The sequence below is a fragment of the Mastigoproctus giganteus genome, chromosome 9 (assembly GCF_048544385.1).
Source record: "Mastigoproctus giganteus isolate SK-2022 chromosome 9, ASM4854438v1, whole genome shotgun sequence".
Taxonomy (NCBI): Eukaryota; Metazoa; Arthropoda; class Arachnida; order Uropygi; family Thelyphonidae; genus Mastigoproctus; species Mastigoproctus giganteus.
In genome coordinates, this window is record NC_143583.1 from 107,773,839 (window position 1) to 107,918,017 (window position 144,179).

Below are 144,179 nucleotides of genomic sequence, written 5' to 3' on the forward strand. Positions count from 1 at the left end.
ATCCTTCGCCGCTTTGAAATTTGGCATATTTTTTGTTCTTTCAATATGAAATTTCTTTTAGGCATTCGTTTCCACAAAAGTCCCGCTTCATCTATGTTAAAAACTTGTTGAGAAGTATAACACATAATACCCCTCTTCAATAATTTTAACAAGTTCTTTTTTGAAAGTTTCGGCTCCTTGATCTGCACTAGCGGCTTCTCCCTGGATTTTAAATATAATCTACCAGCCCTTACCAGTTTTAAATGGTTCCACATTTTTTTTTTTTTTTAAATATTTAACTTAACTGACTTCTGCATTGGAATATTATCTTCAATAAAATTAGTCTTTCCATTTCAATCCTAATAGCCGGCCTAGCCCTAGTTGCTTGCACTGGAACAGCTATCTTTCCCGCTGCTAAAATTAATTCTTTATTTTTTTATAATTGTTCTTACAATTAAACTTGCAAGTCCTAAATTATGGCACACATCCGCTTGTCGTTGACTAGAATCGATTCGCTTCAAAACGTCTAATTTAATTTTCAAATTCAGTCTTTTTCTTACATTTATAGTCTTCGTACTGCGCCCAGACGTTGTTGCTTTTTCATTCCTGTCGGTCATTATTAGCTCTTCGAAAACATAACCACATTGGTTGAATTAATTATGATACAATGTTCAAGTAAACTTTCCGTTACGCACGATGTCTAATACTGTACTGAGTGATGACTAGACTTCGGATAAATGCATATAACCCAAATATTACAAGCAATATATTTGATCATTTTTTAAAATGTTGATCTCGGAACTACATAACAAGTCACTGTACTGCAATTAAATTAGCGTGCGAGAAAATTTCACTGAGCGTGGGAAAATTCCTCAAGTCGGCGTGGGAAACGTTTTAATGCTGTTTTGCTATTCATTTTCAAGCTATCAACTCCATCAAATGAAACGATTTCGTTAAATATGTCAAAAATGTAATCTGTAAAAGAGCATTATAGTCAGATACGGGTTATAATATAAGAACAGCGTTATAGCGAATCAGCGTAAAGCAAACCGCGTTATAACGGGAGCCTGCTGTATATGTTTTTCAAATCACTAACTCAAATATTTCTACATGAGGGTAAGTAAATATTTATTGATTGTCTCTTGAACATAGATGTTTACCATCAAAAATTAAAATACATTGTTGAAGTTTAAACTGTTTTTTATAGTGAAAATTTTCATATTTACAGATATCTCACTTTCATTCTATAATTATAGAATTTGCTATAGGGGGTGTCATAAGTCATTTTACCATTTTAAAAATTGTAACTTGAAAGATTTAAAAGATATTTTTCTACTTACTTTTTGTTTGTTTGTTTGTTGTAGAAAAGATAGAATGCTTCCCATTTAGCATTTGCTGATGGTAACATTATCAGTTGGTCCCAATGTACAGAATTTAAAAACTCTCTGAGACCACTGTAGTGATCTTTAGGAAACTAACCCCTCCCCCCCTCTTTACCCTTGATGAAGGTTACATCTTTAAGTAAATTCCAAATCAATACACTGATCAGTGCCACCTAGTGGTTCTTTTATCTGCAGATTCTTAATGCATGAATAATCACTGCTGATAATCAGATCAAGACTATTACTTCCTCTGTTTGCCTCTCGAACATACTGCTGCTGTAGAAAACATTCATACAATAAATCCACAAAAGTCTTGCTAATCTGTGAATGACCACCCTGCATGTTCCAATCAATATTTGGAAAGTTAAAATACCCCATTACAAGACATTCTTATTTACTGGCCCATTCTATTTCTCTGTACAACTGTTGTACTCATCAGAGTCATTAGGCCTGTAACACACTCCTACTCTTATTTTTACTTCCCCAGTACTTATATCATAAGGCGCCTCCATAGCCAGGTAGGAAGGAGCAGCAGTGCGTAGCACACACTTCTTGATTAGACCGGGGTTTGAGCCCATCACCACCAAATATGGAGGATGCGGAAAGGTCAGGGAATGACCACCGCATATCCCAAAGCAATATGGCCTTAGTTGCTAATGCTCCTAAAAACCAAACAACAAACAAACTTATGTCACACCAAACTGATTCAACGTTGCACTGGCTTCCCGGGTGAACTGGATGCATTGCCCGTGACTTTATGTGCTTCTTCTTAACTAAGAGCATAACCCCTCCTACCCTGTCTGTCCAATTCTGCACATATTGTGCTTGCAATATTCAAGTTGTGCCTCCCTTATATCTGAGTGACACCACGTCTGCATGTGACGTCTTGACTAGCACTTCAAATTCATCAAATTTATTTTATAAAATATTCCTCAGACCTCAATAATTAGAATTGCCCAGAGTGAGCGTCTACGGTGGAATTTGCTCTAAATGAATTATAGTGGCTTATTTCTTTGATGGAAATGTTGAGATAAGAGTTATCTTGGAACCATTTTGTCTGGCCAAAAGATTTGTACTTTATGCAGGATGGCACACTTGCCCATTATTCCTTAATGGTAAGAAGATTTCTGGATTAAAAATTCCCAAACAAACAGTTTGGAAGATGCAGCCCAATTGAGTTGCCTGTACAATATCCAGTTTTAAAACCACAAGTTATATTTTTGTGGGGACATTCAAAAAAGGGTCTATGTCCTGAAATCTAACTCTATTGAGATGATGAAAACAATAATTACAGAAGAATTTGTAGCAGTTGATAGACAATTATGTTTGAAAGTTTGTCAAAATTTAAAAAAAAAAGACGTACTTCTTGTTTCAAGGCACAAGGCCACCATTCTGAATAAGCAGATGTAAAATAAAATAGTTAAAAAAAATTTGAGTCTTTTATTAATATGTTTATATTACTGTTTTCTAGCAGGTAAATTAACCACAGATTAATTTTTTTTAAAAAAACAAATGGTAAAGGACTTATGACTCACCCTGTATTTAATTTTAGTAAACTAATGGTATAGTAATAATTTTATTATAGGCCATAATTATAATAACTGACATCCACTGAATATGAAATTTAGAAAAGATATTGACTGATTATAGCAATCGGTAAATATACATTAAAACACTATGTTATAAGATTAATTCATATATGTGATCCATACTTTTTGTGATATTCAATGAAATTTCTGATAATCATTAAATGTTTTAATACTTGTCATTTTGTAAATTTATGTTTTTTTTTGTTTTTTTTTTAAATTAGGATTATTTAGAAGAGGTCAAGAATTTTGTAATGGTTTGATATATAAATTTTGACTTAATTCTGATTGTGGTAATTTTATATGAAAGAAATAATGTAATAATTTTTTTTACAATTCCACTGATTTAAATAGAAATAATTTCATATTTTAAGGCTGAAAATGGAAAGTAACTGACTTCTATTTTTTATATAATATAATTATAAACATCATTTAGTAGAGTTTGTTGCCAATATTCTTTCCATAAACATTTTATTTTAATAGTAACTTCATCATCATTTTGATGGATGAAGTTACTATAAAATATCTCAGTCCATTTCTAATAAATACATTGTAAAACCAAGTGTGTGGTTAAAATAAATACAGTATATAAACAATGTGCTATAACAAAAACAGCACATAAAATAATGTATATTTTCAGAGACTTAATGACAGTATCATAAATCAACTTCAGTGGGAGCTATAAGTTGATATTTGCATGTAGATCCATTATTTTTCAAAAGATGGTTTAGAAGTTCTTTGGGAGTGAAACGTCGACTCAAAACTATATACCGATTTTCTCCTTTTCCATGGCTATTGTGCTTAAGATGATACTTTAGAGCAACACTATTAAGAAGGAAAAATATATAAACTGCTATAATTTTTCTGAACATATGGTATTTTAATGGTTTAAATTTAATTTTTAAGCAACATAAGGGTACAGTGTAGTGAAGTTTAGCTTGTCACAACTACATCTAAATCTCATCATCCTATTAGTAGTAGAAAAAAAAAAAAAAAAAAAAAACAAAAAAAACTTTGTTGTAAATAACATTCAGGCAAGAAAGTGAAGAACAATTTGCTATACCGGCTGACTAAAAAAAGGCAGGCAAACTAGAGCTGTGAAGTGCAACCCCCCACTTCACCCCACCCCTCCCCAACCACTACACAGACAGACACACTGCATATTATTGGTTAAGTGGAATAAGAAATGGCTCAAATAATAATATGGTAATCGCTTCCCTAATACTTATCATAATACATGCGCAGTAGACTGCGATTTTCCGGGATAGATGGTAAAATAAAAATCCCGGAAAAAAATCGATTTCCCAGTTAATCCAAAAATACAGTATAAGTCCCCGACATATGTTCCAGGACTTCTTACGTAAGTCGAGTGTTATGTAACTCTGGAATGACTAATAAAATATTGCTCCTATATCCGTGATATGCCAAAATTACAAAAACCACATAATATCCTCAGAAGAATGAAGAAAAATAGTTATATATTTTTAATTAGTTCAATTAAAAACTTTATCTGGGGACAGCAGTGAAGTTGCTGGAGTAGTACATAAGAAAAGAAAACATTAAAGGAAGAAACTGTACAGTAAAAACTGATATGTATTTTGTAGCATTGGTTATTATAGTTGACTTCATTGGTGCCGATCCCTTCACCGCTTCTCATATTCTGTCTTTCTCTTTTATTATTGTGTTCACTGTTGACACTGACAAATTTAAATTCCACGCAATACTTGTTCATGTTTGACCATTTTAAAACATCCTTATTTTAATTTTCTGATCCGAATTTGTAAAGATTTACTAGTACCGCTGTCACTTATTCTCTTAGTTGGCACCATAATAATGGTCAAAATGAAATTTTCTGTAAAGAACTTAACAGGGTTAAGGTGAAAACTCACTATTATCACCCCATGCAAGCTCACATCTTATTAAGCACATTTCTCCAGGTTACTGCCACAAAACAATTTGCACTTTCCGGGTTATTGGGCTTTTCTAGTGCATATAATTATAAATGGGTATTAAGCTTGATCTTATTGCATAATACCGATATCTGGAATTCTGTGGGATTTTACATTATTTGGTGAAATGTGTCCTCTTCACCGAAATCTTCAGTCATAAAAAAACCCTTTAAGAATCTTTTCATTCCTAACTTTAAGCTTGTTACTCCATATCTTGTTTGTGCAATTTGTGTGTGCAGTGATCATCATTATTGATTGTTTATTATTATTATTCTGTTTTAAATTTTACAATCCTAAAAAAGAAAAAAAAAATTAACATAAGTTCGAAGTTACATAAGTCGGGGACTTACCACAGTATATCCAAAAATGTTCAGCAACCTACGTAAAAAATATGGCGATAGACAAAAAACTTACCACGCACTACTTGCGTGTCCAATATGATGCTTCCCTTCATTTTTTACAATTTCGTGCATGGTTTGGTCACCAACATTATAATGGTTCTTTAGATTTTTAACGGATGCACCGTTTTCAAACTTTTGAATAATTTTAAGTTTTTGTTTAATTGAAAGCGCAACTCGTTTGTGTTTACTCATCATTTTCGCGATTTCTAAACAAAAAAATTTGTTATCCTTGACATAAATAACAAAACAAAATTTTTCTCTTTGCAGTGCGACGAAACAACAATTGAAGCAATGCACTAAAACAAACTAAACATTTGTTCTCTCTCTCTCAGCATCGGGCGTGAAGACAGTGGCAGTTGCAAGATAATAATCTCCCAATGACGACTTTATAACACCCTGCATGTTGCTTATTTACGACTTGCAAAACATCTGTTTATACCTGTTCTAGTTATTACTTGAATTTTATGATTTCTGGTTGATTTTTATTGTTTTTTTTTTATTTGGAGTCTTGAAGTGTCCCGGTTAATCCACTTCCTGGTTAAACCTATCCCAGTAAATCAAGAGTCTGTTGTATATATATTCATATGACAACTATACTGATCTTTACCAATCAACAGTTACACCCAAATAGCACATCAGCAACACTACATGATTTAGGTGATTAATATTGCCTCTACTATTGCTCATGAAAATCATCAGTATTTATTTCCCAATGACAGAACCATACAGAAAACACAGAACAATTAAATTTATAAAGAACATTTCTTTGTTTATGGTTGGCGCCTCTGTAGCCAGGTGGGAAGGAGCAGCAGTGCGTAGCACACGCTTCTTGATTAGACCGAAGTTCGAGCCCGTCACCACCAAATACGGAGAATGCGGAAAGGTCAAGGGAATGACCAACGCATATTCCCGGAACAACATGGCCCTAGTTGCTAATGCTCCTAAAACCACAATAACTTTGTTTATGGTAATACTGCTAGTTCTGCGCTCCTTTAAAAAGTACACGGAAATTACTTTTGAAGTATCAATACATTTGATGAACAAAAATAATTCAGCTGAAGTAGGTAAACAAATAAGTTTAAAAATCATCCCCACACTCAAACATGCCTAGTCAAGTAAAGGAGATAATTCAATCTATTTTAAGACAGTCTGCTGATATTCAGAGCAGTCAAATATTTATACACAGAAACAATAAACGAGATGAAAAGACTACACTTAGGGCAGTAGAGAATGAAAAAGACCAGGGAGAAATTGTGCAGTCAGATATGAAGTTTTCAGAGCAGTGCAGACAGGCAGCCAGAGCAGGTCATGCGGTATTGTCAATGATATACAGGAATTTTGCTAGTAGGGAAAAAGGAGGTGATTATCCCTTTGTATAAGGCAATGGTCAGGCCATGCCTTGAGTACTGCATATAGGTCTGGAGGCCTCATTTTAGGAAGGATGTAGAGTTGCTTGAGTGAGTACAGAGAAGGGCAACAAGGTTGGTGAGGGGAAAGAAGGTGTTCTCTTACCAAAAAAGGCTTACGTTCTGCAAGTTGCAGTGTCTGGAGACTAGGCACCTGCGAGGTAATGATTGAGGTGTATAAGGCCTTGAATGGGTTGAGCAGGCTCAATCCTGATGGGATTCTTCCTCTTATTCAGATTACAAACCCGAGGGGATATAAATTCAAATTGAGGAAAGATGTGATGAAATTTTCTTTTAGCCAGCAGGTAGTTGATTACTGGAACAGACTTCCACCTCTTGTTGTGGAAGCTGATAGCTTAAATAAATTCAAGGAGGAACTGGACAAACTTTTAGAGGGAATGGATGTGTGAAATTTTTTTTTTTTTTTTTGCTGATGCTACATAAGCTTGCTTTCTTGCATCATATGCCTCTACTACTACTTTTTATATATAATATACTTAATATTTTTAATAAGAATTATATAGCATTTATTTATTTGGGCCACAAGGGTCCTTTGGCCACCTAGACAGGTAATTCCAGAACTCTCTATTATGTGCAAGTTCTCTCCAGTTCACCTCTCTGAAAATTACACTAATATCTTTCTTTGTACCATCCTGCCACCTCAGAGGTGGTCTTGCCAGCTTTCCTTTTCCAGCTGAGATTCTTGCAAGGATCTGATGGATGTGTCTTCTGTTATCAGTATGAATAGCATGTCCAGTCCATCTCAATTTTCCATTTCATCTTGTTTTGGTCTGAAGATTATTGTTGAAATTCTACTTTCAAATTACTGTTATCTGCTCTCTGATTGTTTAGGGAGTGAGCAGGACCAGCTCAAGGGTATATGGCATCCCTAAGCCACACCCTCACACCTATTTTTGGGAGGAGAGGGTGGCATTGATGGCCCCCTAAACCTTGGTGCCCCTAGGCCAGTGCCTACTCAGTCTTACCTTAAAGCTAGCCGTGGAAGTGGGCTTGTTTCACATCCATAGGTTACATTAGGTGGTATTATTGTTCTGTAAATCTTTATTTTTAAGTTCCTAGACTTGTTTTGAAGTTAAGATTTTTGAACTGCATAAAAACAGTTCAGAAATCCAAACTCTAAGAGCACTCTAAAACCTAGAATTAATTCCTTCTGTGATATTATTGCAATGATTCAGAATGATTCCCAAGTACTTTCAAGACTGACACTTTCTTGACTGTTTGATATTAAATGTTGATGTTGGGGTCTTCATTATTCTTATTTCTACTAAGTTTAAGGTATTTTGTTTTATTGTCATTTATTTTTAGGCCAAATAGATCAGCTTATTTTTCGACACTATTAAATTAGAGATGAGGCCCCGTGTATTATCACTGTCCAGTCACTGTCATCTGCAAAGGTCTGGTGTAGTCCATTCAGGTGTACTCCTTTCCCTGTTTCTTCCACTTTTTCCAAACCCCAATTAAAGAGCAGGGGTGAAAGTGTGTCACCCTGTTTTAATCCTGTTGTGATTTCAAAAGGGTCCAATATTTCATTTTGTATTTAACTTTGTTTATCGATTCCATCATGTTTTTGTTAGTGACTAATTTCTTGAGGATTCCAAATTTTGACTGTATCTCAGTGTTCATCTCTTCTAATATTATCATATGCCTTACTGAAGTTGATAAAGAGCATGTTCATGTCCTGTCATATTTGAAATTTTTCTCCAAGAGTTGTCTGGCTGTAAAGATTTGATCAGTTGTGGAGTGATTTTTTTTAAAACAAACATTGGCAATCCTCAATTGTTTCCTGTGTGTAGTAAGTTAGCCTCTGTAGTATGATATTTGGAAGAATTTTGCATGAAGTGTTTGCTCTAGATCCTTTCTTGTGAATGGGACATGCTTTCTTTCCATTGATCAGGTAATTGTCCTTTTCTGCAGATTTTCACCTCTAACTTGATGAGTTCAGTAGGTATATTATTGCTTCCAGGTGCTTTGTGATTTTTCAATTTGAGAATCCTGGATTTTACTTCTTCTATTGTGGGTTCCTCTATTTCTGGCTCTGCAGTGGATTTCCTCTCTTTGTCTGTCATTTTTACATTCAGAAGTTCACTGAAATATTCCTTCCATCTTTTAAGGATCTTATCTTTGGATGCTTAGGTTTTGGTTCTTGTCTTGGACAAAGGTGTATGTTGGTTGGTAACCATTCTTCCACTGGTTTATTCCCTTATACAACTGCCTTATATATTTTTGTCTTTGTGGTTATTTTCCATGTTTTCCATGTTCATTTGGTCTTTCCAGAATTTTCTTTTCTTTTTTCTTCTTGTGGTTGGGATTCCTTCGCCATTCTAATCGCTTGGATCTTCTTTCCTCCACTTTTTGTGCATATTCCCCATCATAGCATTCCTTACCTTTTGTATTAAGTTCTAATCCCAGAGTGTCTTTTGCCGATTCCAGGATAGAATCTTTTATGTATTTCCAAGTACCGTTAACATCATTAAATTCATGTTTATCTGCTTGACCAGTAATTTTATTTTCTAGATTTCTTTGAAAGTTAAGCTTATATTCATTGTCTTTTAGTGTTGGTTTTTAGTGGAGCAGTTTTCTGTGTGGCTTGTTGTTGTCTTTCTTTTAGCTTTCCAAAGACTAAAAAGTGGTTCTGAATCAATATTAGCACCTCTGTATGATCTAATATCTATGACTGTTGAATGTCTTCTTTTGTCAACTAAAACATGATCCATTTGGTGACATCCAGGTTTGCTTATGTGGGAACATAAGCAAACCTGGTTGTTTTAATTATCATATTTTTGGATGTTGCAAATGACATGTCTTGCACCAATGTCATCAGACATTTTGTGAAGGCTTTCTTTCTCAATAGTTGGCTGCCATATGTTTTCCCTTCCAATTTTTGCATTGCAGTCACCCAGGATGATTTTGCAATCATATTCTGGGAATAAATAAATAAATAAATTTTCTGTTTATACTCCGGCACGACAACCAAGTCAGTAGAGTTTACAATAAATCGTCAATACAAATATTTATCGTATTTAGTAGTCACGGGCTTGAACCCCGGTCCACTCAAGGAACGCGTGCTATGCAATCTCGCTCCTGACCACTGGGCTACGTCAGGCATATAGTTTTTCAAGACCTTGGTAGAAATTATATTTTGTTTTTTCATTTTTGTCTTCTGTTGGGGTGTGTATGTTGATAAAAAAACATGTTGAACTAGTTACCTTTGTTATTTAGAATAGTCTGCCTGAGATAAATTCCACCTTTAAGATATTTTCTAATAGTTTGTTGTTAACTAAAAAGCATGTTCTAAATTCTATAGCATTTACAGTTAATATTTTTATACAAATGTCACAGCTAACTTTATTGGTCTAACAATGGTCTTTTCTACTTCCAAAGATCAATATCGGAGCTCAGTAACTGATTACACTGAGGGAAATTGTTGGGCAAAACAGTGGCATTTATAATGTGCACTGTGTCTACAGAGAGGCTTTACAAGGTGTGTGTATATATATATATATATTATTATTATTATTTCTGTCATTTGAAAACATTGATAAGGGGTATATTCTGATTAATTTTACAAAAATTGAAATACTATATAGATACACTAATTACAAATAATATTACACAGCAAAAACAATTAATATTAAACATGTAACAATCACTATTAATCACTAAATACATCAAGGAGACTTGTACCACCTTATTCATCAGCACTTCAGGTTATTTTGCTTAGACATTTATGTTCACAGTATTTATCAGATGCAGTAGCACTAGCAATATGTGATGCCATGATCTCTCCATGCAATGCAGAGTAGTGCACTGTTAGGATAGCTCATCAAATTTTGTTATTGATATATATGAATCTTGACAGCCCGAATAAGAAGGTAATTATTCTACTGTATAAGGCAATGGGGACATATCTTTTGCACTGCATACAGGTTTGGAAGTTTCATTTTGGGAAGGATGTGGATCTGTTGGAACAGCCACAGAATAAAGAGCAATGAGAGTAGTGGGGGAATAAAAGATGCTCTTATGAAGAAAGATTTCAATTCTGCAAATTTCCAGGCTCCTGTGAGGAGATCTGAATGAAGTATTTAAGGCTTTGAATGAATCGATGGCATCTTTAATGTTACTCTGACAACACACATAGGGGGCATATATTTAAATTGAGAAAGGATGGTTGCAGGATAGCTATGCAAAAATTTGCTTTCAGCCAGAGGGTAGTTTAATGTTGGAAGACACTTCCATCCGGTGTTGTGGAGTGGATAATTTGAATAAATTTAAGGTGAATAGAATTGGACAAATTATTAGAGGGGATGAACAGGTCATGTGGGAAGGTCTCTCTCCATCTCTCTGATGCTATATAAGCTTGATTACTTGCATTATTTGCCACTACTGATATTAGTAATGCATAAAGCTTGCAAGTATGGACAGCACAAAACATATCTGACAGGTAGTGTTTATAAATCCTTCATCACCTACATACTTTTTCACTCTGTACTCTTTCTTTATAAACGATATAGTTTATCATGAAAGGAGAAAATCAGGACAGATGGTATTGTCCTCTCAAATTTTCTGTATGGCAACTTCAGTCTTCATCAGGTGTAGTCTCTGTATCGAAGATTTGCAGTCACGATCCACAAAAGCTATTTATCTTGGGCAAGTGTCTTCAGATCAAAATATTCCTTCCTGTTGGACCATTCCTTTAAGTAATCTGGCCATTCTCTTCTTGGCCTCCCACTCTCTCTCTCTCTCTCTCTCTCTCTCTCTCTCTCTCCATCTCTTTAGTGCTGTAATTAGTCTGTTTCCAAAGGATCCTCTCAAAATACACTGAGTGATCACTGAATTATGACCACCTACCTAATACTTCATAGGTCCTCCTTTTTCCCTCTGTACAGCAGCTATCCGACGTGGCATTGATTCAACAAGATGTTGGACGCATTCGGGAGGTATGGCCAACCAAGCTGTGTGTAATGCGGTCAGCAATGCAGGTATGGAGGTGAGTGGTGTATCCAGATGCCTAATATGCCTTTTCATAGTGTCCCACAAGTGCTCTATGGCATTAATATTGGGGAGTTCGGAAGCCAATGGATATGCTGGGTCAGAACTCTGTTCCTCAAACCATTCCTGCACAAGTGTCCGATGGCTTGGTGCATTGTCATCTTGGAAGACACCGTCACCATTTGGGAAAAAGTGTAACGTAGTGGGATATACACAGTCAGTAAGAAGTTGATGATAGTGGAGACCACTGACACGTTGTTTCACATGCACCAGGGGTTCATGCCAGTTAAACATGCTCCACATTAGAGCTTGCATAAAACCGAGAAATTTCAAAACCGAGTTTACTCTTAAAACCGATTTTAAAACAGATTTTCTCAGACTTAGGGAAAATAATTAAAAGCTTATAACACAGGTATTTATTTTATCTTGGGTAGATTGTACAAATCGAAATCAAATCTTTTAAACAAAATCTATCACCTCTTATAGTAAAAAAAATAAAAAAATTAAAATGCTCCAAAAAAGTAACCAGCTTGAGATTATACAAAATTACACATTGTATTCAAATCTTCTCATATAGTAAACAAAAAAATAATAAACCCTATAATAATAATAATAATAATAATAAATAAATAAAAATAATGTGAAAAAATGGAACTAGACGAGTCTTTGTTTTCTTCTAAAAGAACAGTTCGTTTATTTTCAGTTTCTTCATTCAACGCTAAGACTCCTTCGGAATGTTTTGCAAATAATCTCTGATAAATCTCTTCAACATGCTTTTTCAAAACTTGCTTACTTGGAAAATTAAAAGTTCTTGAACCTGAATCTTCTTTCCTAAACTTTTTGGGGTTGTGTAGATAGCTCAGCAAAGCCACAGTTTGGCAATTTCATCTTGCACTGTAAGGCTGCAAAAGGCTTTGGTGAAACTTTAAAGCAAATGGGTTTTCTGCTGTATCAAGCTTAGCAAGCAGAAATTCTATTGAAGACTCTGCCTTCAGAATCATTTCAACTGGTCGCAAAGCTTCACATAGCAATTCAAGTGTTTTCCAGTCATCATCAGACACAGCTTCAGTTGACGGTACTGCACAGAGCATTTGGAATGTAATTTTTCAATTTCAAAAATCTCTCAATCATATAGAATGTGCTATCCCACCTAGTCTTGCAATCTAATATAACTTTATATTCTTTCGCATTAAATTTTGCTTTAACAAAATTTTGTAATATGTCATTTTTGGTAGGCAATTTTTGAAAAAGCTTGCAAATTTTTTTGACTTTGTTAATAGTTTGTGCAATATTGGCCATTGGATTGAAGAAATAAATAGTAAAGTCGGTTTGATAAAGCATGCCTTGCTGTCTTTCTTCAACTTCATCATCACTACTTTCTTCATTATTTTCATTTTCTTCATTGTCTTTGGGAGACTCAGAGACTGTGGCACCATAATCGATTGCTTTTTCATAAAGTACATCTATAACTGACAGATGTATACAATGGGCTATAGATTGTTGATGATTAGGCATAATTTGCTTGCCAAACTTAATCATCATTGCTGCTGCATCGGTGGTGCAGGCAACAATATCCTCATCCAACTTCAAACCAAATTCCTTCATGTGTCCATTCACAATTTGCTCAGTTCTTCTGCTATCAAGTGAACCATTAATCTCAATAAGACCTAACGACCAATGATTGTCTTTTGAATGCACATTTATATTCATATACCTTTTATTTTGTATAGACGTATATTTGTCTAGAGTCAATGAATACCGTGCACCCAAAACCAATGAAGTTTTGAAATGCTGAATGAGTTCTTTCTTAGTTTTATAATAATTCAGAACCATATTTTTAATTCCATTCAGTGAGGCTGGTGGTAATTTATTGTATTTATTTCTCTGAAGGTGAAGGCTTGATTGTATAAACTCACTCTTGGCAATTGAATTAAAAGAAAATCAATCTAAAGCAGCTAATTTTGAAATCTCTTCTTCCATAGATTTTTTAACGATAAAGTTTTCTAATGTTTTTACCATTTTTACAGGAGATTCGCTGTTACCTTGTTTAATGCCAATCTGATGCATTTTCTTTAAATCAACATCAAAGATGATGTAGATCCTCCAGACGACTTCATTATCTTCTGACATTTTGAATTGTCCTTCATCTTTGCTTTTTCGAGAAAAATAATTCCATACATTTGATTTCATCTTACACATATTAAGAGTAATAAATATTACTTAGTAGGAATTTATATCACCGACAATTTTAAATAAAAATATTGAAGATAACAAAGGCACAATACTATGTGTCACTTCCGCAAGCACTGAATGAAGAGTCTAAATGAGGCAAGTTTCAAAATTTTCGCAAATTTTTTTTTTCCCCAATTAAATCTATTGTATTTTCAAAATTACATAAAAGCTAAATTCGGTGAAGCTGCTTTTTGGAGAACATTTGATCGCAAATTTAATAGGAATAAAGAAGCAAAAAACTTTCTACGATTGAAATTTGATGCAATATTCAGCAAATCTGTTTCTAGTGGGTAACCATCAATAAGGCGGGTTCAATAACTTGCCTGGCGAACAAGATAGATGGAACAGAGAAATGTTGAGCATTTTCTTTTACGCTATCGCTCCGACTCACTCAGTCGTAAATGAGTACACCTGCATTGTGCCATGATACAGGTGGGAAGATAAAAGTTACCCCTCCTAGATTTGGGCCACTTGCCCATGAGATTCGTACCTAAACATAAAATAAAATAAAGAACATGTTTAAAACATAAAGCAGTTGAACGATCCAGACAAACGAACAAACAAAAGAAAATGTGCGTAACAAAAAACTATATTTGAGGGCTAACTAAGAAAATATTCAAATCCGGTTTTAGAAGCTCGGTTTTGGTTTTAATAACTCAATATGAAAACCGATTTAACCGGTTTTATAAAACCGGTTTGCAAGTCCTACCCCACACCATACAACTGCCTCCACCAGCCTGCACTTTTGATACCATGCATGATGGATCAAGAGCCTCATGTTGTTGACATCAAATCCGTACACGACCATCCATGGTGTGCAGTAAATAATGTGACACATACGACCAGCACACCTTCTTTCAGTCTTCTAACATCCAAATTGCATGCTCTTTGCACGAGACGAGTCTTTTATGCTGTTGTTGTTATTTGGTTTTCAGGAGCATTAGCAACTAAGGCCATATTGCTCCGGGATATGCGGTGGTTATTCCCTGACCTTTCCGCATCCTCCGTATTTGGTGGTGACGGGCTCGAACCCCGGTCTAATCAAGAAGCGTGTGCTACGCACTGCTGCTTCTTCCCACCTGGCTACGGAGGCGCCTGTCTTTTATGCCGATGAACTTTGGTTAGGAGAGGATGCCGTAGGGGTCATCCGCTGGTATAGCCCATACGTGCGAGCATGAGATGGCATGGTCATGGCAGATATTGTTCCGGGTTGGCCCATGTTGTATTGGGTAGTAAACTCTTCAACATTGGTGCGCACCTCTAACGTCAACCTTTTGCTGACCTTTGCAGTTTATCTGTCGGGTCGTTGTTTGACCATTTTGATGCCAGTCCTGGTACACTTTAACTACGGCGGCTCTCGAACACCTCACTAGTTCAGCCGTTTAGGAAATTGAGGCACCAGCTTGTCGAGCACCCACAATCTGTCCTTTATCAGTGTCCGATAACTCTTTCAATTTTACTACCTACTGAACCACTGACACCTTATCTATGCTACGTAGGTCAACTAACTCTGCACTCCTGTACGTCACGTGGTCAATCGGTTGCATTCAGTTTTCACAGGGGTGGTCATAATTCAGTGATCATTCTGTGTATGTCCAGTATACATCCACTTCCTTTTCATCACTTCTTTCAATAAGATGTAGACACTTCCTGTTCTTCTCCAAACTCCATTCTTAATTTTATCAGTCCATTTAGGAAGTAAGAAAACCTTTAGCCATAATTATGAGAGCATTTTTGAATTTGAGGGAGGTGCGCACAGACTGGAGATATGCGAATGTATCCCCAATTCACAAAGAGGTGAACTGGGGGATACAAAAGGTGACAAGTAATTACAGACCCATTAGTTTAACTTCTGTTCTGAAAATAATGGAGTCATTGGTTAAAGAAGCAGGTAAGGAAGTAAGGTAGAAAGTAAAGTAGCAAGAAATAAGGCAGCAAGTAAGGAAATTAGGCGACAACTTGTTATGGACCTATATGAGAGCTTGAAGGACAGGGTGGATGCCCTCGAAAGATCTAAATTGAGGGGCCCATCAAGCTCTCAGCTGTCCACATCAAAGCCAGAGCTTGCACTTGGTCATCACGCAACACAGCGGCAACCCCCAAGGCAGAATGCGCTGGTCCACATGGTCCAGTACGGGTTGGCAGATTGACCGTATTCAGCATTCAGGGGCTTGAACCCCGGTCTACTCAAAGAGCGTGTGCTACTACACTCCTGCTCCTGACCACTCGGCAGATATAAGCTAGTCTGTAATCAAGTTGTTGTTATTTGGAGCATTAGCAACTAAGGCCATATTTCTCCGGGTATATGCAGTGGTCATTCCCTCACCTTTCCGTATCTTCCGTATTTGGTGGCTCATGGGCTCGAACCCCGGTCTAATCCCGAAGTGTGTGCTACGCACTGCTGCTCCTGCCCACCTGGTTAGGAAGGCGCCTAGTCTGTAATCAAGTCACAAAGGAGGTTAGGCAGGCGAAGGCAGATTACGAGAAATCTTTGGCAAAAGATGCTAAGAAAAACAGCAAGGATTTCTTTACTTATATAAACTCTAAAAGGAAGGGGATGAATCTGATTGGTCCACTTGATATCGATGGTTTCTCTGTTGATGATCCTGCTCAGATAGCAAACAAACAATGAGTATTTTGCATCTACATTCACACATGAGGAGTCATTAAGGTTTTAAAATGGCAGAAGGTTATCAAATTGTAGCAGGGTGCTTAATGATTTTGTAATAACTGAGAGCAAAGTGGAGGAGAAATTGTTGAAGTTAAACATAAGAAAGGCGCCTTCGGTGGATGGGATCTATCCAGTTATATTAAAGGAGGCAACAAAGGAAGTAGCAACCCTTAGCCATAATTATGAGAGGTTCCTTGGACTCAGGGGAGGTCCCCATGTACTGGAGGTGTGCAAATGTATCACCAATTCACAAAGGGGATTCACAAAAGGTGACACAAGTAATTATAGACCTGTTAGTTTAACTTCTGTTCCAGGAAAATTAATGGAAGCAACGGTAAAAGAAGCACTGAGGATCATCTAGACAAGACTTCAGTTATAGCTCGGACACAGCATGGTTTTGTTAAAGGAAAGTCTTGCCTCACCAATTTGATTGGATACTATGATGTGGTTACAAAGGAACTGGATGCAAAAAATAATTTTTATATCATATATTTGGATTTCAGGAAAGCTTTTGACGCTGTTGTGCATGGAAGACTATTGTACAAATTGGAGCAGAATGGTATTAAGGGTAAATTGCTACAATGGATAAAAGGATGGTTGAGTGGGAGAAGACAGAGGGTGGTAATTAATGGGTGCTGCCTTCGTGGACTAATGTTATTAGTGGAGTCACACAGGGTTCGGTGTTGGGTCCTCTGTTGTTTTGTATATTTATCAATGATATTCATGAAGGTATATCAGGCTTAGTGTCGAAGTTTGCAGATGATACAAAGGTTGGCAGGGTTGTTAATGACAGTGATGGCGGTGTGCTGCTGCAGCAGGATCTGGATAGTTTGGGCGGATGGGCTAGGAAGTGGCAGCTGAAGTTTAACCTTGACAAATGAAAAGTACTGTATATGGGCAGAAGTAACCCCAGAAGTTGATAGGTTAAATAAATTTAAGGAGGAACTGGACAGGCATTTGGAGGGAATGAAGTGATTTTTTTTTTGGCTGATGCTCCATAAGCTCATTCACTTGCTTTCTTGCATCACATGCCGCCACTACTACTACTACTACATCAGCATGTTCAGGAACTACAGGGAGTAATAGGGAGTAGTGGGAGAAGACAGAGGGTGGTAATCAATGGGTGCTGCTCTTCGTGGACTAATGTTATTAGTGGAGTCCCACAGGGTTCGGTGTTGGGTCCACTGTTGTTTTGTATATTTATAAATGATATTGATGAAGGTATATCAGGCTTAATGTCGAAGTTTGCAGATGATACAAAGGTTGGCAGGGTTGTTAATGACAGTAATGGCAGTGAGCTACAACAGGATCTAGATAATTTGGGCAGATGGGCTAAGAAGTGGCAACTGAAGTTTAACCTTGACAAATGAAAAGTACTGCATATGGGTAGAAGTAACCCCAGAGAAACGTACCAACTGTGTGGTACTACACTTAAGGTTGTAGAAAATGAAAAAGACTTGGGAGTAATTGTGCAGCCAGATATGAAGTTTTCTGAGAAATGCAGACAGACTGCCAGGGCAGGTCATGGGGTTTTGTCAATGATATATAGGAATTTTGCTAGCAGGGAGAAGGAGGTGATTGTCCCTCTGTATAAGGCAATGGTCAGGTAACGCCTTGAGTACTGCGTACAGGTCTGGAGGCCTCATTTTAGGAAGGATGTAGATTTACTTGAGCGTGTACAGAGAAGGGCAACAAGATTGGTGAGGGGAATGAAGGGATCTTCTTACCAAGAGAGGCTTAAGTTCTGCAAATTGCAGTGGATGGAGACTAGGCACCTGCACGGTGATCTGATTGAGGTGTATAAGGCCTTGAATGGGTTAAGCACGCTGAATTCTGATGGGATCCTTCCACTTGTTCAGATTACGAACCTAAGGGGGCATAAATTCAAATTAAGAAAAGACAGATGTAGAATAATGTGCGGACATTTGCCTTTAGTCAGCGGGTGGTTAATTGCTGGAACAAACTTCCATCTGTTGATGTGGAAGTTGATAGGTTGAATAAATTTAAGGAGGAACTGGACAGGCATTTGGAGGGAATGGTGTGATTTTTTTTTTTTTTTTGGCTGATGCTGCATAAGCTCATACACTTGCTTTTTTGCATCACATGCCACTACTACTACTACACTTGATCTGATTATCACTAGTGATTCTTCATGGATTAAGAATCTGCAGATAAAGGAACCACTAGGTAGCAGTGATCACAGTGTGCTGAAGTGGGATTTACTCAAAAAGGTAACTACCATCAGGGGTAAAGGGAAGGGTTTTTGTTTATATAAAAGCGTCAATGGCCTGAGACAGTATTTAAATTCTATACAGTGGGACCAACTGATGATGTTACCAACAGCAAATTCAAACTGAGAAGCATTCAAAGAACTTATCTTGGAAGCTACTAGGCTTTACATACCAACTAAGAAATAGTGTTCAAGGTTTAGGCCTTAAATGGATGTCAGATGAACTAATGAGACATATAGATGAGAACAAAAATGCATGGGATACATATAAATTAATGGGTGACATGGAAGCCTATGATAGATATAAGCTGGTCTGTAACCAAGTCACAAAGGAGATTAGGTAGGTAAAGGCAGATTATGAGAAATCCTTGGCAAAGGATGAAAAGAAAACAGAAAAGAGTTCTTTACCTTTGTAAACTCTAGAAGGAAAGGGACGAATCAGATTGGTCCACTGGATATTGATGGTTCAACAGTTGAGGATCCTGCTCAGGTAGCTAACACACTAAACGAGTATTTTGCATCTATATTCACACATGAGGAGTTATTCAGGAAGGGGAATGCCAGAGGTGAAGTAAACTCTGGCAGTGAGTTAGATGATTTTGTAATAACTGAGAGGAAAGTGGAGGAGAAATTGTTAAGGATAAACATAAAAAAGGCACCTGGAGTGGATGGGATCTATCCAGTTATATCAAAGGAGGCAGCAGAGGAAGTAAGCAAACCCTTAGTCATAATATGAGAGCTTCTTTGGGCTCGGGGGAGGTACCCATAGACTGGAGATATGCAAATGTGACCCTAATTCACAAAGGAGGATCAAAAGCTGATACAAGTAATTATAGACCTGTGAGTTTAACTTCTGTTCCAGGAAAATTAATGGAGGCACTTGTTAAAGAAGCATTGCAGGATTATCTAGACAATTCAGTTATAGCTCAGACACAGAATGGTTTTGTTAAGGGAAAACCTTGCTTGACCAATTTGATTGGATACTATGATGCAGTCACAAAAGAACTGGATGCAGGTAATAACTTTGATATTATATATTTGGATCTTAGAAAGGTTTTTTATACTGTTGCACATGGAAGACTGCTGCACAAATTGGAGCAGTGTGGCATTGGAGGCAAATTGCTGCTTTGGATAAAGGGATGGTTGAGGGGGAGAACACAGAGTGGTATTCAATGGGCACTGCTCTTTGTGGACTAATGTTATTAGTGGAGTCCCTCAGGGTTCAGTGTTGGGTCCATTATTGTTTTCTGTATTTATAAATGATACTGATGATGGTATATCAAGCTTAATGCCCAAGTTTGCAGATGATACAAAGGTTGGCAGGGTTGTTAAGGACACTACTGATGCTATGCTGCTGCAACAGGATCTGGAAAGGTTGAGCAGATGGGCTGAGAGGTGGCAAATGAAGTTTAACATTGACAAATGTAAAGTACTACATATGGGAAACAGCAACCCCAGAGCAACGTATCAACTCTGTTGTACTATACTGACAGTGGTAGAGAATGAAAAGGACCTGGGGGTAATTGTGCAGGCAGATATGAAGTTCTCTGAGCAGTGCAGATGGGCTGCAAGAGTAGCTCATGGTGTCTTGTCAATGATATACAGCAATTTTTCTAGCAGGGATAAGGAGGTGATTATTCCCTTGTATAAGACAATGGTCGGGCCATACCTTGAGTACTGTATACAGGTCTGGAGGCCTCATTTCAAGAAGGATGTAGAGCTGCTGGAACGAGTACAGAGAAGGGCAAGAAGATTATGAATGGAACAAAGAGTTGCTCTTACGAAGAAAGGCTTGAGTTTTGCAAATTACAGTGTCTGGAGACTAGGCACCGGCGAGGTGATCTGATAGAGGTGTATAAAGCTTTGAATGGGTTGATCATGCTCAATGCCGATGGGATTCTTCCTCTTGCTCAGAATAATCACCGGAGAGGGTATAAATTCAGATTGAGGAAAGACAGATGTAGGATAGATGTGCGGAAATTTGCCTTTAGCCAGCGGGTAGTTGGTTGGTGGAACAGACTTTCATCCCTTGTTGTGAAAGTTGATAGGCTAAATAAATTTAAGGTTCAGCTGGACAGGTATTTCGAACGAACGGAGTGGTGAAATGGAAGTGGTTTTTTTTTTTTTTTTTTGGCTGATGCTGCATAAGCTTGCTTTCTTGCATCATATGCCTCTACTAATGCTAATGCTAGAAGCAATGCAGGATAATCTAGACAAGATTGCAGTTATAGTTCAGACACAGCATGGGTTTGTTAATAGGAAATCTCTGACCAATTGGATTGGATACTACAACATCGTCACAAAAGAACTGGAAGCAAAAATTAATTCTGATATCATATACTTGGATTTCAGGAAAGTTTTTTGATACTGTTGCACCTGGAGGACTAATCTATAAATTGGAGCCGTATGGCATTAAGGAAAACTTGCCGCTAAGGATAAAGGAATCGTTGAGTGTCAGAAGATAGAGTGGTAATCAATGGACATTGCTATTCGTTGGCTAATGTTATTAGTGAAGTCCCCAGAGTTGGGCCCATTGTTGTTTTCTATATTTATTAATGATATTGATGGAGGTTTATCAAGCTTAATGTCCAAGTTTGCAGATGATACAAAGGTTGGCAGGGTTGTTAACGACAGTATGCTGCTGCAACGGGATCTAGAAAAGTTGGACAGATATGCTGAGAGGTGGCAACTGAAGTTTAACATTGGCAAATATAAAGTACTGCTTATGGACAGCATTAATCCCAGAGTAATGTACCAATAGTGAGGTAATACACTCAGGGTGGTGGAGAATGAAAAAGACCTGGGGTAATTGTGCAGCCAGATATGAATTTTTCTGAGCAGTGCAGAGAGGCTGTTAGAGCAGCTCATTGGGTCTTGTCAATGATATATAGGAATTTTAGTATCAGGGATAAGGAGGTGATTATCTTTGTGGAAGTTTTTTTTTTTTTTTTTATGTAAACCCCAAACACGAGAGGTATTAGAACCTATAGTCCTTAGTACTGTGCTTGGGTGGAGGTTGAGAAGACGAAAGAAGATATTTGTTGACATTGGACTTGAACTTCTGTAGACTGTAATTTTCAGAAAATACGTATGAAGGAAGGTTGTTCCAGAAAATGGCAGTTGAATGAATAAACGAGGACGACGAAAAGTTGGTTGTGCGAGTTTGAAGTTGGACAGTAAATGGATGTTGGCTGGTGGCGGCACGTGTTTGGACTATTTTGAAAGAGAGAGGGGGAACTATAGAAGCCAATTCAGAAGAACAGTGCCCAAGGAAGTATCTGTAGAAGAGGTGTTTTTTTTTTTTTTTTTGGTAGTTGTTGGCGCATCGGCTTCTGTGGCCATAATGCACCTCCCAAGGTTTTTGCAGTACTTTGATCCAAGCCCTAGGCGGGAATCGAACCCGCAACCTTTGGGTTGCAAGGCAGGCACTTTACCCACCCGGCTAGCCTGGCCAACGTAGAAGAGGCATGCAGCAGAAACAGTACATCTATGAGAGAGCGAGTGGAGAGACTCTGTTAGAGATGAATCATTAATTAACCTAACTGCCCTCTTCTGAATGGAATCAAGAAGCCTGAGAGGGGTTTTGGGGGCACCACCCCAGATGTGGAAACAATATTCCATGGCAGGGCGGATTTGCGATTTCTACAGAGTGAGCAGCTGTTTGGAAGAAAAGTAACGCCGAGAGCGAAAGAGAAAACCAAGTTTTTTAGATACAGAGGAGGCAATATTTGTAATGTGCTTGTGCCAAGAGAGATTAGAAGTCAGGGTAATCCCCAAAAGAGATATATCATTTTGCCTAGAAATTGGAGTGTCACTAAAGATAAGCATAGGAGCAGAAGAATCCTTTTTGCGAGACATAAGACAAGACTGAGTTTTAGAAGTGTTGAAATCAACTAAGTTGTCTTTGCCCCACTGGATAATTAACTGATGATCGGCATTTAAGGAATTGGTAGCAGATTTTCGAGAAATTGAAGCTGATTGAGCAGGACAAGATTTCTCAAAATGGAAAGTGGAATGCAATGTGCTATCATCAGCAAAACCATGGATAGGATTTACAGACAACGGAAGGAGGTTATTAATATACAAGAGGAAAAGAGTGGGGGAAAGAACTGAACCTTGGGGGACACCGGCATTAGTGGAGAAGTTAGAAGACAGAGAGCAATCTACCATCACCCTCGGTGAGCGAACAGAAAGAAAACTGGATAACCAATTACTAAAAACAGTTGGCAAACCATAAGATTTTTTTTTTTCTTGTTAGTTGTTGGCGCATCAGCTTCTATGGCCACAATGCACCTCCCAAAGTTTTGCATTTTACTGTGATCCAAGCCCGAGGCAGGAATTGAACCCGCGACCTTTGTGTTGCCAGGCATGCACTTTACGTACCTGGCTAGCCCAGTCGGCAAACCATAAGATGGAAGCTTGTTTAGAAGACCTTTATGTCAAACACAATCAAAGGCCTTTGAGATGTCAAAAGCAACTACTTGTGTTTCAGCGAATCTTTCCATTGAATTAGTCCATAAATGGGTAACATAAGCCAGAATATCACCAGTGGATCGACACTGACGGAATCCATACTGGCGATCGTTGATCAGATGGAAGGTTTCTAGGTGGTTTAAGAGTTGGCGGTTAATTGATTTCTCCATTACTTTAGAAAGAGTAGAAGTAATTGCAATGGGACAATAATTGGATGGGAGGGATTTGTCACCCTTTTTAGGAACTGGCTAGATATGAGCAAATTTCCAAGCAGAAGGAAAAACACCTTTGGAATAAGAAAGTGAAAAAAGGCAGCAAAGAATAGGAGTAAGTTCAGGAGCACAGGTTTTGAGAACAAGTGGAGAAATACCATCCGGACCTGGAGCTTTCTTAGCATCAAGATTCGTCAAAATAATTTTGACGGAAGACCACAGGAGGCATTGGATGGAGCATGTTGGGAATGGTGGGAGGTGTTTTACCAAGATCATTAATACATGAGTTGGAAGAAAAATGGGATGCTATCAGGTCGGCTTTATCCTTGGCTGAAGTGAGAACAGAACCATCTGGTTTGGACAGAGGTGGGAGCAGAGATGGACAAAAGTTGCGGCCAATAGCTTTGGCAAGAGACCAGAATGCTAGGCTCCCATTAGGGCAAGAAGCAAGTTCTCTAATCTTAGCCTGTTCAAACTCTAGTCTGAACTGATTAATAACTGCTTTACAATTGTTGCAAGCTTTGGTGTAGGCAGAAAATGAAACTGGAGAATCAGAAACAAGCCAATTACGATATGCAACATTCTTCTCTTGAACAGCCTTAGCACATTTATTGGAAAAACCAAGGTTTAGATAAAGGACGAGATTTTAAAGTGGAGTGTGGGATAAAGGATTCCATTCCTGCAAGAAGAATTTCACTGACACGATCTGAGCAAACTTTGACATCAGAAGTTTGAAACAGTAATCCGACCAAGGAAAAGAAGAAAAGAAGTCTCGCAGGTCATCCCATTTTGCATTCTTGTAATGCCAAATAACACGAGGTTGGGAATAGCCATGAGATAAAGGTTCCATTGGAGAAGAGACAATCACTAAGTTGTGATCTGAAGTCCCTAGAGGACCTCTTGCTTCGACCGTGTACTTAGAAGGGTTTTTTGTGAGAAAAAGATCAAGCGTATTGGCTGTATGATTAGGATTGTCCGCTATTCTTGTAGGTAAATGAACAATCTGTGCAAGGTCATTAATAATTGCAAAAGCCTCAGCATCTCGACCAGGTGGGTTGGTGTGACTAGAAAACGGAAGCCAGCTGGAGTTGTGAACATTAAAATCACCAAGGAAAATTACCTCACTGTTAGGAAAGTTGGACTGGAATAGTGAGATAGAGAGATTTTAAGCCAGAGAAGATCAAAAAGAGGAGATTCGAAATTGCCAAGTCTCTGACAGGGAATATCAGAATGGACATATGCACAAGTACCACCTTTGAGGCGAAAGGAATCATACAGCAAATAATTTGGGCATCTGAGATGAGCAGTAGTTGAATCATCTGATAACTGAGATTCTGTCAAAAAAAGTACATGGGGTTTGGCTGACTGCAAGTGGAAATGGACATCGTTGAGATTAGAATTGAGACCATATATATTTGTGAAATGAATTAGGAAGTGCTTGGAAGGTTTAGATCTTTTCGCAGATAAGCTTGCTGTATTAGTTTGACACGTCATGGTGTATTCAATAGTAAGGAAAAGTGGGTGGGACATGCTGTATGAAGTAATGAAATTTTTGAATATGGCGTACACATGGTAAGAATATACCCAGATCCTTGACATGACGTGGCCTCGAGAATGCTCCCCGCATACACACTACTCGGACTCCCTCCAGTCACTATCTGGCAGAGTAGAGGTAGCAAGATTATACACTAGCTGATCCGGAAGCCTTCTAGAGAGTTAGCAATAGGTTTGGTCTGGTGTACTAACTAGGGGCCAGCCTTCGAACACCATTTTAGAGCTGTACCCTCGAAATGTAAGGAATATTGGATCTCGTCACGATGTTCATCATAACCTCAAAAGTCATAATTCAAATTGCACAATGATAGGTTAAATAACTTTAAGGAGGAACTGGACAAACATTTGGAGGGAATTGTTTTGTAAATTTTTTTTTTGGGTGATGCTGCATAAGCGCGCACACTTGCTTTCTTGCATCACATGCCACTACTACTACTAGTACAAAGAAGGCAATGAGATTAGTGAGGGGAACAAAGGGTTGCTTTTACCAAGAAAGGCTTAAGTTCTACGAATTGCAGCGTCTGGAGACCAGGCACCTGCCTGGTGATCTGACTGAGGTGTTTAAGGCATTTTGAGGTGTTAATGGTTTCATTAGGTTCGATTCCAAAGGGATTCTATCTGTTGCTCAGATTAACCATCTGAGTGGGTATAAATTAAAATTGAGAAAAGACAGTTGTAGAACAGATGTGTAGAAATTTGCCTTTAGCGAGTGGGTGGTTGATTGCTGAAACAAACTTCCATCTGTCTTTGTGGAAGTTGATAGCTTAAATGCATTCAAGGAAGAACTGGACTTGGATGGATGAAATGGGTAGTTTTTTTTTTTTTGGCTGATGATGCTGTATAAGCTTGATTTCTTGCATCATATGCTGCTACTAATGCTACTTGAATTTTCAGCATTCTTCGAGCACACCCCACATCAAAAGCACCGATCTTAACTTTGCTCCCTTTTGTTAGAGTCCAAGTTTTGCACCATCCACATAGGAAGACTGACCATACATAGCATCTCGACATGTTTAACTTTATCTCCCTAGTCACATTCCTCCTCATCAGTTCTTTGTGTTCACTGAAAGCTGCCTTTGCCATTCCAATTCTTGAATGAATCTCTTTGGTGCTACTTCCATCTACTGTTATCAAACATCCAAGGTATCTAAGTTCTCTCACTCTTTCTACTATTCTCATTTTTCAATTTCACTGAATACCATTATTTTTGTTTTGCTCACATTTAATCTCATGTCATACTCTTCTCCCACTGTGTGAATTATTTTAAGTGCTCTCTCTCTTTAGTTCTGATTTACTTCCAGTAATTATAATGATGTTATCCACCTAAGCCTATTGGAATTAGTTCCACCTAGTCTTATACCTTTAATGTCTTCTAAAGATTCTGAAATTAATTCCTCACTATATATGTTGAAGAAGGAGAGGTGACTACAAACAACTTTGTCTCACACTGCATTTGACCTAAAATCACTCTGTCATTTCTTATTTATTCTGAAAACTGACTTTTGTTCTTGATATAAAAAAAAAAGTAAAGTGCAGCCATTATCAACCCACTGCAGGATGGAAGCCTCCTCAACAGTTCATGTTGAGGGAAATGGACCATAATCTGCCACGCTGGTCCAGTGCGGGTTGGCAGATCGACCGCATTCAGCAGTCAGGGGCTTGAACCCCGGTCTACTCAAAGAGCGTGTGCTACTGCACTCCCGCTCCTGCCCACTCGGCTAATCTAGTGGGTGTTCTTGATATATGTTTCTTATAATTCTTGTTTGTTTGTTTGTTATTTGGTTTTTAGGAGCATTAGCAACTAAGGCCATATTGCTCCGGAGATATGCGGTGGTCATTCCCTGACCTTTCCGCATCCTCTGTATTTGGTGGTCAAGGGCTCGAACCCCGGTCAAATCAAGAAGCGTGTGCTACGCACTGCTGCTCCTGCCCACCTGGCTACGGAGGCACCTATAATTCTTAACCCATTCCTTCAACTCCTATGTTCTTAAGTGTACTGAGCATTCTCCCATGGTTGACTCGATCAATAGCTTTTTCAAAATCCACAAATTCGATGTACAATGTTTTGTTATCTTTTATCCTCCGAGTAATGGTATTTAGTTCCATTATTACATCTCTTGTTCCTCTATTTGCTCTGAATCCATAATGATCATCCCCTACATATTCTTCAATTCTTCTCTTTATTCTCCTCATCATCTTCATCAGCCATTTTCAATCCACTGCAGGATGAAGGCCTCTCTAGCAACTTTCCAGTTCCTTCTGTTTTGAGTACTGGCCATCCATTTACTACCCACAAACTCATGAATTTCATCTATCCATCTCTGCCTTTGTCTTCCAGGATTTCTTCTAGCTCCTCTTGGGTTCTGTTATTTTTTTAGTCCATCTGTCATCATGTCTTTGAGCTATGTGTTCTGCCCAAGACCATTTTAGTTCTTTAGTTTTGATAAGAATGCCCTTTACTTGAGTTTGCTGCCTAATCCACGTGTTTCTCTTCTTATCTAACAGTCTGATTCCCAATATAATTCGTTCCATTCTTCACTGTGTAGTTCTCAGCTTCTCTTCCATTTTTTTTGTGAGTGCCCAAGTTTCACTTCCATAAGTCATGGTGGGGAGTATACATTGGTTCATTATTTTACGTTTCAGACAAACTGGGATATTGCTCTTCAGTATATGACTATATTTCCTGAATGCTATCCATCCAAAATTTATTCTTCTCTTGACTTCCAGCCATTTATCATTATTACAGCTAATAACTTGTCCCAGATAAGTATATGACTCCAAATTTTCAATTACTGCTCCTTCAATCATTATTTCCCTTTCTGTGGCATACTTGTTCATCATTACTTTTGTTTTAGCCCTATTCATCTTTAGTCCTAAATCCTTACTAACTGTGCATAACTGATTAAGATTTTCCTCTAATTCTTTGGGATCGTGGCTTATGACCACAATGTCATCTGCAAATCGTAAATGGTTTAGGCACTCTCCGTTCCCATCGACTCCTTTCTGCGACCAGTCTAATCTTCTGAAAGCTTCCTCAAGGGCAGCAGCAGTAAACAGCTTTGGAGATATTGTGTGTGTCTGCTTGTCGAACTCCTTTCTCGATTTTAAATTTCCTACTGTCTTTGTCTAGTCTAATAAAGGAGGTAGCATACTCATATATTTTCTTCAAAATCATAATATGTGGGGTATCTATGCCTTGTCTTTCTAGTGCCCGAAACATTCCCTTATGCTGTTTGGAGTCAAATGTCTTTTCATAATCCACAAATGCCAGGCATAATGGTGTTTTATATTCATTTGCTTTCTCCATTAGCTGTGATATTACGTGAAGGTGATCCATAGTTGAGAATCCTGTCCTAAAGCCAGCTTTGCTCTTTCGGTTAATTCTCATCAAGTATTCTTTCTAATCTGTTAGTAATGACCCTTGTGAACAACTTGCAGATGTGGGATAACAAGCTAATTGGTCTATAATTTCCAATTTCTGATTTATCTCCTTTCTTATGCAGCAAAACTATGATTGCATTTTTCCACTGCTTAGGTGTCACACCTTTTCAGATGCACTTTGTGAAGAGCCTTGCCAGTTTTTGTGTTATGTCTCTTCCTCCCAATTTTAACAACTATACAGTAACTTCATCTTCCCCCGCGGCTTTCTGATTCTTCATTTTCTTCAATGCCTGTTCTACCTCATCAGGAAGGATATCAGGTATGTTGTATGTGTTGCTACTTTGCAATCCATCTTCCCCACTGCTGGTATCATTCCCTCGCTCCTTGTATAATTCTCTATAGTAATCTTCTGCTATTTGAATTATGCCTTCTCTGCTGTTTATAAGTACACCATCGCTATTCTTCAGTTTCAGTATCATTTGTCTTTCTGTATTACTGCTCATGGCTGCTGATTTAAACCTTTGTTGTCCCTTAATGCTTGTTCTACTTTTCTTGTGTTAAATCTTCTTATGTCCTCTCTGAGTCTCTTTCTAATGGCTTTGTATAACTCAGTATACTCAATTTTCTCCCTGTCAGTGTTTTTCTTGCTCTTCATTTGTTGTCTTCGGTTCATCATGACAAGTGTTTCTTGACTAATTTTTTTTTCTTTGGATTTCTTTTTCCCTATAGGCTTCTTGGGCTTTATCACTTTCAGAAAGTTGTAATATTCCTCGTCGATATCTTGGTCCTGAGCAGTCTGCAGAAGCTCAAACTTGTTTTTAAGTTCCAGTACATACTGCTTTTTCTCCTCTTCTGTTATTTTAAAGACCTTTGTATTATTTACTCGAGTCAGTTTTTTACTTTCCTTTCCTACATCTATATCAAGTGTACATCTTACCATTCTGTGACCATTCTCCTCAATATCACTCCTAATAGAAATTTTGCATGTGTTATGATGCATATTGTTCTGTTGCTGCAATCTAGGCTATTCTTATATATTGGGTATGGGGATCATTATTGTTTGCTTATAACCTTCAGGTATCTCTCCTGTCATGTAAATATCATTCAAGTTCTGTGTATGTCTCCAATGCTTCTTCATTAATATTGTTGAAGAATTCTATAACCCTCTATCATTCCTTTCCATCTCTCTCTCTCTCTCTCTCTTCCATCATGCTTGGGGTTCCTTCTACTTTTCCTTTGGTATCCTATTTCCTGCTGAGCTGTTTGTTGTATAATTCCTTTAAACCTGTTCCATCTTTCATTTGGTGTGCCTTGTGTTGAGTTACTGGCTTTTAATTTTCTCTTTAGTTTATCATTAAATGCATCTATTTTGTTTCTGTTGTGAAATTCTTCCACGTTCCAATTTTTGTTATTGTTACTCTTTTTCATCTTTTTAACTGTATCTTTCCTACAGACTACGTGGTTGCGGTCGGAGCTGCAATACTATTTTTATATCTCTTAGATGTCATAATATAGTAATTTGGTTTCTAGTTAAGTCCATCAGGTGAGATTCAAGTGTGCCTGTTATTACTTGTTTGTTCAAACCAGGTGTTACTAATCCACAAATCATATCTATTACAAAATTCTACCAAATGATCACCTTGTTCATTCTTTCCTCCTAATCCCCATGGGCCTACTATGTTTCTATCTCTACCCTGTCCTACCTTTGCATTCCAATCACCCATTATAATCATAATGCTTTTAAATTTTCTTTTTCTCATGACTTTCTCTTATTGCTGGTAGAATTAATTTATTTCTTCAGTGCTGTCTGAAGTTGGTGCATATCCCTGGATTATGAGTTAATCTTTCACTCTCTCTTCCCCCTTCCTCTGCCCTTATTACAGTTATTCTTTCTGAGATCCTCCAAATATCCTTTATGTAACAAGTTGCACCATCTTTCACAATAGAAACAACTCCTCTTCTTTTTACTCTTCCTCCTGCAGTTAAGACTCTGAAAGTTTCTCCTTCCTGAATTGTTGTGATGACACTGTTTTTTTCCAAAAGGTTTCTGATATTCCCATTATTTTTATATCCATTTTCTTCATTTCTCAACATACATTGGCTAATTTGTCTGTTGTATTCGTACCTTGCATATTACATGTACCCATCTTTCATCCTCTCTTCTCTTGCTTTAACTGCCGCTTTTAACTTGTCCAAGTGTTATACGTTTTTGATTCCAAGAGTAACCAATGCCGTTGCAGATGAACTCAACAGTTATTTTGCATCGATATTTACAAATGAAAAGCCTTTTGTGGCAATGGGAAATTGTGGGAGCGAAGTTAAAAAATATGTAATTAATGATATTGAAATTTCGCAAGATTATTTAATGAAAAAAACTTTCGAGCCTACAGACCAGTAAGGCTCCTGGAGTTGATGGAATATACCCTATAATCTTAAGAGAGGCGGCAAGCGAGTGCATTGAACCACTGAGGCTAATTATGCAAGCATCACTAGACTCTGGGGAGATTCCCTTGGATTGGAAAAGTGCAAATGTATCTCCCATACATAAGGGTGGCTCTAAAAGTGAAGTGGGAAATTATCGACCTGTCAGTCTGACTTCAGTAGTAGGGAAAATCATGGAGGCAATGATCAAGGGTGGAATTCAGGATCATTTGGATCAAATTGAAATTCTCAAGGATACTCAGCATGGTTTTGTAAAGGGAAAATCATGTTTAACAAATCTGGTTCGCTATTTCGAAAGGGTCACTCACGAGCTGGATTTAGGGAATAATTTCGACATTGTTTATTTAGATTTCAGCAAAGCTTTTGACTCAGTCCTACATGAGCGGTTGCTTTATACGCTGGAACAGGTTGGAATCACTGGGAAAATCCTTAGATGGATAGAAGGATGGCTTCAGGGCAGGAGGCAGAGGGTTGTGATAAATGGCTATTCCTCAGATTGGATTGATGTAAGAAGTGGGGTTCCCCAAGGATCAGTATTAGGACCACTGTTGTTTTTAATTTTCATAAACGACATTGATGAAGGGATAGAGGGCGTGATGTCTAAATTTGCAGATGATGTTAAAATTGGTAGAGTAGTTAATGATCACTGTCAAGCTGAGCTTCTTCAGAGAGATCTAGATAGACTTCAAGAATGGTCAGAAAAATGGCAGCTGTGTTTTAATCCAACAAAGTGTAAGGTATTACACCTGGGAAACAGTAATCCCAAAAAAACTTATTCACTTGGTGGAGTTTCAACTCAGTACTGGAGGAAAGGGACTTGGGTGTTACGATACGGTCAGACATGAAATTCTCTGAGCATTGTAAACAGGTTGCAAGGAAGGCCCATGGTGTCCTATCGATGATCTATCGAACTTTTGCAAGTAGAGATAGCGACGTGATAATCCCATTATATAAGGCTTATGTTAGACCACACTTGGAATACTGTGTTCAAGTATGGAGACCGCACCTAAAGAAAGACATCGAGCTTCTTGAAAGGGTGCAAAGAAGGGTAACTCGCCTGGTGAGATCGGCAAAAGGGCGTCCTTATGAAGAAAGACTTTGAATATGTGGGTTGCAGAGTTTGGAAACTAGACACCTTAGAGGAGATTTGATTGAGGTGTTTAAGGCTCTGAGAGGCATCAGTAAAATGAATGAGGACAAAATTTTCAAGATTATAAATGATGCTAGAACTAGGGGACATAAATTCAAGTTACGGGGGGAAATGTTTAGATTGGACTGCAGGAAGTTTTATTTTAGCCAGCGAGTTATAAATTACTGGAATAAGTTGCCTTCATGGGTGGTAGAAGCCGACAGTTTGGGGAAATTCAAAGGTCATCTGGATAGTACTTTAGGGTAAGGGAAGCGCATAGGATGATAGGTTTAATTTCTTTTTTATTTTATTTTTTTTATTTATTAATTATTATTATTTAGTTATTTATTTTATTTATTATTATTTTTTTTATCATTGTTTTGTTCGGATTTTTTTTTTTGGCTGGTGCAGCATAAGCCATAGGCTTTCTTGCACCATGCGGCCGTTACTAATACTAATTTGACACGTTCAGCTTAACAGGAAACTGAAATGTGCTGATGGCCAGTTGCATGGCAGGTTAAGTTTTGTTTTTGAGTTATTATTATTAGCGATATGGTGCAAGGAAGCCTGAAGCTTATGCTGCACCAGCCCAGAAAAAAATCCCCCAAGTTACCCTCAGAGAGAGAGAGAGAGAGAGAGAGAGAGAGAGAGAGAGATACGTAAAATTGAAGCTATCATTTGGCGAAGAAGAGCGCTGATCAGAGAGCCCCAACCTCGAATTTATTAGTCCTAGTAAAAATCTTCATTCAGGAATCGTCAAGATGGTTTATTATTAGATTTTTACCACCACGGTAATATTTTTCTTGATAAGTGGGGCCTTCCTGACTATTTGGGCCCTGGGATACTGTGAATATCCTCGCTCATAGTTGTGCGCTGATGTTGACAACAAAGATTGGTGGATGAGTCAGTAAACTCATCTTTAACAGCAGATTTTATCGATCTTTTAACCTTTGCGAACTTCTTGAAAGAAAGGGATAATAACGGATAATATTTTGAATGCATTAAAGTTATTGAAAACAAAGTTTTTGTAACACATTATAAAATCTGTATTCAGTATTGCCTTGAGGTATATCGAATGATGTAGTAATATTAAAATATTATTCTTAAAACATAGAAAATATTAACGGAAACCTATTAAGCAAAAACTAATGGAGCTTTCTTCAGCTTGTTTTGAAGAATACATCACTAAAATTTGGAGTTCATTATGATTTCACACTGGGGCTACTTGTACAGCTCTACAAGCCACTCAAAGAACCAAGTACAGTTGTTTTGTAGTCACAGTTTTCCTTCTCCTAGGTTGACTGCCTTCCTGGGCAGTCAACCTAGGAGAGGGAAAACTAAGGTGAGTCAGTAAACTCATCTTTAACAGCAGATTTTATCGATCTTTTAACCTTTGCGAACTTCTTGAAAGAAAGGGATAATAACGGATAATATTTTGAATGCATTAAAGTTATTGAAAACAAAGTTTTTGTAACACATTATAAAATCTGTATTCGGTATTGCCTTGAGGTATATCAAATGATGTAGTAATATTAAAATATTATTCTTAAAACATAGAAAATATTAACGGAAACCTATTAAGCAAAAACTAATGGAGCTTTCTTCAGCTTGTTTTGAAGAATACATCACTAAAATTTGGAGTTCATTATGATTTCACACTGGGGCTACTTGTACAGCTCTACAAGCCCCTCAAAGAACCAAGTACAGTTGTTTTGTAGTCACAGTTTTCCTTCTCCTAGGTTGACTGCCTTCCTGGGCAGTCAACCTAGGAGAGGGAAAACTAAGGTGCCCCCCCCCCAGCTTCAAGCTGCTTAAACTTGCCTTGACACAGTACTGTCCTGAGATTTCTGTGGTATTTTAGAGGATTAACAGTACCATATGTTAATATGTCACATACCCTGTTGATATGTCACTGATTTTTTGGGACTGCTTATTGATTATCCACAGCTATCCACCATATCTGGTGCACATTCCACCATCCACAACCCATAGATCCACCTAGTACCTGTGATCTATTTTACCTGTTTCATAAATTTGATTGTATGGAAAAAAATTTCAAAAAACATCTGTAAAAAAGCAAAGAGAAGATTGTTTTTTTGCAATAAACTTTTTGTCAAGAGAAAAGTTTTGTATATGATAAACATTGTACAAAATAAAGAAAACATTTTACATACTTATGAATAACAGTCCTTTCTTCTTTTGTAAACTCTGAAGAAAATACGAGATCATTAGTTGATTCTGACTTAGCATATTCTTCAATTATTTTCCGAATTTTTAAAGTAAAAGGTTTAGAGGTGTCAGAATAACCTAATCCTTTTCCTTTTTGTGTGTACATCACACTATAAGATTAAAAAAAGGAAATACTGGTTAACATTTAAAATTTATTACAAACAAGATGTGATTTAGGATTTTATATCGTTTAAATAACTCTTCTTGCAGAATTAATTTTCTATACCGATTTAACATCAATTTTTTTAATTCATGAAACTTTGTTGTTAATTGTTCTGCTACGTTTAAGTTTGATTACTACTTATGTAAATAAATAACCAATCTATTTGTTATTTAAACTTTGATTATTCATACCAGAACACTCAGAAGTATATATAGTGGTATATATTTGAAATACATCTAGATATTAATGAAAACATTCTTCTTCCTTTATGCAATGTGAAATACATGGATATTAATCCAGCAGCAGTGGCACCATCATTTACAACAATAGCAGTAATATGGGACTGACAAATCCCAAATTTTTTTTTTTTTTTTTATATTCTGCTTGGAGTATACCAATGCTTGACCTTTTATATTCACGAATTTTATATTAATGAATTGCAATACTTATTAAATGTAATTAAAAAAAAATTATGTTAAAATTATTTTAAAAGATGTTATATTTTACATCACTTATTATTTTCAATGAAACAAAAGCTTTAATCCTTCTTCCAGAAAAAAAAATTATAAACATAAACGAAACTATCAGACTCTTCTATTTTCGAGTTTATAAAATTATTAAGCAACAAAAATTCACATTATGCATGTGCACACTGTATTTATATAATTAGTTATATATCTAATTGATATACATGGTGTTCAAAGAAAGTGCATCACCCATTAATATTGTAATTGTCGTCTGAATAACGTACGTATATGGCAATATTTCTTACAGATTGCATCAGCTGTTACTTTCAGCTATATAAGCACGCTCTGGAAGAGTTGCAGTCATTCCTTGATTGTGTCAGGATGGTGAGTTACATGCAGTTGACACCACGAAGAAAGAGTGCTATGTTGCTTTACAAGAGGAAGGATGTTCTTCCTGTCATATTGATTATAGAGTGTCTTGTAATCAGTCGACAGTGAGTAAATTTCTTTCCAAAGTCAAAAATATTGGTCCTGCTGATAGGAAAAAAGGAACCGGATGCAAACAAGTCTCTACACCAAAACAGGACCGTGTTTTGAAGCACATGCCTTAGAAACCGTAAAGCTTCTTCATCTGAGCTGAAAAAAGAATGGGAAGAACATACACGAGTAGTAGCAAGCGCAGTAACAGTCAGAAGATGCCCTTCCTCATACAAAAAAGGAAAAAGGACCGATTAATTTGGTGTAAGGAGAATGTCAAATGGACCCCCGAGTCAGTTATTTTCTTGGATGAGAAGAAATTTAACCTGCATGGCTCTGGTTGGGAGACAAATGATTCGCTGTAGACGTGATGAAGAATACCATCCAGATTGTATGGTGTCTACAGTGACATTCCCTACCAGCCAAATGATATGGGGGTGCATTTTGTACCGCAGAGTAGGTCACCTGCAGTTTATAAAAGGTTCCATAAATGCCAATGGATACCTGGCTATATTGTACGGCAAATTGCTGCCAACCATTAGACCATTTCAACTTGCAAGTTACTGCATCTTTCAGGACAACTCTGCTCCTCGTAATTGGGTAAAAAGTGCAAGTAGGCACTACTGTAGTTATTTTAGCTTCATTTCTGCATTAGAGGTTCGACAGTAATGTGTTTAGTTTGTTACAGGTGAAAAAACGGTTGGAAGAACGGTCCATTATAACTGTTAGCTGGTCAGGAAACAGCCTGGTCCTACCTGAATCCTATAGAGGACAGATGGCATTGTGTGGAATCTGCAGTTGCCAGAAAGAAACCAAAGATCCTTCGTGAACTTCAGAAAGCCATAATTCGTGTTTGGAACCACGAACTATCAGTTGATTATCTTCAGAAATAGATTTTGTCAATGCCTCGATGATGTGCTGCTGTCATCAGGGCCAGAGGCAGTTCAACTAAATATTAGTTTGCACCTGGTGAACTTTTCATTTTTGTTTTCTATTTAAAATGATAAACTGAAGCAAACTGAGGGCTTCTGATGACATTTCAGGGGAGAACTGAGGGGGGCAGTTGCCCTCTGAATCATAGCCTTTTAAAATGCACTGCTTGCTTGATGTTTGTGGAGCAATCAGGTACAGGACATGATATGATATTGCCAAGGGGCAATATGTCCTGTACCTGGTGTGTGTGTGTGCGTGTGCGATGTAAGGAGTGTGAGAAAATGAGGCGACAACTCAGCGTTGTTATGGGCCTATATGAGAGCTTGAAGGTCAGGGTGGATACCTTCGAAGGATCTAAATTGAGGGGACCATCAAGCTCTCAGCTGCCCACATCAACGCCAGAGCTTGCACTTGATCATCACACAATGCAGAATGCGCTGGTCCCACAGGAACTAGTAGTTGTTGGTGACTCTACTGTCAGGGAAACGGGGAACATGCTATGTAAAAAGGATAGGTGGAACAGGACCAGGGTATGTCTGCAGGGGCAAAGGTTGATGACATTGTAGAGCGGATATCATCTTTTAAGGGCACAAAATGTGATATTGTTGTACACGTTGGTACTAATGATATTAAGAGTAGGAGACTGGCAGAATTACTTAACAACTACAGGTCACCGTTGAAAAAGAGCCGTGAATTAGGGTTGAATTTGAAAGTGTCTGCAATTCTGCCCAGACATGATAGGAGGGAGTATATGATGAGAGCCTTGTCGATCAATTCGGCCCTGGAAAGACTGTGCAAGGCTCAAGGGATAGAATATTTTTCAGCCTGGTTTGTACTTCTTAACAGGAGAGACTGCTTCTACAGGGATGGAATACACTTAAATAGAAAGGGTGCAAGAATACTGCTGATGCTATCAAGGCAATGTTAGGTGGGTTGAAAACTGCTAGCTTGGTGGATACAAGGACTAACAGATTAACAGTAGCCGCTGGCAGAGGTGAAAGTGATTCTTCCACTGCTTCTATTGGAATGGGCAGCAGCTTGGAAAACAAGATGCAAGATATTTCAGAGACTGCTGGGAGTCATTGTGGTACAAGTAAACACATGGGTTGTGTTAGGGTAGCTAAGAATAGGAACAGGTGATTGTATAATTGCATGTACACCAACGCTAGGAATTTGGTAACTCCAGAGTGACATATCAACTCTGCGGTACTACACTGACAGTGGTAGAGAACGAAAAGGAACTGGGGGTAATTGCGCAGACAGATATGAAATTTTCTGAGCAGTGCAGACAGTCTGCAAGAGTAGCTCCTAGTGTCTTGTCAATGATAGACAGGAATTTTTCTAGCAGGGATAAGGAGGTAATTATCCCCTTGTATAAGGCAATGGTCCAGTCAGGCCACACCTTGAGTACTACATACAGGTCTGGAGGCCTCATTTTAAGAAGGATGTAGAGCTGTTGGAATGAGTACAGAGAAGGGCAAGAAGATTAGTGAATGGAACAAAGGGTTGCTCTTACGAAGAAAGAGCTTAAATTTTGCAAATTACGGTGTCTGGAGACTAGGTACCTGCGAGGTTATCTGATTGAGGTGTATAAAGCCTTGAATAGTTTGAGGATGCTCAATGCTGATGGGATTCTTCCTCTTGCTCAGAATAATCACCTGAGATGGCATAATCTTGGTAAAACATAACTTGGTAAAACACCTCCCACCATGCTCCATTCAATGCCTTCTGTGGTCTTTCAAAGGATGTCAGAAGAATTTTGACGAATCTTGATGGTAAAAAAGCTCCAGGTCCTGATGGTATTTCTCCACTTGTTCTCAAAACCTGTGCTCCTGAACTTACTCCTGTTCTTTGCCTCCTTTTTTCACTTTCTTATTCCAAAGGTGTTTTTCCTTCTGCTTGGAAATTTGCTCATATCCAGCCAGTTCCTAAAAAGGGTGACAAATCCCTCCCATCCAATTATCGTCCCATTGCAATTACTTCAACTCTTTCTAAAGTAATGGAAAAATCAATTAACCGCCGACTCTTAAACTACCGAGAAACCTTCCGCCTGATCAACGATCGCCAGTATGGATTCTGTCAGTGTCGATCCACTGGTGATATTCTGGGTTATGTTACCCATTTACGGACTAATTGAATGGAAAAGTTCGGTGAAACACAAGCTGTTTCTCTGGACATCTGAAAGGCTTTGGATCGTGTCCACTGGTGATATTCTGGGATATGTTACCCATTTACGGACTAATTGAATGGAAAAGTTCGGTGAAACACAAGCTGTTCCTCTGGACATCTGAAAGGCTTTGGATCGTGTTTGGCATAAAGGTAGTAGTAGTAGTGGCATGTGATGCAAGAAAGCATGTGTATGAGCTTATGCAGCATCAGCCAAAAAAAAAAAAAAATCACACCATTCCCTCCAAATGCCTGTCCAGTTCCTCCTTAAATTTATTCAACCTATCAACTTCCACAACGACAGATGGAAGTTTGTTCAAGCAATTAACCACCCGCTGGCTTAAGGCAAATTTCCGCACATCTATTCTACATCTGTCTTTTCTTAATTTGAATTTATGCCCCCTTAGGTTCGTAATCTGAACAAGTGGAAGGATCCCATCAGAATTCAGCGTGCTCAACCCATTCAAGGTCTTCTAAACAAGCTTCCATCTTATGGTCTGCCAATGGTTATTTGTAATTGGTTATCCAATTTTCTTTCTGATCGCTCACTGAGGGTGATGTAACATACCATTGCAAAAAAAAGAGTTAGAAATGTGAAATTCCTAGGTGATGCACTTTCTTTGAACAGCAGTGTAATTTTACCTATATTTTGTATCTAACTTCTTTTATTACCAAGTCAGACCACTCCTCACTCCCAAGGTTGAGAATGCAATATTTCTGTCATAACTCAACCATACTGTATTCGAAATTCCTTTAATATCAGTAGAACACTGCTGGAAACTTTGCTCTAGAAACTAAACATGGGTTTCGCCACTTGAAGCCTCCAATAAGCAAAATGGTGGTATTGTGCCGGTTGATGAAAACCATCTACCACTTAATATATACTTTTAAGTATATATTAAGTGGTAATTTAACCTTTAAATTTAGTTTAAATTAACGGTTAAATTAAAGGTTAGTTTAAATTAAATTAAATTAAAGGTTAGTTTAAATTAACCTTTAAATTCATAATCTAACCTTTAAATTTAGGTAGGGAAACACTTTCCTATTATTTCCTAACCTAACATTTAAGGTCAGATTTTGAAATATAACAAAAAATAAAGAAACCCTTTCCTTTTTTCCTAACCTATCCTTTAAGGTTAAGTTTGAAAACCTAACCTTAAAAACTTACAAAGAAATCAGTAATATGATTTTTTTAATAGTGAAAACACTCATGAACTCCAATAGTCTGCTTTTAATAATGAGGAAAAAAACTAATCATTATATCGTCTGTCATGCCTGTGTGTCAATCAATATATGTTCTAGACTTCTACTGCCGCTACCGATAACATGCACCATCTGTTTACCGAGAATGCAGGTAGAAACTGCAGTAGCAGCAAACCAATTTGTCAGGCAAGTTTCCTGAACTTTGCTGTGGCTCTCATATTGGCTTCTTTTACCTTAGTACACCAGTTACAACAACAGTTATGGTAAAGTAATGGAAATGCTAAATATTAAGGGTACACAAAAATTTGTGTGTTTAAGGCTTTGAATGGTTTGAGCAAGCTCAATGCTGATGGGATTCTTTCTCTTGCTCAGATTATGCACCTGAGGGAGCATAAATTCAAACTGAAGAAAGACAGTTGCAGAATAGATGTTCAGATCTTTGCCTTTAACCAGCAAGTGGTTGATTGCTAGAACAAACTTCCATATGTCATTGTGGAAGTTGAGAGCTTAAATAAATTCAAGGAAGAACTGGACAAACTTTTGGGGCAAATGGATAGGTGAAATGGGAAGTGTTTTTTTTGGCTGATGCTGTATAAGTTTGCATGCTTTCTTGCATCACATGTCACTGCTAATGTTAATTTCAGTATTTTATTGCTAAACTTACCTTACAGGTTCAATTATGCTTGTGCCATCTTTTCCAAGTCCACCACCACTCCAGCCCATTTTTTCTAACAATTTCCACCCTGCATTGTTTTCTGTAATAGCATTTGCATTCATAGATGTCTGAACAACTTGTTCTCTAGATATCACAAATCCCTCTTCTTGTTCTTTTATCTGAGAGGAAATTAAATTTTTGATTATATGACAGTATATTATTATTTAAAAAGTATTTGCATTAATCCTCTGTCAGTCATGCCTTAAATGGAACACATATGTATGCAGTATCTGCATACCTTGTTGATGATGAAATTAAAATGGTCTTTATGAATTATAATTTACAATATTTAATTACAAAATATTAAACAAAAATAAACAAGAGAAACAATAATAATAAAGAATGTTTTCATATTCCTTAGAATTTACAAGGTCACTCCTTCCTGAATTGAGACACAGATGCTCATCTGACATCTGTTTATTTCTTGGACAAACACCACAGCTGTTGGTGCTTCATTTCTCTTGCACCCTCACATACTGGTATTTTGTACAAGAAACAAAATGCAAGTAGGTCAAAGTGTGCACATTTTTATCTTATCTTTTATATTTTATTTGATCTTATTTTTTCAATTGAACATCATATTAATTATTTGCAAGGTTTACAAAAAACACAAAAACATAATAGCAAAAAGAATATTTTTAGCTTCAGAATTTATTCACTATCATAATCAAAACTGGGTTTTCTCTTTTGCTCCTGGTGTTACTTTTCTTCCAAACAGCTGTTCACGCTGTACAAATTGCAAATCTGCCCTACCATGGAATATTGTTCCCACATCTTGGGCAATGCCCCAAAAACCTCTCTCAAGCGTCTAAGATTCCATTCAAAAGGGGGGCTGTTATGTTAATAAATGGTGGGGAAGGTCCATTTTGTCATTTCATCTCTAACAAAATCACTCCACTCTGTCTCAGATTTTTTTGCTGCATGCCTTTTCTATAGATACTTCCATGGGCACTGTTCTTCTGAACTGACTTCTGTAATTCCCTTCCAAACCAGTCAGAAAGCATACCACAGCAAGTCACCATCCCTTTACAGTCCAACTTCAAACTTACAGAACCAATTTTTTTTCTTCCTCATTTATTCATTCAACTTCTGTTTTCAGGAACAACTTTCCTTCATATGTATTTCCTGAAAATTACAATCTACAGAAATTAGCATTAGTAGAGGCATATGATGCAAGAAAGCAAGCTTATGCAGCATCAGCCAAAAAAAAAAAAAAAAACATACCCTCCCATTTCACCCCTCCATTCGTTCCATATGCCAGTCCACCTCAGCCTTAAATTTATTTAGGCTATCAACTTCCACATCAAAAGATGGAAGTCTGTTCCAGCAGTCAACCACCCACTGGCTAAGCAAACTTCTGCACATTCATTCTACAACTGTCTTTCCCCCCTCAGGTTCTTAATCTAAGCAAGAGGAAGAATCCCATCAGCATTCGGCTTGCTGAACCCATTCAAGGCCTTACACACCTCAATAAGATGACTTCTCAGGTGCCTACTCTCCAGGTGCTGCAATTTGCAGAACTTAAGCCTTTCTTGGTAAGAACTCCTTTGTTCCCCTCACCAATCTTGTTGCCCTTTTTTGTACTTGTTCTAGAAACTCTACATCCTTCCAATGGGCAGGCCACACCTAAAATCTAGGTGTGGTCTGTCCATTGTCTTGTACAACGGGATAATCATCTCTCTGTCCCTGCTAGCAAAATTCCTATATATCATTGACAGGACTCCATGACCTGACCTGGCAGCCCGTCTGCACTGGTCAGTAAACTTCATATTTGACTGCACAATTACCTCCAGGTTTTTTTCGCTTTCCACTTCCCTGAATCAAATTCAAGTCAAATGTCAACAAGTACCTTCTTTCATCTTCTCAACCTTCAACCCATGCATAGTATTAAGTACTATGGAGTTCTAATACCTCTCGTGTTTGGGGGTTTTTCATAAAAATAAACCAACAATTACTGCAAATAAAAGAGCTGTGTTTCTTACAAATTAATTTTTTGCACATTTCACACTTGCCACTTTAATAAAAATAAAAAACTTTCTTTTTCAACTATTCTTGGCATTTCCTGATTTTTTCTTTCTTAAGTTCAAGTTCTCCCATACTTGTGTTTTTTAAAAATTTTCTTCTTTCCACAAACTCTACGTTCCTAATATCAATATAAATAATTTAGCCATTGATTCTTGCTATATTTAATATAGCACATAAAATAACCACAGACCAACAGTTGCTTGGACTGTACATGGCACATAATTTAATGACCATACCAACATCCAATTCTGTTGAATTATAGAACATTATTTCAAATTTCTGCAGATTGACAGTGGTTTTATCGATGTTTGCATCATGATGAATAGTTAACAAAAGAAAAATGCTCATCCTAGATTTTGGAATGTAAGAAACCAATTGTGCAATATTCTTGAAAACGAAATAAACTTGTGCAATCATTCCTACCTTTGGTAGAGAGGAAAAACAGCGGGAATCTGTTTTTTCCCTCCTAATTGTGCTAACATCAGATGAATGGTAATTTTGTACTAATTCAGCTGCCAGATCCCATACAGTGAAGTAGTTGGTAATTATGTCACATCCTAAACTGATTATAGCCTTGAACAGACTTTTTCCTACTGTTGTAATGTTTCCCTGCATATATATTTCCAGATCACAAGTGTAAAACATTTTTGCAATCTATCAATGCATAAATTTTTTTCCCATACTTTTTGAGTTTTCTAGGATATATAACCAGAAACTAAGTTTTTCTTAGATCTCATTGATGGTAGAATACTCACTAATGCTGTACAATTTTCTGCAGATAACAAATGCTTCAAACATATTGTGAACAGGTGGCAACTTTTCTATTTTTCTCTCTTTGCTTTGTCTATCAAACCATAGAGCTTGTATCAGAAAATAGAAAGAGGATTTCAAATGCACCAAGCAAAATAATTTGACACCCAATCTGTCTGCACGCTCCCAAATCTACCATATTTATTTTTTTGCCTTTTGTAATGCCTGATAAGCTAAAAATAACAGCAAAACTTAAAATGGCTGTTATTTCCGACTGCTCAATGTTTTTGCAGTATAGTTACCTATATTTCTCCTTGATGGAACTGATATGTTCATTTTGAGAGGGCAACAATAACTTTAAAAATAACCTATGCAAGAAATTGCCCCAACATTCTAAAATACTTAGCATTAGCAGAGGCATATGATGCAAGAAAGCAAGCTTATGCAGCATCAGCTAAAAAAAAAAAAAAAAAAAAAAAAAAACCCCCCTCCACGGGCTCACACCTGGTGAGTATGGGCTTGGCACACCCAAGGTCCTGAGCTGGATATCATCATTCTTGTCTTTCTTGGTGATTCCTTTCTACTTCTGACACTTGCTCGCTCTCTCTCTCTCTCTCTCTCTGAGGGTAACTCAGGAATTTTTTTTTTTTTTTTTTTGGCTGGTGCAGCATAAGCCTCAGGCTTCCTTGCGCCCTACAGCTAATAATAGCTCAGCCTTAAATTTATTTAGGCTATCAACTTCCACAACATAAGATGGAAGTCTGTTCCACCAATCAACTATCCGCTGGCTAAAGGCAAATTTCCGCACATCTATTCTACAACTGTCTTTCCTCAATTTGAATTTGTGCCCCCTCAGGTTCTTAATCTGAGCAAGAAGAGGAATCCCATCAGCATTCAGCTTGCTCAACCCATTCAAGGCCTTATACACCTCAATCAGATCACCTCGTAGGTGCTTACTCTCCAAGCACTGCAATTTGCAGAACTTAAGCCTTTCTTCGTAAGAGCACCCCTTTATTCCCCTCACCAATCTTGTTGCCCGTCTTTGTACTCGTTCTAGCAACTCTACATCCTTCCTAAAATGAGGCCTCCAGACCTATACACAGTACTCTAGGTGTGGCCAGACCATTGCCTTGTATAACGGAATTATCACCTCCCTGTCCCTACTAGCAAAATTCCTATATATCATTGACAAGACTCCATGACCTGCCCTGGCAGCCTGTCTTCAATGCTCAGGGAACTTCATATTCGACTGCACAATTACCCCTGGATCTTTTTCACTTTCCACTTCCTTGAGTGTAGTACCACATAGTTGGTACATTTCTCTTTGGTTATTGCTACCCACATGCAGTACTTTGCATTTGTCAATGTTAAACTTTAGTTGCCACTTCTCGGACCATTTGCCCAACTTATCTAGATCCAGTTGGAGTAGCATACTGTCTTTACTGTTGTTAACAACCCTGCCAACCTTTGTATCATCTGCAAACTTGGACATTAAACCTGATATACTTTCATCAATATCACTGATAAATATACAAAACAACAATGGGCCCAACACCGAACCCTAGAGAACTCCACTAATAACATCTGTCCACGAAGAGCAGTGTCCATTGATTACCACTCTCTGTCTTCTCCCACTCAACCATCCCTTTATCCATTGTAGCAACTTACCCTTAATGCCATATTTCTCCAATTTGTACAACAGTCTTCCATGTGCAACAGTATCAAAAGCTTTCCTGAAATACAAGTATATGATATCAAAATTATTTTTGGCATTCAGTTCCTTTGTGACCACATAATAGTATCCAATCAAATTGGTCAGACAAGAGCTCCCTTTAACAAACCCATGCTGTGTCTTAACTATTACTGCAGTCTTGTCTAGATGATCCTGCAATGCTTCTTTAACCAGTAATTCCATTATTTTCCCAGGAACACAAGTTAAACTAACAGGTCTATAGTTACTTGTGTCACCTTTTGAACACCCTTTGTGAATTGGTGATACATTTGTACCCTCCAGTCCATGGGGACCTCTCCTGAGTCCAAGGAAGCTCTCATAATTATGGCTAAGGTTTTGCTTACTTCCTTTGCTGCCTCCTTTAATATAACTGGATAGATCCCCATCCATTCAGGGTGCTTTTTTTATGTTTATCTTCAACAATTTCTCCTCCACTTTGCTCTTAGTTATTACAAAATTACTTAGCTCCCAGTTAGAGTTTGATAAACTTCTGGCACTTCCCTCATTGAATAACTCCTCATGTGTGACTGTAGATGCAAAAATGAATGTAGATACTTGTACTACTCTTGGAACAGTTGCACTTGGATGTATGATTATGATGTGGGACAAAGATGTGGTATTTGCTTGAGGCAATTCTGATATCTACTTTGCTGTTTTATCTTTACCTAGGTAAAATCTTGCTGGAGCTGGTTCATTATTGTGATCTTCACCACTGGAAATTTCTTGTTCCGTATGTTTCTTCTATACATTTTTCAATCACATCTTCAGCTTTGTTTCCGTTGCTAACTGGTGAGCTCCCTGAGTCAGAAATGCCACTGATTAAGTTCTTCAGATAATTAGCATCTTCCTCTGAACACAGCTCTTTTTTTTGTTCATTTTGGAAAACACAAAACTGACTATGAAAATATCACGGAGTACAACTGTTACACTGTTCACATTCTGCCCAAACAGGAAACTGTGGTTACGAATGTTTTAGAGGCAACCTGTTTGTCACAGTGTAATTAAGTGTACGGCTGTTACAATGAAAAATAGCATAGCAATCAACTTTTGACATTTAAAAAATTTGGATATCAAGCAACTGTAAGCAGGAGAAAAAGAGCAATTTCTTTTTGGGCCAAAACATACTGTTGCAGATTTGCACTTCTCCAAAAATGCTGAGTTAATATTTTGTTTATAACAACAGCACTGCTGTTCAGATTTAACTGTCAAGAGCATTTCAAAGCATCACCAGAAAGAGAAGATCTGAATTCATTTTTTTTTCTCACCTGGTTAAATATTCTCTGACAGTCAGCACTGCTAGGAGGAATTATTAAAGTGACAAATAATACTCAGGATAATTTGTTATATTTCATGCTTCCTTGTGCACTTGTCAGTTATAACTACCCCTCTGCAATCCACACACTGGCAAAAGTGTGTGGATTGCAGAAGGACGGTTATATTGAGAAGTATTTATGTAATATTATAAAATACAGTTAAGAAAAGTACCAATTTTTCCCTAAATTAACACGTTCGCTGCCACCTATACTTCACAACAACATCGTGAGTCAATGATAGCCTCTATTGGAGTGAAATTCAGTTGTGTCATTACACAAAACTATATAGTTAGTTTTGTATCTGCTAAGGTAATTTGGAATAAACAATATCATATTCATAAATATTTGATCAGGTGAGCCTTATATATATAAATATATATATATATATCAAATCATATGAAAAGTTTGCATATTTTTAACATGGTGACTGTGTTCACTAAAGGCACTGAATTACTGCATTAAGTGAAGCAAATTATCACCAAAGTTTATTTAAAACTTAAGTGTCAATAATACCCCTGACTCTGTAAATATATTAACTTATACACACTATACATAAATAATTTAATTCATATACTCTGAAAAATAAATTTCCATTTGAAAAATCTAATCAAACAAGCCTGAACGGTCTGCACTTTGCCACAGAAATAGTCTTAAGTGTGCATTAATACATTTGGAACTAGGTAGATAGGATGCTCCTATAGACTCAACGATGACTCAATGCTGTGTCAAAAAGGATAAATGTGAGCAATCCCATTCAATATGCCACAATTTTTGGAATGTTGAAAACATCAACATTCTGACATACTTAACATTCCAAAAATTCATATGTAATGGTTGCAGATTAAAAGTTTAAAATTCTTTGGTAAAAGCAAACTGTTACTTTTAAGGTAACTTTCAAACTGTTAAGGCAGAACAAATCTTAAAATTTTATAAAAAGTTTATTCATGTACATAAACTAACATCAACACAAGTAAAGAACAAATAAAACTGTGTCAAGTCTATAAATAAAAGCCAAGCATTACTGCAAAACATTCGGCTAGTGTGCCAATATTAAGCAATTGTTAATTTCACGTGACTTTATGTTTATGGCAATTGATGATTGGCCGCTTGTATGCATTACAGCAGCGTGCTTGGATGGATTTTGAACTCAGATATGTATTGCAGCACACCACTCTTAGTGTTGTTTTATGATTATGTGTGTAAAGGCAGTGAACATGTTAAAAATCTGTTCCTGTTACATATTAAAAAAAATATCAGGAATTATTTTTTGGCATGCTCTCATACATCTCACAAAAGATATTCAAGACTAATCATTGTTAGTCAGGTCAAGGCAGATTACGAGAAATCTTTGGCAAAGGATGCAAAGAAAAACAGCAAACAGTTCTTTACTTATGTAAACTCTAGAAGGAAAGGGATGAATCAGATTGGCCCACTTAACATAGGTGGGTTGACTATTGAATCAGGCAAGACAGTGGCAATCTCCAAAGCAGAATGCGCTGGTCCCAAAGGAACTAGATATTGCTGGTGACTCTATTGTCAGGGAGACATTATTGTTTGTTATTTGGTTTTTAGGAGCATTAGCAACTAAGGCCATATTGCTCTGGGATATGTGGTGGTCATTCCCTGACCTTTCCGCATCCTCCGTATTTGGTGGTGACAGGCTCGAACCCTGGTCTAATCAAGAAGCGTGTGCTATGCACTGCTGCTCCTTTCCACCTGGCTACGGAGGCGCCTGTGTCAGGGAGACGGGTAATATATTGTGTAAAAAGGATAGATAGAATAGGAGCAAAAGTTGATGACGTTGTGAAGCATATATCATCTTTTAAGGTCATAAAGGGTAATATTGTTGTACACATTGGCAATAATGAAATTAAGAGTAGGAGATCTGCAGATTTACTTAACAAGTACAGGTCAATGTTGCAAAAAATTCGTGAGTTATGGTTAAATTTGAAAGTGGCTGCAATTCTGCCCAGACACGAGTCTGGGCAGAATTGCAGGAGGGAGTACATGATGAGAGCCTTGTCAATCATTTCGGCCCTGGAGGGAATTGTGCAAGGCTCATGGGGTAAAATTTTTTTCAGTGTGGTCAGTGCTCGTTATCAGGAGAGACTGCTTCTATAGGGATGGGATACACTTAAATAGAAAGGGTGCAAGAATATTTGCTGATGCCATCGAGACAGTTTTAGGTGGGTTGGAAAACTGCTAGCTGGGGGGGGGGATTCACTGACTAAAAGGTTAAAAGTAGCCATAGGCAGAGGTGAAGGTGATTCTTGCACTATTTCTACTAGAATAAGCAGCGGCCTGGAGCGAGGGGTGCTGGGGGTTTCACAGAATGATGGCAGTCATCGTGAAACAGGTGGGTATATGGGATGTGTTAGGTAACTAAGAATAATAATAGGTGCATGTATGCCAATGCTAGAAGAATAGTAAATAAATTTGATGAATTTGAAGTATTGGTCAAGACATCAAAGGCGGATATTGTTGGAATATCAGAGACAGTGTCACACAGATATTAGGAATGCAGAATTGGAATTTGGGGAGTACAATGTGTACAGAAAGGATAACAGGATAGGAAGGGAGGAGCTGTTATGCTGTTAAGAAAAACATAAAATCAAAAGAAGTGCATCCAGTTGATACAGATGGATAGTACACTGTTGAGTCTGATTGGTGTGACATAAGCAGTGCGAAAGCAAAAATAAGGGTAGGAGTGTTTTATAGGCCTAATGACTCGAATGAGTACAATGAACAATTGTACAGAGAAATAGAGTGGGCTAGTAAATCAGAATGTCTTATAATGGGGGATTTTAACTTCCCAGATATTGACTGGAACTTGTGGTTTGGTCACTCGCACACTAGTAAGACTTTTGTGGATTTATTGGATGATTGTTTTCTGCAGCATGTTCGAGAGGTAACCAGAGAGGGTAATACTCTTGATCTGGTTATCAGCAGTGATCATTCGTTTATTAAGAATTTGGAGATAAAGGAACCACGAGGTGGTTCCTTTATCTGCAGTGATCACAGTGTACTGATGTGGGATTTACTTAAAGATATAACTACCATCAAGGGTAAAGGAAAGGGTTTTTGCTTCTGTAAAGGTGACTACAGTGGTCTGAGACAATTTTTAAATTCTATACAGTGGAACCAACTGATGATGTTACCAACAGCAAATTCTAAGTGGGAAGCATTCAAGGAATTAATTGTGGAAGCTACTAAACATTTCATACCTATTAAGAAATACTGTTCAAGGTTTAGGCCTAGGTTGTCAAATGAACTAATGAGATTCATGGCAGAGAAGAAAAATGCATGGGATGCATATAAATTATTAGATGACACAGAAGCCTATGGCAGATATAAGCTAGTCTGTAATCAAGTCACAAAGAGGTTAGGCAGGTCAAGGCAGATTACGAGAAATCTTTGGCAAAGGATGCAAAGAAAAACAGCAAACAGTTCTTTACTTATGTAAACTCTAGAAGGAAAGGGATGAATCAGATTGGCCCACTTAACATAGGTGGGTTGACTATTGATTTATTGCTTGATGATCTAGACAAGACTGCAGCAATAATTCAGACAGAGCATGGGTTTGTTAAGGGAAAGTCTTGTCTGACAAATCTGATTGGATATTATAAATAAATAAATTTTCTGTTTATATTCCGGGACGACTAAACGGTCAGAGGAGTTTACAAGATTCACAGAATACAAGAAACAGCACCGCATTCAGTCACAGGCTTGAACCCTGGTCACTCAAGGCACGTGTACTTATGCACCCGCGCACCTGACCACTAGGCTACGGTGGCCTTTACAAGCAGGGGAGAGACAGGGAGAACGTCATCCCCCTTCCTGCAGGGGAGGGGAGAGACAGTGAGCCAATTATGATGTGGTTACAAAGGAACTGGATGCAAAAAATAATTTTGATATCATATTCTTGGATTTCAGGAAAGCTTTTGACACTGTTGTGGATGGAAGACTACTGTACAAATTGGAGCAGAATGGTATTAAGGGTAAGTTGCTACAATGGGATAAAAGGATGGTTCAGTGAGAGAAGATAGAGGGTGGTAGTCAATGAGCACTGCTCTTCGTGGAGTAATGTTATTAGTGGAGTTCCACAGGATTCGGTGCTGGGTCCACTGCTGTTTTGTATATTTATCAATGATATTGATGAAGGTATATCAGTCTTAGTGTCGAAGTTTGCAGATGATACAAAGTTTGGCAGGGTTGTTAATGACAGTAATGACAGTGTGCTACTGCAACAGGATCTAGAAAATTTGGGAAGATGGGCTGAGAAGTCACAACTGAAGTTTAACATTGACAAAAGGAAAGTAATGCATATGGGTAGAAGTAACCCCAGAGGAACATACCAACTGTGTGGTACTACACTTAGGGTGGTAGAAAATGAAAAAGACCTGGGAGTAATTGTGCAGTCAGATATGAAGTTTTCTGAGCAATGCAGACAGGCTGCCAGAACAGGTCATGGGGTTTTGTCAATGATATACAGGAATTTTGCTAGCAGGGAAAAGGTGATTGTCCCTCTGTATAAGGCAATGGTCAGGCCACGCCTTGAGTACTGCATACAGGTCTGGAGGTCTCTTTTTAGGAAGGATGTAGATTTGCTTGAGTGTGTACAGAGAAGGGCAACAAGACTGGTGAGGGGAATGAAGGGATCCTCTTACCAAGAGAGGCTTAAGTTCTGCAAATTGCAGCGGCTGGAGACTAAGCACCTGGGAGGTGATCTGATTGAAGTGTATAAGGCTTTGAATGGGTTGAGCGTGCTGAATTCTAATGGGATTCTTCCACTTTTTCAGATGACAAACCTAAGGGGGCATAAATTCAAATTGAGGAAAGACAGCTGTAGAATAGATGTGCGGAAATTTGCCTTTAGCCAACGGGTGGTTAATTGCTGGAACAAACTTCCATCTGTCGTTGTGTCATAGTTGTGTAAAGTTGATAGGTTAAATAAATTTGAGGAAGTGGACAAACATTTAGAGAGAATGGTTGTGTGAATTTTTTTTTTTTTTTTTTTTCTTGGCTGATACTACATAAGAATCAGCCAAAAAAAAAAAAAAAAAAAAAAAAAGCAACTATGGTCACAAGGGATCAGTTTGCATTTATACAGGAAGAAAAAAAATCTGGGTTTTTGGAGTAAACCCACCTGAGGAAGTCTAATTAGTCTCAATTATTACGTTTTCTTGTGGGAAAATATAGCACAGAATGGCCTATAAAGTGGCTTAATGACAATGGTCAAAGCAATGCTTGCATTACCTTAAGCATTCTTGTTTTTTACAGCAGCAGATCATAATAGCAAGGTGTTCTGAGGGTAGAAACATTTCAAATTAGCGGGTAGCAAGCTTAAATAACTTCAAGGGGTGTGTCAGGGTAGTTAACTATACAAGAACACTATAAGTCTAAATTGTTTATACAGTAATGTCAAAAGTATCATTAATAAAATAAGTGAATTTGAATTGCTGGTTAGGACAAGTAACACTCACATAACAGAGCTTATGGAAACGTGCCACTCAAAAATAGGGGATGATGAGTTTCAGTATGGTATGTACAGTGTAAGGATAGGGCAGATAGAAGGGGTGATGGGGGAGATCATGCTTCTTATCAAAAGCAGTCTGAGCACGACTAAAGCTGTTCCAGATTCACAGACATTTTGCATGGTAGTATAGAATCTGTATGGTGGGAGGTAGTTGGAAGCAAAGGTATAATGATGGTGGGAGTAATCTACAGGCCAGGTGATCATGAAGATTATGATGAAAGCCTCTACATGCAAATAGAATGGGCAAGTAAGTGCGAATGTCTTATTATAGGTGATTTTAATTTTCCTCTAATTGATTTGGAGCTAATGGAAAGGAAACTTGACATGGGGAACAAAATTTTTAAACCAACTAATGATTGTTATTTGTATTGGCATGTCAGGGAAAAGAATATTCTAGACCTCATCATCACCCACAAACCAGATGACATAATAGGATTAACAGTACAGGAAGCGACCACAGAGTTCTATGGTACACGATGAAGAGAGAAGTAGCATTAGTTAAAGGCAAAGAATAGGGTTATAATTTCAGGAAAGGAAATTACAATGGCCTAAGGTGCTACATGGCCTCTATTAACTGGTTAGATATCTCACAGAGAGCGAATACAACTGAATTACGGTACACCTTAAAAACATTAATCAGAGAAGCCCTGAATGCATATACAGGTGACCCCCGCTTAACGCTGATAATCTGTTCTGTTAAAACAGAGAGCTAAGTGAATCCACGCTAAGCGAGCGCCGCATTCCCATAAGGTAACATATGTATTTGTGAGTTGCGGTCGGTGCCATAGGATATTTCCTAATCAGTAATAAATGGTAGTGTATTCTGCATTACATACGTATATAATTATGTGGTAACTACTTACGTATCAAAATTAAACTTAAAATTCCAATTAAAATCATGAATTTAATTGATCTAAATTGATTTAATTTAATTGATGAATTTAATCAAGAAAAATGTGTCGATTTTAGGTTGAACTTTGGCCCTCTTCCAAATAAACTAAAAGGAGTATTAATTTTAAATCTCCCGCAGCATTACCACCCAACAATAAAGTCAACCGATCCTTTGCTGCTTTGAAACCTGGCATGTTTTTTTCTTCTTTCAGTATAAAACTTCTTTTAGGCATTCATTTCCACAAAACTCCTGCTTCATCTATGTTAAAAACTTGTTGAGAAGTACAACACATAATACCCCTCTTCAATAATTTTAACAAGTTCTTTTTTGAAAGTTTCGACTCCTTAATTTGCACTTGCAGCTTCTCCCTGGATTTTAAATCTATTCAACCAGCCCCTACTAGTTTTAAATGGTTCCACATTTTTTTTTTTTTTTGTTAGGAGAGTTTTCTTCAGATCATCATATTGGCTAATCTCTCTCTCTCTCTCTCTCTCTCTCTCTTTTTTTTAATAATATTTAACTTAACTGAATTCTGCACTGGATATTATCTTCAATAAAATTAAAAAGTCTTTTCATTTCAATCCTAATAGCCGGCCTAGCCCTAGTTGCTTGCACTGGAACAGCTATCTTTCCCGCTGCTAAAATTAATTCTTTATTTTTTTATAATTGTTCTTACAGTTAAACTTGCAAGTCCTAAATTATGGCCCACATCTGCTTGTCTTTGACCGGAATTAATTCACTTCAAAATGTCTAATTTAATTTTCAAATTCAGTCTTTTTCTTACATTTATAGTCTTCGTACTGCGCTCAGACGTTGTTGCTTTTTCATTCTTATCGGCCATTATTAACTCTTTGAAAATGTAACCGTGTTAGTTGCATTAATTATGATACAATGTTCAAGTAAACTGTCCGTTTCGCACGATGTCTAATATGGTACTGAGTGATGACTAGACTTCGGATAAATGCATATAACGCAAATATTACAAGCAATATACTTGGTCATTTTTTTAAAAATGTTGATCTCGGAACTACGTAACAAGTCACTGTACTGCAATTAAATTAGAGTGCGAGAAAATTTCACTGAGCGTGGGAAAATTTCTCAAGTCTGCGTGGGAAACGTTTTAATGCTGTTTTGGTATTCATTTTCAAGCTATTGACTCCAACAAATGAAATGATTTCGTTAAATATGCCAAAAAGCAATCTGTAAAAGAGCATTATAGTGATCTGTGACAGCGTTATAGTCAGATACGGGTTATAATCTAAGAACAGCATTATAACGAACCACGTTATAATGGGGGCCTGCTGTATACTATTAAAAAACTCCATGAGGAGGGCTCCAAGTTGGATGAATAATGAAGTAGCCAGATTACTTGAGCAGAAAAAGACATCATGGAAAAGTTACAGAGCAATAAAAAGTACTGAAGCCTATAACAGCTATAAACTGACCTGTAATAATGCCACAGAAAAGGTTAGGCTGACAAAGGCAGGTTATGAGAACTGCTGGCAAAGAGTGGGGATAAGGAAGTCTTCACATATATAAATGCAAAGAAGAGAAGGCCAAATCTGATGGGCGTGGGATAATATTATATACCCCAGCTGATGTTGCCAATGGACTCGACAGTTACTTTGCATCGACATTTACAAAGAAAAACCCTTTATCTCAATGAGAAATTATGAGAGTGAAGTTGAAAAATATGTAATTAATGATACTGAAATTTCAAATGATAATTTAATGAAAAAAACTTTCCCACCTACAGGCAAGTAAGGCTACAAGGGTTTTGGCATATAGCCTATAATTTTAAGAGAGGTGGCAAGTGAGTGCATTGAACTATTAAGGCTAATTATGAGAGCATCACTGGACTCAGGAGAGATTCCGTTGGATTGAAAAAGTGCCAATGTATTTCCAATATATAAAAGTGGTTCTATGAGTAGTAGGAAATTACTGACTGGTCAGTCTAACTTCAGAAGTACGGAAAATCATGGAGGCAATGATCAAAGGTGGAATTCAGGATCATTTAGATAGAAATGGAATTCTGAAAGATACACAGCACAGTTTTGTAAAGGGAAAATCATGTTTAAAAAATCTGGTTAGCTTGAAGGGTCACTTATGAGCTGGATTTAGGGAATAATTTCGACATTGTTTATTTAGATTTCAGCAAAGCATTTGCCTTAGTCCAACACGAGCGGTTACAGGCAACTCTCGGTTTATGAATGTTTGATTTACGAACATTCGCAAATGTCAAATATAACAAATGTCACAATTCATTCAAAATTTCTTAAAGTTGCCAATAGATAAGAGTTCCTTATAAAACGAAATGCCAAATGTATAGTAAAGATAACTGTAAGATTTAAATAAATAAAAATTAAAAAAAAAATGTACTTATTTCAAAAATTATTATATGATAATTATACTGAACTGTTCTTGGTTAATAAAATTAATCTAGCCATTAAAAAAACATTGGTTTACATGTCATGCCACATAGAATGTTTTCTTGTGGGAGAAAATGGCTGCAGCTTTTAAATCAATTTCTGAGGGATTGGCAATCGTTGAAGAAGACACAAATATGGAAAGAATTGCAAAAGTGAAAAGAGGCATTTATGAAGGAAAAAAGAAACTAACTGTGCAACCTTCTATAAAAACATTTTAAAAAAGTGAAAACCAACCCAGCTGTTTCTTCATTATCAGATGTCCGTCTAATACTAAAGTGAAAAACTAAATAGATGATGCAGATGTAAAGTAATGTAAATCTAGGCATTAACTATTTTTAAATGCATTTTTTTTTATTTGAAAAGTAAAGAAAATTAATAAAATGTATTAAAAGTTCTCACAGAATTCACAGAACATTGAAGAAAAGACACATATTAGGTCATTTTAGCTGAAGTATTCCCCCCCCCCCAAGCATTTTGAAACAAATCAACTTTATCCTTTTTGATGTGAAAACATTTTTGGCGGCACCTACTAAATTTTTCGGATTGAAGTAAAACCGATTGGTAACAAAAATGTGAGATGCAAATGACCACTTCCTAAACGATGCCAACTCAGTCACTAATGTTGATTCGGTAGAGTAAGTAGCTGGTGTGAACATAAAATGTTATATCGTTCACAACTTCACTTCTAGCTGTTCGATTTTTAAAATTTAAACGGTTTTAATTTTCTTTCTTTCATCTAATATCAAATTGTGAAAAGTGTTGAAAATACAATCTCAAGTGTATGTTTCCTAATGATGTTTTCACATAAAACAAAATGTCTTTCGAGCGCACAGGGTACAAGCTGTTTTTTTTCATTGAGTTTCTGGGGAGTAATAATACCACCTGGAGTAAGTTTTTGATGCCTTTTGGATGTTCATAAATATTGAAGAACTAAACATAAATGATTTATCATTATGTTGATTTTATAGCCAAACATCAGAACAAGATAATTTTAAAAAATAAAAACTATTTTTATTTTTTTGTTCAATGTGGTAATATTCCCTATATTTATATTATTTGGCTGTTTCATTAACTTCTGGATCTGAATTCCAGAGAATTTCTTCAAATTTGTCTGTAAGTCCACAGCACTGAATAATGCTGAAAGGTTGTATGCATATTTTTGAAACAATTATGAATACAAATAATGACTCATTACTTATAAACACAATTAACAGATGGCCATCCCTATAGTTTCAAGACAAACTATAAATATATAGAAATAATTTGTTGATACTAGATAGAGAAAAAAAAAAACTTTCAAGATGTGTGTGTCCGTGTGCATACTCACAAAAAAGATTAAAGACAACATGCTAATGCTAAGCATGATAGTACATTGTTTTCTTTTCTTGTAATTTGACCAATATAAATTTTGCTAGTTTGTTCAATGTGATTATGAATCCTGAGATTCATAGTCTCTGGGTCAAATTTATATTCAACTTACGCATGAAGTATGAGGCTGTTCAAGAATGATCATAATTTTTCACGAAAAACTGTACTGCTTGTTTTTTCTAGCTGAGCTGTAGAATTTATGACCAAACCAAGCTGCATCACATAGCAACTGCACAGTGACATGCACATGGAGTTATCTCGGTGGTCAGTCAAGTTTATGCCTGTTCAACTTTGCCTACGAAAATGGACGTGACAAACAAATAACAGTATGCTGCTCTCAAATTTTGTTTCCGTCTCAAGAAAATATCAGTTGAGGTGCATGAAATGTTACAAGAGGCTTATGGTGAATCTCCATTTCCATATAGCACAGCTTACAGGTGGCTTAGAATGTTAAAAATGGACACGATTCAATCACAAAAATCAGGTGTATGGAGCTCCAACCACTGCTGTCACCACATGAAACATAAGTATTACTTCTGTAGCTGTGAGGGAAGACCGTCATATAACAGTAAGGCAACTGGCAAAGATGTTGAGAATATCAGTAAGAAGCACGCACAGTATTCTCCATGACCGTTTGCATACAACACTTGTTTGTGCACACCGGGTTCCAAGACTACTCACATATGACCAGTGGTGAGCTGTGAATATTTTAACAATGGGCTCGCAGTTTTTCCGACTTTCTACCCAGTAAATCTGATCAGTCATGGAAGTGACGTCATCCGTGGCTTCCACCAGAGGCGCTTCCCACGCTCGAACTATTAGTAGTGTGGTTAAAACACATGGTGAATTTTTCATGACCGGTATGACATCTTGAGTCAGGAGCGGATTTAGGGAGTGAACAGATGCAGCTTATTAACCCCTTAACCATGCGTATAAGTGAATGTGTAAAACGTTCCTAGGTCTATATATATATAAAAAAAACAAAAAAACTTAACCTGGTTGTCCTGCCTCGTCTCACAATAACTAGATACAACAGTGTCTGGAGTTCTAAATTTTTAGAATTTTTGAATAGTACGATGTCACAATCATGCTTCCTGAAGTTACTACTGCAGTAAGTATGATTGCAACAACACAAATTTTTGTCAACAATTTCTTTTTTCGTCTCGCATTTTCATTAAATTCCATTGTTAGGTGACCCTAACAGCTGTGTATGTTGCTTAAACTACAAGATCAGTACATCAGTAAGTGCTATTTTACAGAGATATTTAGATAAGTTGCATTCGTGAGTACAGTAAACCCCTGCTATTCGCGGTCGCTGATTTAACATAAAATTCACATTTCCCATATCACAAATAACATAAAAACTATCACAAAACATTCCACAATATAAAAACAAATATTACATAAAAAACAAACTTTCTAGAAAAAGTATAAAAACACAGATTACATGAAAAAAAATTATTTCCCAAATATTCAAGAAAAATTTATGCTAAAAATTTACTTCTTTATTATTAATATTTGTTGTTGATCTGCTTTGCTCAATAGCTGAGCGATGATTACAGAGGAATGATTTGACGTAATGATTCGGATTGAAGCAATGGTTTTCCATTTAGATGTATGGTCATCATAATTTGCAATGTGTTTAATTGTCACAATATTATTCATTACGCTGAAAGCTCACTCAGCTTCAGCACAGCTAATCGCAATGGTTTCAAAGATATTTCTGGCTTTCTTAATTGAAAAGATAATTTCACTCGATTTTAAAGATAAACTGTCTTTGATGAAATCTCTAAAATCATTAAATTTTATTTCATATTTTATCAGGAAACAAATTTCTTATTCGGTTTTCACCATCTTGCCACCGAGATGAAAGTTCTCTCACATTCTACGATTTCGGGTAGCATATGTTTAAAATTTCTTTCAATGGTATCGTCATTTTCTTTATTTAATTTAAAATTGCTTCAAATTCTTTGCACTTCAACATGCCCTCAATTTTAGCTTCATCATTTCTTTCAGAATTTTTGTAATTAGCAATAGCATTGATAGTTCGAATTATTAATTTATATGCTTTTACCATTGTGATTCTATAAAGCTTCTAAATTTTTAAGAAATTCCAAATTTAAAAGTTGATTTAATAATCTGGAATATTTAACTTCTGATTCAAAATGTTTGCACAAACATTTTCCCCGCAAGCTACAAGCTGCCCATCGTGGCCCGAACACGCGACCTTAATTCGCCCTAGATTTTTCGAGATTGGTAATATAGTTTTTTTTTTTTTAGTTAGTGCCTGTATGCCATTATATTTTAGAACATTTTCTACACAGTGAAAGGCTCGACAAAGTTTCAAAATCTGCCAACATTTAATCTTTGTAAAGTTTATATAATATCTTAGTTGCCTCAATCCCCCCCCATGTTGCTACTGTCGCTAGTTGTTTGAATACTGTGCAGAATGTCGGAATCACACGAATATTCAGCTACTGTGACCAAGTAAACATAGACAGGAGAAATTTACTGGAAGGCGTGGATCACTCACTTCTCCGAAAAATATATGCCTGTTTGCCAGAGCAAAGGGGAACCACAACACAGGTTGACCAGAGGCTATCATCTATGTCGGGAATCTTCTTAATCCTCTGACTGGCTATGGAAAGCAGATTGACAAGCGCGACTTATCGATATGTGACTGCATAGGTTTTATGGACACCACTAACATTGTGAAACGATAATCCCCTTCAACCTTAATTCGTACTTTCTAATTACGTAAATTGCCTAAAGGCCAGAGGTGAGAACAATGCACACAAAGTCGTCTCTCCTAATCCGTTCGTTATGTGGAAATTTTCTTTGTTCAACAGAAACTATTTTAAATGTAATTACCACAAGGGGAATCAAAAAAATTCGCTATAAAGAAGTTTGTTAAACAGAGGTCCGACTGTAATTAAATCAAAAATTAAGCAATTTTAAAATACATAACCGACTGATTGCACCATTAAAATGCTGGGAATGTGGCTCTGCTCGCCCCACTGTAGTTTTGGCTCTGGATACTCAATAACTACATTCAGGATTTCGTTTGAAATAAATGATCATCTCAAGAATGGGCTCTCGACCCATGCGAGCCCACTATAGCTCACCACTGCATGTGACCAACAATTTAGCAAGGAGGTTTGTCAGGAGCCGCAGGACTACTGAAGATGGTGTGGTTCTGCACAAGGTAATAAAGGTAAATCAGACATGGCTTCATCATTTTGACCTAGAGTGTACGCAGCAAAACTGTTTGGGAGTCTACATCATTGTGAACACTGAAAAAAGCAAAAGTTGTGGTTTCTGCAGGAAAGGTTATGGTCATCTCTTTTTTTCTCACAATTAAGAGATGGTTTACCAATATGTTGTGCCACATCATACAATTGTTATGGAACCTTCCTACAGAACTATACCGCACACTTTGCGGGATCACATTCATTACAACCATAACTGCGAGACCTCACACTGCTCATACTGACATAGAGTACTTAACTAGCATTAATATTAAATGCGTTCCTCATCCACTCTACAGCCCTGACTTCATGTGGAAATAAAAAAAAAAATAATAATAATAAAAAATAAAATAAAATAAATAAAAAAAAATCACTGGATGCAGTGATTTTTTTTTATTCCCAAAGTTAAAGGAGCTGTGCAGAAAACATTCCAGTCATCAGAAGTTGTAAAGACATCTGACGCAATTCTCAAATGCAAGTTAAAAAAAAAAAAAAGAAAAAAAAAAAAGATTCTGCCATGTTTTTGAAGAATGTCAGAAATGGAGTAAGTGAATTTCATCAAATAGGGACCACTTTGTAAAGGGCCATCAAAATATGGATGATTAATAAAGAGATATACTATGAACAAAAAAATATATATATATAAAAATAAGATCATTCTTTATAGAATAGCCCTTGTATAAGTCCGTATGTATGAGTCACAAATTTCGATTTATAATTGAATTGCGATTGTTTTTAAAGTTACTTTTAGTAATGCTACGAATTTGTAATCCATAATAATGAAAAAAAAAATAAATAAAAGAATACCTTCACTGTGTAGCAAACAGTCTTCAACCTTTGAAGTGCTTCTTTTGCTGCTGCCTGCTTGGAAAGTTGTTTTGAATCTCCTTGACCAGTACTTAATTCTTTACCTTCAAGCATAATTCTGCACAGGTTACTAAATACAAGCAAGGAAAAGATATATATATTTATGTGCGCGCACGCACGCACGCACGCACGCACACACACAATTAGAAGAGAATATGCATATGACTGCTAATGAATATCAAGTGTAGTTTATTCTGCACAAAAAACCTGTATATCAGAAGGATGTACAGTAGACCCCAGCTTTACAATATTAATCAATTCCAGAGATACCATTATATTGTGAAAATATCATAATGTGTACCCAATAACACATGGTAATTCGTTCCAAGACCTCGGGATGCAAACTAAACCAACTAAAGGATGCAAAAACAAAACACCGCAGCCAACACATTTACAAACCCTGCTATTGACTGAGAGAGAGGACCACGTGATCTGGTTGGAGACAATTGTAAGCCCATCCCATCGAAAAGTGAAATAAGTAGGTGCTAGTTAATACGATCACTGGTTAGTGGAATCAGCCGCTTTCATCATTACCATTTCTTGGAAATGGTAATGATGAAAGTGTAGTCATTATAAGAATCAATTTTGAACACCTTTGTGATATTTTTCTAAAGCACATTTCTGGAGGTCATCACCATAAAACAATAAAAAATTTGCAGTTTCCAGTTTATTGGGCTTTTCTGTTATTGCAGTCTTGCAATAATACCGATAGCTGGAATTCTGTGGACTTTTATGTTATTATGATGAAATATGTTTCCCCTTCCATGAAATCTTCAATCACATAAAAAAACATAAATAACTTTTCAGAATCTTCTCTTCATTTTCAAAGCTTTGTAAACTTGTTACTCCGTACTCACTTGCGCATATCGTGTTTGTTGCAATTTGTGCGTGAAGTGTTCTTTCTTATTGATTGCATATCTTTTTTTTTTCAGTTTTAAATTTTACAACCCCACCCCAAAAATGTCACTGAACAGAAATATGAACTAGTCAGTATATTACAGTGCATATTATTAAGCTATGTACGTAAGCATAAATTTATTTCTATTTTGCTAACCTGTGGAAAATATTCTTCCAGTTTTCACGTACCATTTAATTTTGTTAATTGGTAATGTAATAAAGTGTAAATTTGTGATCTTTACTTTATAGCTTGATAATATTCCTCCTATTTTCACTTATTAGAATCGCCATTTAAAAGAATTAAAATTCAGTTGGCAAACGATCACAATGATTGTTTGCCAACTGAATCTCTCAGAGGCACATAAAGTACACTAAAATACATTATTTTATTCCTATGGCTATTCATATTAAAATCAATCTTCCCTGTACAATTTGTAAGAGATAATAAATCTGTATCCCTTTTTTTTAATCAATCGTGCAATCATGAGAATGCCATCGAAGAGGCTCTTTTTAAGGTAGACCCAAAAGATACAACTCCCTGCATATACAGTTTGTGTGATGCTAGCATATCAAGGGGAGGAAAAACAGCTAAAACCATTACAACATCTAATATGATGAATCATCTTAGGAAGTTCCATCCTCAAGAAATAGCAAAGGAAACAGAATCAAATAAATTGAAAAGGACCTGTACAGAAGCTGGATGTTTAAGAACAAGTGACAGCACCTATGTGCCTCCTACTAAAGTATGACCTACCTTGGAAGCTGTATTAGCAAAGAAAAAGTTATGAGATATTAATGATCATAGGGCCAAAAAGATCCACTACACAACTGGAGAAATAATAGCTGTTGGTCTGCAATCATATTCTTTAGTATCAGATATTGGATTTAAAAATTATTAAAGAAGATCTGTCTCAATTACTTCATTCCAAGCAGATAATAATATTTTATGGAAAATATTATACCAGATATATTTCAAAAAGTCAAAACAAAAATTCACAATATCTCTTGAGAAAGTAAAGTCAAGTACATTTCTTTAACCACAGATATTTGGACAGCTAGTACAAACAATTCCCCTTTTTAGAGTGTGACAGGCCACTAGCTTTCATATGATTTTGAACACATAGGGCTGTCCTAAGCATTGCTCCTTTTAGTGGCTCCACACAGCTGTTAGAATCAGTGAACAGTTAAGTAAAACTCTTGAAGATTATAAGCTGACAAACAATAATATCTTCCCGGTATTGCAAGACTCGGGAGCAAATATGGTAGCTGAAGTTAATAATTGTGGTTTAGAATCGCAATCATGCCTTATACACACACACACTACAACTTTTAATAAATTAATCCATATTTGCATAGCAGACAGTGAAGAATATCATTACCTTATTTCTGTGAAAGCAAAAATAAGAGTAGGAGTGTGTTATAGGCCTAAAGACTCGAATGAGTACAATGAACAATTGTACAGAGAAATAGAGTAGGCTAGTAAATCAGAATGTCTTATAATGGAGGATTTTAACTTCCCAGATATTGACTGGAACTTGTGGGTTGGTCACTCCCATACTAGTAAGACTTTTGTGGATTTATTAGATGATTGTTTTCTACAGCAGCATGTTTGAGAGGATAATACTCTTGATCTGGTTATCAGCAGTGATCATTCGTGTATTAAGAATTTGCAGATAAAGGAACCACTATGTGGCAGTGATCACAGTCTACTGATGTGGGATATACTTAAAGATATAATTACCATTGGAGTAAAGGAAAGGGTTTTTGCTTCCGTAAAGGTGACTATGGTGGTCTCAGACAGTTTTTAAATAATGTACAGTGGGATGGACAACTGATGATGTTGCCAACAGAAAATTCTAAGTGGGAAGCATTCAAGCAATTAATCGTGGAAGCTACTAAAAGATTCATACCTATTAAGAAATATTGTTCAAGGTTTAGGCCTAAATGGTTGTCAAATGAACTAATGAGACTCGTGGCAGAGAATAAAAATGCAAGGGATGCATATAAGTTATCAGGCGACACAGAAGCCTAAGGCAGATATAAGCTAGTCTGTAATCAAGTCACAAAGGAGGTTAGGCAGGCGAAGGGCAGATTACGAGAAATCTTTGGCAAAGGATGCTTAGAAAAACAGCAAGGATTTCTTTACTTATATAAATTCTAAAAGGAAGGGGATGAATCTGATTAGTCCACTTGATATCGATGGTTCGACTGTTCATGATCTTGCTCAGATAGCAAACAAACTATAAAGTATACTACATCTACATTCACACATGAGGAATTATTAAGGTTTAAAAATGCCAGAAGGTTATCAAATTATAGCAGGGTGCTTAATGATTTTGTAATAACTAAGAGCAAAGTGGAGGAGAAATTGTCGAAGTTAAACATAAGAAAGGCACTTGGGGTGGATGGGATCTATCCAGTTATATTAAAGGAGAAGGCAAAGGAAGTAAGCAAACCCTTAGCCATAATTATGAGAGCATCCTTGGACTCAGGGGAGGTCCCCACGGACTGGAGATGTGCAAATGTATCCCCAATTCACAAAGGGGGAATCGAAGAGTTACACGAGTAATTACAGAACAGTTAGTTTAACTTCTGTTCCGGGTAAAATAATGGAGTCACTGGTTAAAGATGCATTGCAAGATCATCTAGACAAGACTGCAGCAATAATTCAGACACAGCATGGATATGTACATACGAACTAGTTGACATTTCTGTTCACTGACATTTGTGGGTGGGGGTTAAAAATAAAAACAGTAAAAAGATAAGCAATCAATAACAAAGAACACGGCACACACAAATTGCAAGTAACACAATACGCGCAAGTGAGAACGGAGTAACGAGTTACAAAGCTTTAAAAATAGGAATGAAGAGAAGATCTGAAAATTAATTTTTTTATATGATTGAAGATTTCATGTAAGTGTAAACGCATTTCATCATGATAACCCACAGAATTCCCGCTGTCGGTGTTATCGCAAATTCAGTAAGATCGAGTTTACTGTCCGTTTATGATAGATTTCACTAACAGAAAAGCCCAATAAACAAGCGAATGCTAATCATTTTTATTGTTTTATGGTTCTGACCTCCAGAATTACAACCGAACCACGTGGTACCGTCGGAGACAATCGTAGGGTAATCTCCAGTGCTGTGATCTCCTGCCCCAATTAAATGGCATGCTGTCCTAATTAAGCGAAGTAAACCCTGGCTATTTTCTCCATTGGTTTCTGTTTTTTAAGATTTGCCACAAATAAACGGCTGCCCTGATTAACCAGTGGCCCAAATAACCGGAATCCACTGTATTTAAGTGGATTAAATACCTTCTTCAGTCGAAAGTGAAAGAATATTTAGTACAGGTGGAAATATGAGCCTGCAAGAAATAGGTTATGCCCTGAAAATGGAGAAACTCTTATGTTCCTACAGTATAATTTAAGAGTAATGGAATTTGATTATATTTGTTAAAATTGTTTTAAGTTATTTACTTTTTTAAATGTTCCAAGATTTTTTTCTTAATTGTAGCACAATAGTTCAAAAGCTGAGCATTTGTGTATCAGAATTATTTGATTTTTTGTGTTTTTGTATTAAAGAAGCTGTATTTAGATATGCTGTATCAAAGTTATTTCATTTTTGTTTTTTATTAATGAAGCTATGTGTTTTCAAAATTACTATTTCATTTTTTGTATTTGTTGTATCAATAAATAGTCAAATCAGCAGCCAGACACTGAAAATGAAAGTAACAGTGAAGAAAGTAAAACTGCTGCTATAATCAATTCATTGACAAAACTAACTGATGAAATGGCAGAAATACAAGTGAAAATTAAATTAAATAAGAAACAATTAATCGGGCAAAAGGCCGATCACCGATTAATCAACAAAACAGCTGATATGGTTGATTACCAATTATCTACTGATTAATCGGTGCATCCTTACAGCTGACCAAGATCCTGTTGACAAGGTCACCTTTGCTGATAACCTTTTTCTCCTTGTGAGAGGTAACAACAGAAAGGCACATTACAACAACAAGAACAGTGGGCAGGTGCTCATAATCCCACCATTTCAGCAGTCAATACTAAACGAATTCTGCTAATGGGTACCCCCCCCCTCCAAAGATTGCACTTGATCAGATCTGCTGGAACTTCAATAAAAATGGTCACAGAAATGAGATACTTGGGGGTGATGTTTGATTATAAACTGTCTTTCTACCCCTTCTCAATTACCTAGCAAAAAAAATTAGAAACTATGCAGTCATGATAGCCCACATCAGTTGCTCTGACTGGGGTCTAAAAAAGAAAATGGTCTCTGGTATATAAAGCAGTATATCTCTGGTTTTCCAGAGCCACCATAGCCAGAAATAAATCAAAAATTGACAGCATACAGAGAATCACACTGTGACAATAACTATTACTAAAGCTTGTTGTACCCCAACCTATAAATGATAGCATTAGTAGAGGCATACGATGCAAGAAAGCAAGCTTAAGCAGAATCAGCCAAAAAAAAAAAAAAGCTCTGATTTCACCCCTCCATTTGTTCCAAATACCAGTCCAGCTCAGCCTTAAATTTATTTAGGCTATCAACTTCCACAACAAAAGATGGAAATCTGTTCCACCAACCACCCGCTGGCTAAAGGCAAACTTCTGCACATCTATCCTACAACTGTCTTTAGTCAATTTGAATTTATGCCCTCTCAGGTGATTAATCTGAGCAAGAGGAAGAATCTCATCAGCATTGAGCATGCTCAAATCATTCAAGGCTTTATACACCTCAATCAGATCACCTCGCAGGTGCCTAGTCTCCTAACACTGTAGTCTGCAAAACTTAAGCCTTTCTTCATAAGAGTGCTTCCGTAGCCAGGTGGGCAGGAGCAGCAGTGCTTAGCACACGCTTCTTGATTAGACCGGAGTTCGAACTCGTGACCACCAAATACGGAAGATGCGGAAAGGTCAGGGAATGACCACCGCATATCCCCGGAGCAATATGGCCTTAGTTGCTAATGCTCCTAAAAAACAAATAATAACAAATAAAATAATAACCTTCATAAGAGCAACCCTTTGTTCCATTCACTAATCTTGTTCCAACATCTCTACATCTTTCTTAAAATGAGGCCTCCAGACCTGTATACAGTACTCAAGGTGTGGCCTGACCATTACCTTATACAAGGGGATAATCACCTCCATATCCCTGCTAAAAAAATTCCTGTATATCATTGACAAGACACCATGAGCTACTCTTGCAGATCGTCTGCACTGCTCAGAAAACTTAAACTTCATATTTGCCTGCACAATTATCCCCAGGTCCTTTTCATTCTCTACCACTGTCAGTATAGTACCACAGATTGATAAGTTACTCTGGGATTAACGTTTCCCATATGTAGTACTTTACATTTGTCAATGTTAAACTTCATTTGTCACATCTCAACCCATTTGCTCAACTTTTCTAGATCCTGTTGCAGCAGCGTACTGTCGTTAACAACATTTAATGCCAACCTTCGTATCTTAGCTGGCTGGCAACTTGCTGTTGGATCTGGAGATCATAAAGAGTGGACTGTACTACAGATTTAAGAAACAAATACCTACTGAATTCATAGATATCACCCTGACAACCCTGAAAAACTGACTAAAAGGCACAACTTGGGACCAAAAAACGAAGGGGGGGGGGGGGAACAACCTAATGGTTTATCTCCTGAGCTACACTGGTTTGCCCCAAACCACCAATCTGATACGCTTGGCATTCACGATAAATTATTTTCATTAGATGTTACCTCTTTGTACACCAATGTAAATGTGGACTACGCTCTAGATGTAATTTGGGAACTGTTAAACAAAGATTCTATCGCAATAAATCACACTAAATTACCCAAAAAAGAAATTTTTAAATTAATCAAACTTCTTCTTGAAGCAAACTATTTTGCGCTTAAAGAGACTATACACAAACAGGTTTTCGGTTTACCGATTGGCTTGAACCTGAGCGGTCTCATAGAGGAAATCTATCTTGCCAACATCGAGGATATTCATTTAACACCGTTTCTTCCCCGCATTACTTATTATGGGAGATATATTGATGATATACTTGTCATAACAAATCACAACACCACTCAAGACATTCTACGGGTACTCAATAATATTCACACGAGACAACTTATACACTGGAGGAGGAACAGATAGAAACAAAAGCCCTAAACTTCTTAAATTTCACCCTCACACGCGACATGCAAAAAATGCAAGTTAGCATTTACCGAAAACCCACCAATTCGGGGATGTACCTGCATTACCGAAGTTATCATCCATTCACGTATAAGATATCTATTATATTCGACCGGTTTTTCAACGCTTACAAATATTCCACATCTGAACCCACTCAGAAATTTCTGAGTGTTACACCAACCGATAGGTTTTTAAATAGATGCTACCCTCACTCCGTTATAAATCAAATCAGGTTTCAGGCTAAAAATAAAACAGTAAATATGATACCCATTAATAATACCAATAAAGCACATTTTATTTCCATACCGTACATTGAACAATGGTACAGGCAGCTTAATGAACTCTTTAGAAATACTGAATTCGAAATAACAGCCAGGCCCATGCAGAAGCTCCATAATACATTAAAAAATCACACAATTCTTCCTTCTTGCTCAGCATAGGTAAATGATCTTGTGTACAACATTTCGTGTAGTCAGTGTGATTCATTGTATGAGGGTTCCATTTGTTGCACGTTAAGAGTTTCGTGTCGAGCAACATTCTGCTTCCATCCGTACATCGTGTGCATACACGTCAGAGTTGGCCTTTCAACCAGGGTTACTTTTTCCTATTCAATGAGGTGGTCATTTTAAATATACAACACAATTACATTAAATTATTGATCACTGAAACGCTTGAAATGAAATTACATGAAAATTCTATCAATGTGCGATGGCCTTATCTAATATCGGATTTTGTCTGTTTTACGCATGCGCCAATATAAATAATCTCTATATATTTCAGAGTCAAATACACACACACACAAACACTTTGTGATATTCCCATCCTGTGAACACGGTGATCAACCGAAAAGCATGGTCTGCTTAAGGAAGGGAAACAGCTGTGCATTTTGTTTAATTTGAGTATTCATCCAAATCGAAACTTTTAATCCGTTTAATTTTAAATAGCTTTTAATCTTTTTAATTGTGATTTTAATTATTTATTATCGGAACCAGTTTTAACTAATTATTATGACACAATGTCTTCTCGCACTTGGGTTGGGGCTCTCAGCTTTCGATTCCATTGCGCATCGGATTTGGTCGTATCTCTATGAGTGAGGGAATTCATTAATTTCTTTTTTCACTTTTTTCATCTTATTTTATTCGTCACATATGAGACAGAATTCAATGGAAGCATTCCATGAAAAAATTGAGGTAATCTCTTACTTTTTAATATATTAAAAAATCGTGGAAGTTATTGAGCCCTGTAGCTCTGAATTTTTTACTAACTACCATTTTCTTTACAGGCTGCAGTTCCTTCAAGGCTAAATTATTTAGCTGTGGCGTAGCTGATGAACCCACTCCTCCTCTTGTGCCAAAGAGGATCGGACCATGTGCTGTATGTTAACCAGAAAAACATCAGAAATTAATAAAATCTGTTCATTACAGAAGTTTACTAAAAGACATTAATTGAATATTAACAATCTGTTTTTGAACTGTGCAGAACAACCCTGTGCCAGGCCATAAATAGCAATGTAATAATAGCCTAAGCAGTAACAGCAAACTGACCCTATTCCTTACATCAGGAAACATCCACATGTTGGCCCCTGGCAACAAAGTGTCAATTCCCAGTGTGCCAACGGACATCCTATGGATATACCAAATATGACCATAAGAAATTGACTGAACCACCCACCAGGCTTGAATGGTGTGGAATGGGCTGTCCCTTCCATCTCACCAGCACTGAAATGAAGACAATCTACTTGCTTATACAAGCTGGGATAACCCATCCTGACTATTTGTGACACCCAGGCTATACTGGTGAACTAGGATCTGACCAATTTTTTTTTTTTAAGGAACTGACTCAAGGGGGGGTCCTGTCTGTGTGTGTATATAATTTTTTTTTTTTTAATGAAAACCCCAAACAAGAGAGATATTAGAACCTATAGTACTTAGTACCGTGCTTGGGTTGGAGGTTGAGAAGACGAAAGAGATATTTGTTGACATTAGCCTTGAACTTCTGTAGACTGCAATTTTCAGGAAATACGTAAGAAGGAAAGTTGTCCCAGAAAACAGCAGTTGAATGAATAAACGAGGAAGATGAAAAGTTGGTTCTGTGAGTTTGAAGTTGGGCAGTAAATGGATGTTGGCTGGTGACGGCACATGTTCAGACTGTTTTGAAAGAGAGAGTGGGAATTATAGAAACCAATTCAGAAGAACAGAGCCCATGGAAGTATCTGTAGAAAAGGCATGCAGCAGAAACAGTATTCTTCAAAATTTGTAACCAATTTGTACAGCAGTTTTCCATGTGCAACAGTCTCAAAAGCTTTCCTGAAATCCAAGTCTACGAGACAGCAAGTCGAGAGACTCTGTTAGAGATGAGTCATTAATTAATCTAACAGCCCTCTTCTGAATGGAATTTACAACCATGAGAGAGGTTTTGGGGGCACAGCCCCAGATGTGGGATATTCCATGGTAGGGCAGATTTGTGATTAGTACAGAGTGAACGGCTGTTTGGAAGAAAAGTAATGCCGAGAGCAAAAGAGAAAACCAAGTTTTTTAGAAGCAGAGGAAGCAATATTTATAATGTGCTTGTGCCAAGAGAGATTAGAAGTCAGGGTAATTCCCAAAAGAGATATATCATCTTGCCTAGTGGAGGATCCAAAGCTCAAACAGGCCTTTTCACAGCTTCCCAAAGATACTCCACACAGTTCATGTTCAGTGATCAGGGAGGTCATTCCATGGTGGCAAAATGATCTTTGAACCATGTTTTCGTTGCACAGCTTTGTGGAGAGGTGCATTGTCCCTGGAAGAGTCCATTGCCTGTGGGTGCACAATGACCATGAAGGGATGCAGATGGTCTGCAAGGATGGATACGTAACCTGGACTGTTCAGAGATGCATCTAGATGTACCAGAGGTACCAACGTGTGCCAGTTCAACATGCCCTAGACCGGGGTGGCCAACTTAACTTGTGATGCAAACTACTTTTTTTTTTCTTCAAAATGTGCTGCAATCTACCATCACAAGAATTTCATTGCATGTGGTTAAAAAAGTTAATCAACAGATATTGCAAAATGTTTATAAATTTTAAAATAGTAATAGTAATCGTGGCATGTGATGCAAGGAAGCAAGCATATGAGCTTATGTAGCATCAGCCAAAAAAAAAAAAAAAAAAAAAAAAAAATTCACACAACCATTCCCTCTAAATGTTTGTCCAGTTCCTCTTTGAATTTATTTAACCTATCAACTTGCACAATGACAGATGGAAGTTTTTCCAGCAATTAATCACCCGCTGGATAAAAGCAAATTTCCGCACATCTATTCTACAACTGTCTTTCTTCCATTTGAATTTATGCCCCCTCAGGTTTGTAATCTGAACAAGTGGAAGAATTCCATCAGAATTCAGCATGCTCAACCTATTAAAGGCCTTATACACCTCAATTAGATCGCCTCACAGGTGCCTAGTCTCCAGTCGCTGCAATTTGCAGAACTTAAGCCTCTCTGGTAAGAGATCCCTTCATCTCCCTCACCAATCTTGTTGCCCTTCTTTGTACTTGTTCTAGCAACTCTACATCCTTCCTAAAGTGAGGCCTCCAGACCTGTACACAATAATCTAGGTGTGGCCTGTCCATTTCCTTGTACAATGGGATAATCATCTCCCTGTCCCTGCTGGCAAAATTCCTATATATCATTGACAAGCCTCCGTGACCTTTCCTGGCAGTCCATCTGCACTGCTCAGCAAACTTGCTATTTGATTGCACAATTACCCCCAGGTCTCTTTCACTTTCCACTTCACTGAGTGTAGTACCACATAGTTGGTACATTTCTTTTGGGTTATTGCTACCCATATGCAGTACTTTGCATTTGTCAATGTTAAACTTCAGTTGCCACTTCTCAGCCCATTTGCCTAACTTATCTAGATCCAGTTGGAGTAGTCTACTGTTTTTACTGTCGTTAACAATCCTGCCAACCTTTGTATCATCTGCAAACTTGAACACTAATCCTGATATATACCTTCATCAATATCATTTATGAATACAAAAAAAACAACAATGGGCCCAGCACTGAACCCTGGGGAACCTCACTAATAACATTTGTCCACAAAGAGCAGTGTCCATTGATTACCACTCTCTGTCATCTCCCACTCAGCCATCCCTTTATACATTTTAGTAACTTACCCATAATGCCATACCTCTCCAATTTGTACAGCAGTTTTCCATGTGCAACAGTCTCAAAAGCTTTCCTTAAATCCAAGTATACGATATCAAAATTATTTTTGACATTCAGTTCCTTTGTGACCACATCATAGTATCCAATCAAATTGGTCAGAGAAGAGCTCCCTTTAACAAACCCATGCTGTGTCTTAACTATTACTGCAGTCTTGTCTAGTTGATCCTGAAATGCTTCTTTAACTCCATTATTTTCCCCGGAACACAAGTTAAACTTACAGGTCTATAGTTACTTGTGTCACCCTTTGAACCCTCATTGGTAATAACATAGGTTATTCATATACCGTATTTTGATGTTTTGCATTTCACACGTTCTTAAATTACAAATAATTAAAAATCATGGAGTGAATGTTATGATGGAAAATGTGTGCAATGAAGTGAAAGCAATTTTATAAAAGATTTTATGCATGGTTACTGCACTTGCATCATTTCTACTACCCAGGTAGTATGAATGCATCGTTTAATTATATCTCATATTGTGAATCAACCATCACAAGTGGCTGAAGTATTGCACTGCTTTGAATAAGTAATGCTTCACCAATGGAGAAGACTAATGTTACTTATTTTCTCGGTGGATACCACAGCCCAGATGGCACTATTTTGAAGCTAGTTGGCTTACTCATCGGTGGGTGGGCAGGTACCCTGTTGCAATAGTGACAATCCAGTTATGAAGTATAACTTCACAATATGAGAGATGCTTGATGGTAAGCGTGGTTTAATCTAAAAATATTTCTTGGCTAATGCCTAAGAGTATGAAAGATTTGTTTATGTATGGTTACTGCACTTGCATCATTTCTACTACCTGGGTAGTATGAATGCATCATTTAATTACATCTCATATTGTGAATCAACCTTCACAATGAATGGCCAAGGTATTGCACTGCTTTGAATAAATAACGCTTCACCAGTAGAGAAGGCTAATGTTACTTATCCTCAGTGGATCTAATGTTACTTATTCTCGGTAGTAGAAATGATGCAAGTGCAGTAACTGTTCATAAACAAATCTTTTATACTCTTAGGCATTTAGCCAAGAAATATTTTTAGATTAAACCATGCATACAATCAAGCATCTCTCATGTTGTGGAGTTAGACTTCATATAACTGGGCTGTCACTATTGCAACAGGGTACCTGCCTACCCACTGATAAGCCAACAAGCTTTGAAACCGTGCCGGTTGGGTGGTGGTGGTATCTGCCAAGAATAAGTAACATTAGTCTTCTCTACTGGATACTTATTCAAAGCAGTGCAATACCTCGGCCACTCATTGTGAAGGTTGATTTACAATATGGGATATAATTAAAAGATGCATTCATACTACCTGGGTAGTAGAAATGATGCAAGTGCAGTAACCATGCATAAACAAATCTTTCATACTCTTAGGCATTTAGCCAAGAAATATTTTAAAATTAATTTTATATATTATTAGTTAATCAATTAGTAATTAATTGGTAACAAGATTTATGTCAATGAAAAGTAAGTAACAAGTTATTTACTTTTCACTTCTATTTATCACAGAAAAAGGAAAAGAAAAAAAAAAAAAAAAAAAATCAGTTAATTTAAAAAATAAAAATTTAATGCACCTGATATGTAACACACCGAATATGTTAACTAACTTCTTAGCATGACTACTACTATCAGCAGATAATTAAATTTTTTTCCTTTAATATACAGAAATAATAATTACATACCTGAAACCTTGTCCATTTTTATCTTGTACAATATCATATTCATAGGTAATACGAACACGACAGAAATTAGCAGAGTTGAATAAAATAGAACCAGCTGCATCAGCATTTGAAGTATCTGATTTATCCATAATTAGGAAATTATTTGGAATAGGAATATGGCATTCCTTTGTCATATTAGTATGCTTAATATAATTATGAACAGGTTTTGAATTGCCTGCAATCACAGGAAAAGTTTGAGAAGTATTATTTATAGCACGATTAAGATGATTCCTTTCATCTTCAATAAGAATATGCTGCTTCAATTGTAGCTTATTTTTATTATCTGGAACAACACAGAAGTCTCTCTTACCTAACAATTTTATAGCATTATTACATGCTTGTTTACATACTTCTTTTTCATTACTTGCTTGGGCTTCACTTATCAGGACATTTTCTGTAAACACAGAACACAAAAAATTAGCAATAAGATATTTAATCTCTTAATTTACGAGCTTACTAATTTGAATAAACATTATGAGATATAAATATGCAATATTCCCATACATAAGAGGGCAGATACTATCCAAAAATATGAATTATAACTCAGAAGATTTAAGTGTAGATTATAATTTGATTTAGATGGAATTAATAATTTGAATAGAAGGTCAGTTATTATTGAACTTTTTTATTTAAAAAAGTATAATAATCTTTAAATTTTTAAGAATATTATAGTTGACCAATAGTGGGCCAAATATATAACAGATCATATTAATCACATCACATACTTAATATTTATATATATAATTATTTAATTTCATGTTTTGAACAAAATACTGGTGCAAATAAAACTGTAAATAAGCTCACCCATTCTGTAGCTATGGTGGAGTTTTTTTTTTTTTTTTTGATTTGGTAGTTGTTGGCGCATCGGCTTCTGTGGCCATATTGCACCTCCCAAGGTTTTTGCAGTACTTTGATCCAAGCCCGAGGCGGGAATCGAACCCGCGACCTTTGGGTTGCCGGGCAGATACTTTACCCACTCGGCTAGCCCGGTCGGCCTATGGTGGAGTAATCATTTTGAAGTTTCAACACAATCAACTGTTCACTTGAATCAAACAATGTATGAAAGGTGTGATTTTGGTGATATTCTTTGAGAGTGGAAAAATTTGAATGAATCTGATAAATTGAGGAAAGTACTTTTGCATATAATAAAAATTTACAACACTCCTCTAAATGGTACCAATTACTAAATTGTTGCAAATTTTCTTTCTGTATTTTCATAAAACCCAGTCATTAGACCAAAAGGAAGGAGGGGTTATTCCTGAATTCCCATATGGAATTCTGAAACATCACCATTTCCTTTAGTAATTCAGACTATTTTGGGAAAGAAAGCATTTTTATAAATTTGGTTTTGAATTTATTTTCACACTACTTATTCCAGCACTAACTTACTTGCAATAGGAGCTTTGATGGTGTTAATGAGACAAAACTGAAGGAAGCATTCATCTTAGAACTCTGTGAACAACAATAAAATTCAACTAATTTCTAAATAGAAAGTAGTTGAATTTTATTGTTGAAATAAAATTGCGGTATTCTGTTTGAATTATATTTTTTTGGGTCTCTGTTTTCTTAAGCCCTAGGCACAGTGCCTAAAGCACTTAATGGAAACAATACATGAAGACATGTGGTGCTAAACACACTACTGGAACAATATTCAAGACAGGTACCATCATTGTTAAAAGCTAAAATGGTAAAGAAGTGAAATGAGAGAGACTAGGTTGCTCTATATAAGAATAGCAGATATCACAGAAATCAAGAGAATAAATATCAGAGCTGCTGCAAAACAATAATTATAAAATTTATTCTAAAAAAAAATATAGTGCTAGGAAAGATGTAGCTTTGATTGATTGATTGATTTAGTTTTTAATGGCGCATTGGCAGCGGAAAGATGTAGCAACAGCTTTCAGAACCAATTTGGAAGAAAGTTTAATTGGATGAGAAATATTATCCAGTAGAGGAATTTAAGGTAGAAGACCAAGTGATGAAATTTGCCTTTGCAAATTTTATAGTTCAACAAAAGATGAAACAGAAGAGTTCTTTAATATCTTAGAAAGAGCAGTAGAAACTAATGACAAAGGAAGATTTCATCTTTATTGTATAGAAACATACACAATGTTCCCACCACAGTGAAGGTAATGCCAGGGAAATAGAAATATAAATACATACTGAGGTCTAACCACAGAGCGAGCAGATAGGAATTTCAACAGCTGATGAAGCTTTGTCTTGTCCTTGATTAGGTCGAGAGGGCAATCATCAAATGTGTTTACAATGGACAGCCTCTCTCTAATTAGTAATTATTTCCTAAGGCTATGAGATTGTCTACTGTATGGAAGCGAGGTTGTGAGTGCAGGCTTGGTGGAGGAATTCTCCGAACACAGATCCCAGATGTTAGGATCTGAGATCTGTTCCATCACTACTTGCAACACAAAACAAAATTCCTGTCCTGAATGAAGAGTTTCAGTCATGAATCATGAGTATGGCTACCATATTGGTAGTCTCAGGGCCATGCAAAGGTTCTCGGGTGCCCGGATGCAAAAGGAGTCAAGGGACCTCGTTTATTTATATTGAGAGTTTGATGGCTCCCTGGATCGGAGGCCCTGGTGCGGCACATACAATGCACCCATTTGCAAGGCCCTGGGTAATTCAAATGGTTGGGAGGAGGTGGTTAGTGGGTTGCCCATTTCAGATACGTTTTCTTTCTGTTCTTTCACATAAGTTTTCTTTGCCCCAATGAAGAATTACATGGATATCAGCAATTAAGGACTTTGTGGAAGATATTTGAGAAGTGGAATGCAAGGTGCTATCACCAGCAAAACTATGGATAGGATTTCTAGTCAGTGGAAGGTCATTATTACACAAGAGGAAAAGAGTAGGAGAAAAACACCGAGCCTTGGGGAACACCAGCATTAGTAGGTAGGTCAGAAGATGGAGAGCAATCTACCATCACTCGCAATAAGTCATCGGAAAGAAAACTGGACATCCAAGTGCAAAACACATTTTAAAATTCATGACATGGCAACTTGTTTAAAAGACCTTTATGTCAAACACAATAAAAAGACTTAGAAATGCCAAGAGCAACTGCTTGAGTTTCACCAAACGTTTTTATATATATTTTTTTGCTGGTATAGAAAATGTGTGGCATCCTTGCAATTATATGGCCAATACTACTAATCTTTCATGGCAATGAACCTACCTCCATGGAAGAATTATAGTTGTACTGCCTGCCAACCTGATACTTTTCAAGTGGGACTGAACTAGCTGTTCTTGTACAAAGTTGTAGCATTTTCCCCAAAACTATTGACAATTTTTTTTTTTTTTTTCCCCCAAGGTTTTGCATCTTGCACACAGATAAACTGCCCTTGATAATGCATGCATATCGATTTCCCAGAAGTTGGGTTTTACTTTACTTTACATTTTACTTGCTCTAACAAGACAGATGACTTGCTATATGAGGTTGAACTTTTTGATGTTTCTGAAATGATATCTTAAGAAAAGTATAAAATATTAAAGGAACCAATTTATATTTTAAAAAAATTTCAGAAAGTAAATTGCCATGACAATCATAAAAGGTAGCATGATATACTCTAACCTCTCAAAAGTATTCACACACCATTGTAATGTTGTAAACAATGAAGATTAGCAGACCACTACCAACAGAATGAGTCATGGAAACGAATTTAGTGTTTCAAAGATGATTAACATGCTAATTACTATAATGTTAATAAAACCTAGATCTCTAGAGGACTTCATTTCTTTTAATTGAAAGTATAAATCAAGTGCCATCCATGAGTAATTTGTTCACATCAGATAACCACATGTTTGAACCCCACAACATAGCAAAAAGGTGGAAGAATGAGGATGAAGTAGGTGTGGTCACCAGGAATCATCGATCCCTGAAGAAAGTAGAGAGAATGCACTGCAGCTTCAGATATCCATAGAAATCCATAAGCAATAGAGAGCAGTATGGCATGGATTTCTATGGCTGCTCAAAAGCCACAATTAAACCAACAATCACCAGATATTGTTTTCAGTAGTGCTTAGCCATTCATCTTTGACCACAGAATAATGAAAACTGGTTTTGTGGAATGATGAGTAGCATTACATCCTTCAGATGAGATGGATGAGTGTGGGAAATATATATTATAGTACTTATGAAATGTGAGTGAAAAGTTCAAAGACTAAGAGTGCAAATAGCATTCAGTACGGTTTGCCATTTTGTTACACTGTTGTATAACTACCATTTTATTTTGCATAAAGTTTCACTTTAAACTTGACAAAACAGTTTCAGATTCAAACTAGCAATTTTCAGTGTGATGCTGTGGGAAAAAATTTGAGTTACCCGGAGGGGGGGGGGAGAGAGAGAGAGAGAGAGAGAGAGAGTGTGTGTGTGTGTGTGTGTGTGTGTGTGTGTGTGTGTGTGTGTGTGTGTGTGTGTGTGTGTGTGTGTGTGTGTGTGGTTTGTGTGTGTGTGTGTCAAAAGTAGAAGGGAATCACCAAGAAAGAGAAGAATGATGATATCCAGCTCAGGACCCTGGTGTGCCAAGCCCATAGTCACCAGATGTGAGCCCCTGGGGTTAATAGACACTAGAGTGTTTTTTTTCCTTCCCCCATTCAAGAGTTGGTGGATTTTTTTTTTTTTTTTAAATAAGAAAACCGCAAATATGAAACATATTAAAACCTATAGTACTTAAAAACATTCATGGGCCTGACACTGAGAAGACAGAAGATACTTGTTGACATTAGATGAATTTCTGTAGATTGTAACTTTTAGGAAATATAGGTGAAGGAAGATTGTTCTAGAGAACAGAAGTAGATGGAATAAATGAGGAAGAAAGTTGGTTTTGTGAGTTTGAAGTCTCCTTATTCATATTCAATTCACCAGCCACCATTCTGAGGGTCAAACAACAAATATTTTCCCACAATTTCCTGAAATTTTTCAAATTTGTCCAAATTTTGAGAATCTAATGGATGCCCACTTCTTGGGTCATTGTGAACATCCTCACATCAGTCTTTGAATTGCTTATACCATTCAAACACACTGGCATGACAATGTTTCATCACCATAAACAGTTTTAATATTTTCATATGCTTCTGTTGCAGAGTTTTCAATTTTAAAGCAAAACCTGATATTCATTTGTTACTCCATTGCAAATTCGTGACAAGGGAACGTTTACACTAGTAAAAAAACTGGTCTTCTCACCTGTCAACCTATTGGATGATCTCTCTCTCTCTCTCTCTCTCTCTCTCTCTCTCTCTCTCTCTCTCTCTCTCTCTCTCTCTCTCTCTCCCTCCCCACCATCTGTTGAAGGAAGTCTGAACTACAACATACCATTTCTGCTTATTTTCAAACTCACTGAACATTACCCCAGTAGCACCAGTCAAGGAACTTTGTTGCCACACCTTGTATAGTGGTGTGGTAATAAAGCATACAGCTTGGATGGGTTGCAGAATGTTAGTAACTCAGTAGCTCAGTGAATGATTGGTTAGACACAGTACATTTTGCTGTGCCTTTTGTTGTGTACAGGTAAGGCAAATGCAGAATTACATGATTATAACAACTTTATGATACACTAACAATCTCTGAAATTAATGCTAACCACTTCAGCCTCTCTGACTGAAGTGGTTAGCATTAATAATAGGCATGGGAGTGGGCTTCTCTGTTGTTTATATATTTTCTGTTTAAATCTTTGGAAATACTGAAATATCAGAGATAAAACAAAAACTTCCTGCTTTCTATTCATGACTTGATTGTCATAAAACCTGATACAAAAATGTCCCCTAAAGGTTCTTCTTCTGCAGGGTGGGTGAGCAGAAAAAGTTTTTGTGAATTTGAAATTTCAAATTCTCAAAAAAATGTTTTGTGAATTTTAGTTAATATAATGTGCATTTATGGGCACCATATCAATTAAAGTCTAATGGTATCTTGATTTTAGTTAATAGACAAATTGGCATGGGTATCATACTCACTTATGGATCATGATATCTGTGCTTGACAAAAATAGGAGCCCTCAGAATTGTAAATGGGAATCTTTTAAAAATAACCTGCTATTAACTGACAAGGTTTAAAGAAAAATAGCAATCCTCACCACATGGTTAAAAAAAGATAAAGGACACCACACTACACTACCTTTAACAGAATGAGAATCATCAAAACAGTTGCAAATATTTCTTATGTGCAAGAGTAAGCGAAATGATTTGCAAGCATAGCTAGGAGATGTGATATTTCTATCTGTTTTTAAAAGCACTGCTTCTCTCAGAAAAACTATAAAACATCTACCCACTGATCTTAGGAACCATAAAGTATTCTATGTACAGTCTCACTCCACAGGAACAGGTGCAATTTGGCCATAACAGCCCTTGCACAAAAAAAAAAAAAAAAACCACACCAACAGTAACAATAGCATTCTATATAACAGTCTATACCAAGGTGGCTGGTGAAGTAGCATATAATATGCTACTACATATATTATATACTACAAAAAATATTCAATTTGCCAGAACAGACAAAGCATAAGCATAATTCCTGCTTTCCAGTGTGGTGTCTCTTTGGAGCTTCAACTACCCAAAAATTTTATCTGTTGACCTGCACTATAGAAGATGACCTTTTAAAGAAGCAATTTTTATTGAGATTTACGGCAAACAAGCTATAAATATAAACTGGTTTCGGGGGGAGGTCCACAAATCCGAGATGAGAAATGGTCTCCATATGTCAATCGTGTTATTTTTAATTCCCATTTCTAAGGTTTCTGCAATTAAAATACTTGTGTAGTTGTGCTGTACATTAGCTTCATTAAATAAGAAGACATGATCCTTGTTTATCGAATGGAATGACAGTTCACATGCCATGGCCTCATTGCTCTAACTGATGCAGCATTTTTCTTAAGATCCATATCTAAAAGGCACCTTGTAGATCCCACATATGACGAGTCAGTTACCACATTGAAACATTGAATGTTATACACTACATCATTCAATTCCACAGCTGAGGGAGAGAGTGCAGAATGCCTTCTCAGCACGGAATGGAGTTTCTGCGTGGGCTTTGCTATCACACTAAAATCAGTGTCTCTGAAAAGAATGTTGAGTTTTTTGTGCGCCGGACATATGGAATCATAATAAAATGTTTTTTTCCAAGCCTATTGTTATTTCCTGTATTATCTATCCTATCTTTGGCCTGTAACCTAATTTTATTTATGGTACCTAGTGAATACCCCCTGTTCAAAACCTATATGTAAGTTCTTTAATTTCATAACCCAATGCAATCTGAGTTTGTTTGTTTGTTAATGGGTTTTTAGGAGCAATATGGCATTAGCAACTAAGGCCATATTGCTCCGGAGATAAGCAGTGGTCATTCCATGACCTTTCCGCATCCTCTGTATTTGGTGGTCACGGGCTCGAACCCCGGTCTAATCAAGAAGCATGTGCTATGCACTGCTGCTCCTGCCCACCCAGCTACAGAGGCACTGCAATCTGAGTTGTCGTATATTTGTATGCATTTGCGAATTGATTTAGTAATGGAATGTTTATATGTGAAAGGATGATAACTCGTATAATGTAGGAACATCCATGTGTTTGTCGGCTTTTGATATATTTTAAACTGTAATTTATCACTTTCTCTTATTAATGTGAAGTTTAAAAAATTTATTGTCCATGTTTGTGTATCCTCTCTCTCTCTCCAAGGTAAATCTCAACCTCGCATGCAAGTTGTTAAATATTCTTAAAATATTATCCATCATATGCTCGTCTGATATAATACGAATGTCGTCTAAATCATTCAAGGAAGTAATCTTGGAAGCTACTAGGCTTTTTGTCCCAACTAAGAAATACTGTTCAAGGTAGGCCTAAATGGATGGCAGATGAACTGATGAGATTTGTGGCAGAGAGCAAAAAAAGAAAGGTTTAAGATTTGCAAATTACAGTATCTGGTGACTAGGCACCTGCGAAGTTATCTTATTGAGGTGTATAAAGCCTTGAATGGTTTGAGCAAGTGCAATGCTGATGGGATTCTGCCTCTTGCCCAGATTAATCACCTGAGGGGTCATAAATTCAAATTGAGGAAAGACAGTTGTAGAAAAGATGTGCAGAAGTTTGCCTTTAGCCAGCTTGTGGTTGGATTGCTGAAACAAACTTCCATCTGTTGTTGTAGAAGTTGACAGTAAATAAATTCAAGGCAGAACTAGACAAATATTTGGATTGAACGGATGGCTGAAATGGGAAGGGTTTTTTTTTTGGCTGATGCTGTATAAGCTTGCTTTCTTGCATCATATGTCTCTATTAATGCTAATGCTAAAAATATTTCCCGTAAAAAGTAATGTTAGGCAAAAACGGTATTAGATATATTTGTTCTATTTTATTTACATATATTTTGGCAGTAAGACTGCTCAAACTAAATCCCGTCGGTAATCCAAATATTTGTCTGTAAATTTTATCCTGGAAGGCGATATAATTTGCTTGAGTTAAATTTTACTAAATTAAAAATCTGTTTTTGGGAATTTAGTCTTATTAATGATAACCGAATCATTATTAAATAAATCCTATATAGTATCTAATGCATAGTCAATACTGACATTAGTCTGTAGCGACACTACATCTAAAGAGAATAATCTGTCTACCTCCCTTATTCTCCTATCTTTTAAATTTGTAAACAATGTGTTGTAATTTTTTATGCTAAAATTTAATATCTGTCTCATCGGCTTTATTATATAATAAAAGTGTGATGCTAACGAGGCAAAACCAAACCTTCATATGACACAATAAATAAATAAATTTTCTGTTTATACTTCGGGATGACCAAATGGTCAGAGGAGTTCATAAGATAGACAGAATACAAGAAACAGCACCATATTCAGCAGTCACGGGCTTGAACTCCTGTCACTCAAGGTACGTGTACTTAATGCACCCGCACGCCTGACCACTAGGCTATGGCGGCCTACTTAATGGGCCCGATGAGATGGCCCTCCCTATGCAATTTTACTTGTCCAAATAACGTAGGTATATTATTAGTTCTGGCTTTAAGATTTTTTAATTGGGTCATGGAAATAGTCTTTTTTCTTGTAGTCAGTGAGGGATTTGTTGTACCATTTAACAAGCTCTTCAAATACTGAAATATCAACTTCTTGATAAGTTGTATTATCAGACATTATATGTCATACAAATTATTAGTGCAATTTGTTTTATTCAACACAACTACTGTAGCCCCCTTGTCCACTTTCTGAATTATTAAGTCACTATTTTTCCTTAATTAGACAGTTTAATTCCTATCTGTGATCATGACAGTATGTTGAAAAGTTTTGTTCCTTAAGGAAGGAAAGTAGATTTTAGACTAATATTCATTATTATATTTTAAGATATTTGTGAATTTTAAAGTTTATTATAATTTTGACACAATGTCTTCAATTTCTCGAGGTTGTGTGGTGGATTGGAAATGTCTGGGGTCGGATTGGGGCCTTCAGCTGTGATCCCGGGTGTGTCTGGTCATTCATGAGCTTAGGGAGTTGAATACATTTAATTGAATTTTAATGAAGAGTATATAATTTATTTTAATTGTTTTAAACCATGCATAATATAAAGTGTCAAAGTTGGAGAGTTTTGAATGGAAGTAATCCTATGGATTTGCCTTTCCCTCTCTTAGCTGATTAAATTTGAAGTTGATTGTGTCAAGATAGTCAATGTGGGAGATTGCTTGAATAACTTAGTTCACGCTTACACTGCGACAATTTTAAGACACAAGGCACAGAAAAATCATATCACTTTTTGAAATATTGTCTGACGGAGGGAATAATTCCAAAATTTGCTAAAGTTAACCTGAAGCAAAAGATTTCAGGTATAGGTAGATTAGCATCAGCACCGTCACAGAAAATTGTTAGGTTGGCATTAGAATCTCAGATTGTAAATCTGAGAAATAAGACGAATCATTTCAGACAATTACAACGACTATGTTGCAAGGAAGAAGTTGATAATGGAAGAAGATATTTACACATTAATGACTGGATGCCGACTGGGCTAGCCGCGTGGGTAAAGTGCCTGCCTGGCAATCCAAAGGTTGCGGGTTCGAATCCCGCCTCGGGCTTGGATCAAAGTACTGCAAAAACCTTGGGAGGTGCATTATGGCCACAGAAGCCGATGCACCAACAACTACAAAAAAAAAAAAAAAAAAGACTGGATAATGTTGAAATCGTTTATAGAATTAAGAAAGGAAGTAGTATCCACAGAAATAAAAACTAGACATTCTAATTAACTTCAAATATTAAGAATTAAATCTTCTTTAAGGTATTGTTCCTCTAACTGTTGCAATCTTCTTCGCTTACATTAACACTTTCCCCACAAATAACCTTTTTCACAATTCTGTGGCGCTGCTTAAATTTATCTAGCTCACATTAAATTCTGTATGTCCAAGGGACTGTGCAAATTTCAGAGCTTGTTGCTTAATTATTAGGCCCGATATTGGTATATTCTTTTCACGTATCATTTGCACCCATTTTAGAACAGCTTTATCAACATCTTCATATATATACACAACTTAATTCGCTTCTTTTCTGCTCCTCCTTCAATTGCATTTAAAATTGATTCTCGATTTTTTAAAATCGTAGATAAACTGCTTGCAGGTATGCCATATTTCTCCGCAACATCTTTTTCTTAAAACCCTGGTCAACATCATAACAATCTTTGCTTTATCATTAATACTTAAACACTTTCTCTTCGACACTGTTTCCACAATTGTAAAAATTACTCTACTGCAGCTCTTGCCGATACATACACTGCAAACTTCGCTGCACTGGTCATATAGTGAATTGTTAGTACTGCCTACTCAATGACGTTCGCTTGCCAATTCAACAATATCACATGACCTTTCCTATCAATCACTTCAAAGAAATATACGGCTTTGTGAATTTCTTTTATTCTGCTTTCATTCATATAGACACGAAAGAAAATTCATGATTAATGTATACTGTATGTTACTTTTCAGAATAAAAAAAAAAACACAAGAGCATATAGCCTATGTGATTGATGACGAATGAAATAAAAAAAAAAAAAAATTCATGAAACCATCTACTGGGAGTCCAGTTAGATGAGAACGGACATATCATATAATGATTGACAGGAAGGTCACGTGGTACAGTTGAGGTGAGAAGCGAATGTCACTCAGTAGGCATTACTAAAAACCGACTATGGTAGCATTCTATGTATTGCTGCAGCGAATTTCGTTTTCCCCTGAGTCAACATCAATTTACAAATCTACCCTATTTATTGTAAAGTTTACGACCACTTTTAAGAAAACCCATTTGGTTTAATAACTTTAATAAAAATGAAACAAAGACCCTCCTATGGGCATAAATGGCCACAAGTGTTCACTAAAAGGATGTTTATTTAATTCCAGATGCTAATGCGCAATTTCGGAAGGAAGGAGGCAGTATATTTGAGTGGCTGTTTAGCAGTAAATGCATGAAAATCTTCAAAAATGCTTTTACTAATTTTTTTAAAATTTAGTTATAGAGAGACTAACACTTCGCTATATGGGGTTAATTTTGTTTTAAAGTGCAATGTTTTGCGAAAAAATTCATAATATAGAGAAATTCGTTAAATAGAAGTTCGTAATAGAGAAATTCCACTGTACTTAGTTTGGTCCAAGAATAACCCAAAGAAAGGCTGTTATGATGGTTGTCTTCTTATAATTAGTAGACGCCCTACCAATATATTGTATAGCCTCCTTGATAATTTTTGTGATGGTGATATTTTTATGTAATGATGCACATAATGTTATTCAGTTTATGAATGTGAGATATGTACAGTCTCTAAATATTATCCTTATTTTATCTCATTCACTTCAGGTTTTTAATCTAACTTCCCTCTGACAAAAGAAATTAATTATCTTGATACTATTAGTTCATTAACCTTTATCACTCGGTTAAGAATTTAATGTAATTTACAGTAATTTTCTCCATACAGGTATGAAGATAGGACTAAGTAAGAATTCAAAAACATAACAAAATTGCATATTGTAGCGTTTAATATGCCTGAAGAACTTTTTTGTATCTCTTAAACTAAATCTCTCTTTTATGTCAAAAAAACTAAAGATATACATACTCATGCTGGTGACAGTGTTTTTCTTTCAGAGAATACTTTGCAAATTAGACTGTCACTGCTGATGAATGAATTCATATACTCAATTTTATTGTTGTTGTTGTTATTTATATAGTGAATTGGATGTTAGGTCACACTGTACTATGTGTATTTAGCTGGTACAAGTGTTCAGATTGATTTACATACTGTGGAGGCTGAACAACCAAGAATACCTCTAGTTGAGACTGATTAAGTACAACTCAACAAAAGGCATTTAAGAATTCCACCATCCTCTGGTGGAGGAATTCTTAAATATCACTTGTGCAGACAACCTAACTGGTTGTCTGAACAAGTGACAAAACCACTAAACTCTCTTGAAGATCATATATTCAGTAATAAAATATAATCAAAATGAATCACTGCTAACAGAGTGAACAGTGATAAAACAGAACCAAATTCCAATGTCATTTATTGGAGAAAGAAAATGGAAAATATATTTGCATCATCAATTAAGAATAATATACTGGCTCTTCTTTATAAGGAATATATATATATATATATACATACTTGTTTCAGTTTCTGATTCTTTACTTTTTACAAAATTCATCATCCACGTTTTATGGTTTCTCTGCTTTCTTGACTTAAAATGCTTTGTCACTTCTTTCACCTCTTGCATTACTGATGCAGGATAGCTATTTGGATATATAACATATATATACACACACACACATATATATATATAAACACACACACATATATATATATATATAACACACACACACACACACACACACACACACACACACACACACACACACACACACACACACACACACACACACACACACACACACACACACACGTGTGAATATGTATATATGCTAAAGAAAATAGTGACATATATTAAAGAAGCTATATTATTATTATTATTATTGTTATACATCACAGTGAAATGTCAGTACAATGGATTTCTGTGGCCTCTCAAAACTAAATTCATTGTATGACATTTCAGTAGTGAAATGCATTAAAAATCAGATGGCCTTGAGCACGTAACAATAGCAACCAAGGGTTGTAATATAGAGTATTTGCTGCTCCTGAAGTCTGCACAACTATCACATTTCCATAACAAGTATGTATACATTAACATTTATGTGTACACAGTACAATTTCAGTCTCTCAAATATGGAGGATGCGGAAAGGTCAGGGAATGACCACCGCATATCCCCGGAGCAATATGGCCTTAGTTGCTAATGCTCCTAAAAATCAGTCTCTCAGCCAAAGGGGGCAACTGCTAATCTTTTTCTCTTTTCCCCCTCCCAACAATCCATGCTCAATGCAAAGATGGTAAAAGATATTTAAATAATACTAAGAACATTTTACAATAATCTGACTATTTTCATTCATTAAATTACTGATTACAAATATATTCAAATACTCAATTCAGATCTTAGCTGCAGGAGTTTACAATCTTAAGGGTGTAATTTTTTTAAAGCCTATTTCAACATTAATTTTTTGATAGTTTTAAATGTCATGATTAGTCTAGCACAATGGAACACCTTTACATGACATGACATGAGAAATTTTCTACTATACATCATAATAATGGTTTCAAAAGCAGAACAATTCAGTCAGAAAGACTGCGTTGTTTTTTTTTTTTTTTTTTTATCATTGTTGAGTTATCTTGTTTATTTATACTCCTTGCCACTGCACCTTCTCTTGTCTATGCCTTGCCTTATGTTACCAATAACTGTTGAAAGTGAGAGATGTGTGCGGTGAGAGTATTATATGGATGAGATGGGGTTATATAAACTCATGAAACAAAGTTCCTGAACTTAAAGGGTTAATTGAAAAAAAATAAGCAATGCATTCATAAATAAGTGACTGGGCTCATTTCGGAGTTAATACAAAAATTGCACTTTATATCAATGAATTAAGCCGACATATGAGCAGGTAAATTTAAAAACTAAATAAACTTTGCTGTTACAACAAAAATCCCAGATCTTTATTTACTCACAGTTCATGAAAAATTTTTGATTTTAAAATTGGTCCATCTGGGTTGTCATGGACTGTTCTACTGAAATACAAGATGGGAAGGCAAACATCTAAAGCTGTGTACAGCCTATTGATTTTAATTTCTAACCGAACCTTTCCACTGCTACTGACTGCAAAGAAGTAATGCCAAGGGCAATTTCTGGGATGACACCACTCAGGTAAGTCTTGTCACTGTTTATCAGTAACTTAAAATTGTGCTGTGCTTCTGTTCTCAAGTTATATAATTTTGTTTTGTCATCTATGACCCTTTACACACAGATATACAATGAAATGAAATAACTGTCCTAGAAATGAAATAAATGAAATATTGTAGAAATTGAGAAACCAGTTAAGATTTCAAAATGACAGCTAATTCCTTTATATTAGGGATATCTGATTAATTAATACCTGTTAAACTAAATATCATGACTTTTATTAATTGCCACACTAATATCGAAGGATCTCTCCTTTAATTCCAGGTGATTAAGCAAGTGAAGGCAAATTAGCTAGTCCATAATCAAGTCACAAAGGAGATAAAGCAAGCAAAGGCAGATCAAGAGAAATTTTTGGAAAAGGATGCAAAGAAAAATAGCAATGACTTTTTTACTTATGTAAGTGCTAGCAGGAAAGGAATGAATCAAATTGGTCCACTTTATAATGATAATTCAACTGTTGATGATCCTGCTCAGGTTACTGAAAAACTGACTGAGTATTATTATTATTATAATTAGCCTTATAGTGCAAGAAAGCCTGAGACTTTTGCTGCCCCAGCCAAAAAATAATTTGAGTTATCTCAGAGAGAGAGAAAGAAGGGAATCACCAAGAAAGAGACGAATGATGATATCCAGCTTAGGACCCTGGGTGTGCCAAGTCCATACTCCCCAGATGTGAGCCCCTGGGGCCGTATTTTGTATCTATATTCACACATGAGGAATTCTTTAGGGAAGTGGAGGCCAGAAGTTTATCAAACTCTAACAGAGAGCTAAATGATTTTGTAATAAGTGAGAGGAAAGTAGAAAAGAAATTGAAGTTAAACATAAGGAAGGCACCTGGGGGTAGATGAAATCTAACCAATTATATTAAGGGAGTTGGTGAAGGAAGTAAGCAAACCCTTTGCCATAATTATGAGAGTATTCTTCAATTCAGGGGAGGTCTCCACAGACTGCAGATGCATGAATGCATCCCCAGTTCACAAGGGGGGGGGGATCACAGGGTGATGCAAGTAATTATACACCTGTTATTTTAACTTATGTTCCAGGGAAAATAATGGAGTCACTGGTTAAAGAAATAATGCAGGATCATCTAGACAAGACTACAATTATACTTTACACTGCATGGGTTTGTTAAGGGTAAATCTTGTCTGACAATTTGAGTGGTCACAAAGGAACTGGATGCAAAAAATAATTTTCATATCATATACTTGGATTTTAGGAAAGCTTTTGATACAGTTGCACATAAAACAATGATGTACAAATTGGAGCAGTGTGGCATTAAGGGCAAGTTGCTGCTATGAATAAAGGCAGAAGACAGAGTGTGGTAATTGACAGACACTACTCTTTGTGGACTAATGTTATTAGCAGAGTACCTCAGGATTTGGTGTTGGTCCATTGCTGTTTTCTATATTTATCAATAATACTGATGAAGGGATATCAGGCTTAATGGCAAAGTGTGCAGATGATACAAAGATTGACAGGATGGTTAAAGACAGTACACTACTGCAACAGGATCTAGAAAAGTTAGGTAGATGGGCTGAGAATGGCAACTCAAGCTCAACATTAACAAATGCAAAGTACTGCAATGGTAAGTAACCCCAAATGGCAAGTACTGCAATGGCAAGTAACCCCAAAGTAACATACCAACTATGTGATACTACACTCAGGGTAGTGGAAAATGAAAGACCTGGGGATAATTGTACAGTCAGATATGAAGTTCTTTGGGCAGTGAAGACAGGCTGCCAAAACAGCTCATAGGGTTTTATTTTTATTATTAGCCATATGGTGCAAGGAAGACTGAGGCTTATGCTGCACCAGCCAAAATCAAATCCCAAGTTACCATGAGAGAGAGAGAGAGAGAGAGAGAGAGGAATCACCAAGAAAGAGAAGAATGATGACATGAAGCTTGGGTGTGCCAAGCCCATACTCACCAGATGTGAGCCCCTAGGGTGTTTTGTCAATGATATACAGAAATTTTGCCAGCAGGGATAAGGAGGTGATTATACCATTGCTTAAGGCAATGGTCAGGCCACATCTTTAGTATTGCATACAGGTCTGGAGGCCTCATTTTAGGAAGGATGTATTGCTGCTGAAATGAATACAGAGAAGAGCAACGAGAATGTTGGGGGGGGGGGGGGCAATTGGGCAATCTTATCAAGAAGGGCTTCAGTTCTGCAAATTGCAGTGTCTGGAGACTAGGCACCTGTTAAGTGATCTCACACTGAGGTGTTTAACACTTTGAATGGTTTGAGCAAGCTCAATGCTGATGGGATTCTTCTTGCTCAGCGTATGCACAGCAGGGGCATAAATGCAAGTTGAGGAAGAACAGTTGCAGAACAGATGTATGGAAGTTGACAGCTTAAATTCAAGGAAGAACCAGAGAAACTATTGAAGGGAATTGAAATGGACAGTTTTATCCATTGTAGCAACTTAACCTTAATACCATTCTACTCCAATTCACACAGTAGTCTTCCATGTGGAAGACTATCATACAACTACTGCTTGTTTGATGTCTGTGAAGCTATCAGGAACAGGACATGATATTGCCAAGGTGGATTTCTTTGTGTGTGCTTGATGTTAAAGGTGTGAGGATGTTAGGTGCCAACTCAGCATTGTCTTGGGCCTTAGCATTAGTAGAGGCATATGATACAAGAAAGTACATATGATGCGAGGTAATTGAAGAAAACAAGCTACATTTTATAAGTTCTATTTGATCAATCTAATGCAAAGTGAGACAATAAAAATTGCTCTGTAAACCATTACATTTAAAATTTCATGAATTGGGCGAGAGGAATTGAGACACCGGGACAAAAAAAATTTAAAAGCAGTAGTGAATGTTGGTTCACATGGGGACCAAAACTCTTGCACCTTTTATATTAAAACACTTACAAGATAAATTGACTAGAATATTAAAAATGCAAGGTCAATTAATATTCTTTATTGTGTATTAATCAAAAATCAATCAGTATATAATATAATTCAAAATATATGAATGTATACATTGATTACCTGCATCCTAATAGTTCAATATTGGAATATACTTGGGCCAAACACAAAAGCCGACCTTCTTCGAATCTTCCATAATGAGAAAGAAAGAATTCTTTTCTTAAGAGCCAATGCTCTTCACTTTCCCATGGCAAGCGATACTTTTCCACATCAAAAACAGACATTGTGTGTGTTTAGCTAAAAGAAAATTGTATTAAATACAATCAACAAAAATACACTGATATATACCACTATTAAATTTACTTTACTAAAATATTTACATTACAAAAATTATGAATTTTATATTTACTTCACTAAAATTATGAATCAATAAGACAAAATAAAAAGTTAGTACACAAATTCTATGTTCAAAATGATTATGAAGTAATCAACTACTCATCTGACATGCTTTAGTATATTTATGAAAGTAATTTCAGGCACTGGAATATGTACATGGTAAATATTAACTTAACTTGAAAACATCACAAAATGTCAAATCTATACGGCTGAACATACAACCAAAATTAGCAACCTATGACATCACAATCATGTCACTCCAGCGAAATGCTTACATTAACTCTTACAGCTACCCTGGATCCTGAAGTATCAAATGAACATTCAGTATTAGTGGAAACAAATAATGCAAGGAAGAAAGCATATACACTATCAGTAAAAAGGAAAAGAAGGCTACCCACCTCATCTTTACATCCTCTCTAATATTTTTTCTAATTTCTTCCTTAAATTTATTTACACTACACAGCAATTCATTTCATTTACACAGCACTATCCACTCACGACACCAGATGGAAATTTTTTCCAACAGTCAATTACACTCTGGCTGGAAGCAAATTTTCACACATCTGTTCTGCAACCATCCTTTTTTAATTTATTAATTTATGTACCTTTATGTACCTTTATTTATGTACCTTTTTTAATTTATGTACCTTTATGTGTTTGGTGTCTGAGAAAGAGAAAGGATGCCAATGGTACTTAGTTTACTAAATCCATAAAGCCTTAAACACCTTACACATTTATGTATGTACTGCCCCTTCCTTATTAACACAGCAATTATCATGTTATCATAACAAGTATGATAAGCATCTTTGTCCACACAAAAGACACTATATGCAGGATCAGTAAAAAGTGAGACTAATTGAAACAATATTTTTTAGAATGTGTACAGTGGAGGAAAACAAGGCAACACTATTGGAATTGGAAGAGTCAAAGAGGAATGAAGTAGCAGGTAAACATCAACTACCAGAGAATGTGGACTTTTTTTTAAATTTACATATCAAATTATCACACAAATCAAACAGCACCAGTACTGTTTGACCAGTTACAGATAGCAAGATTCATAAAGGTGTTCCAGACAGTCACCTATGATGCCAAAAAAAAAAAAAAAAAAAAATTCAGAATACATCTGCTTCTGGTCCTGGCAGGTCTAAAGCTACTTCTGGTTACATGGCTCACAAAATCGACACACCACAATTGCAAGCAAAAGTGAAACTTTAAAGTTTCGCCTTGTAAATATTAAACAAAAAAAAAAAAAAAAAAACCCATTGTTCATGATATAAAATCACACAAAATGATATTATTGAATGCAGCAGTAGTGGCAAATGATGCAGGAAAAACACTTCCTCGTTCATTTCACAAATATTGTAGTCTCAATTCTAATCTCAATGATGTCCATTTCCACTTGCAGTCATGTTCATTCTGATATTCCCTGTCAGAGACTTGGTAATTTGGAATTTTCCTCTTTTTGATCTTTTCTGGCTTAAAATCTCTCTACCTCATTGTGTCAAATTCATCTGTTGTCTCTACCATTCTCCCAACTCCACTAATCACATGCAGCTCTTTGACTTCCTCTCTTTGCAACTTTACTTTCTCCAGTCGTCCAACTTTCCTAACAGTGAGGGTAATTTTCATTGGTGATTTTAATGTTCACAACTCCAGATGGCTTCTGTTTTCTAGTCACACAGACCCAGCTGGTCGAGATACTGAGGCTTTTGCAATTACTATAGACCTTGCACAGATTGTTCATTTACCTACAAGGATACCGGACAATCCTAACCATACAGCCAACACGCTTGATCTTTTTCTCACAAATAACCCTTCACGATAGGAGGGAGTATATGATGAGAGCCTTGTCGATCAATTCGGCCCTGGAAAGATTGTGCAAGGCTCAAGGGGTAGAATTTTTTTCAGCCTGGACTGTACTTGTTAACAGGAGAGATTGCTTCTACAGGGATGGGATACACTTAAATAGAAAGGGTGCAAGAATATTTGCTGATGCTATCGAGGCAGTGTTAGGTGGGTCGGAAAACTGATAGCTTGGGGGGAGACAAAGACCAATAGATTGACAGTAGCCACTGGCAGAGGTGAAAGAGATTCTTGCACTGCTTCTATTAGAATGAGCAGAAGCCTGAAAAACAAGATGCATGGTATTTCAGAGACTGCTGGGAGCCATTGCGGTACAAGTAAACACATGGGTTGTGTTAGGGTAGCTAAGAATAGAAACAGGTGCAGGTCTACTTGGGGGGAGACAAAGACCAATAGATTGACAGTAGCCACTGGCAGAGGTGAAAGAGATTCTTGCACTGCTTCTATTAGAATGAGCAGAAGCCTGAAAAACAAGATGCATGGTATTTCAGAGACTGCTGGGAGCCATTGCGGTACAAGTAAACACATGGGTTGTGTTAGGGTAGCTAAGAATAGAAACAGGTGCAGGTCTACTTGCGTGTACACCAATGCTAGGAGTTTAGTAAATAAATTTGATGAATTTGAGGTATTGCTCAAAACATCAAAGGCAGATATTGTTGGGATATCAGAGACGTGGTGTCACACAGATATAAGGGATGCAGAACTGCAATTTGGGGAGTACAACGTCTACAGAAAGGATAGACAGGATAGGAAGGGGGGAGGGGTTATGCTAATAGTTAAGAAACACATAAAAACCAAGGAAGTGAAGCCAGTCGACATCGCTGGACAGTGCAGTGTTGAGTCAGTTTGGTGTGACATAAGCATTGGGAGATCAAAATTGAGAGTAGGAGTGTGCTATAGGCCTAATGACTCTGATGAGTATAATAAGGAACTGTACAGGGAAATAGAGTGGGCCAGTAAATCAGAGAGTCTTATAATGGGAGATTTTAATTTCCCAGATACTGACTGGAATTTGGGGGCTGGTTACTCACACACTAGCAGGGCTTTTGTGGATTTATTGGATGATTGTTTTCTACATCAGCATGTTCAGGAGGCAACTAGAGGGAGTAATACTCTTGATTTGATTATCAGCAGTGATTCTTCATGCATTAAGAATCTGCAGATAAATGAACCACTAGGTGGCAGTGATCACAGTGTGCTGAAGTGGGATTTACTCAAAGAGGTAACTACCATTAGGGGTAAAGGGAAGGGTTATTGCTTCCGTAAAGGCGACTACGATGGACTGAGACAGTATTTAAATTCTATACAGTGGGACCAACTGATGATGTTACCAACAGCAAATTCAAAATGGGAAGCATTCAAAGAACTTATCTTGGAAGCTACTAGGCTTTACATACCAACTAAGAAATATTGTTCAAGGTTTAGGCCAAAATGGATGTCAGATGAACTAATGAGGCATATGGCAGAGAAGAAAAATGCATGGGATACTTACAAATTAACACATGACACAGAAGCCTATGATAGGTACAAGTTCATATGCAACCAAGTTACAAAGGAGGTTAGGCAGGCAAAGGCAGATTACGAGACATCTTTGGCAAGGGATGCAAAGAAAAACAGCAAAGAGTTCTTTACTTATGTAAACTCTAGAAGGAAGGGGATGAATCAGATTGGTCCACTTGATATTGATGGGTCAACTGTTGATGATCCTACTCAGGTAGCTAACAAACTAAATGAATATTTTGCATCGACATTCACACATGAGGAGTTATTCAGCAAGGGGAATGCCAGAGGTGTATTCAACTCTAGCAGTGAGCTACAGAATCTTGAAATAACTGGGAGTAAAGTGGAGGAGAAACTGTTGAAGATAAACACAAGAAAGGCACCCGGGGTGGATGGGATTTATCCAGTTATATTAAAGGAGGCAGCAAAGGAAGTAAGCAAACCCTTAGCCATAATTATGAGAGCTTCCTTGGACTCAGGGAAGGTACCCATAGACTGGAAATGTGCAAATGTGACCCCAATTCACAAAGGAGGATCAAAGGCTGACACAAGTAATTATAGACCTGTGAGCTTAACTTCTGTTCCAGGAAAATTAATGGAGGCACTGGTTAAAGCAGCACTGCAGGATCATTTAGACAAGACTTTAGTTATAGCTCAGACACAGCATGGTTTTGTTAAGGGGAAGTCTTGCCTGACCAACTTGATTGGATACTATGATGCAGTCACAAAAGAACTGGATGCAGGGAATAACTTTGATATTATATACTTGGATCTTAGAAAGGCTTTTGATACTGTTGCACATGGAAGACTGCTACACAAATTGGAGCAGTGTGACATTGGAGGCAAATTGCTGCTATGGATAAAGGGGTGGTTGAGGGGGAGAAGACAGAGAGTGGTAATCAATGGACACTGTTCATCGTGGACTAATGTTATTAGTGGAGCCCCTCAGGGCTCAGTGTTGGGTCCATTATTGTTTTCTGTATTTATAAATGATACTGATGATGGTATATCAAGCTTAATGTCCAAGTTTGCAGATGATACAAAGGTTGGCAGGGTTGTCAAGGACACTACTGACACTATGCTGCTGCAACAGGATCTGGAAAGGTTGAGCAGATGGGCTGAGAGGTGGCAAATGAAGTTTAACATTGACAAATGTAAAGTACTACACATGGGAAACAGCAACACCAGAGCAACGTATCACAACTCTGTGGTACTACACTGACAGTGGTAGAGAATGAAAGGGACTTGGGGGTGGTTGTGCAGGCAGATATGAAGTTCTCTGAGCAGTGCAGACGGGCTGCAAGAGTAGCTCATGGAGTATTGTCAATGATATACAGGAATTTTTCCAGCAGGGAGGTGATTATTCCATTGTATAAGGCAATGGTCAGGCCACACCTATACTGTATACAGGTCTGGAGGCCTCATTTCAAGAAGGATGTAGAGCTGCTGGAACGAGTACAGAGAAGGGCAACAAGATTAGTGAATGGAACAAAGAGGTGCTCTTACGAAGAAAGGCTTAAGTTTTGCAAATTACAGTGTCTGGAGACTAGGCACCAGTGAGGTGATCTGATAGAGATGTATAAAGCCTTGAATGGTTTAAGCATGCTCAATGCTGATGGGATTCTTCCTCTAGCTCAGAAAAATCACCTGAGAGGGCATAAATTCAAATTGAGGAAAGACAGATGTAGGATAGATGTGCGGAAATTTGCCTTTAGCCAGCGGGTGGTTGGTTGGTGGAACAGACTCCCATTCCTTGTGGTGGAGGTTGATAGCCTAAATAAGTTTAAGGCTCAGCTGGACAGGTATTTTGAACGAACAGAGGGGTGAAGTGGAAGTGGGTTTTTTTTTTTTTTTTTTTTGGCTGATGCTGCATAAGCTTGCTTTCTTGCATCAAATGCCTCTACTAATGCTAATGCTAAAATACATGGTCGAAGTGAGTGGTCCTTTAGGCACCTCAGATCACAACTTGGTGATTGTCTCTTCTTCAATGGAGCCTTTATCTCATGGCTATTCCCAACATCATATTGTTTGGCATTACAAGAATGCAAAATGGGATGACCTGCGAGATTTCTTTTCTTCTTTTCCTTGGTCAGATTATTGTTTCAAAACTTTTGATGTTAGCGTTTGCTCAGATCGTGTCAGTGAAATTACTCTTGTAGGAATGGAATCCTTTATTCTACATTCCACGTTAAAATCTCGTCCTGTATCCAAATCATGGTTTTCCAATAAATGTGCTAAGGCTGTTTGAGAGAAGAATGTTGCATATCGTAATTGGCTTGTTTCCAATTTTTCAGTTTCATTTTCTGCCTACACCAAAACTCGCAACAATTGTAAATCAGTTATTAATCAGCCCAAAATAGATTTTTTAACACGCTAAGAGTAGAAAACTGGCTTCTTTCCCTAATGGTAGCCGAGCATTCTGGTCTCTTGCCAAAGCCATTGGCCGCAACTTTTGCCCATCTCTGCTCCTACCTCTGTCAAAACCAGATGGTTCTGTTGTCACTTCAGCCAAGGATAAAGCTGACCTGCTAGCATCCCATTTTTCTTCCAACTCATGTATTAATGATCTTGGTAAAACACCTCCCCCCATTCCCAACACGCTCCATTCAATGCCTCCTGTGGTCTTCCGTCAAAAGCATGTCAGAAAGATTTTGAAGAATCTTGATGCAAAGAAAGCTCCTAGTTCTGATGGTATTTCTCCACTTGTTCTCAAAACCTGTACCCCTGAACTTACTCCTGTTCTTTGCCGCCTTTTTTTTCACTTTCTTATTCCAAAGGTGTTTTTATTTCTGCTTGGAAATTTGCTCATATCCAGCCAGTTCCTAAAAAGGGTGACAAATCCCTCCCATCCAATTATCGTTCTATTGAAATTACTTCTACTCTTTCTAAAGCAACGGAGAAATCAATTAACCGCCAACTCTTAAACTACCTAGATACCTTTCATCTGATCAACGATCGCCAGTATGGATTCTGTCTGTGTCGATCCACTGGTTTGCTGTTTGTTTGTTGTTTGGTTTTTAGGAGCATTAGCAACTATGGCCATATTGCTCTGGGGATATGCAGTGGTCATTCCCTGACCTTTCCACATCCTCTGTATTTGGTGGTCATGGGCTCGAACCGCGGTCTAATCAAGAAGTGTGTGCTATACATTGCTGCTCCTGCCCACCTGGCTACGGAGGTGCCGATTCACTGGTGATAATCTGGCTTATGTTACTCATTTATGGAAAAATTCAATGGAAAAGTTTGGTGAAACACAAGCAGTTGCTCTTGACATCTCAAAGGCTTTCGATCATGTTTGGCAGAAAGGTCTTCTAAACAAGCTTCTATCTTGTGGTTTGCCAACTGTTTTTTGTAATTGGTTATCCAATTTTCCCTCTGACTGCTCACTGAGGGTGATGGTAGATGGCTCTGTCTTCTAACTTCTCCACTAATGTTGGTGTTCCCCAAGTTTCAGTTCTTTCCCCCACTCTTTACCTCTTGTATATTAATGACCTTCTTCCATTGATTGGATATCCTATCCATAGTTTTGCCGATGATGGCACATTGCATTCCACTTTCCATTTTGAGAAACCGTGCCTTACTCAATCAGCTTCAACTTCTCGAATATCCGCTAACAATTCCTTAAATGCCAATCTCCAGGTAATTCTTCAGTGGGGCAAAGACAACTTAGTTGATTTCAATCCTTCTAAAACTCAGTCTTGTCTTATATCTCGCAACAAGGATTGTTCTGCGCCTATGCTTATCTTTGGTGATACTCCGATTTCTAGGCAAAATGATATATCTCTTTTGGGGATTACCCTGACTTCTAATCTCTCTTGGCACAAACACATTACAAATATTGCTTCCTCTGCATCTAAAAAACTTGGTTTTACCTTTCATTCTCGGCATTACTTTTCTTCCAAACAGCTGTTCACTCTTGCAAATCTGCCCTACCATGGAATATTGTTCCCACATCTGGGGCAGTGCCCCCAAAACCTCTCTCTGGTTTCTAGATTCCATTCAGAAGAGGGCAGTTAGGTTAAGTAATGACTCATCTCTAACAGTCTCTCGACTTGCTGTCTTGTAGACATACTGTTTTTGTTGCATGTCTTTTCTACATATACTTCCATGAGCACTGTTCTTCTGAATTGGCTTCTATAATTCCCGCTGTCTCTTTCAAAACAGTCCGAACACTTGCCGCCACCAACCAACATCCATTTACTGTTCAACTTCAAACTCACAGAAATAACTTTTCTTCTTCCTCGTTTATTCATTCAATTGCCGTTTTCTGGAACAACCTTCCTTCATACGTATTTCCTGAAAATTACAGTCTACAGAGGTTAAAGTCAAATGTCAACAAATATCTCTTTTCATCTTCTCAACCTCCAACCCAAGGACGGTACTAAGTACTATAGGTTCTAATACCTCTCGTGTTTGGGGTTTTCATAAAAGAAAAGGAAAAAAAAAAAAGGTTATATAGCATCACTCAGCTTTGGTAAAGGATACTAAGAAAAACAGCAGAGGGTTCTTTACTAATGTAAAGTCTTGATGGAAAGGGATGAATCAGATTGGTCCACTTGATATCGATGGTTCAACTGTTGATGATCCTGCTCAGATAGCTGACAAACTGAATGAGTATGTTGCATCTACATTCACACATGAGGAATTTTGTAGAGAAGTGGAGGACAGAAGCATATTAAACTGTAACAGGGAGCTTAATGATTTTTAAATAACTGAGAGCAAAATGGAGGAGAAATTGTTGAAGTTAAACATAAGAAAGGCACCCGGGGTGGATGGGATCTATCCAATTATATTAAAGGAGCAGGCAAAGGAAGTAGCAAACCCTTAGCCATAATTATGAGAGCATCCTTGGACTCAGGGGAAGTCCCCACAGACTGGAGATGTGTAAATGTATCGCCAATTCACAAAGGGGGATCACAGGTTGACACGAGTAATTGTAGTCCTGTTAGTTTAACTTCTGTTCCAGGAAAAATAATGGAGTCACTGGTTAAAGAAGTGTTGCAGGATCATCTAGACAAGACTGCAGTTATAATTAGTATTAGTAATGACCGCATGGTGCAAGAAAGCCTATGGCTTATGTTGCACCAACCAAAAAAAAAAAACCCCGAATAAAACAATGATAAAAAAAACCAAAAAAAAAAAAAAAAAAACCATGCTTGTGCTGGTTTTTTTTTTTGTTTTTTACTAATGTAAACAGGTTGCCTTCCTTGCAACCTGTTTACAATGCTCAGAGAATTTCATGTCTGATTGTATCGCAACACCCATGTCCCTTTCCTCCAGTACTGGGTTTAGTTGAACCCCACCTTGCAATAAATAATAAAAGAAAAGAAGATTAAACCTATCATCCTATGTGTTTCCCTCACCCAAAGGTACTATCCAGATGTCCTTTGAAACTGTCAGAGGCTGACAGTTTCCCCAAACTGTCAGCCTCTACCACCCATGTAGGCAACTTATTCCAATAATTTTTAACTCACTGGCTAAAACAAAACTTCCTGCAGTCCAATCTAAACATCTCCCCATGTAACTTGAATTTATGTTTCCTAGTTCTAGGATCATTTATAATCTTGAAAATTTTGTCCTCGTTCATTTTACTGATGCCTCTCAGAGCCTTAAACACCTCAATCAAATCTCCTCTAAGGTGTCTAGTTTCCAAACTCTGCAACCCATATATTCACAGTCTTTCTTCATAAGGACACCCTTTTGCCGATCTCACCAGGCGAGTTACCCGTCTTTGCACCCTTTCAAGAAGCTTGATGTCTTTCTTTAGGTGCGGTCTCCATACTTGAACACAGTATTCCAAGTGTGATCTAACAAAAGCCTTATATAATGGGATTATCACGTCCCTATCTCTACTTGTAAAAGTTCGATAGATCATTGATAGGACACCATGGGCCTTCCTTGCAACCTGTTTACAATGCTCAGAGAATTTCATGTCTGACCGTATCGCAACACCCAAGTACCTTTCCTCCAGTACTTTTGGTAGTAGCTGTTACCGCATCGGCTTCTGTGGCCATAATGCACCTCCCAAGGTTTTTGCAGTACTTTGATCCATGCCCGAGGCGGGATTTGAACCAGCGACCTTTGGGTTGTTAGGTGGGCACTTTACCCACCCGGCTAGCCTGGTCGTCTCTCCAGTACTGGGTTTAGTTGAACTCCACCAAGTGAATAAGTTATTTTGGGATTACTGTTTCCCAGTGTAATACCTTACACTTTATTGGATTAAAGCATAGCTGCCATTTTTCTGACCATTCCTGAAGTCTATCTAGGTCTCTCTGAAGCTCAGCTTGACAGTGATCATTAACTACTCTACCGATTTTAACATCATCTGCAAATTTAGACATCACGCCCTCTATCCCTTCATCAATGTTGTTTATGAAAATTAAAAACAACAGTGGTCCTAATACTGATCCTTGGGGAACCCCACTTCTTACATCAACCCAATCTCAGGAATAGCCATTTATCACAACCCTCTGCCTCCTGCCCTGAAGCCATCCTGCTATCCATCTAAGGATTTTCCCAGTGATTCCAACTTGTTGCAGCTTATAAAGCAACTGTTCATGTGGGACTGAGTCAAAAGCTTTGCTGAAATCTAAATAAACAATGTCGAAATTATTCCCTAAATCCAGTTCATGAGTGACCGTTTCAAAATAGTGAACCAGATTTGTTAAACATGATTTTCCCTTTACAAAACCATGCTGAGTATCCTTGAACATTGAGGCTAATTATGAAAGCACCACTAGACGCTGGGGAGATTCCCTTGGATTGGAAAAGTGCCAATTCTATCCAAATGATCCTGAATTCCACCTTTGTTCATTGCCTCCATTATTTTTCCTACCACTGAAGTCAGACTGACAGGTTGATAATTTCCCACTTCACTCTTAGAACCACCCTTATGTATGGGAGACACATTGGCACTTTTCCAATTCAAGGGAATCTCCCCAGCGTCTAGTGGTGCTTACATAATTAGCCTCAATGTTCAAGGCACTCACCTGCCACCTCCCTTAAGATAGGGTATATTCCATCAACTCCAGGAGCCTTACTGGCCTGTAGACTCAAAACTTTTTTTCATTAAATACTCTTGCAAAATTTCAATATCATTAATTACATATTTTTCAACTTCACTCCCACAATTTCCCATTGCCACAAAAGGTTTTTCATCTGTAAATATCGATGCAAAATAACTGCTGAGTTCATATGCAACGGCAGCTGGTGTATTTAATACTATCCCCTTTCCCTTACATAAAGGTCCTATCTGGTTTGTCCTGCTCTTCTTAGCATTTATATATGTGAAGAATTCCTTATCCCCCCTCTTTGCTTTGCTTGCTAATGATTTCTCATAAACTGCCTTTGCCTGTCGAACCTTTTCTGTGGCTCTATTACAGATCATCTTGTAGCTGTTATAGGCTTCAGTACTTTTTATTGCTCTGTAACTTTCCCATGCCGCCTTTTTCTGCTCAAGTAATGTGGCAACTTCACTATTCATCCAACTTGGAACCCTCCTCGTGGAGTATTTTTTTAATGGTAAATACGCATTCAAGGCATCTGTGATTAATGTTTTAAAAGCATACCACAGTTCAATTGTAGTCATTCTCTGTGCGATATCTAACCGGTTAATAGAGGCCATTTAACATCTTAAGGCATTGTAATTTACTTTTCTGAAAGTATAACCCATTCCTTTGCCTTTTACTACTGCTACCTCTCTCTTCATCATCCACCGTAGAACTCCGTGATCGCTTCCTGCTATTGGTTTCTCTACTGTCAGCCCTGTTATGTCATCTAATTCATGGGTGATGATGAAGTCTAGGATATTCTCTTCTCTAGTACTTTCCTTGGCATGTTGATACAAATAGCAGTCGTCTAGTTGATTTAAAAATTTTGTTCCCCATGTCGAGTTTCCATCCCATTTATTCCAATCAATTAGAGGCAAATTAAAATCGCCCATAATAAGACATAGACGCTTAATTGCCCATTCATTTGCATGTAGAGGCTTTTGTCATAATCTTCACATAAACTGCCTTTAACCTGGTCTGTAGATTACTCCCACTCGCATTATACCTTTCTTTCCAACTATCTCACACCATACAGATTCTATACTAATATGTGAAAGTCCGAATCCGGGAAAGCTATCATCACATTCAGGCTGCTTCTGATAAGAAGCATTACCCCACCATCTCTTCTATCTACCCTATCCTTCCTAAATACATTATACAAGCCGTAATGAAACTCATCATCCCCTATTTCCAGGTGGCACCACGTTTCTGTAAGGCCTATTATATCTGCGTTACTTGTTTTAACCAGCAGTTCGAATTCGCTCATTTTATTGACGACACTTCTAACATTAATATATAAACAATTAAGACTTACTGTTCTTGTATATTTAACAACCCTTGAAGTTTTTTAGGCTCTCTTCCCTGGCATTAGCTACCTGCTCACTTCAAACGTTTCTTCCCCCAGAACATCAATAATAATATGTTCGGTTGGGGTAACAGATAAGAACTCTTGAGGTACATACAAGAGTTACTTTGACCAATATTATCAGATTAACGTGTGTCAGTATACCCACATCATCAGCCATTTTCAATCCACTGCAGGATGAAGGCCTCTCTAGCAACTTTCCAGTTCCTTCTGTTTTGAGCACTGGCCATCCATTTACCACCCAAAAACTCATGAATTTCATCTATCCATCTCCGCCTTTGTCTTCCAGGTTTTCTTCTAGCTCCTCTTGGGTACCATTCTGTTATTTTCTTAGTCCATCTGTCATCATGTCTTTGAGCTATGTGTCCTGCCCAAGACCATTTTAGTTCTTTAGTTTTGATAAGAATGTCCTTTACTTGAGTTTGCTGACTAATCCATGTGTTTCTCTTCTTATCTAACAGTCTGATTCCCAATATAATTCGTTCCATTCTTCGCTGTGTAGTTCTCAGCTTCTCTTCCATTCTTTTGGTGAGTGCCCAAGTTTCACTTCCATAAGTCATGGTGGGGAGTATACATTGATTCATTATTTTACGTTTCAGACAAACTGGGATATTGCTCTTCAGTATGTGACTATATTTCCTGAATGCTATCCATTCAAAATTTATTCTTCTCTTGACTTCCAGCCATTTATCATTGTTACAGCTAATAACTTGTCCCAGATAAGTATATGACTCCACCTTTTCAATTACTGCTCCTTCAATCATTATTTCCCTTTCCGTGGCATACTTGTTCATCATTACTTTTGTTTTAGCCATATTCATCTTTAGTCCAAAATCCTTACTAACTGTGCATAACTGATTAAGATTTTCCTCTAATTCTTTGGGATCGTGGCTTATAACCACAATGTCATCTGCAAATCGTAAATGGTTTAGGTACTCTCCATTCACATTGACTCCTTTCTGCAACCAGTCTAATCTTCTGAAAGCTTCCTCAAGGGCAGCAGTAAACAGCTTCGGAGATATTGTCTCCTTGTCGAACTCCTTTCTCGATTTTAAATTTGCTACTGTCTTTGTCTAGTCTAATAAAGGAGGTAGCACTCATATATTTTCTTCAAAATCATAATATATGGGGTATCTATGCCTTGTCTTTCCAGTGCCCGAAACATTGCCTTATGCTGTATGGAGTCAAATGCCTTCTCATAATCCACAAATGCCAGGCATAATGGTGTTTTATATTCATTTGCTTTCTCCATTAGCTGTGATATTACGTGAAGGTGATCCATAGTTGAGAATCCTGTCCTAAAGCCAGCTTGCTCTTTCGGTTGATTCTCATCAAGTATTCTTTCTAATCTGTTAGTAATGACCCTTGTGAACAACTTGTAGATATGGGATAACAAGCTAATTGGTCTATAATTTCCAATTTCTAATTTATCTCCTTTCTTATGCAGCAAAACATTATTCATTATTGCATTATTCCACTGCTTAGGCATCACACGTTTTCTAATGCACTTTGTGAAGAGCCTTGCCAGTTTTTGTGTTATGTCTCTTCCTCCCAATTTTAACAACTCTACAGTAACTTCATCTTCCCCCGGGGCTTTCTGATTCTTCATTTTCTTCAATGCCTGTTCTACCTCATCAGGAAGAATATCGGGTATGTCGTATGTGTTGCTACTTTGCAATCCATCTTCCCCACTGCTGGTATCATTCCCTCGCTCCTTGTATAATTCTCTATAGTAATCTTCTGCTATTTGAATTATGCCTTCTCTGCTGTTTATAAGTACACCATCGCTATTCTTCAGTTTCAGTATCATTTTTCTTTCTGAATTACTGCTCATGGCTGCTGATTTAAAGGAAAGTGAAGCTGCAGCTTCACCTTCACTTTCCTTTTTGTCTTCTTTGGACAGTTGTTCAGCTAACTGTTGTAAATCTTCCGTTGAAAGCTCTTCACCATGACTCTCAAGGAGCTCATTTATGTCATCAACTTCTACATCATCTAGTCCTATTTCCTTTGCTATCTCTGTTATTCACGCAAGGGTAGTGTCGTGCTGTTGCAAATCCGGAATGAAGTCAAGCCAAAACTTAAAGAGACGCCATTCATACATGATTTTGACACTTCGCTCCATTCCGCTGAAATGTTGGAGTTCCCTTGCATGATGTTGTGTAACTTCCAGTAGTCTCTCAACGTGACATTATCGGACACTTGAATAGCTTCAGAAATTCCCTTGAGTGTTGTACGTAAGTAATAAGCCTTGAAGATGGATATTGCTCCTTGATCCATGGGTTGTAAAAGTGAGGTTGTGCTGGGTGGAAGGAAGACAATCTTCATCCCTAGGCCATTGATATTCAAATAACTGAAATCTGGAGGGTGACCAGGGACATTATCCAGCAACAGCAAAACCTTGTGAGGAAATCTATTTTTCGTACAGAACTCCTTTACCGCCGGGCAAAAATACAACGTGTACCAGTCACTAAAAATTGTCTGCGTAACCCAGGCCTTTTTGTTGGAATGCCAGAAGACAGTAAGCTATGTTTTCACGATTCCCTTCATAGCATGTGGTGTTTCTGAATGGTAAACTAACATAAGTTTTAATCTCAAAGTTGCTGAAGCATTGTCACCCAACAACAAAGTCAAATGGTCCTTTGGCTGCCCTGAACCCAGGGGTAGAATGTTCTTCACAAGCAATGAAGTTATGGTTGGGCAGCTTTTTCCAGTAGACACCTTTCGGCTACATTAAAAACTAAGTCTGGGGTAATTAAGCTTTTCATCATCAACGAGTTTTTGAAAATTCATTTGCAGCTGTAATATCAGCACTAGCTGCTTCTCCTGACATTTTAACATTATGGATTTTTGTTCTGTTCTTGAATCTAAAAACCATCCTCTACTAGCAGGAAGCTGCTAGTAGAGGATGGTTTTTCAGACCTGATAAGTGATTCTGTCAGAGGAAGATGACGCTGGGTCATGTCGTCAATCCACAGGACAAGCAGCTTTTCCATTTTTTTGAATGTTTTATTCTAGGAATAGGTGTAGTACAGTGTCCTGCACCAATATTGACCACTGACTGGGAAGATTGCTTTGTGGTCTCAGCACTTTTCATTATAGTTGTTACAGTTGATGGTGCTAAATTGAAGGCATGACACATATCTGACCGAGTTTCACCTTTCTCCATTCGCCAAATAAATCCCATTTTTTCTTCGATTATCAATTATTTTCGTTGTTTTTTAGTCTCTTGTCCAGACACACATTTTGGGGGCACGGTGGTAGATGTGCACAGTACTGTATCTGTATTTGAAAATACATATTAATAAAAAGAAGTGACCTGTACTCTAGACACCAGTGCATGTTTGTCAGTTCACTTGCAGTTTTCAGTCTGTGATTAATGTCATTTGCTTTTTCTCGTCGCATTTTATATTCAGTTTTTTTGTTTAATTATTTAAATTTTAGGCCGGAGTTTATCATTTAGTATTATGGTTTTATTACAATGTCGGGACCATCTGTGTCTAGGAAGTCGGGCAGAGTCATGACTCATCATCCCCTCCAATTGTGATCTATGAGAGGTGCAAAAGTGAAGCGGCATAAATCGAGTCCTACCTGTATATTAAAATAAGCAGCAAGATAGGTAAACAAACATTTATCTCCATAATTATGTGAGCATCCTTGGATTCAGGGGAAAAAGTCTCTACGAATTGAAGATATGCAAATGTCTCCCCAGTTCATAAAGAAGAAATCAAAGAGTGAAGTGGTCAATTACAGAACTGTAAATATGACTTCCGTTCCAGGGAAAATGATTCCTTCTTTAAATAGAAGAACTCTTTACTGCATACAAAAGGTACATGCCGTACACAATACCCTTCACGGCTACAAGCCAGGGGTTAAATCACTATTTAAAGAAGGAATGTAGGACTATCTAGACAGGAATGCAGTTATATTGAAATCAGAAGACTTAAGGTGATCTTGAATGACAAATCTGACTGGATAATATGATGCAGTAACAAAGGAACTGGAAGCAAAAAATTATTTTAACATCATATAAGAGGTGTATTCAAGTTATAAGGTCTTCAAATTTATTTTTCACAAAGTACACAAGATACAGAGGTGAATCTTGCCTCATTTTTCAACATAACCTCCTAAAGCTACAAAATTCACATTTTCACACCTGTTCTTTTCTGAAGCTTTACTTAGTCACTGGCACCCTCAATTTAACAAATACACTCGCTTGAGGTCTGTGGGATACCATTTTATATTTAATTATAAAAAAAATAATTTTTACTGAATTGAAAATGCAATCTGTTAATTATGATTAGCCAAACCCAATTCAAAATACTGAATGAAAATAAAGCGATATCAAAAATGTTAGAAGGAAATGAATCACATTGGTTCACTGGATATGAAAAGTTTAACTGCTAATCATACTCAGGTTGCTGACACACTGAATAGACATTTTGTGTGTCAAAGTGTGTGTGTCAAAAGAAGTGTGTCAAATTCTAAAAAAGGAACTGAATAATTTTGTGATAATAGAGAGGAAAGTGGAAGAGAAATTGTTGAAGCTAAACATTTAAAAGGTACATGGGATGAATGAGATCTATCCAATTATATTAAAGGAGGCAGCAAAAGAGGTAAGCAACCCTTCGGCCATGACTATGAAAGCCACCTTGGATTCAGGGGAGGTCCTTGTGGACTGGAGATGTAAAAGCGTATCACCAATTCACAAAGGAGAATCAAAGGGTGACATGAATAATTACAGACCCGTTAGCGTGACTTCTGTTTCAGGGAAAACAATGGAGTCACTGGTTAAAGAAGTAATGCACAACTAGAAGTAATGAACACCAACTAGAAGTTCATTTCATTAGTTCAAGTGTATGTTTATTGGTATGGCTCCAAAAATGGAGAGGATCATCTAGACAGAATGCAGTCACACCATGGATTTGTTAATGGACAGTCATGTCTGATTGATCTGACAGAGTAGTAAAGGAATTGGATGTAAAAAATAATTTTGACATCACTACTTAGATATCAGAAAAGCTTTGATACTTGCACATAAAAGGTGCTATACAAATTGGAGCAATGTGGCATTAGGGTCAATGCACAAAGAAATGATTGAGTAGCAGAAGACAGTGGTTATCAATGAGCACCACTCTTTGACTAATGCTATTACCATAGTCTGACAAAGTGCTGGGCACATTGTTGTTTTCTATATTTAATGATATTGATGAAGGCATATCAGGCTTCCTATCAAAGTTTTCAAATGATACTAAGGTTTGCAAGGCAGTTAATCACAGTAATCAGTGTATGCTACTACAAGATCTAGAGAAATTAAGCAGATGGGCTGAGAAGTGATAACTGAAGTTTAATATTGACAAATGCAAGGTGCTTCATATGGGTAGCTAATCCCAGATTAACATTACAGTGCAGTAGAGAATGAAAAAGATCTGGGGATAATTGTGCAGGCAGATATGAAGTTCTGTGAGTAGTACAGACAAGCTGCCAGGAGAGCTCATGAGATTTTGTCAATGACATAAAGGAATTTTGCCAGCAGGAAAAAGGAGATGATTATTCCATTGTATAAAACAATGGTCAAGTCACATGTTGAGTACTGCATTCAGGTTTGGAGGGTTTATTGCAGGAAGGATGTCAATTCTGTTGTAATAGATGCAGAGAAGGGAAACAAGGTTAGTGAAAGGAATAAAAGTGTACTCTTACCATGAAAGGCTTCAGTTCTGCGGTAACTGGAGACTAGGCACCTGCAAGGAGATCTGATTGAAGTGCTCTTTATAGTGAGAAATCATCTGTTAAGATTTCCCACACTCTTTTCTTACAGCACGGTAATGAAGGCGCCTCTGTAGCCAGGTGGGCAGGAGCAGCAGTGCGTAGCACACACTTCTTGATTAGACTGGGGTTCGAGCCCGTGATCACCAAATACGGAGGATGCGGAAAGGTCAGGAAATGACCAGCGCATATCCTCGGAGCAATATGGCCTTAGTTGCTAATGCTCCTAAAAACTAAATAATAACAACAACAACAGCAATGAAACGAACATCAATTAGAAGTTCATTTCATTAGTTCAAGTGTATGTTTATTGGTATGGCTCCAAAAAAGCAGATAGCATTGCCAATTGCAGATAAAATTTAGATTTTGCAAGCTGTAGATGGTGTGCATTCTAAGACTAACATTGCCAAACAGTTTGGCATTCCTAAGAGTACTCTGTTCACTATTCTGAAAGATCAAAAAAAAAAAAAAAAAAAAAAAAATGAAAGTTTAGAGAAATCTACTGCACTGGGTAGGATTCAAGCACGAAAGGCAAAGTATCCGGATCTTGAAAAGGTACTTTTGGAATTGCTAATGATTATGTGTACAAAAAACGTTCCTGTAGCTGGTAATCTTTAAAAAGCTAAGGCTGAATTGTTTGAGCATCGAATGGATATTGAAGGATTTACAAGTTCAGATGGATGGTTCCAGAAATTTATGGCCTGTCTTTCAAAAAAGTGTGTGGAGAAAGTATAGCTGTAGACATTGAAGCTACAAAGGAATGGAAGGAAAATCATTTAAACAATGTTTTGCTAACATATGACCACAATGAAATCTTCAATGCTGATGAAACTGGGCTCTTTTTTTACATTTAAAGGTGAGAAATGTAGTGGCAGAAAAAGGGCCAAACAATGGATTACTGTTCTCCTAGCAGAAACATGTCTGGCACAGAGAAGCTTCCTCTTTTAATCATTGGAGAAGCCTTGAAGACATTACTGACTATGTATGAAATACAGCAAAAGACATGGATGACATCATAAATCTACGAAGAATGGACTTGGATCGCAGGATGAGTGAGAAGAATAGATAAAATTTTGCTGTTTGTGAATAACTGCACCTCTCTCATCATCAAGTAAACAACCTACACAAAATCACTGTCGAGTATCTACCACGAAATATGATGTCAGTTCTTCAGACACTTGATCAAGGTGTAATCCAGCGTTTTTAGAAAAACTTAAGAATGCTATAAAACAAAATGGCACTATGGCTCGAAAGCTCAATTAGATATCGACATCCTGCAGGCAATGTATTTGTGTGTTTCAGCATGGGATGAAGCTGACAAAAAAGTAATCGCCAACTGCTTCAAACATGCTAGATTTACAACCTTGTATTATGCAACGTGCAAAGTTTTGCATGCTTCTAACTCTATTAATTGCGAAGAACAGCCCGATAATAGGGAAGAAATATTTGAGCGTGTGAATCATCACCTAAACTTACAAGAAAACTTAAGCTTTAAAGATTACGTAGAAGTGGATGCAGATATTGAATATTTCAGGATATACACAAATGAAGAGGAGCTCATTGCAGAAGTAATGAAATCTGAAATTTGTAGAGCTGAAGACAATGAACCCACTGTAGTCGAACAAGAAGTTTCAATGAAAGATATTCATCAAGGATTAGAACTTGTATGTTGATTTTTTCAAGTACAACCTAATTCCAAAAAGTGAAATAACTGGTATAGCGCACCTTCTTGTAAGGTTTTGATAGGTATGTATAGTGTAGCCTGTGTAGTGAAATTTACAATTTAATTGTAACTTTACTGCACTCTACAATCAATGCTAAATTTACAATCATGATTTTCTTGTTTAATGCTGTAGTACATATTATAAATAAGATTATAGTATACTGTACTAGTAAAATTACATTAAATGTTCAAGTTTTTACTTGTTTTTTTCTGATTTTATGAACGATTGATATAATGTCCTTCTGACATAATGATAGATTTTCTCATTCCCTTGGTGGTGGGGGGGGGAGGTCGCTATTATTAATTATTAGCCATATGGTGCAAGGAAACTTGAGGCTTATGCTGCACTAGCCAAAAAAAAAAAAAAAATATATATATATATATATAATAGAGCTTTGACTGTATTTAAGGCTTTGAAAGGATTGAGTAAGCTCAGTGCTATTTGAAAAATATCCTACGGCTACACCCATAAGAGGGTATAAATTTATAAATTCAAACTTAGAGGTGGTTGCAGGTTACATGTGTAGAAATTTGTCTTCACCAGCATATTAGCATAGAGAGGCATACAAAGCAAGAAAGTAAGCTTATACGGCATCAGCCAAAACAAAACAAAAAAAAAAAAAAAAAAAAACTTACCATTTCACCCAGCCATTCAGTCAAAAAGTCTGTCTAGTTCTGCTTTGAATTTATTTAAGCTGTCAACTTCCACAACAACAGATGCCAGTTTGTTCCAGCAATCAACCACCCATTGACTAAAGGAAAATTTCTGCACATCTTTTCTACAACTGTCTTTCCTCAATTTGAATTTATGCCCCACAGGTATGTAATCTAAACAAGAGGAAGAATCCCATCAGCACTGAGCTTGCTCAAATCATTCAAGGCTTTGTACACCTCAATTAGATCACCTCGCAGGTGCCTAGTCTCCAGCTGCTGAAATTTGCAGAACTTGGAAAGAGCAACCCTTTGTTTGACTCACCAATCTCAACTGCCCTTCTCTGCACTTGTTCCAGCAGCTCTACATCTTTTCTAAAATGAGGCCTCCGGACCTGAATACAGGGTCTGGAGGCCTCATTTTAGAAAAGGATAATGAGGTAATTATCCCCTTATACAAGGGGATAATCACCTCATTATCCCTGCAGGCAAAATTCCTATATATCATTGACAAGACCCCATGAGCTACACTTGCAGTCCATCTGCACTGCTCAGAAAACTTCATAACTGACTGCACAATTACCCCCAGGTCTTTTTCATTCTCCATTCCCTTGAGTGCAATACTGCACAGTTGTACATTACTCTGGGATTACTGCTAGCCATATGCAGTACTTTGCATTTGTCAATGTTAAACTTCAATTGCCACCTCTCAGCCCAACTGCTCAACTTTTCTAGATCCTGTTGCAATAGTGTACCGTCATTAACAACCACCCTACCAACCTTTGTATCGCCTACAAACATGGACATTAAGCCTGATAACCTTCATCACTATCATTGATAAATACAGAAAACAACAATAGGCCCAACATGGAACCCTGGAGGACTCCTCTAATAACATTAGTCCACGAAAAGCAGTGTCCATTGATTACCACTCTGTCTTCTCCCACTCAACTATCCCTTTATCCATAGCAGCAACTTGCTGCTATGGATAAAGGCATCCATAGTAATGGATGCCTTTATCCATAATGGCATACTGCTCCACTTAATGGCATACTGCTCTAATTTGTACATTGGTCTTCCATGTGCAACAGTACCAAAATCTTTCCTAAAATACAGAAATATTTGAGTGTGTGCATCATCACCTAAATTCACAAGAAAACTTAAGTTTCAAAGATTACGCAGAAGTGGATGCAGACATTGACTATTTCAGGACATGCACGAATGAAGAGGACCCCACTGCAAACGGAATGGAATCTTTTGAAATTTGTAGAGATGAAGATGAGGAACTCACTGCGGTCAAACAAGAAGTTTCCATGAAAGGTATTCATCAAGGATTAGAACTTATGTCGATTTTGTGGTATCAAAATTATTTTTTGCATCCACTTCCTTTGTGAACACATCATAGTATCCAATCAAATTGGTCAGACAAGAATTCCCCTTAACAAACCCATGCTGTGTCTGAACTATAACTGCAGTCTTGTCTAGGTGACCCTGCAGTGCTTCTTTAACCAGTGACTCCATTATTTTCCTCGGAACAGAAGTTAAATCAACAGGTCTTGCAATTACTCACGTCACCACTCCCTTTATCCATATCACCCCTTTGTAAATTGGGGCTACATTTGCACATCTCCAGTCCAAGGGGACCTCCCCTGACTCAAAGGATGCTCTCAGATCCCATCCACCCCAGGTGACTTTCTTATGTTTAACTTCAACAATTTCTCCTCCACTTTGCTTTCAGTTATTACAAAATCATTTAGCTCCCTGTGAGTTTGTTAACCTTCTGGCCTCCACTTTCCTACAGATTTGTCAACGGTTGGAAGAAACTTCCATCTGGTATTGTAGAGGTGGGTAGTTTTAATAATATCAAGGAAGAAAAACTGTTAGAACAGTTGGGCAGATGATATGGAAGTGTTCCCCCCCTTTTAGCTGATAAGTTTTTCATGTTTTTTTTTACAATTTTTCGAGGAACTGATTCCCCCAATTGTAGACACCTGTTACTCGTGTTTCATAGATGTCATGTGAGAGTGGGAATTACCTATAAGAATGATAGATATTTTTGCTTTTGCCTGGCATTTCTTAAATGCCAAACACACACACACACAAAAAAAAAATAATAATCTCTTAATTCATGGAAATATTGGAGGGTGAAGATAAATGGAGGATATGATTTCATTTACAAATTTAAAAAAGTAGCATCTGTCAAACGGTACACTAACAACAGAAGATAACCAAATATGATGCAATGTTGAGAAAAACAGGGCCCATAATAATCACTTTGTCTTCTGTCACAACCATTCCTTTATCCATAGCAGTAACTTGTGGATAAAGAGAACAGAAAGATAAGATTGGTGAGGGGGAACAAAGAGAAAGGCTTCAGTTCTGCAAACTCCAGGATATGGAGACTTTATCAGATCACCCTGCAGGTGATCTGATTAAGATGTTTAAGGTTTTGAATGAATTGAGCAGGCTCAATGAAGTTTTGCATAAATTCAAATTGAGGAAGGCTAGTTGCAGAATAGATGTGCAGAAGTTTGCTTTTAGCCAGCAAGTCTTTGATTGCTTTAATTACTGGAACAAATTTCCATCTGTTGTAGAAGTTGATAGCTTAAATAAATTCAAGGAAGAATTGGCAAACTTTTAGAGTAAATGGTTGTGTGAAATGGGATTTTTTTTTTTTTTGGCTGATGCTTTATAAACATAAATACCATTATATGTGCTTCCTTCCTTCCTTGCATCATATGCCACTAATGCTAAATATGCCATTATTTTCCTAGAAGATAAGCCTAGTTTACAAAGTCTGCAAGGCTTACACTCTTGATCCCTGTTGGGGAGATATTTATTCTTCGCCAATCTGTAGGAACTCCGCTGAATGTAAGGATGCTCTCATGATGATAGCTAATTTAATATGTAAATAATAAACGTATTTACCAATTGCATACATAATCATTTTTATAATCAACTACACTGACATGTGACAATTAGGCTTCTTTTTTTTTTTTTTTTTTTTTTTTTGATTTAGTAGTTGTTGGCGCATCGGCTTCTGTGGCCATATTGCACCTCCCAAGGTTTTTGCAGTACTTTGATCCAAGCCCGAGGCGGGAATCGAACCCGCGACCTTTGGGTTGCCGGGCAGGTACTTTACCCACTCGGCTAGCCCGGTCGGCTAACAATTAGGCTTCTCAAGCTGAAGAACAAAAAATTTATCAAAAGAAAAACTTCCAACCCTTAAAGAGATGGCATTAGTAGCCCACAGCACAGTGTTATCTATATTGAAAAATAAACAATTGTGTATCTCTTCTTGACATAAAATCCACCTTATTTTTCACAATTTCATTTTTGGATATGTGTGAAAATTGATTATTCGATGTTCATAAAATGTCTTTTCAGGATGCTAAGACGAGAAGCTTCAAGTTTGAGACAACGTCTGGCAACCTTAACTCAACTTCAACTTGGAGAAAAGTTGTAAATCGCACTTTTCATGCCACAATTTTTAATATTGTTTTTGTTTTGATAAGTTTGGCAACGAACAGGGCATAACAGGGAATAAGAACTAGTGATATTATTATTACCATATCGTGCAAGGAAGCCTGAGGCTTTTGCTACACCAGCGAAAAAAAAAAAAAAAACATTCCTGAGAGAGAGAGGGAGAGAGAAGGGAATCGCCAAGAAGAGAAAAATTATGGTCCTGAGCTGGATATCATCATTTTTCTCTTCCTTGGTGATTCCCTTCTTTCTTTCTTTCTACCTCCCTCCCTCCCTCTCTCTTTCACAGGGTAACTCAGGAATGTTTTTTTTTTTTTTTTTTGGCTGGTGCAGCAAAACCCTCAAGGCTTCCTTGTACCATATGGCTAATGATAATATCACTAGTTCTCTTTCCCTGTTATGTCCTGTTCATTGTCAGACTTATCAAAACATAACCTTTTACTTCGCAATTTTATAAAGAGATTCTGAAAAAAGTTCCGAATGTAGTGTTATATAAACATCTCCATTCTCATAAACAAAATGCATATACCAAGGCAGTCCGAATTATAGGCTGAATTGGTGCGGTTTTACTGTATTTTAAAAGAATGCATAAGTAAAAGGCGCGACATTTATATTCGCAAAAAAAAAAAAAAAAATATATTACTACTCACTTTACTAAACTCAACATGTGACATGCGGTGAAGAAATGAAGTTACCCAATCCATTTAGTCGATTCCCCCATACACCAACGTTACCTACATAACGACAACTACTAAGTAAATCCGCATGTCCCATACAGAAGTAATATGTTACTACTCAATAGATCACACAAAAAGATTCCCACATCAGTTCCCCACAAACTAAGGTTTTTTTCAGACTTGGCTGGTCGAAACCCGAGGGGTTAAAAACACACTGAAATAGAAATTAAGTTTAATAAAAAAAAATTACAATCTTTATAGCCCCTGGTCGAACTTTTAATTTTAGGTCACAGTAGTGTTTTATATATTTTTTTTCAAAATATTAAAAATATCATTGAAAGGGGAATGCACTATCTGTCATGCTGCTGAGTTGCTTCGCACTCTAGGATACAGTATATAACTAAGAATTTACCGGATCACTTTAACAGCTCTGTGAAAGGTGCAATTGCACCTTGGAGGCAGATCAAACTTAGGTCCTGGACACTTCTATTTTATAAACACTGGCAGTTGTATTTTTATGGATTTCTATCGCTAGATGGTTGATCAAAATAATCTTGAGTACAGTAATTTTTTTTCAGACATCAAAACGGTAATAACATGCCTTAGCTGAATTGATCACTTTGTTGATTGTAATGTTCGTATTTTCTGTTCTTATAATTTTTCTTATAAATTGAAAATTTAAAGTTGTGGCGACAGCTTATTACCATTATATGTGCATGTTTTTAGGTAAACCATTTAAAATGCCCTAAGAATGTATCTTGACATCTTGGGTTCGAACTGTGAAAGGGAAAGGACTTTCTTTTCGAAACTAAAGCTGACAATAAATAAATAAATAATAAAAAAGTAAATAATCATAATAAAAATGTCTCCGATCAACCATTGGACAGCAGTTGTCTGCCCTTGCATTACTCTATATTGATAATAAGATTGTGCGACAAACATAATTTGAAGTTGTTATTAGTTATTTTGTTATGATAAAATCTCTAAAAGCTTATATCTCGTGTTAACTATTTTCATTAAAAAAAAAAAATGACATTGACTGGCTGTGCCTCTTTGTGTGTATAATGTGCTTATTTTGGTATTAATTTATATAAGAAATTTTTGTTGCAATCATCACCTTACTAAGAAAAAAAAAAAAAAACAGATTCAACTGTCTCGTACGTCATTTAAGTTTTCTGTAGGCCATAGACACATTGCTTACGTCGTCTATTGAATAATGTGACCTGCATCGAGGAAAGAATGAACTGAATCACTCCCTCCAACATGCACACACGCCCTGCACAGTCTGAAAAAATGTTTTTGTAGTGGTTTAGGCGCATCGCTGACTTTATTATTATTATTATCGGGATGGTAGTTACTTGTTGCATATGCCACATCTCTTTGATCTCCTGTCTTAGGTTCTTGTACTTCCTGATTTTTTCCCCATGGGTTTTCTGCTGGTTGCCAGTGTTGGGTACCGCTATGTCAATCTTATTATTGTTATTATTGCTCTTATATAATTTCTCCTTGATACACGAGGTGGTTGAAATGTCTGGTGTTACTATTGGTCGAGGAACTGTCTGACTATCTTACAGGTGTTCAGGATTGCGACTTTCTGGTGTTCCTTGTAGGTGTTCTCAGGGAAACCTATTGCTGCTAGGCTGCTCTGTAGGGTCTTCGGCACCATACTGGTGGTTGACACGATGTTTGGGATAGTCGTTACTTCTTGCATATGCCACATTTCCTTGACCTCATATCTTGGGGTCGTCATGGATTTTTCCTCGTGGGTTTCTAGACATTGCTAGTGTTGGGCACTGCTAGGTCAATTAGGTATGTAGCCTTTTCCATCTTGTCCACAAGGGTTATGTCCGGTCTGTTGTGCGGGATGGTCTTATCCGTTATTATGGCACAGTCCCAGTACAGCTTGTGGGTTGGAGTGTCCAGTACTGCCTGGGGTTTGTACTTGTAGTATGGTACACTTTCTTTGGTCAACTGGTATTTCCTCGCTAGCTTGTGATGAGTGTACTCAGTCTGGGTGATCGCCTTGCACCCGCAGTGATGTGTTGGACCGTTTCTGAGGCCAGGTGGCATCGTCGACATGTGTCATATGACATTTCTATAGTTTCTGGTGTTGATTACCTGGTAGATGGCCAACACGAATCCTTCAGTCTCGGGGAAGTGTCCCACTTGTGAGCCATGAATTGGAAGCAATGTTATCGATGTGATCTTGATGGAGGTCATTGTAGTGTCTGCCATAGAGTGTCTTCTTTGCCCATCTTTCTCGCTTCATTTCTTGTGCCATCTGGGTGGGAGGGGCTCCTCGGTTAGGTTGAGTAGGGGTATACCACTTATCTGTCTTCCTTATGGCCTGTTGGAGTCGTGCTGTGTTTTTCTCGAAGTAATCCTTCAGGTTAACTATCTCTGTTATCTATTGCTCTATCAGGTCCCTTCCTCCCTCTTTCCGAGCTATTGTTAGTCACTCCACTGCTGACTTTGGGTGGTGTTGGTGGCTCTTGGTCATCATTATCCTTGTCTTTCATATGATATTCTCTAGCTTGGTGTTAGTCCAATCTATGACCCCAAAGGAGTATGTTAATACTGGAGCCGCATAGGTGTTTTTAGCTTTAACTGTGTTCCCTCCGTTGAATTTTTCTTTCAGCAGGCTTCTGAGTCTCTGACGATATTTTTCGGTCAGGGATTTCTTGATTTCCTTCTGTTCTAACTGCTGAGCCTGCATCATCCCTATGTATTTGTAGGTCTTTCCTTCTGTCATAGCATGGAACTCTTTACCAGTCAGCAGCTGGTAGCTTCGACCGACTAATTTTCCCTGGTGCAGTGCGTGGGTCTTGCATTTGTCTAGACCAAATTCCATCCTGATGTCCTTGTGGAATTCTTCGGTGATCCCGAGTAGTTTCTGGAATTACTTCTTGGTTGCCGCATAGAGCTTGATATCATCCATGTATATCAGGTGGGTAAGGGTTCGTTTTCTTTCTTCTTTGAGGCGCGTATAAGTTGCGGTGGTTCTTGTAGGTTTCCTCCATAATTGCGGCATCTATCGTTAATTCTCCTTGCATCCTTTGCTCCTCCGCTTGCATCCTTTCTGCTGTTCGGCCCTCATGTTCTGACGCTCTAAGTGGTCGGATGTCTTTTTGGTTATGCAGCTGGTCAGAATCTTGTACATCTTTGGGAGGTAGGTGATTGGCCTGTATTTCGCTGGGTTTCTTGTATCTTTGCCTTTAGATTCCAAATATGTGACTCCTTCAGTGAGAAACTTCGGGACTGTCTCCGGGGCGTTATCATTCGAATGAACTGCTCTGCTAGGTGCTTGTGTGTACAGGTGAGCTTCTTGTACCAGTAGTTGTGGAGGTTATCAATTATCGGGGTTCGCCAGTTGTGGGTGTTCCTCATCGACTGTTTTACTTATTCTCGAATCTCCCACTCTCTCATCTCTTGCACCTGGTTTTCTTCCGTTCTACTTCTATCCAGGGGGGTTCGGCTGTTATTTCTTACTTCACAGCTCCAGATACATTATGCTGCCACTTTATTAGGTACACACCTGCCGGGCACACAAATGGTTTGTCCCACAACGTTGCAAGTGACACGACCACAGTTGTGGATGTAATTGCAACAGAACAACCTTTCTAGTATCAGTTAAGTGTACAAACCGTAGCAAGAATGGGGAAAGGGAGTGATCTAAAGGACTTCGAACGTGGCATGGAAGTATGTGGAAGACATGCTGGACAAAGCATCTCTGAAACGGCAGTCTCCTGAACTGTTCACGCACCACAGTTTCAAGGGTGTATCGAGAATGGTGCAACGAACAGAAAACATTCTCTCAGCGGCACTCCTGTGTTGTTGATGAGAGAGGTCAGAGGAGAATGGCTAGAATTGTGAAAGCAAACAGACGAGCCCCAATGTCGCACATCACGTCAGAATACAACCTTCGTCTGCAGAACAAAATATCACAACGGACCACTAGTCGCACTTTGTCGCAAATGGGTTACAACAGGCGACGGCCACATTGTGTACCTTTGTTATCAATGAAGAACAAAAGAACACGCCTCCTGTGGGCACAGCTATACCAGCACTGGACTATCGAGGATTGGAATATAGTTGCTTGGTTTGACGAGTCGAAGTTCCTGGTGCATTATGTTGATGGAAGGCTCAGAATTTGGCGAAAACAACATGAATCCATAGACCTGGCATGTCTGACGACTACTGTGCAAGGTGGTGGGGGCAGTGTTATGGTGTGGGGAATGTTTTCTTGGCACACGTTGGGTCCATTGATACCCATAGATTCATGTTTGAATGTAACATCATACCTAAACATCGTTGCTGACCAAGTGCATCCGTTTATGCTGACAGTTTATCCTCGGTCAGATGGTTACTTCCAGCAGGATAATGCGCCTGTGCACAAAGCCCGATTCACTATGGAATAGTTCCAAGAACATAACAATGACTTTTCTTTGCTGCAGTGGCCCGCTTAGTCCAAGGGATCTCGATGCTGTTGAACATCTTTGGGTTAAGCTGAAAAGGGCTGTTTGCTGTAGGCCTACACCTCTGTCGAATCTCAATGAAATGCGTGATTCACTCATGTCTGCATGGTACTCCATTCCTGCACAACGTTTTTAGCATCTTGTTCAAGCCGTGCCTAGACGAATTCGGGTTGTTTTGAAGGCTAAAGGAGGCTCAACAGGCTACAAGGTAGGTGTACCTAATAAAGTGGCAGCCCAATGTATTTCCTCAGAACTCCTCGATCGTGTTCTTCTCGGGTAGTCTGTTTCCTGCTTTCTCATCTTCTCCCAGTTTCCTGTAGAAGGCTCTTTTGGTCCTCATTGAATATTCGGTTGTTTATTTTCCTCTGGGAGCTCTCTTTGTATCAGCGAAATCTCTTGCTGAGTGCGAGGAGATTCTGCTTCAATGTGTCTAAGTTTTCTCCTATTCTCTGATTTCCGGTATGTTTGCTGTGGACACTTCCAATTAATTTCCTGCTTCTATTACCCTGTCGGTACTAGGTCAACTGACCTATCTTGACTCTTAATTCTTCTATCTTCTGCTGAAGTCTTCTTTCTCAATCTGGCGGTTCCTTCAGTTTTCGGTTCTTCTGCTGCTGGTTTCTCGTTTCTTTTCCATTAATCCTAGTGGCTGCTAAGGCAGCACAGTATACGGCTGTGTGGATAGCCTCCAGCGTTGCACCCTTGCTGTCAAGGTAATGTGGCATTATTTGGCGATTGAGGTGGTCTGTTACTCTCCACAGGATTTTATTTGGCCTCTGCTTAGGTATCATGTGGATTCTTGTTGGGTCCATTTTTCGAATTCTGTTAGGGCCTTCTTCCCCTCGTCTTCTATTCTGGATATCACAACTTCGTCTCTTTCCACTTCAACTACTCTAGGTATATATATCTTCTTGCTCTTTCTCCTCTGGTTCCGTTGTATGTTGTTCCTCCTCTGGTTCAATATTGATCATATTCTTTGTTCTTTGTACACTGGTGTGCAAAATCTAAGGATCAGTCAGCTTTCCACCTGTAGCTTCTCATAGGAGTGGCCTGGATATGAGGAAACATACCAAAGGAACATTGTGAGGTACAGAAATGATGAAAGACACAACACCGACACAACAACAGAAACAAAACGGTACAGAGGGACTTTATTCAAAAATGGCAATATAGCACTGCCTGCCATGATACAGATGCATCACTGCCAAAGATGGAACAAAGGAAAGAGGTGGTCCACAGTAGGAGTATGGCCACCCCTTAATGTCGATGCAGGCTTTGCACCACCTGTCCATACTTAGAACAATGTTTTTGATAAGTTCTTGGGGTAACATCGTCCATTCCTCTGTCAGCGCCATTTTCAGCCGGTAAACATTTTCTGGTGGGCGTGCATGTGCTGCTAGGCATCTCCCCAGAGCTTCCCATATGTGTTCGATGGGATTTAGACCGGCAGAAGGGCAGGCCAATCCATACGAACATTATCCTCACTTTCCAAAAGCACATTAACAGCCCCAGTAAGGTGGGGTGCGGCGTTATCATCCATAAACACGAACTCGGGACCAATGGCACCTCGGAACAGACGCACATGTGGAAGGATTACCTAGTAAAGTAGTGTACACTGGTTACAGTACTGCCTTCCAGTATCTGGAGTTGTGTACGTCCATCCAAGATAAAGCCTCCCCGGACGAGAACACCTCAACCGCCATATCGATCCCTTTCAGTGATGCTTGCAGGGTGATACCATGTGTCAACCTCTCTCCATATTAGCTGACATCCAGAATCGCTGCTGAGACTGAATCTATTCTCATCAGTAAAGAGTACCTCAAGTAAAGATTTTGTGGTTGTAGCCTTTAGCAATAGTGTTGGTCCTTAAGTTTTGCACACCAGTATAGTTGATCGCTCATATCCTGCTTGATTTTTTCCAAGATGGCCGGAGCTATTAGGTTCTTCGTGACTATGGTCCTTCTTTGGACCGCTAATCGCTGTTCGGTGACCTGAAAATCTGGGAATTGTTCCAACCACTTGGTATGTAGTCGCGACCTGTACATTGTCATATCAGTCTCTAGCCTTTTTATTTCATAGAATGTTCGCATGGTGTGTATGTATTCATTTCAATGGTCCACTTCATGCGTTGGTGTGTTCTTCCTTCTTGGGTTGTCACTAGAGCAGTTGCGGGAAGCACTTCCAGTTGGTAGGGCTGGACAGTCTTGCCTTTCTCTTGTGGTTGCCGTACAGGGGACAGTGGCACTTGCTTAACTGTCTTGCTCGGGAACTGTCTCCAACTTTTCGAGCCGACCCCTCTGCCTAAGACCTGAAATCGAGTGACTTTATCCTGCACCACACTCAATGCAGTATGATTAATATTTCTCTGCGGCATCATCCCTCTATGGAGGTTGACTTGTTTAGCGTGTGACCTGCAGTGCAACCGTCGAGACAGTCCGAGTTTGGATGAATGCTGTGATCAAAGTCAAAATTAAAAATCAACTTATGTCGCTGCAGAGATCTATGTTGTTAGCATTGCTGTATGCTCCTCGGATTGTCTCGACGGTTGCACTGCAGGTGATCGCAGGTGCTCTTCCAGTTGATTTATATGTATTGTACCGTGGTATGTTATATGCACTAAGAAAAGGAATTTCGGCTCAGTGCCTGGGCATCTCTATTGACCTGACTGCCAACATTAAAGAGGAAAAAGTCAGAATTTGGAACTCCCTCATTGCCATGTGGAGGATTCGATGGAGCTCTTCTGCATTTGGCGAGACAACAAGAAGAATTATTCCAGCGGCGGATTTTGCTATGTCAAAGACAGTGTCTTCTTGGTTTTGTCCTACGATGTTTACAAGTTATATATTGACCGGACACGGATCTTTTCGTGACAAACTATTTTCAAAAGGATTGGAGCCTGATCCGTGGTGTTCTTGTGGTGATGCAGAAACTTGGACGCACGTGTTGTTTGTTTGTCCTTTTTATGGATCAGAGCGTCGTCGACTTTTCGACGAGGTTTCTCCCTTTACTGAGGATAACGTGGAGATCCTTTTACAAGATGCATCTAGCTTCCGGGCTCTGCAGAGATTTGCTGCCGCTGTGTTTGCCAGAAGAACAATCATAAGGAACTTTTCAGATCTAGAGTTGGCAGCATATGTGAATCATGCATGATTGCATCTGGGTTCGGGTGCTTCAGTCTGGGAAGCTATTTGTCCGGTCTGTGGCTCCTGAACATGTACCACTACGGTGGTTTTTTTTTTTTTTTTTTTTTTCCTTGGTTCTCGGGTTTGGGCGGCCTGAGACCAGGGATGTTGGCACCCAACAGTATTGCACTTCCTCTGTTGGGTGCAGGTTAGTGCCTTGCACTTCAGTATACAATAGTAGAGACAGGTCCGGCTCCACGTGCCCAGGGTCGGGCATCAGCCTACAGCTGAAGATATCAGCTGTTTCCTGATGGCAGAGTGACCTGACATAAACAACATACTAAGTTCATAAACATTTCTTTAATACAAGTTTAACCTTTCCTATACAAAATTTGACTATTTTTCTTTAGATATAATTAGTGTAATTTATATCTAAAAATGCTCTTGTTTTGAATATTCAATTTCTTAGCTATGTTTCAGGCCCACTTTACAGTTATCTGTTTTATTTAAAGAATTAGGTGGAGATGGGCATATGCCTGGGAACCACCCCGACACAGTATACACACACACACACACACACACACACACACACACACACACACACACACACACACACACACACACACACACACACACACACACACACACACACACACACACTCCGACCTTGGGAGTTTTTTCTTCTACCTGATCATCGGACATGGCCAGAACCTGAATGATCAGGTTCTGGCCATGTCCGTCGGGCTCGTTGGAAAGCTCTTCTTTTTGCATTTATATCCTGTCTGAGCTCATGTAGTTCCTGGCACCACCAAGGGACCACTCTGTGTATTGGTTTCCTCCTTGGAATGCAGGCTTCAGATACCTTAGTGATTAGAGCGGTGACTGCACGTTGGTGCTTGTCTGCATCATCTAGGTGGTGATTTTGGGTCTGGAAGTCCTGTTCTTCAGCCATAAGGTTGACTTTGAAGTGTGGCCAGTTTGCATTAGCAATGGAGAATCTCTGAAGTTGCAACCTTGGTTGTTTCGGTCAACGGACATGGTCATCTGGAATGATATTACAGAGTAGTCCGAGGTTGACTAGCCATCTTTCACGGTCCAGTTCGAGATGTGACCTGCAAGTGATCGGGTTGACAGGGTAACATCTGTTGTGAATTTCCCGAGTGTGTTGGAAAACGTAGGCAGGTTGTTATGGCGATTTAATACAGTGAATGGACTGTTTACAAGAAACTATTCCAGCTGTTGCCCGTTTCTAGTTCCTCTGCAGCCTTCAGTGTGACTGTGCCAGCTAAGGGTCTGCGCGGTAGCACAGTGGTATTGTCACCGTCCTCCCCACACCAGGTGGAAAAGGCCTGGGTTTGAATCCCGTCGATGACGGGAGGAACTTTAATGGGCTTTTTTCACTCCGTGGCTGAGTTAGTCGGTCTCAGGCGTAGATAGCAAGATTTTTCTCCCCAGTAACTGGGGTTTTTTCGTCCAGCAAAACAGGCAAATCGACCATGGAACATACGCAATTTACAGACACAAATATGGGTTAATGTATTTCATTACGGGCAACCCTAAAATAATAATAATTTGTACCAGCTAGGGGAGCAGCAATTGACATCTGCACCAATAAATATTCTAGCGTTTGGAAGTTCCATGGTGAGTTCTTGCAGGTAGGTTATTACTGGGAGGATGTCGTCGCCCAGTCTACAGTTCAAGGAGACTGTATAGGATTCTCCCACAAGACTGACAATGTGAGAACAGGCAGCCCAGGCATGTGCTCACAAGCCCAAGAGGTGAGAGATTTTAGTGACCGTGTAGTGTGCGTTACGGACAAGCACAGCCAACAGGCATGTGTAGTGTGACCAAAGCGGCATCATCTATAACATTTGGAAATAGCTAAGTGCTCTCTGAAGTGGTGGCTGGCCCATTAGTGTAAGTGTAAAGAAAAGTGTAAAGTGTATTTATGTCGGCACCAGGGGTTCCCCCCATCTCCGCATTGCTTTCATTATAGGTGTACCAGTTCGCTGGGAAGGCCAGAGATTTAAAAGTGTATGGAGTTTGTATAAGTGTAATACTGCATATTGTTGTTCATCTGGCCATTTAGGTGCTCGACTCCTGCTGAGGCCCAACGTTGCCCACACTTTGCCCCGTGGGGGCAGACCAAGCACACAGTAGTATGAAGCTTTACTCTGGCAGGCCCTGCCACCTAGTTTCCAGACGGTTCAGCGGCTAGGGCCTATGTAAAAATAAAAGATAATGCAACCTCTGCGATTGTTGGGGTGACACACTAAAGAGATTATTAGAGGCCAAAAGGACATGTGTGACATGATTTGGACAATTAAAATTTGGTAGTGTATGCCCCCACTATGATGTTTAATCATAGTGGGGGCATACACTATGATGTTTAATCAGAGTGGGGGAAGACTTATGGCAGAGGGGAAAAGTCAGAAATATGGGGTAAATAGGGAAGACGACCTATTCACGATGGTCAGTGGGCGTGCCCATGCCCCACCAAAAGGAAAAGTGGGATCGGCGAGGGGGAAAGGAAACAGCAAAGCCGCCCCCTCTCTTCTCACACAGGAAGAGGAGTAAAAGCACTGTTCAAGTGAGCACAGGTGTAGGATCGCCTTATGGCGTTGGCAGCAAAGCTGCGTGTAGTCACATAGTAGAAGTGTGCAAGCCACGAAAGTTCGTCATTCCCGGAACAGTGCCATCCCGACTTTTCCAATTGTTAACATACATTTTTGTGCAGGTGATGCACGAGCGGGTATCCTCACACGCGTCAGTCGTATTTCCGCGTCTCTATCCGATAGGTCGTTGTCCTAAGAGTCCACGAGGTCCTTCCTTATTGAAGTTTCTTATATGCAGCAGTTGTGTTTTGCGCTGGTGGGGGAAAACAGCTCTTGCACGAGTTTCTCATTATTGTAGTTTCCTGTGAAGGGCAATTTTTGTTCTGCGCCGGGTAAACAACTCTTGCGCGAATTTGGTTAGTTCCTTGTACTCTTTGCATGAGTCTAGTAGGTGTGACTAGAGATGTGTTAGAAAGTACGTGGTTGCTGTCATAAGTCTGCAGCATAGGTCTTGATAGTTGGTACATTCATACATTATGTGTGTCTAGGTTTCTGACTCTCCACAGGAGTAACGTGGGTTCTCTAGGATCCTGAAAGATGCTAATTTCGCGTTGAATGCTCCGTGGCCTGTCAGCAAATAGGTTGTGGAGCGGCTGGGTTGAAACCAGGGTGGGGACTTGGGGTCCACTCTATCTATGGTGGGCAGAAATTTCTTTGTAATTTCTCCTTTGGTCGTGGCAGTCCATCGGTCCTGCCATATCTGCTGTAAGTGCCTTTGTAGTCTGATTTTTTCTTCTTTCTGATTCGCAGCTGTGTTTACTGTAAAGCAAGGAAGGTGCATGGTTGTCCATTTGCAATGCTGTGAGTGATGCCGCAGCGAATAGCCTCTAAGTCCAGGGCAGGGGGAGGGCCCTGTTAATAACTGTAGGGCGAGAGTGCTGCTGGTACGGCAGACATGGTGATGGTTAGCAGTATTGTCCGTTGAGTGGCGCCCAGAGTCCGTCGATTTACGGCGGTTATGGCTTGTTGAAACCAGGCTGGAGAGGCGTAGGTTATTGCTGGTAGGAAGTATCCTTAGGGCCTGGTTTGCCTTGTTCTCCAGTTGATCCTGCTGTCTGCAGCGACTGGCAAGATTGAGTAGTCTGCGTAGGTCTGGGAATGGACGTCGCCCAGGTCCATAGCCAGGAACTCATCAAGGACCATGTTCCACAGGAGCGGACCAAGAACAGAGCCTTGGGGGAATCCCCTGTGAACCGGTCGATCTAGTCCACCAAATGGTGTCAAACGCCACAGCAAAATCAATTGATATGACAAGAAAGTATTTGCTGCCACATGAGGTTGTGGTGTTTAACAGATTTCTTAGGGCTTCCACAGTATATGATTGTGGTTTAAAGCCAAATTGGGTTGCCATGTCAAGTCCAGCTGTTTGGTTGTGTTGGCTAATTATTAAAGTGTAGTGTGTTTAGGGTCAAACGGCACCAGGGGTTTTCCCCCATCTCTGCGTTGTTTTCATTGTGGGTGTACCAGTTCACAGGAAATGCCAGAGATTTAAAAGTGTGCGGATATTGTATTTGTGTAGTGTCATGTTCTTCTGGTCATTTAGCCACTGGATCCCTGCTGAGGCCCAACGTTGCCCCACTTTTACCCCGTGGAGGCAGACTAGGAAACACCAGTAGACTAACATTTACTCTAACAGGTCCTGCCGCTTAATTTTCTGAGATTTCAGCGGCTAGGACCTAAAAAAAATTTTTTTTCTTTAAATAAAAAAAGGGAATAATTCGGTAGTGGATAATGCTAGGATTTGAAAGGATGGAAATATTAATGTGCGAATGTAATTTAGATTAATATAATTAGATCACCTCTTTATCAGGCTCTGCGAGTTCTTCGAATCCATCAACATGATACTGGTCAATGAGAACCCCACCAGGGGATTGAACCTACTGGATCTCGCTTTTGCTTCAACACCATGCACAGCTGAGGATGATCCCATCGCATTCTTCCTGTCTGATCACCAGCCCATAGATTTGACATGGTCATTGCAGGTGCCAAACTTCAACATCCCTGACAACAAAATAGTCAAATACGTTTCAGCACCTAAATACCTTAATCCTGAACTCTGTGTAGAAGCAGCATCTTGCATTCCTTGGGATGTCCTCATTGACTGCGACCTCAGCCTTGCAGTGACACTCTTGTCTGACTGGATTAAATCCGTCACCGAGTATGCTGCCACCAAACGAGTAACAGTAACTCCCCGTTCCAGATCGTGGTGGACTGCTGATCTTAACAACAGCTTCAAAATGAAACAAGTCCTACATAAGAAATGGAAGCATACGAATGACAGTAAAGACAGAATCGCCTTTTCCCATGCCAGGGCCCACTTTAATCGAAAGAAAGCTGACGCAATCCAAGTGAACCTTAACCGCACTCTGAGGAAAGGAAAGCCATTCTATGCTGTCCCACATGGTGGATTCAATCACATGCTTGATAATCAAGAATGGCTCAAATACATCGCCAGATTTTCAAATACAACCACAGTCCCATTTACAGTTGCCCAGCCTGACTATGAAAACCCTTCGGATGTCCTAGGGACTATCCAGATCACGGAACAGGAGCTCATACGTGCCATTAATTCCCTTTCCACAACAGCCACTGTTGGGGAGGATGGAATTCCACAATTTATGATCAAATGCTTAAGCACATTCATCATAGGCCCTCTTCTCTCGATCTACAACAGATGCCTCGCTGAGCATTATTTCCTACCCCAGTGGAATAAATACAGAGTGTACCCCATCCCCAAAAACCAATATGCCACAAACGTCAGCCAGTTCAGACCCATATCAGTTTCCTCTTGTCTGTTAAAAACTCTTGAAAAGGCTTTGCTACCCACAATCACTCAACAAATCCTCCAGACGAAACCACCTGAAATCCACTATGCTATCGCAGGAAAATCATCAATCACTAACTTGGCAGCCACCACAGAACGCATTCTCTCAGCATTCGAACAAAGAGCTGAGCTAGCAACCACATACCTCGACATAAGCGCAGCCTTTGATGCCGTGTCGATTCCGGCCTTGCTCCTCCTACTTAAGGAGAATTTTCACATTCGAGGTGATATTGTTGCACATGGAAGACTGCTGCACAAATTGGAGCAGTGTGGCATTGGAGGCAAATTGCTGCTATGGATAAGGGGATGGTTGAGTGGCAGAAGACAGAGAGTGGTAATCAATGGACACTGCTCAACGTGGACTAATGTTATTAGTGGAGTTCCTCAAGGTTCAGTGTTGGGTCCGTTGTTGTTTTCGGTGTTTATGAATGATATTGATGATGGGATATCAAGTTTAATGTCCAAGTTTGCAGATGATACAAAGGTTGGCAGGGTCGTTAAGGACAATACTGACGCTATGCTGCTGCAACAGGATCTGGACAGGTTGAACAGATGGGCTGAGAGGTGGCAAATGAGGTTTAACATCGACAAATGTAAAGTGCTGCATATGGGAAACAGTAACCCCAGAGCAACGTATCAACTCTGTTGTACTATACTGACAGTGGTGGAGAATGAAAAGGACCTGGGGGTATTTGTGCAGGCAGATATGAAGTTCTCTGAGCAGTGCAGACGAGCTGCAAGAGTAGCTCATGGTGTCTTGTCAATGATATACAGGAATTTTTCTAGCAGGGATAAGGAGGTGATTATTCCCTTGTATAAGGCAATGGTAAGGCCACATCTTGAGTACTGTATACAGGTCTGGAGGCCTCATTTCAAGAAGGATGTAGAGCTGCTGGAACGGGTACAGAGAAGGGCAACAAGATTAGTAAATGGAACAAAGGGTTGCTCTTACGAAGAAAGGCTTAAGTTTTGCAAATTACAGAGTCTGGAGACTAGGCACCGGCGAGGTGATCTGATAGAGGTGTATAAGGCTTTGAATGGTTTGAGCATGCTCAATGCCAATGGGATTCTTCATCTTTCTCAGAATAATCACCTCAGAGGGCATAAATTCAAATTGAGGAAGGACGGATGTCGGATAGATGTGCGGAAATTTGCCTTTGGCCAGCGGGTGGTTGGTTGGTGGAACCGACTTCCATCACTGGTTGTTGAAGTTGATAGCCTAAACAAATTTAAAGCTCAACTGGACAGGTATTTCGAACGAACGGAGGGGTGAAATGGGAGTGGGTTTTTTTTTTTTTTTTTTTGGCTGATGCTGAATAAGCTTGCTTTCTTGCATCATATGCCTCTGCTAATGCTAATGCTAATGCTAATATGCTGTGCTTTTTGGAATCACTTCTCAGTCACAGAATACTTATTCTCCATCGGCAGCAACATACCCTATCCTGCGACATTACTGCTGGAGTACCGCAGGGGGGTGTCCTGTCTGGTGTCCTGTTCACAGCCATCATCGTGCCCATTATTGCCTCAACGAATGGTCTCCTATGCTATGCCGATGACTTCAAACTGCTGACTCCAATTAACCCTGGCGACAACCCCGCCCAGCTCAGCAACAGGATCAATTCCCAACTTAAGGATCTAGAATTGTACCTGGCAAACTTCAATCTAAAAATCAACCCTCTGAAGTCTGCTCAGGTTATATTCTCCCTTAAATCCATGCCGACAGTACTCAACGTTTCACTCGCAGGGATACGAATGCCAAACGTACCCTCACACACAGACCTTGGCGTTCTGTTCGACCAAAAGATGTCCTTTGTCAACCAGATCGACAAACTCAGTACCAGATTTTCTCGTCTACGGTGGATCTCAAAGCAGCAGCTGCTACACGTCCGACATCCTGCCACCGTTTAAAGGTTCATCACCTCCACCGTCTACCCTGCCATTCTCTATGGTGCAGAAATATGGGCCTCTGCTGCACATACAAACCTTAAGCGGGTGTACACTGCTGAATACTGGCTACTGAAATGGGCGTATAACAAGCTTCGGCTACCTCCCGCTACCACAACTACCATGATGGCATAAGCACTCGACATCCCGAGGTTGAAGTTCCTGATCGTTGAAAAGAGGCTGGTCTTCACAGCCAAACTCATCTCAGGCAAAATATCATCTCCAAATATTTGGAATGCTTGCTCTTGGAGGATTCCACAGCCAAGCCTAAGGTCGGTACCAGCACTTGTGGCTCACCACAACAGGCTTGTACTCACCGAAAGATTTCTGCCCAAGCAGATGCTCTCTGCCCTCAACCGTGTGGACGCCGACATCGACACCATAATAAGTAAAAAGAAGGACAGACACAACTTTATCAAAGCTTTTGAAACCTGAATCACTGTGAAGTTGTATTTGTTTTTCTTTATTTGTGTTCAGCTCCTTGTTTTTATGATGTATTTGTATTTCTATTTGCATTTGTAATCTGTATTTTGTAGCCTTTTGTATGTGTTCACTATATTTTGTAGCCATTTGAATTTGTACTTATGTTATCTATATGTGAACCCCTGGCGCTCGTCGCCGTGATGGGATATTGTGCTGTAATTCTACTTCACAATAAAGATTTATTTATTTATTTATTTATTTAGATTTGGAAAGTGTGGGGCATTCGCTTGCATTCAGATAGAGTGGGGGAGTGAGACTGAAGGCTACGGGGAGGTATACAGAAATATTGGAGTGAACAGGCAAGACGACTACAATTTCGGTGAGGCATGCCCATGTACCACCTGAATGGAAAGTGGGGGTGGCGAGGAGAAGAGGAAACAGGAGGACAGTCTCACCCCTCCTGCCAGGAAAGGGAAGGAAAACTGGGCCAGGCAAGGGGGCCCGCTCACATCTCCAACATGGCTTGTGCAGGGAAAACTCTGCTGTGTCATCAGTTACTCATGCAACGGCATCCCGACCAAGGTATCCAAAGGTCCAATTTATTTAGAAGTCATTCATAGGACTAGTTCCGTCCATATCGTCTTCATTTCTTCGTCCTGCTCATCGTGGACTAATGTTATTAGTGGCGTCCCACAGGGTTCGGTGTTGGGTCCACGGTTGTTTTGTATATTTATCAATGATATTAATGAAGGTATATATTAGGCTTAGTGTCGAAGTTTGCAGATGATACAAAGGTTGCAGGTTTGTAAACAATAATGGCATTGTGCTACTGCAACATGATCTGGAAAATTTGGGCAGATGGTCTGAGAAGTGGTAACTGAAGTTTAACATTGAAAAATGCAAAGTACTGTATATGGTAGAATTTCCCCAGAGAAACATACCAACTGTATGGTACTACACTTAAGGTGGTAGAAAATGAAAAAGACCTGGGAGTAATTGTGTAGTCAGATATGAAGTTTTCTGAGCAATGCAGCCAGGCTGCAAGGGCAGGTAATGGGGTTTTGTCAATGATATACAGGAATTTTGCTAGCAAGGAAAAGGAAGTGAATATAAGGCAATGGTCAGGCCACGCCTCCAGGACTGCATACAGGTCTGGAGGCCTCATTTTAGGAAGGATGTAGATTTGCTTGAGCGTGTACAGAGAAGGGCAACAAGATTGGTGAGGGGAATGAAGGGTCCTCTTACCAAGAGAGGCTTAAGTTCTGAAAATCGCAGCAGTTGGAAACTAGGCGCCTGCGAGGTAATCTGATTGAGGTGTATAAGGCCTTGAATGGGTTGAGCACGCTGAATTCTGATGGGATTCTACCACTTGTTCAGATGACGAACCTAAGGGGGCATAAATTGAAATTGAGGAAGGACAGACGAAGAATAGATGTGCGGAAATTTGTTTTTAGCCAGCGGGTGGTTAATTGGTGGAACAAACTTCCATCTGTCGTTGTTGAAGTTAATAGGTTAAATAAATTTAAGGAGGAACTGGACAAACATTTAGAGGGAATTGTTTTGTAATTTTTTTTTTTTTGGCTGATGCAGCATAAGCTCATACACTTGTTTTTTTGCATCACATGCTATTACTACTACTACTACTATTTCTTGCTTCTTGTACTCACTACAGTTGGCAGCTGTGGGTGGTGCAGTCTGTTTGCGGACAGTTTATGCCGTTCGGGGTTATGTTGGTATCAGGTCCATGCCGTGGTTTGCCCTAGTTCACGCCGGGTAGACTCTTTACGGCTGCAGTTGTGATTGTGAGAACATCCTTCTTCTTGTGAAGAGATCTTGTGCGAACTAGGTGAAAGCATTGTCGGTGTCTTCTTCAGTTAGTAGGAGGTGCTCCTGGTCTTATAATATTAGATGGGTGTTGGTTATGAGTCGGCAGTGGAGGTCTTCGTACAGTTGGTAGTCGTACATTAGGTGTCACCATGTTTCCCGTTGGCCACAATGGCATAAGAGGGTGTCGCTAAGTCTGAATCCTTGGAGTTTGTCTCTTATCGTCTTTTGAGAGTTGGTATACTAGACCACGGTTGGCAATCTCCAGGTCGAGGGGTGGAGTTCCCATTAGGGCCTGGAGTGCATGTGTGTTTACAGTGTTGCATACTCTTGAGATTGTGAGTAGAATGTACCGCTGCGTCATTTCCAATTTTATTTTATTAACGGCAGTGTTAGCCTTTCAGTACCACATGCCAGCAGCGTACGTAATGACAGGCAGGAAGACAGTTTTGTAGAACAATTTGAGAGTTCTCCTTTGCAGGTCCAGTCATTGCGGGCGACCCTTGAAAGTTGGGCAGAGTATCCTTTAATCTTTCTTTGAATGTAGGACAGGTGGAGAGTAAATGAAAGGTTCTTGTCCAATATGACAACGAGGTGTTTTAGTTCCTTTGTAAACTTTATGGTGGTTCCATGAATGCGGATTTCAGGTCTCTTTATATCTAGGGTTCCTTTCAGTAGTATTGAACTCGTTTTGGTAGAGGATATGCGGAGGTTATTATTGTCGGCCCACTCCTGTAGGACAGTAATGGCATGGGTTCTCGAAGCTTCCAACATAGCTCTGGCATCCTCTCTCAGTACCAAAACAAGGTCATCCGCATACACTTGGGATTCGACACGACCAAAGTCCAGGTTCAGAAAGCTGTCAAGAACCATATTCCAGAGGAGCGGTCCCAAGACTGAGCCCTGAGGACAGCCTCTGAAAATCTGTCTAGCAATGGAGCAGTATGGGACCTCAACGGTGAGTGTAAAGTGTGTTTAGTGTCAAACGGCACCAGGGGGTTTTCCCATCTCTGCTAACTGATCCGTTAGTGAGGTACGTCCTTATGCATTGGAAGAGGTTTGCTGGGACACTGGCCTTTCGGAGTCGACCGAGGATGCTTGGCCACGACAAGGTGTCAAATTCCCCTGGCAAAATCTATTGCTATTGCCAGAAGGTATTTTTGGTTAGTTGTCTCTGCAGTTCTAGTAATGTTTTCCAGGGCGTCCTGGGTGGAGTAGCTGTGCGTGAAACCAAACTGATTTTGTGACTGCAGACCTGAAGTAGAGTAGTAAGTTTCAATTTTGTCCTTGAGAAGATGATCAAAGAGCTTACTTAACACAGAGAGAAGCGCTATTGGTTTGTATGACTCCGGGAAGTCCTGTTGCTTGTTTGGATTTTTGAGGATAAGGCACAACCCGGCAGTCCTGCAGGCTTGTGGAATGTATTCCTCCTTGAGGCAGTAGTTAAATAGGATAAGTATCACCTCGAAAATGATCTCGACGGCCTCCTTAACAATCTCAGGCTCCAAGAGGTCGGCACCTGGTGATTTCTTATTTCGTAACTTGCTAGTGGTGATATCAAGTTCAGTTCTGGTGAGTGGCTCTTCCATGTTGGTGGTGGAATAGGTGTCATTATCGTGGCATAATGATATTTGTTCCAGAGTAGATGGGGTGAGGTGCCCTAGGAACATGCTGTCAAAATATTGTTTATGGTCTCCTGCCACGTATTGGTCTAAGTCCCTTGTGGCGTCCTGGTTGCGGGGATGACTTCTCTCCTCGGTAGTTTATTTGTTGTAACTTTGTATACGACCCCCAGCGGTCGTCGTTACCCATTGTAGAGACTAGTTGCTCCCAAGAGTGCTGCTTCTGCTGCCAGATCAGGGCAATATACTGGTTTCTTGCTTCGCGATATTGCTCTCGGAGCTGATCTACCTTTGCTGCAGGCCAGCAATGTCGTGCTCGCTGGAATAGCTTTCTCCTTTTGTTGGCTTCATATCTGAGCGCTGTAGTTGCGCGCACCACTAGGGGACAGCCCCGGGAGTAGGATTTTTCCTTTTAATGCAGCGGTTTGAAGTAGCGGTAATCAGGCCCACTACAACGGCTTGATGTTGGTCAGGCTTTAATTCCTCCGTTTCAAGGCTTTGGGCTGTTTCATTTAGCATCGTCTGGAATAATGGCCAGTCTGCTTTCTGTTTGGCATATCTGTGTTGGGTTTGTCGAACAGGTTGTTGTCTGGCTATGGTGCGGTGGAGTTCGAAAGTTATGATCCTATGATCCGACGTGGTCCAGCCTTCCCTGACCGTGCACGCAGAGAGGTGGCCGGCCAGAGACCTTGAGACCAATGTTAGGTCGATCGTGGATTCCCATATCGTACTGGAAAAGGCGGTAGGGTTGTTTGGCTGGTTGAGAATGGTAAAAGAACTGTTTGTCAGAAAGGCCTCCAGGCGTTGCCTATTTATGGCACCTTGCCTGTCTGTGGTTTCGCTGAACCACGCCAGGTTGACGTCATCACCCACGTCGATCTTAGCGTTCTGGAAATCAGTGAAAATATTCTGCATGTGCCTGATAGCTGGGAGGAACTCTCCCCCCTGGGTGGCAGTACAGCGAGACTGTATAAAACTCGCTAAGTGAAGTGATAATGTGGGCGCAAGCAGCTCACGATGTACAATAGCTAGGGATTTTAGTGGCTGTGATGTCCGGGTTTCTGACTATGCTTCATACCCAGGGGGTCTCTCTGTTGTCCTGTACAATTTTTTAAGCCAGGGTATATCCTCTTACTTCCGTGCTGTGTACGTATGGCTCTTGGATAAGGAGAATGTCTGAATTTTCCTAATTTGCTTTTTTGGTAATTTGGACAGCTACTACTTTTGATCGCTGCGCGTTTAGTTGCGCAAAATTGACCCTGTTGAGATAATCAATCATAATCGATTCTCATTTGATATGCACCTTAGCTTTGCAGTAAACAGGGCACTTGTTGTCCCTAAGTGAGTGCTCTGCTGGAAGCTTCTATGATTTGCAATTAGCACAGATTGGTGGTTCCTCCTTTTTGGGGCATGTGCGGAACTAATGGCTCCTCTCTGCACAGTGGCCACAGGTAGCCTCCGTCTGGACACAGGTGTGTGTGTGGTATGCCCAAAACGGCAGCACCGGTAACATTTGGGGACAGATATGTGCTCTTTAAAGCAGTGGCTGTACCAGTGTATGAAGATTCTGGTTGTTTGGTTGATAGTTTTCCATGCCTCAGGTGTGAGTTCTACTACCCACTTTGTGTTGTCTCCTGTCCTGGACTTTTTTTGATACTTAGGGGTTATCAAAGTGGCTGGTTCCATTTCCGGTTGCTCATGCTGGAGATTTCTGGTGTACAGTTCCTCCTGCAGTGTCTCTGGCGTTAGGTCTTTGTCGGTGTTGAAGATTGCAATGCCCGGGCCCTTTCTTTTAGGGGGCGCAGCTTCCAGGCCGAGTGTCTGAATCTATGGGTTGTTCAGAATTTTGTTAGCATCTTCCTTATTTTGCATTTCAATAATGATATCCGCATTCCGTGTCCTACGGACAGATTTTATCTTTGTAGTTTTCAAGTCCTGTGAAACGTTTTTTATTATGGCTTGTTGACATCTTCGCTGGTGCGATGCTCCTCAGTTGAGGTTGGCTTGAGAATGACCAGGTGCTGTGTTGGCAAGAGAGTCTTGCGTTTGGTTGTAGTTGTCATTTTTGGTTTTTGGGACATGGTATCCGGAGCAGTTGTCCTCAGCGCTTGGGCATATGTGAGTGCATGCAGTGGAATTTGTTTTGCCCCACAGTCAATGTAGGCCTGCAGTTTTGGGTTTACTCGTTCACTCTCGAGGTAGGCCTCCACCAGGAGCGTGTCCAGTTTATTCCAAAGGGTCACTATTTGTGCCCTTACCCCAGTAGTAACTCTATTTGTCTGTTCTTTGTAAATGTTTTCCAAAGCTGTTTTTAGAAATAGTGACTTTTCATATAGCGTACCCTCTGGCAGGGTAGGATCCAGGGTTGGCCTCTGCTGTATCTCTTCACTAGCCTCCTTTGACGTTGTGGAGTTCTCTTGAGTGTGTCCTTTAATTCGGTTTGGGAACGCGTTTCTCGTTTCAATTTCAGAATCGTTGGCTTGCTGTTCTTTTTCTTTCTGGTCTGAGAGACCCCAGAACGGGGTCCCCAGAATCCTCCTGTTGGTCTACTATCGCGATACAGTCATCGTTTTGGGTTTCTCTATTTTTCCCTCCATTTTAGCAATATTCGGATAAACGAGACTAGTCGGTTTATCGGGATTGTTTTGTTCCTGTCAGGTAGCGCTTCGAGAGTTATGGCAAAGGATGCCCACCACAAGTTAGTAGCTGTAGCAGAAGGCTGGTAGTACGCCTTAAAATTTTTGGGCTAATCCCTACTGGCGGCGCCTCCGTAGCCAGGTGGGAAGGAGCAGCAGTGCATAGCACACGCTTCTTGATTAGACCGGGGTTCGAGCCCGTCACCACCAAATACGGAGAATGCGGAAAGGTCAGGGAATGACCACCGCATATCCCGGAGCAATATGGCCTTAGTTGCTAATGCTCCTAAAAACCAAATAACAAACAAACAAACAATAATCCCTACTGTCCACAGGTGGAGGGGGGGGGAAACAGCCAAGTTGAAAAATATCCCCAGAGAGAACGGACTACTTTCTAAAGGTCGTTCTGTCCATGGTAAGTCTATTGCAGAAAAGGGGGGAACACTAAAGTCATTGTTCTTTGTATTAAACCCACCAATACGTCGAAATTTTATTACAGAGGTTCTGTCCAAAGTCACACTGTTTGGGACACCTCCCCAGTCAAGTGCCAGATAGAAACGTGACAGCCGCGCAATAACGGCTGCCTGTCTATAGCCCTGTCGTCAGCTACATGGTGACCATGCGGTCAGGCAACAAATGGTACAGATAATAATAAATAAATAAATTTTCTATTTATACTCCGGGACGACCAAATGATCAGAGGAGTTCACAAGATAGACAGAATACAAGAAACAGCACCGTATTCAGCAGTCACGGGCTTGCACCCCGGTCACTCAAGACACGTGTACTTATGCACCTTCGTGCCTGACCATTAGGCTACGGCATGACGCTTATATCTGGCAAAACACCCAAAAAAATACCAAACGTTTCTCACCTAGGGACTCCTGTACTGTCTATCTTCTTGTGAGAACACATTGTAAATTTTAAACTATAGTTAAAACACATTTTTGATTAAAAATTTACGGAGCGATGAATCATATGTCCGTTCACAACGGCGGCCATTAGTAGGGACCCGTTGGCTAATTATTGTGTATAGTAGTCTCTCAAACAGTTTTATAACCAGTGGTGAGCTGTGAATATTTTGACAATGGGCTCGCAGTTTTTCCGACTTTCTACCCAGTAAATCTGATCGGTCACGGGAGTGACGTCATCCACGGCTTCCACCAGAGGCGATTCCCACGCTCGAACTATTAGTAGTGTGATTAGAACACAAGCGAATTTTTCGTGACCGGTATGATATCTTGAGTCAGGGGCGGATTTAGGGGGTAGACAGATGCGGCTTATTAACTCCTTAACCATGCGTATAAGTGAATGTGTAAAACGTTCCTAGGTCTATATATATATATATAAAAAAAAAACCTTACAAACCTGTTCGTCATGCCCCACCTTACAATGATAACTGGATACGACAGTGTCTGGAGTTTTAATTTTTAGAATTTTTGAATAATATGATGTTACAATCATGCTTCCTGAAGTTACTACTGCAGTAAGTATGATAGCAACAATACAAATATTTTTCAACAATTTCTTTCTTCGTCTCGAATTTTCGTTACATTCCATTGTTAGGTGCCCCTTGTGGGGGGGGGGGACAAGATCAATTATTCCCTCGTTTTTTTTTTCTTTTCTTATTTATATATTTAATCTTTTTATTATAATCTAGTATCTATCCCTTTCAATTTCTTTCCCCCGTTACCTTGGAACCACAAAGGCTGTTGTTTTTATTTCTTTATTCCTTTAAACAGGGGGGGGGGTCCTCACTCCCTTTCCAAGGCCCACATGCTACCTGCTGCATAATATATTATCTCCATTAATTGTATCCTGTTTGTTAATCAGAAGATCCAAGTACTGAGGACTTTATTTTATTATTTTTTTCTCTTTATACTAGCTTCCCTTGCTTAGATAGTTCTTATTACTTACTATAGCTCTGAGGTGTCAGTTTATTAAGACGAAACATGGGATATTAACATAACAAGGATTTATTTACCATTTGTACAACAATTATTTACACATTCTAAATTATTCATGATAACAAAATTTTACAACACAGTAATTATTATTATGCATGAAATGGTGTCCTCCCTTAATCACTCTTCTTAAGCAATTCGTAAACTTCCACTATGTTTCAATACAAAATCTTAAATATTCTATCCTATACACTTTTATATGGTCATATATATATATCCCTTCCAACATATACTGAATAACTCCAATAAATTTTCACTCTCTCTTACATACTCTATGGAGGAAATTTCTACTGAATACAATTCACTCCATTAATAGCAATTAGACAATTCATGATACCAACTCTTTTACTTTTAACACATTCATTAAGTTTCTTATCAATACCTCTAATCACAGATAAGTAACGTACTCACGCACTCTCTTTCTCTCTCTATATTTCTATTATATCTTATTCCTATCATTACAATATAGTAGTCATCATGTTACAATACTTCTCAAACTGTCCTGTCCAATTTTCTCCCTTGGATTTCTTTATAACACAGTTCTCGTTAATAAATTCTCTAAACTGGCTTACTTGGTTTCTTCCCACTCTACCTGGAAGAGTAGTTGATTTCCGGTCCTTCCGGTCTTTCAAGGGTGCCTCTTCTCCGATTTCTTCTCTGATCTGCTAGGCTTACGGCTCTTTTCTGCCTCCACATCGATCTTCCCACACTCAGGACTTTCTCCAGGTCATTCTGCCTTTCGCTATTATCTTCACCCACTAAACTATCATGATCGGACTTTCCGTATGCGTTTCCCGCACTGCCAAATTATCTTTCCGCCACTCTCTCGCCTCTCCCTGGGATTCTCCTCCGGATCCTTTCCTTTCAGGTTTCGGGACTCTGACTCTTGGGGCTCTCGTCTTCTCTCTCATTCCTTTTTGTTTTCCTCCACTCCCTTATTTTTCATCCAATCATTTGGTAGTCCTTCATCATTCTCTTCTTTTTCATTTGTTTTCTTCTTATTCCATTGTTTTTAACCAGATTCTGGTAGGTCAAACTCCCTTCTTTGTGATGGGCGCTAAATCATCACTAGAATTTTATCTGGGACTGTCCGCTACTCACTTACCCTTCAGTCACGCTCCCTTTTGAGACACCGCCCCTGAAATTGTTGAGAGTGCCTTCCGTGTTGGCCCGTTTGTACTTTGTTTATCACTCCAACACGGTGTGCTCTCTGATCTCGGGTCTTTCCTTTGGATGGAGTCCGAAACCGTTCCAGGATGTGGGCGTTCTTTTGTCCCCTGCTGCCGTAAGTTCGCTACAGCCCTACATTCTGTAAACAAGTACCGCATCAAAACTGGCCTTCCCATTGTACTACCTATCGGTCAGCGCCCCACCTGCTGCTACGCTAATCCGGTCCCTATTGAAATGTACACAGAGCAAGCAAATTCTGCTGAGTGTTAGTCTGTTTTTAAACATTAGATATTTTTCAATTAAAATGTTAAATTTGGTAAATGGGTTTTAAGTAAAATTGTAAAAATGGTAAATGGGTTACTGCTACCCATATGCAGTACTTTGCATTTGTCAATGTTAAACTTCAGTTACCACTTCTCAGCACATCTGCCTAAATAAATAAATAAATAAATAAATTTTCTGTTTATACTCCGGGACGCCCAAACAGTCAGAGGAGTTCACAAGATAGACAAATTACAAGAAACAGCACCGTATTCAGCAGTCACGGGCTTGAACCCCGGTCACTCAAGGCACGTGTACTTATACACCAGCGCGCCTGCCTAACTTTTATAGATCTTGTTGCAGTAGCATACTGCCTTTAGTGTCATTAACAACCCTGCCAACCTTTCTATCATCTGCAAACTTGGACATTAAGCCTGATATACCTTCATCGATATCATTGATAAATAGACAAAACAACAATGGGCCCAGCACCGAACCTTGGGGGACTCAATTTCATTAGTCTATATATAGAGCAGTGTCTATTTATTACCACTTTCTGCCGTCTTCCACTCAACCATCCCTTTATCCATTGCAGTAACTTGCCCTTAATGACATACCGCTCCAATTTGTGCAATAGACTTCCATGTGAAACAGTATCAAAAGATTTTCTGAAATCTAAGTATATGATATCAAAATTATTTTTAACATCCAGTTCCTTTGTGACCACATCGTAGTATCCAATAAAATTGGTCAGACAAGACTTTCCCTTAACAAACCCATGCTGTGTCTGAACTATTGCTGCAGTCTTGTCTAGATGATCCTGTATCACCTCTTTAACCAGTGACTCCGTTATTTTCCCCGGAACAGAAGTTAAACTAACAGGTCTATAATTATTTGTGTTACCCTTTGAACCCCTTTGGTGAATTGGGAATACGTTTGCACATCTCCAATCCATGGGGACCTCCCCTGACTCTAAGGATGCTCTCATAATTATGGCTAAGAGTTTGCTTACTTCCTTTGCTGCCTCCTTCATTATAACTGGATAGATTCCTTCTGCCCCAGGTGCCTTTTTTTACGTTTAACTTCAACAATTTCTCCTCCACTTTGCTCTCAGTTATCACAAAATCACTTAGCTCCCTGTTACAGTTTGATAAACTTCTGGCATTCCCCTCCTTCAATAACTCTTCATGTGTGAATGTAGATGCAAAATATTCATTCAGTTTATCAGCTACTTGGGCAGAATCATCAATAGTCGAACCATCTATGTTAAGTGAACAAATCTGGTTCATCCCCCTTCGTTCTAGAGTTTACTGTTTTTCTTTTCGTCTTTTACCAATGATTTTTTTGTAATCTGACTTCGCTTGCCTAACCTCCTTTGCGATTTGACTACAGACTAGCTTATATATGTCGTAGGCTTCTGTGTCGCTGATAACTTATATGCATCCCATGCATTTTTCTTCTCATTAATTCATCCGACATCCATTAAGGCCTGAACCTTTAACAGTATTTCTTAGTTGGTATGAATAGCCTAGTAGCCTCCAAGACTAAGTCCCTGAAGGCTTCTCATTTAGAATTCACCGGTGGTAACATCATCAGTTGATCCCACTCTATAGAATTTTAAAATCGTCTGAGACCTCTGTAGTCACCTTTACGAAAACAAAAACTCTTCCCTTTGCCGTTGATCGTAGTTACATCTTTAAGTAAATCCCACATCAGTACACTGTGATCACTGTCACCCAGTGGGTTCCTTTATCTGCAAATTCCTAATGCATGCGTTATCATTGCTGATAATCACATCAAGGGTATTACTCCCTCTGGTTGCCCCTCGAACATGTTTCTGTAGAAAACAATCCTCCAAAAAAACCACAAAGGTCTTGCTGGCGTGCGAGTGACCAACCCACAAGTTCCAGTCAATATCTGGAAAGTTAAAATCCCCCATTAGGAGACATTCTGATTTACTTTCCCATTCTATTTCACTGCACAGCTGTTCATTGCACTCATCTGTGTCATTAGGCCTATAACTTACTAGTACTCTCATTTTCCCTTTCCCAGTGTTTATGTCACACCAAACAGACTCAACATTGTACACCCGTGTCAACTGGACGCATTTCCTTAGATTTTATGTATTTTTTAACTAACAGCATATCCATTCCTATCCTGTCTATCCTTTCTGTACACATTGTACTCCACAAATTTCAATTCTGCACTGCTTATATCTGCGTGACACCATGTTTCTGATATCCCAACAATATCTGCCCTTGATGTCTTGGTCAGCACTTCAAATTCATCAATTTTATTTATATACTTCTAGCATTAGTGTACATCCAAGTATACATGCACTTATTCTTACTCTTAGTTACCCTAACACAGCCCATGTATTTACTTGTTCCATGATGACTCCCAGCAGCGATTGAAAACCCCAGCAACTTGCTCTCTAAGCTGCTGCTCATTACAATAGAAGCAGTGCAAGAATCACTTTCGCTTCTGCCTGCCGCCACCGTTAATCTTTTAGTCTGTGTATCCCCCTCCAATCCAGCATAAATGTTTCTACTTTCTAAATATAAATGTTTCTATTGCCATCTTGTAACATTGGTATGTAACATCTTGTAACATAGGAAACATACTTGCGGTGGACATATTGGCTACAGCACCACCTTTATCGTAAAAAAAAAAATCTCTTAAAAACATAAAACTATATTAAACTAGCAAGATTCCTTGCTTGAATTTTGGCTGATACTTAGATATTGGTCCTTATATAAATAAAAATGGAATTGGTATAGAAGTTATATACCACATTGTACTTTACAAATTGAAGACATAAAAATAAATATGCTGAGAGTAAGGTGAATACAGAATTTTTCCTTACTCAGGACTAAGATAGGACACAACAATAATACCGTACAAAGGGTTGACAAATAGACATTGAGTACCTTCTTGTTTGTTTTCTCGCTGGGTTGTACTACAAGACATGGCATTAAATATTTTTGTGAAATATGAATTGATGACATAATAACTAAACTAATTGTGAGTATTAACAAGAATACAACGTCCAACTTTCTTTTGAGATTTGGACTCTTCAGAGATGGTAACCTGGACTTCATGGACTTGGACATCACGGTAGCGATCTCATTGTGGCTGCTAAGGTTAACCTTATAGAGAATATTTTTCTACAGAATATTTCGTTGGAAACACTGATGGTGGAGATGGACTTTAGAGACTAACATGTGGAGAACGCATTTTAAGGGCTAAGAACTAAGGTTTCGACCCAGGGATAGACCCACGTTAAAGACATGTGTGAAGAGACATAATAACTAAACTACCTCGGAGGTGGTCTCTTTGAGCCTGCCTGGTGCAAGTATCCTTTCAATGTTAATATGTAAATTTTAATTAATGGTATTTTATGTACACTTGTTTCTCAGAAATTCTGAGCTATGTAAATAGAATATCGGTCTTAGTATTACTGAGCTGAACTTGTGGACTTGTTTCCACGTACCTTTTTTTTTTTTTGCTGGCTCCAGGTTTGGGCAACCTGGTGTGGGATTGCTGGCACACAACACACCGGTATAGCACTTCCTCTGGTGGGTGTGAGATTTTTTAATTTTTTTTATTTTTATTTATTTATTTTATTTTATTTTTTATTTTATTACAGTATTATTATTTTTTATTTATTTATTATTTATTTTATTTTGCTGTCCCTTAGGTTTGGATAACCTGGGGGCGGAATTGCTGGCACCCACCGGTATAGCACTTCCTCCTGTGGGTGCGGGGTTTGTGCAATACAGCACACACACACAGGGAATAATAGACCCAAGAACTAGTCGAGGTCCGCCACAGCACATGCGCAGTTGTGATCCGCATATTGCTCCGGGATATGCGGTGGTCATTCTCTGACCTTTCCGCATCCTCCGTATTTGGTGGTGACGGACTCCCCGTGGTGTAGACGGACATTGGGCAGGCTTTCCAGGTGATCGTCTGTCTGGTGACAAAGAGGCCAGAAATAACTAAACAACATAACAACACACATACTGCACAAACATAATGATACACACATTTCTGGCCTTTTACAGAGTTCT

General features: G+C 38.4%; 1 protein-coding gene across 3 annotated transcripts; it reads right to left on the reverse strand.

The window, feature by feature from the left end:
- Positions 1-3,596: 3,596 nt before the first annotated feature.
- LOC150080629 (NF-kappa-B-repressing factor-like) lies at positions 3,597-115,704 on the reverse strand. Of its 3 annotated transcripts, none has more exons than XM_090381379.1 (8): positions 115,639-115,704; positions 90,879-91,052; positions 86,194-86,318; positions 73,534-73,966; positions 60,491-60,620; positions 40,340-40,509; positions 34,212-34,376; positions 3,597-3,772 (listed from the first exon to the last, which is right to left on the reverse strand). In XM_090381379.1, exons 2-8 carry the CDS (start codon positions 91,037-91,039, stop codon positions 3,604-3,606), a joined length of 1,353 nt encoding a protein of 450 aa, XP_090237505.1. In that variant the 5' UTR covers positions 91,040-91,052; positions 115,639-115,704; the 3' UTR covers positions 3,597-3,603. The 3 variants fall into 3 exon arrangements, with proteins under 3 accessions (XP_090237505.1, XP_090237506.1, XP_090237507.1); XM_090381380.1 differs by lacking the exon at positions 115,639-115,704 and adding an exon at positions 115,200-115,303; XM_090381381.1 differs by lacking the exon at positions 3,597-3,772 and adding an exon at positions 14,273-14,435.
- Between the last annotated feature and the right edge of the window lie 28,475 nt (positions 115,705-144,179).

Coding starts and splice junctions, on each gene's coding strand:
- LOC150080629 (XM_090381379.1), bottom strand. CDS start 91,039: ATGTCTGTTTTTGATGTGGAAAAGTATCGCTTGCCATGGGAAAGTGAA. Junction 86,319..90,878: donor ATTGAACTATTAGGATGCAG/GTAATCAATGTA, acceptor ATATCCAAATAG/CTATCCTGCATCAGTAATGC. Junction 73,967..86,193: donor AGAATCAGAAACTGAAACAA/GTATGTATATAT, acceptor CTGTGTTTACAG/AAAATGTCCTGATAAGTGAA.